Below are 144,179 nucleotides of genomic sequence, written 5' to 3'. Positions count from 1 at the left end.
TAAAGAGGGATGACTTTGGCTATTTTCATGAGACTAGGTACTTTCCCTGTGTTCATAGAAATATTTAATATGTGCACCAAAGGATCGACGATAGTTAAAATAATTTTCTTGAGTAGAAAGTTAGGAATGCTATCGAAACCTGGGCTCTTCTTAGAGTGCAGATTGTTAACAATATTAATAATTTCTCCTGTATTGGTAGGATTAAAAAATATAGAGTTAGGGTTTGGGTTGTTAAGAAAACTGTTAAATGATTTATGTGTTAATGGGATTTTGCTTGCCAGATTGTTGCCAATATTGGAAAAAATATGAATTAAACTCATTTGCTTTTAAGTTATTGTCATCGATGATTGTGTTGTGTGTTTTTATTTTTGATATAGTGGAACTTCTATTCTTTTTGTTTAACGCGCCATTTATAATTTTCCAAGTATTCCTCATATAATTTTTGTGCAAATCAAGTTGGGAGGTATAATATTCTTTTTTTGCAATACGAAGTAAAGAAGTAAGTGTGTTTTTATATGATGTATATTTAGAACGGGATTTGTCGCTTGGTTTGGATATGTATTTATAGTATAATTTGTTCTTTCGGTTGATTGATCTCAAAAGTGATTTAGTAATCCACGGGTGGAGTGGGACATTTTATAATTTGATTTTCTGTTGATAGTAAAAGGAACGCGAGTATCTAGAGAAGATGTTAATTTGGAAATGAAGAAGTTGTATGCGTCATCAACGTCTGTGGATTCAAAAACACTCGACCAGTCTGTTGTATTTAAGTCATTAATTAGATTGTTTATATTGTCATCAGTTATTTTTTCTAAATGGAGTATTGAATGTTTCTTTCATTATAGCTTTATTTGTAGATAACCTAGCAAAAATGGGAAAGTGATCAGTGATGTCACTAATGATAACGCCGGCTTTGGGGATTTGTTGAGTTATATTGCTAAAAATGTTGTCAATTAAAGTGGCCGAGTTATTTGTAACTCTTGTCGGTTTAGTGATAAGCGGTAAAAAAGAATAGGAAAGAAACATTTCAAGAAACTCCTGAGAGGTGCTGTTAGAATTGCAATTAACCAAGTTGATATTGAAGTCACCCATGAAGAAACAATCTTTATTTTTCAAAACAGGATTTAATAAAATTTCATTGAGAGATTCTAAGAATGCATTGGTATTTGATTGAGGAGGTCTATAAAATACACCCAGTATTAAGTTTTTGCCTTTTGGGTTTGTGACTTCAACAAACAGGGTTTCTAAAACGTCGTTTGATATGGTTATATTAGCTATATGAGTATAATCGTATTGTTGTGGTATGTACAGAGCGACACCACCTCCAGGTCTTTGCGTTCTATTATTAACAATTAAATCAAAATCAGGGAGTGTGAAGAGGGAACATGGATTATCAGAGAACCATGTTTCAGTTAAACCAATAAATGAAGATTTCGGAAACCGGTTGTTATCTAGGAATAATTTAAGTTTATCAAAATTTTTACTGGCACTTCGAATATTTAAATGGAGAAGATAAAAACTTTCGCTTGTGTTGTCTGATGTAATAAATGATTTGAAATGTTGTTCTGTGAAATAATGTGATGTAGAGAGTTGTCCAAATTGATCATTTGCATCAAAGTTGTAATTAAGATTGGTTGTATTATTGTCCATAAAATTTCGTATGTGTGTATCGTAATTGGAATTATGATTATCTAATGTGTGAGTAGCGCCATGTTGCGCCGAGAGAGACAACAAGTCGTCGTTGTTTAAAGAACTAAATGGAAACCTAGTAAAATCAGTCATTAGCAGAGGAGAGAGGGTTTGTGGTAAACCTCGGTAAAACATTGCACTATGCTGTATACCTGTTCCTGAGTATGTGTGAAAAAAAGAAAGAAAGAAATAATAAGTGTGTTTTGACGAAAGGGTAGTAAAAACAGAAAAATCAAAATAGAAGAAGAAATATAAGGAAAAAAAAAACAGGGAGAATAAAAACTAATATAAAATGTAATGACCTTGTGCAGTGCAAAGTATGAAGGGGTGGTGTTGAAACTAGAGAAAATGTAAAACACTGAAACAAAAACAAAATAAACTTCCTTAGTGAAGTACTAAGAGTAATTGAGAATATATACTAGTATATGTATATATATACATATATATATATATATACATATATATATATATATACATATATATATATATATATAAATATATATACATATATATATATATATATATATATATATATAGGTAAGTAAAGAAACAAAAAAAAATAAACAGAACGTATGAAAGCAAAATAAAGGAAGTAAAATGACAACAGATATTCATTCTGTATCCGTCTCTCCTGAGGGTTACATATATTTTTTTAAAGGTCATATCAAAATATCAAATGAGGATAACTAAATAGTAATGATAGCAAACTTAACATAATGTCGGATTTATACCTGCGTGATCGATATAAGTATGCAAAGATCGATCAATATAGTCTATTGGTCTAGAACGAATACATGTCGTGATATGTATATATACAGAAAACAAACAAGGAGGACTCTGCATTTAACATGTTTAACGAGAGTCACGTTTAAGTTCGAAGAATGATTCAAACTTTTACAAAACAGACAAACGATAGACCGTATACATGTATATAGCTGCGTGCAACAAAGTCTGGATTTACGACACGCAGTATACGCTTGAGTGGTTGAGTGCGGACACAATAAAAACCGACTTGTTGCGATGCCAGTGGATGTGAACATCCTATTGTTCCTTTTATGTCTGAAACAGGTTGAGGATTTTTTTTAATAAAGAAATGCATATACAATATAAAAGAACCTAACCAAAAATAGACATGGTTAAATAAATTATTTTTCAAACATAATGTAGAAGAGCAAAAGCACTTGAATTTTGAAACATCCAACCGTTTTCCCTTGAATGCCAGATTGAAAATTGTAGTAGGGATTTTTTTTTTTTTTTTGTACATAAATTGTTCATGCTTCATAATGCAGGAATGGATAGCCAGTGGAGAATGTGGATAAACGTAATACAATCTACAATAATAAATTACATTGATATATTACAGGCTTCGAGTAATATAAGATTGGATGGAAAGTGTAGAGCCTGGTCATGCAATGTAGAGTAGAGAGGTAAAGGCCTGAAATGAGCACATTTGATTTTAATGCGAAACACTACTGTATTGCCAGAAACAAAAAAGGCAAATAGCAGAAAAACATAGAAGTACAAACTGCATGTAGCTCCAGGGACAATTTTGCTTCGGGATGATCCGAGAATTAATGTTAATGCACGAACGTGTACATGTATTTACATTATACAAATAAACATTTAGCTATTAGTATTATTGTTTGGATGGATAGGTCCATGGTAATTAGATTCACTCATACTCGGAGTAAAAATTTTATGAATATAGGAGTCACTCATGTGATTTAAGACAAGACAGTACCATGATGACTGATTGTGAAAAACATCCTGGTGCACACCAGGGAAACCAGGGAGTTTCCCTTGTCACTGGTGTCTGATTGTCAAAAAATCATGGCCTTCAACTCTTCACTAAGTTATTACAGAGCATAGGAGATTTAAAAAGTCTAAACATAAGAAAGAGAAAAGGTGGACTGTTAGCCCTTGCTTATGCTTTGTGTGTTTAAACCACTCAACTCATTGTCTGATAATAATATGTTGATACATTTTTTTACGCAATAGAGATATAAACAGATACGTATGCAACATGTGCTAGCCGACCGCATCAAAAAAACAACAGAATACTAGTAAAGGGTGCAACAGGTTGTTTTAAATCATATAACAAATATAAAACATTCGGTTCCTGCTCTTAAGCCTTGAGGTTGGATGGTCAACAAGCAAAATGTCAAGCAAAAACTTTTGGTGTAAAACAATTTGATGTTTTAAGTAACAAGAGGCGCGTAGCTATATGAGATAGACTCTGCTCAAAATGAATGAAATAAACCGAGAAAAGAAATACACAACGTGCGTGTACGAAGTGGGGAAAAATAATAAAAATGTAGAAATCGCAATGCTAAGGACGAGCAAAACATGCAATGCATGCATAGTTCTGCTACAAAGTAATGACATTTCGATAATAATCAGTAAAAGTGAGTGACCATCCATTCTCATTGTAATTACTTTCTTAAGCATTGGCTCTCGCTAACACAGTGGTTAGATGAAAGTAAATATACAAGCATACCTCCAGATTCAACAATGTAACATCTCAAATTTAGAAGGCATGTTATGTATATAAAGATAAATAAACAAACAGTACTATAGCGAATGTGGTTTGTAATCAGTTCATTTTAAGGAGATCATTATGTCGACGGAAAACGACTAAAAGTGTTTGCAAGTTTGATTGCACATGTTGCAAACTGGGGTCAGCATAAAGTCATGAAAGTGAGACAAGCGATTCTGATTCAATAGGTAAGAAATATTCGATGATACATCAGAGTGTGTGTCCTGCATCCAATCTTAAGTATGGTAGGTAAATTAATCAGAATTGGTTCCTGCAAATAGTTTAGATTGAATGCACTTTCACATAAACACCAAACACCCATGCACACAGACGCACATAATTATATGTTGTATTTATAAAGAATTACGAAAGTTTATTTTGAATTGTGTCCATCCAGTTTAAGCTATAATATTTATGGAATAGTTCGGGCTTAAACTTGAAATGAGGTGAACACAGACAAAAGAAATCAAGAAAAAAGGAAATGGTTACCAACTTGTTAAATAAATAACGACAACGAGAAAAGTAAAAGCCATCTATTACGAAAGGTGATGAAAACAGTGGATGAGTGCCAAGAGGTACAATTGTTGGCATACGGCTAAGAGGAAATACAATTTAGTACAAGTTTGAAATGAAATATCGACTTGCAGGATTCAAAATTTTAGGGAATTATTGATATCCAAGCTAGGGAATTGAATAATTGACAAAGAAAAATCGTATTGACCATCAAATTATATAAACTTTTCTCGTTTAAAGTAAAAGATTCGACATCGTTGTAGCCGAAAAGTTTAAATTAAGGCCTTGCCTGAAAGAATACACATGAATGCGCAAACACTAGAAAAAACATGCGAAAAGAAGACTGCAGACATTCGTGTGATATAAGAATAAACATATTGAAAAAAAAACCGAGATCGCAGTTGCCAAAGTGTATAGCAATCCATAACATTTCAAAGCTATGGGTTTTCAACTAGTTAAAAATAAAAACTGAAGTTAATCACTTCGCTGTCTAAGGTGATTTATGATGAGGTCAAGCGATCGATATGAAAAGCGGTAAGAAAATACGGAGGTAGAAAAATATACATAACAATGTGTTGATGTCATTCTACAGAAGACTGAAACTGACCTTGGTTCGTAGTCGGTGAAATTAAAACTCCACACCAGCATGACCAATAGTTGAATTAAGAGAGGTGTCGTGATGGGATGAGGACTCAAAATTAAATGGGTCACCTCCACGGAGTCGCAATTTTCCTGGTTGGTCGAAAGAGATATTACTCATTACTCCTCACCGGTTGTTGAATTACGTAAGACATCGTGGGATGGGGTCTCAAAAATATAGGCATCTCCTCCACGAAGGCGCCACTTCCCGGCGTAGAAACGCATCCTCGTACCTTGGGCATAGAGCGCCTGAACTTGATTAGCCCATTTGCGCTTTTCTTGAAGATCTGCGTTAGTAAGATCATCGATGATGAAGAACTTCTCATTTTTTTGGACATTTCTTGCTTTCTTCATCACTTCAACCTTATCGCGGTAGGATAAGAGCTTCACAAGAATGTGGCGCGGTTTTCCAGCAACTTTCCTACCATCGCGGTGAGCACGCTCAACATTCGTGTTGATGCCGAAGAGGGATCGTAGCTTTTCTTCTACTAACGCGATGCAATCTTCACTTTGCTGAGGTTGGGCGGCTGCTAGAAGCTGAGAAGATGATCCACTATCGTCAAGACCTGTCGTTGTCTGGAATTCATCGATCCCGACGAGACGAATGTTGTTCCTTCTCGAAAACCGTTCGCTCTTGTTCGCGGCTACCTCAGCCTATTTCGAGGAAAAATTGTTCTATAAACCTCCTGAAATGTGTCTTTTATCTAATTTGAACCATTTCACACGAAAAAAAGATATCAGGATTATGTGGGTTCCATTTCAGATTCCTACATGAAAAACCTCCCGTGAAATTGCTTGTTTTTCCACTAAGTTGTCATCCACGCGGCATTTCGCAAAATGTCACATTTTACGATTTGAGGTAGGAAATTAACAATCTTTATGCAAATTCCGGAATGAAATATTTTGCTGAAGTATTCTTCAAAGTGTTGTCTTTCAGCTGGGCATGACAAAAATTAAAAATGACTTTTGGCGCACTTTTGTTTCGCCCCGGCCCACTGTGCGTCGTCGAAACTGCTACAGGTACATGTAATTTCAAACTATTGAGTGCGTAGGCCTATAAACTTCATTTTTATTTGTTTTTTAAATTGTCATGTTTCCATTAATAGTTCCTCATGAAAATAAAAATTTCCAAGTGGTGGAGCTTCCGGTCGTAGGAGAGCTACCAGAGGACATAAAGCCTAGTTTCCTGCCCCTGGCAGTGCCCGAGGATATCGCAGAGAGACTGGGAAGGGTCCATGGTAAACCAGCCGTCTGGTGGATCGGCGAAATTATGGCTTATATTCTGAGGCCTCAATCTCAAATGCAAGAAATCATTGAAATGGAGACTGCTGCTTTGGGGTATGAACATCCGATCGTTGGGTAAGACGAATAAAATTATTTGAACGTGACCACATACATGTAAGCAGGGGCGAAATAGGGGTCTGTTGCAATTGGGGGGGGGGGGGGGCTTGGTTGCATGGTTTCACAGCCAAGGACTTTTTCTTTTACAAATTTTCCATGATTTGCTATGTTGTGCCCCCTCAAAATATATAGTTTATAACATAACTGCGTTGAATTAATGTGTTGTGTAAACAAAATATATTTACCAGCAATTTTATTAAAAATAGCGTCCATCTGTAAGGTTCAAAATGGCTTTAGAAACAAGAGGCCCAAGAACCCACCCGCATAGCAGTGACGTACAGATGGAAAGATTTGAGCCATGGCCCCCAAAAGTTCTACATCAAATAACAAAAAAGAAAAGGAGACAAGAAAAGCAAAGGAAAGGTGTAAGAGATAGTTTTTCTTTGCTTTTCTTTTCTCCTTTTCTTGTTCAATCCTCGTGTTTTCAAGTCCTCTCTTTTTCCCGTCCCTTTTCTCTATTATCCATTTATTTCCTGCATTTGTTTGCCAGTTTGTCATCTTTAATTTATTTCCGTTTCTTACTTATCATGCTAGTATTAGTATTTCGGAATGATTTTTTTTGTTCTGTCTTACATGTTCTCCTTTCCTTCCTTTTTATATTTTGTTTCTTTTTTTCATTTGTTTCCCTGTTCCCCATTTCCTCCTTTCCCTTTCTTTTTTCTTTCTTTCTTTCTTTTTTTCTTTATTATTTTTTTTTCTTTCTTTCTTTCTTTCTTTCTCCTTTTTCTCCTTTTTCTCTGTTCCCTTTTTTCCCCGGTAAAATCCGCATATGACTGTATGATCCAGAATGCCGTAGACGCTTTTCGCTCGACGACGGAAACGGACTTTTACGACGCTAGTTGATTTTGGAAGAGACTTTTGAGGCCCGTCGTAAAAAGATAAACTGTCCTGCAACGCAATTTTTATTGACCCAGTGAAGATTTTGACTTTCGAAGAGAAACTGGGATCATTAGATCTGCGGTTCGTGTGCAAAATTATTGTAGCTATTTTGGTAACAATACGATTTGGGACGATACTTTTAGAGCCACATGACAGTCGTCTTCAAGCTCGAGAGCGCCTCTGTAATATGGAAGAATCAAAGTGCCTAAATATATTTTTATATATTATTGCACGCTGTACAGGGGACCTATGCCCAAATATAAACTCTGGATTTTCCCTTTAAAACAAGATTTTCATCAAAAAAGTTCTACAAATGATTCAGGTTTGAAATAAATCGAATCTAATAATCATCACCACCTAGGTATAATTTCCTAACAATGTAAGAATAATTTGAATACCAATCCCCATTTCGGGGGAAAGTACAACAGAATGCCCACGGGGCAAATCCTTTACATTGTGTGCGAAATGACTTGCCGTTTGTGTAGGAGCCAGCAAAAGAAAAAAAAAGTCCGGATAGGATTTGAGACGGAATTTGCTTTGCAGTTGGCATGCGAAATGGTTTAGCTGGAGAGGTGAATATGACCCACGGATTTAATTGCCAGCGATCAGTTTTAAGGACTGTGCCATTGAACGGATATGTAATGTATCTCACTAATCAAATAATACAAGCGCGAAGCGCAAGCTGAAAAAGTTGATATTCAGACCTAAATAGGGACATAATAAGCATTTTTTTGTTATCATGATACGTATCTGTCTCGCTAAACAAACAATACGAGCGCGAAGCGCGAGCTGAAATTTTTGTATTTATTGACCCCAAACATGGACAGTTTAAGGACTATTTTTATGATCAAATAAGAGAATATATATCTCACCATACTCATCTAATGTGAGTGCCAAGCGCTTGCTGATTTTGTTAGAATTACATCTAAACACATGAAAGACGTTTTGTATTCATTGTAATCATCATGATCATGATTAACATACGCATCTCACTAATGAAATAATATTTCATCAACGAGATTAGTGAGATGCGTATGTTAATCATGATTACAATTATTGCGAGCGCGAAGAGCGAGCTGAACATTTAGGAAATTCAGACCTGAAGAGAAGCATTTAAGGCTTGTTTGTATGAATTTACGAAGACCATACGCATTTCAGTAACCAAATGATGCGAGCGCGAAGCGCGAGCTGATTTTTTTTAAATATATTGACCCCAAACAGGGACATTTTAATGATTATTTTTTTAATCCATTAAGATTATACATATCTCACCATAGTCATCTAATGCAAGTGCCAAGCGATTACTGATTTTGTTAAAATCACATCTAAACACATGAAGCACTTTTTGTAGTCATAGTAATCATGATTATCATTCGCATCTCACTAGGGCAAAGCGCGAATTGAAAATATAGGAAATTCAGAACTGAAGAGGGGCATTCTAAGGCTTGTTTGTACAAATCTACTAAGACCATGCGTATTTCACTAATCCCATGATGTGAGCGCGAAGCGCGAGCTGAAAATTTTTCATATTTAGATTAGAAAAAGATACATTTTAAGGACTGATTTTAGGAATTCATGAAGAGCAGACTTATCTCACCAATCAACTTATTCGAACGTTAGCACGGACAGGAAATGTTTTATATGCAGATTTTAAAATGGGGCGATCACTTTAAGTAGTCATGAAAAAGAAGCATATGTCACTACATAAAACAATAATAACTCGAAGTGCGAGGAAATATATTTGGTGTATATTGACTTGAAAAACAAGATGTTTTAGTACAACATCATAGGCGGAACCAGGGGGGGGCCCTAGGGGCCCGCCCCCCCCCCCTATTGGCGGAGCAAAAAAAGAAAAAGGGAAAGAAAGAAAAAAATGAAAAGAGAGGAGAAAAAAGAAGAAGATGAAGATGAGTGAATAAAAAATATGGAAATGAGGGGAAGACTTGGAAAATAAAAAGAATCTTTCATGTCACTATATAAATTTTTCGCTTGCGCTTCGCGCTCGCATTGCCTGTTAGGTGATTTACATAACTTGTTCAATATGAAGCTTAAATACCAAGTTTGGAAGTCAATATACAAACTATATTTCACCTCGGAAATCGATTTTTCATTATTTTGTGTGATTTACAAATTGATTTTTATAAAGTGCTGAGTAAAAATGTCAGTTTTATGGTCTGGATATTAACATTTACTGCTCGCGCTGCACGCTCGCATTTCGATTGGCGAGTTATGTATGTGTCAATATTGATTAAACATCCAACTACTTAAAATCCCCTTTTCATGACAGTTTATCAAAAATTTCGGCTCGCTACTTGCACTCGCATTAATGCACCCTCATTATGCATTAATAAATGAGATATCAATTTAATAATTAAATTGTCCCATTTATTTCAAAAACCAAGAGGAATAGAAAGATAGTCATCATTTTCATATGATGACATGTCCTAAGGATGTCCCGGTCCTATGTACAAACTAAAATAATAATGATGAAAAATATCAACTCTTTATTAAGTGCGATCCATATCCACCTCACAATTTTCTTACACAGAGTGCTTTTGAAATATAGAGCTGAAATTGACCCTTTTTTAGATCGGAATATCAAATATATTATGCTCGGGCTTCGCGCTCGCTTTGATTTTCATGATAACAGATGTATTTAGAATGCCTAGATTCTAGGATTAAATCTGAAACACGCGAGTGCATGTGCTTGCGCTTTGTGCTCGCATTATTAATGTAGGAAGATCCCCTATTACTCATCCTTTTCATGATTTACAAAACATGAATAGAGTGTCCCGTTTTTAGGTCTAAATGTCGAATTTTTCCGCTCGCGCTTCGCGCTCGCATCAATTGTTTAGTTAAAAAGCTTTCCAATTCACGATTACAAATATTGATTAAAAATTTCCATTCTTTATGTAGAGATGTAAAAAATTTTCAGCTCGCGCTTCGCGCTCGCATAATTTGATTGTTGAAATATTTAACTTCTTTATGCGTAAGTGCAAACAATCCTTAACAGGTAGGGCCTTCCTTTTCGATCAGTTCAAAAAAAAAAAATATTCTGCTCATGCTCGCATTATTCATGTAAGGATTATCCCCAATTACCCATCCTTTTCATTATTTACAAAACATTAATAGAGTGTCTCGTTTTTAGGTCTAGAATCTAAATCTCGAAATTTTCGGCTCGAGTTTCGCGCTCGCATCAATTGTTTTAGTTATATACCTATTCTGTTTAAGTTACAAAAAGTGCATAGAATTTCCATTCTTTAGGTAAAAGTGTCAAAAATTTCCAGCTTGCGCCTGGCACTTGCATTATTTGATTGTTAAAATATATAACGTCTTCGTGGCTAACTGCAAGCAGTAGGTAGGCCTACCTTTTCGATCAGTTTGACGTGTATCAAAAATTTCTGCTCGCGTTCGTAGTATAGTTGCATACACATCTTTTTCAGGATAATAAACATTGCCTAGAATGTCCAAATCATAGGAGAAAAATACATGAAATTTCAAAAAAAAAAATTGCTCGCGCTTCACGCTCGCATTATATAAATAAGGATTATGATATTACACTGTATATTTATGTTGATTTATAAGAATAAAGCTGAGAAGTAACTATTACGACTACCCGACTACCCATTCGAAGAAAAAAATATCATGTTCGAGCGGCCGATCTGGGAAAATATGGCTGAAAAAAAATCCCCCCCCCCCTATTGGCGAAGGCGGGATCCGCCCCTGCAACATGATTTTATATCTCGTTAAACAGACAATGCGAGCACCAGGAATGATGAACAAATAGGCCCTGAGCAAATTATGTTTCATTAAGTTATGAAAAAAATATTTCTTATGTAATACAACATGAATATATATAATATAACGTAATATAACATTATAATGTACAATAATTTATTCTTTCCCACTACGTTTCTCTTTCTTTCTCCCTCTTTTTCTCCTTTTTTTTTGCCAGCCGATTGGGGGGCACGTGCCCCCATGCCCCCAGTAGTTACGCCACTGCCAGCGATCCACCAATAATCAATGTTAGATGCAATATCATTCGATGGACTGTAATGATCTACCTAAGCCTTAATTCATTAAAAAATCCCTTACTATACAGTGCGTCCCAGAAAAAACGAAACCGAGATTAAGCGATGATTTATCATAACTTAATCACAAATACAATAGACAAATGACCTACCAATGTAAAGCTTAGAATCTCCTCTTTCATCTGATATTACTAAGAGTATTCCCCATTCACGCATGAGTGAGCAAAGACAATTTGAAAAAAGGATGCCAAAAACTCATTTGGCGGGGGGTATCTGAATTTCAAAAAGAAAATCACATGCCTAAAAAGTTCAATATCTGCTCTTTTATTTGATACCTTCAGGGGCGTAGACAACGGGGGGGGGATGAGGGGGATGCATCCCCCCACCTCACAAGGTGGGGGGCATGGCATGTACAATCATCCCCCCAGGTTTTGGGGAATGATATTTGGTTACTTAATAAGTCATAATGATGATAATAATAGTAATAATAATAATGATAACAATTATAATATTAATAATAATAATAATTATGATGATGATAATAATAATCCTCATCATTATTGTAATTGTGTTTATTGTTATTAGCCGCATTCACACGGTGAAAGCCAATTCAGACGGTAAAAAAAAGAAAATCTTACAAGTATTTTGTGGTTATCTTGTGGTTTGGAAACCACAAGATAACCACAAGATTAATCGCGCATATTTTGCAGAGCGCGCAATCTCGTGGTGTGGAAACCAAAAGATAACCACGAGTTTTGCGTGTTCAAATGGGGCAAACCACAAGATAACCACAAGATACCTCTAAGATTGCAAACCACAAGATAACCACAAGATTGGCTTTTAACGTGTGAAAGAAGCTATTGAAAATCAGGGATGCGGATTACGAGCGTACGCCGTGTTATGTGCGCATTACGCGCGGGGAGAGAAGGGACGCGCTAAGGCAGTTAGCTAGAAAACAAAAACACGTGGTGAGTCCGCTCAGCAGGAGGCCTTGTCTTCCTTAACTTTTTAAGGGGGAAATATATGTGAGTGTGTCACGATGCAATGCCGTTATGGTTCCGATTTCTTCACAAACTTACAAAGCAGTATTGTTACTCCATGGATCATAGTGATACTGTTTATGTTTTTTGTATCTGTATGTTAATGAGCCGCCAGCCAATATCCATCTATGGATACTATGCCTGTTTCTTTGAGGTAAAAAAAGCATAGTATGTACGTATTCATTATGCTTTATAATGAACAGACATATTGTTATTTGTTTGTTGTTTATGTGTTCTATTCACAAATGGCCACAGAGGCTGTTTTCATTCATAACCACATACCCATATCAAGACAACAAAGACTATACCTGCGTGTACACAGTTGACATTGTTTTTTTTTCTGAAGAGGTGTAACAGCAAAATTCACAGAGATAAAGAAATACGTAGTGTGGTTCAATATGCAATACTATGTGTCAGTCCATTCTGTATTCGTATGCCACGGCGTGTAGATCTTGTCGATGTATGTCTGTCCATTCAAGGCGTAGTATGTGTGTGGTGCGCGCACCCGTGTGGGTGTGTGTGTGTGTGTGTGGGTGTGTTAAAAGAAATGAAATGGAATGGAATAAGTCACCTGGAAATGACGGTTTTACCGTAGAATTTTATGATACACTTTGGCCAGTGTTAGGGGATGGTAGAAGTATTAAACGAAACATATATAACAGGGGAATTAACAATTTCTCAAAAACAAGGGACTATCACATTGATAGAGAAGGAAGGAAAATATGCTTTATATGTTAAAAATTACAGACCTATTACGTTATTAAATGTTGATTACAAAATATTATATAAGGTTTTGGCAGCAAGGATCAAACAGGTTTTAAACGAAATAATTCATTATGATCAGGTGGGATACATAAAAGATAGAAATATTGGGGAAGCAGTTCGACTAATAGAAGATATATTATTTTACTCTATACATTACTTGGAGCAAGGGCAAGGATTCTTGATTGCGGTAGATTTTGAAAAAGCTTTTGACTCTATATCTCATCAATACTTATTGAAAGCACTCAATTTTTTTGGCTTTGGGGAGTCATTTTGTTCTTGGGTGAAAATACTATATAAGGATATAAGTAGTTGTGTTATGAATGGAGGGTATTCCACCGGTTACTTTAATGTAGAAAGGGGGGTCAGACAAGGTGACCCACTGTCGCCCTATTTGTTTTTGATTGCAATAGAATTACTGGCGCATGAAATAAGAAGAGACAAAATTATTAAAGGGATAAGTTTGGGGGAGCATGAAATAAGACAGGTATTGTATGCCGATGATATGACAATCTTTTTGAAAGACATGGATTCAATAAAAAGGTTGCATTATATTTTTGAAGAATTTGAAAAAGTCAGTGGCTTAAAGGTAAATATGGACAAGACACATTTTATGTACATGGGTAAGGAAAATGGAAAAACAAATGACCCTGTATATGTATTTGGAAAATATGTTACGGAAGTTAAAATTTTAGGAGTAATATTTTCAGTTGATTTTAGATTAAAAGATGATCTGAACTATAAAGAAATATTAAGTAAAATAAAAAAGCTTTTAGGTTGGTGGAAACAACGAGACTTGACTATTATGGGAAAAATACATTTATTGAAAACATATGCATTGACAAAGTTAAATTATGTTTCATCCATCCTTGTTGCCCCCTCATGGGTGTATATAGAAATCGAGAAATTATCATTCGATTTTATATGGAGAGGGAAAGATCGTATTAAAAGAAAAGTTATGTATCAGAATTATAATTGTGGTGGGGTTAAAATGATAAATTTTGAAATATTTGTAAGAACGCAGCGTATAATGTGGGTAAAAAGACTTTTGTATGGATACAAAAATCTGGGGTGGAAGCTATTTTTTTATTATTCCCTAAGTTCAGTTGGAGGAAGGTTAATTTTTCTATGTGATTATGAAATGAAAAATATAAAAAGTAAGTTGAATATTCCATCTTATTATTTGGAAATGCTAGATGCTTGGCAAGAGATTGATAATTTAAGGCATTTCAATGGTTCTAAAAATCCAATCATTTTCAATAATAAGAATATTTGTATAAAAAATAAGATGATATTTGATAAAGATTTATTAGAACGAGGGTTAATTAAGGTTGAACATATCATTGACAATGGACATGTTAAACCGGTCGCATACTTGTTGAATCTTGGTATGGGAAGCGATCTTTTGTTTACAATAGGTGAAATATATCATGCAATTCCAAGTGATTGGAGAAATGATTTAGGCTCGATACAGTTTTGTGAGATAGACTTAATTAATTTTAATATAAACTTGCTTCTGTTCGGGAGGGAAATTAGCTTTAAGGAGGTACCATCAATAAAAATATATGAATATTTTATTAAAGAACTGCAAAAGTCATATGATTTACAGATAAGAGATGGAGAAAATAATTATAATTATACAGAGAAAGAAATTGGTGAATGTTTTTTTAGACCAAGAATAACATTATTAATTGGAAGACATAGGGAATTTCAATTTAAGCTTCTGCATGGGGCAATTTACACTAGAGTTAATTTGTTTAGATTTGGATTTGTTGAAGATAATCTCTGTTCGTACTGTAAACGGGAAACAGAAACATATTCACATATATTTTTGTCTTGCTTAAAGGTCAAACTGATATGGGAAACTTTGATACAGCGATTTGAATTAGATGAAATAAAGGACTTGAAATGGCGGGATATATTTGTTGGTTTGTCAGGCAATACAAATATAATAAAAAGTTGTAATACTATTATCTTTATGGTAAAATATGTGAGTATGTGTGTGTTTGCGTGCGCGCTTGTGTGTGTTATTTTACCTCATTAAGTATGCATCAGATTGCACGATTTCAAGTTCAAAATTGCAAAAGCTCCCTACCGTGGGAGGGGGGACACCGCCCTAACACACCCTCCCCCCGCTCGGTCGCTTCGCTACCTCGCTTGGGCGCTTCGCGCCCTCACTAGCGTTGGCAGCCCAGTCATCCCCCCAGGTGTACGAACCTGTCTACGCCACTGGATACCTTAATCACAATAAATGGTCAAGAAGTAAAAAAGTTATGTTCCCTCGAATCAATGCTTGTATTTCCATAATTTCATAAAATAAACGTGTTTTCACCGGTTTCCCACAGAAGCAATGATCGTCAACAAAACGGAGTGTCAAGTGAGTTTGAACGTTAGCCTGTAGAACCTCTTAATTTTATGAAATTAAGGCAATTCAAGCTTATTTCAAATAACCAGAACTTTGTTATTTCTTGACCATTTTCTGTAATTGAGGTATCAAATTAAAGAGTAGATATTGAGCTTTTTAAAAATGTGGTTTTCTTTTTGAAACCTAGATACAGCCCGCCAAATGACTTTTTGGTATCCCCTCTTTAAATTGTTTTTGCTCACTCATGCGTGAATGAGAAATAATTTAAGTAATTTCAGATGAGAGAGGAGATTCTAAGCTTTACAATGGTAGGTCATTTGTCTATTGTATTTGTGATTAAGCTATGATAAATCATCGATAAATCTCGGTTTCGTTTTTTGTGGGACGCACTGTATACTCGATTCGTTTAAAGAACCACTTTCTTATCCATGCCATGATTCACCATGTAGGAATAGCGCTTCTCATGACATGTCTAGCCCAGTGAAGTTCCGGGGTCAGGTGGGCATGCTGTGCTGAGCAGTCCTACGTGAAAGCACGGGATTTTCTGATGCCACAACTAAACTTGCAAAATGGTTATGCATGCATGCATGGTATACACATGGAGCTATTTATATAGCTCCATGGTATACCAAGGAGATTTGGAAGCTCCTTGGGTATACACGTCGCTATTACCATACATGTAGCACGGAGATACACGAACCGTAAATCTAATGTTGCCGTACTTGAGGTTGCTTAAACTCCGGATGTGTGGGAGGGGACACAGAGTGCAATTGCAACTTATTTCAATCTAAATATTGTAACAAGCTAAATAAGTTCTTACTTACAAAATAATAAGTCGTTTTTATGACAGGGGTCTGTCTGGTGATCCATTTCGAATAAGAACTTAATTCCAAATGACCGTCAATTTTGTCTTTCTTTTTTTTTTTTTTGGGGGGGGGGGCAGTACCCACTTTGCTCTAGGTCCCTGACAGCCTATAGGCCTCTGAAATGTTACTTCGGTTTGTCACGATTCTATTTAATTTTCAACTATGACTTCCCTACTACAAGTTGATTTGGATAAAAATACAAAATTTTGTGAAAAATCTCGATGATAATTTTCAAACTGAATCTTTTTAATGAAAGCATGCAGGTGAGGCGAACAGATAAGATCAAATGGGAAGCCAAATTTCATGGTATCGAGGAGTACATGGTTCATGCTGAAGAATTCTACGAGAAATTAGAAAAGAAACGAGGGGAATCAAGAGGTGTGAGAAGAATCTTCTTAGCAACAGACGAGGTTAATCTTCTTGATGAAGCCAAGAAAAAGTGAGTCTTGATAATTCGGCAACGATATGTTATATAACCTAATAATGCAATCATCCAATTGTATCATAACATCTTGATTTGTAATGCCAGTTAGTTTTTTGACATCAGTGTTTAAAATTTAAAAACATAAACGCTTTCCGATTCTAAAATTGTCTAGATTATATTTTGTAGCAATGGGTTACGGATGTGTTTATGCGTGTGGTTTGTGTGCGCAAGAGGGAGTGTGTGGGTGTGTGAGGGTGGGTGTGTGGAGGTGTCGTGGCTGAGTGGTTCAAGGCGCCTGACTATACACATAAGGGTTTAGGGTTCGATTCCTGGCACTGCCTTTGGGCGAGTATGAGGCTTACTACTACCACTACTACTGCTACTACTACTACTACTACTACTACTAATACTACTACTACTACTACTACTACTACTACTAATAATAATAATAATGATAATAAATGTTATGATAATAATAATATTATTAATAATAAATATACAAATGACAATAATTGGATTCTTATACAGCGATTTATCAATCCATGACTGCTCAAAGCGCTTCACAATTAGGTCGGTCACTGGATTCATATCTTTTTAGCAGCCTGTTAGGCAGGCGCATGCCTGCCTAGCATTGATCTTTTTGTCTTGCATCAAATATGAAGAGCGTTTTATGCATGTTTGATATCAACATGTGCATGTGTTGTTTTGTAAAGTGTGTGAGGGTGTGTGTGGGGGAGGGGTTAGTTCGGAAATGTTTATAGATTCATAAGTGGCACAGTGGCAAAAAGGAAGGAAGTGCGAGTACGTGTTCTCATTACAACACGAGTCTATTTTATTTTGTGTGATGATTATTCACAAAAGAGAGACATATATTATCAGACGTACTATGGTCTTTATAAGTAGAATGGTAATATTGGCCACTACAGATAGTTACTCAGTTGATGAGCTAGGATTCATACCTTTTCTGTGAACCTTTGAAGACACAAAAAAAGACGAGGTAAGGTATTGCGTGAGGATAGAACAGTGTTCAAGCTAGAAATTATCAACGATATTTTCTTGTCAATGTAAGGAATGCGGTGTGCAATAATTATATAATAATCAAGATCATTCAGCCGTTAAATGGCAATTTAGTCATTCTGTTGAGAATTGTTACTATGAAAGGTCATAATAATCAGATAATAGCCTCTATACAGATTAAGTCTTCATAGACGGAATGAAAAAAAAGGATTAATAAATTAGAAAAATGGCGTCCTCAAATATTACATCATTGCTGTGAGGGTATCTCATGAAAATGAAGATTGGAGAATCTGCATAACTATTCACAAGAAAGGGCAAAACGATGAAAAGATTGAAATTGTGGAGGTAGAAATGTTAGATATGGAAAATCAGTGGACGAGCACACCTATGAAAACGATAAATTCAAACAAAGATAAAGGGAATTAAACTAAACAAGAGTTTTCTCGTAAGGGACTTAATCGAACTGGATACTACAAGAAGGTGAAAGAACATGGTGAATAAGGAGGGAATAATAAAACTTACTTACAAACGGTTGTGATCACTACAGATTGTTCATGGTGAAATTGCTCAAAGACTGATACAAATTTTTTCATGGAGTACCGCTGAAAGATTGTATTGAATTGCATCAAGAACGATAGAAGGCGTGGATAACATGCAGATATAGCTAAAATGTTACTCGGGAGGGTGAAAACTTCGTCGATTATTGAACTACATCGTTGAGAGATCTGACAATGATAGTGTCTTTCAGTCTTTTCGTGACCTCTGTTAAATGGGGATTACGCCTTTTCAAACCGTACGTTATCTCTTTCTTTTTCATTTTTGTTCAGATATCCTGGTTATGTGTTTGTGAGTGACAACAAGATATCTCAGTCAGCAAACCTTGCATCAAGATCATCAGAGGACTCTCTGAAGGGAGTCATCGTTGACCTACATCTATTAGCTCGTTCTGATTTTCTTGTTTGCACGTTCACTTCCAATGTACGTATACTCTTACAGGTATTTGATTGCCTGTTAGGGAATTTTCATGGTACAGATATGAAACAAAAGACATGAAATGACAGAATGCAATAATTATATGATACAAAGTAAGTATCAAATAACGTATGAATCAAATATTTGCGTTCTTCAAACTCAAGCCATTTTTAAAGTGAAATATTGTTTGATGTTGATATTTTTAAGATCGGAAGCTTATCTGATAAACTTGGGCAGTTAAATAGAAATCTAATATTTTGGGGGAAATAATTGTGAAGTGTCGATTTGTCCAGTAGTTAGAGAATTGGACTCATAATCGTAAGGTTGTGAGTTCGAATCCCTACTCTGCCATTGTGTCCTCTTTGATAAAAGACCAGAAAGTATGTCGTCTATAAGGTCAGCCACTACATGCACTATGACTGATTAACCTAGACGTAAATGTTTCCTATAGGCTATAAGTAATACCGACTTGGCGTTTACCAGCAAAACGCTGCCAGGCCGAGTTCCTGCGGGAGTTACCATAAACGAAAACAGAAAAAGAAAGCGATATTCGAGTATAAGCATTTTCAGATACTGATAGCATATACGGTACTGAACATAAAGATATTCTTGCAACTGCATTTTCAGTTTTCACTTGCCGGATGTTATCGAAAGAGTGTAGATTAATTAGATCTTAGAATAATCTTGGTTCTTTCCTCTGTAATCTGAAATGCTAGCATTATTGGAGAATGTAGATGAATGAAATATATTAAGAGGAGTCATCCTTTCATTTCAGATTTGCCGACTGGCTTACGAGGTGATGCAACATTACCACGTTGATGCTTCCAGCAAGGTCCGATCTGTTGATTGTGGATACCACTGGCATGGACAAAACCATAATAGCTCGGGCAAATCAGCCAAGATGCCGGAATATGAAGCGGCTGAGAACATTCACTTGTAACCATGAATCTCATCTTCCTTTCATTGCCGGTCCTTAATTTATAAATTAACCTTATTGTTATAATTATGATTATCAACAATTTATTTAAATGACATTTGTATTTCATTTTGCATGAAGTTAGATATGAATTTTGCATTTAAAGATAATGAAGTAATGGGTAGTTATATAAACATGACTACCAAAAAAAAATGTTTGATTATGGGTGAATCATAGGTGAAAATGTCGTGTGTCGAACGGGACTCAGAACGGGACTAAACAAATTCACCCATTTAAAGCATATTTTGTTGTAAAAAAATTGAATTTCATCGTTTGTTTGGACAGTAGGTTGGTAAATGTTGCGAAAAAGGACGATTTTCCTTGTATGGAATCGCCCTATACTTATCAGTGTTGTAGTCAAGGCTCAAAACTCCAAGACCAAGGCTTCAATACCCAAGGTCAAGGCAAAGGCCAAGGCCTGAAAACCTCAAGGCCAAGGCTAAGGCATTTCAAACTTTCGATGTATGTGACAAATATGAGCCAACAATGCTAAAGACGGCAGACATGGCACACAGGGCAAAATGTATAAAAGGTTTGAGCGAGCAAAAATTTTGACCCTACGTACATGTAAACGAAAATGATTTCATGATAAAGTTAGACATACCGGTAATATTAAAATAATGATGTATTTACGTTTGTACATTTTTTTCTAGGTGATTTACATTACAACGAGTATTATTACCACGGTCATCTGATCCTGACATGCCCATTCTCAACGTATGTCTTTCTCTCCTCCCTGGGACAGGGGCGGCAGAATGTATTTTTGTTTGGGGGGGGGGGGTCAAAGCCAAAAAGGGCACTTATATGTCAAATTGGGCATTTTGGTGCAAACATATATTTTCAAGATGAGATTATCAATCGCGTGAAGTAATTGTGTGGTTTGTAGAAATTAAGTTGAGCAAAGCCTTTTTAAAGTGATTTATAATAGACAAAATATTTATTTTGATTTAGGCTTTACTTTTCTGCGAGAAAGCGTAACGAGTAAGCGGTTTTGAAAAAAATCTATTCTGAAGTTGTAAAACTAGATTTTTGGTCAATTATGGCGCTATAATCACTATTAAAAGGGCATCCTTGCGAGATTTCGCCAGCCCGAATCACGAGCTCAAATTTCTTGACAGATGGTATCAAGACATGAAAAATTAAATATTCCGAGCTGTTTTTGTATTAAAAAAATGGGTAACTACCTAAAGAATTAACGCGAGCGCGAGGCGCGACCTAAAATGTTTAATATACTGACCAGACAAGGTAGCTGTTAAGGACTGTATTTAGTGACTCATAAATGGGATACATAACTCACCAATCAAATAATGCTAGCTCAAAACTTTGTGACACTTCAACCTGAAAAATTGACATTCTAAGCATTTATTTGTAAACGGAAACAGAATGAATACCTTTACCGAACACTACTTGATGCGAAAGTGCAGAACGCGAGCCAAAAATTTGTGATATTCCAACCTGAAAACTAGACATTCTAAACATTTTTGTAACCATGAACAGGATTAGTACCGTATTTAACAATAATTGATGCGAGCGCGATTCAAAATTTGATGATTTTCGAACCTAAAATGTATCATGTTTTACTATAAAAAATAAAAAGGGCATTCATTTGGGAAATAAGGGCATTTTCGATTTTGGAAAAGGGGCTTTTTTCCTACATGTAATTTTTGTCGGGGAGGGGAAAGAGAGCAAAAAGTGCAAGTTGAAATTTTCAAATACTGACCTTAAAATGAGTCATTTTGAAATAACGGTGCGCACCGCAATACCCTTAGTTGGGGGAGGGCAAATCTTTATTATTTCTTGAAACAGTAAAATTTAGTTCTCTATTAAACCATATTAACACAAAAACAAATACGTTGTTTATTTCATTAAACTTGTAGTGAAATGGAATTCGCTGTCGAACCATATGATTAAAAAAAAAGAAAACGTTTTTTTTACTTTGTTTTGTCAATCTGAGACACTAGACCCAAAAGTAAATGTTTTCAATTTTACCTGCCTATCAACATATTTACTAATTTTGCAGTATATTCTGCCTAACCAGCCAAATGTGTGACCCCCATCCTTGTTACGCCCTCACATGTTTCTCCCCTTCTCCTCTCACTCTCGTTTCCCATTTCTTTTTCTCGCCTTTTTACATGTTTTAACAAATATCAGAACCCCCCTCAAACTAAACATATTGTCACAATCTATCACAAAATTGGCTCGACCGCTTGATTCAATCGCTTTGATTTAATTTGTATTTCTAACTCACTTAGTGAAAGTGTCATTAAATCAGGAGTACAATTAAACAGGTTTAAGTGATCACTGTGTAAAATATCAACCTCTTTCTCCAAAGATAATTCGCTCGATCAAACATTTCGATTTTGACACATTTAAACAAGATATAAGCAACATTGACTGGAAAGAATTTTATTCATCTGGTCAGGATGTAGAAAAAGTATGGTGTTGTTTTATAAGTACTCTGTTGGAAATATGTGATAGACATGCCCCATTTATGGCAGTGCGTCTTGAGCAAAGAGAATGATGCACCATGGATTTATGATAACTATCTTAATCTAGCACGAGAAATGGATTACACTCGAAAATAATTCCGAAAAACCAAATCAATATCTTGGTGGCAAAAATTTCAGCATTTTCGAAATAGAGCAAATAGAGCTCCTTTTTTTAGTAGATCCATTGGTACATGTATATTTATACAATATGACATTGCGAACATGCGCTATTCCAAAAGATTTAAAGACGGCAATAATTATACCAATACATGAAGGAGTATCACATCGTCGTTAATTTTAGACTGATATCTGTTCTACGTGCATAGTCTAAAATAAGAGAAAGAGCAATCCACAATCAACTTTATGTATACTTGAACGACTAATAACATACTGCTAACGAATTCCCAGTCAGGTTTTAGACCTTTGCATTCTACTACTACATGTCTAACTAAAATTACAGACTATATTTGATAAAATGGATCAGGGGCGAATGGTCGGAGGTATTTTCCTCGATTTACGTAAAGCGTTTGATGTTATACCACACAATTTCATTCTAGGAAAACTGAAGTATAATGGAACGAATATGATCGGATGAAAGCATATGTAACATACAGGAGACAGTTTGTCGTAGTAAATAATTGTATCAGTGAAAGTGAAATAGATTAGGCGTCCCACATGGATCTATATTGGGTCCATTAATATTTTGTAATTTTTTTTGATAAATGATATATGTAATTTGTATTTGAATGTTAATTCCAAAATGTGTCTTTATGCAGATGTTACTGCTCTTTTCTGTCATGATGTATTATCTAAGGAGGTTTAAACAAAATCTGCACAGTGATTTTGATGTCACCTGTAACTGGCTCGACCTTAACGGTATGCATTTGCATCCAAAACAGACTAAAGTCATGGCTTTTGGTCATTGAGAAATGATGCTTTAATGATAAAATATAGAAATGAACCAATAAAAAATATAAATATAATCAAAAACTTGGGTGTTACACTTGACTCTGGTATGACTTTGGGGAGAACATGTATCTAGTATCATTGTAAAAATATCTCGTACGATAGGTTGTATAAAGAAAATCAAACAATTCCTTCCGCTAGGATTCTTATTTATATTTTTTCATGATTTTATCTTACATTGATGATTCTTGTATACCCTGGGAAAGCAGTGCACAAACCAACAAAAATAAGATACAAAACTGCAGAGAAAGTATGCCCGAATTATTTTTAATAAGGACTATCGTACTCCCCAACATGAATAAAATATTGTTGTTTACACTCAAATGGCAAACATTGGAGGAACGTATCAAATACCAATATTGTGTTCTTGCTTTCAAAAACGATGTAAGCACCAGCCTATCTGGAACCACTTATCTGCAAAACGTAATATGACTTATAAAACACGATATTTTGAACAACGTCCCCTCAAATTCCCTGCCCAAAGACGAATTACAAAAGAAAATCTTTTGAATATTTTGCTGCCGTCATATTTACTTCGCTCCCTTGTCATGCTTGTGATATACAAAAATGCACGTCCCTCCATGCATTCGAAAAACACAATTAAAATTCTGACTGTAATTAACATTCTGACTGTAATAATTAAAATTCTGACTGTATATACATGTAATTACATTAAATAACTTAATGAAATGACTCCATGTTACTTGTTGATTCACTCAATATGTATGATGTATTCTGTTTTACTTAATTATATGTTACATATATTACATTGCTACGATGTTAAATTACTTGTTAAACTGCAGGGCGCCTTTGTAAAGCGCTTTTGCATAACTGAACAGGCTATACTCTGCAGTATAAAATAAATAAAATAAATGAATAAATAAATATTCGCCCTGAATCAAATACTGAAATTGGTACCCGGCGTTGTTTGAAACTATTAATGAATTTGCCCAGACTCGAACATAAATATTTTCTTTAAGGAGGGGGGGGGGGGTAACAATAACGATGATAAAAAATAGAACAAATCATATTTCAGTGTTTGACGAACAAATTCTAAATGAGACCTCTCACATAAGAAGAAAAAAAGACGATGATTACATTTGAGCATTGCACTTTAGTAATTTAATTGCTGTCAGGTTTGAAATTGATTGAATATTGTGGATTTCATTGTCACGTAATTATTGTAATAAGCAGAGCAAATCTTCTTAAAACTTACGTGACATGTGAAATGCTGGAGATATTTTGTTCTATTATTCTACGACCTTTACCCTCTGTTTCAATCATGTTTATCCATCGCGACGGTGTTTATATGCTCTATAGCCTAACATGGAAATTCAGGGCCTAAAGATATGGCATATACGATAATATGCGGTTGAATAAAAATTGTCCAAGCCCGAGTATCCAAGCTTTAATATACATAATCGTATTTCTATCAGAATTCATGAATGGTTGCACATTTCGATCCAGGCGATTCACAATGTTTCGACCACATAAAATGCGTGTCCATGATGTTTAAATAATCACCCTTGGAATGTGATGTGTTCCAATAATAACCCCCAGAACTCCTGATAGTGTCTTAAAAGCCCTTGATCAGGGGTCCGATTTGGGATATTTTGGAACATCGCCTTTCATATATACCCTCGACAAAAGTAGTGTGAAACCCTACCCTTAACAATTAGTATCGGCTACAGAACAGCTACTGGGTAAGAAATTATAATGTAACAGTCATAGCCATGGGCAGAAATCTCCCAAAATGTAACCCCCAAAAAAATTACAAGCAAAAAAAAGGGGGGGTTATCATCAAACATGTAAGGTCATGTAGTCAAAAATACATGTATTATTTCGATTGTGAATGATGTGAACAAAAATAGTAGGGAGTAAAATTTGATGGTGTGCCCCTATTATTTTTGGTAGGGGGACACGTCCCCCCCCCCTGGGATTTCCGCCCATGGTCCCTGCAAATCTACATGTAATTTTTGCGACAGAGACTGGGTACTTTCTCATCGTTCTCGTTGGCAATGATAAAGGGAATTTCCGAATCCGCCGAGTGCCATGTTTCCTAGTCGATGGCCCCATTCTCATTGGTTTAATTATCGTCAGGTCATGGACCTCTTTGGCCAGTAGGGTGTGACCAGGCGAGGTATTAGATTTTCATCATGGATGCGCCTTTTTTATGATAACCATGCGGGGCCGGGAAGAAGGGGAAGGGTTGTCGTTTTGACACACTTGTCAAATGTACCGAATGACGAAACTCTGGAAAAGAGAAGCATATATGGCTATGGCTCGCCATTTGTCCCATAAAGAGGTTAAAGTTGAGTTTTTCGCAGATAAACTAAGTTTTTCGATCGATAAGCTAAGTTTTTCATTCATCTTTTCGCCGAAAACTCAGTTTATCGGTGAAAAACTAGGGTTTTCGACTGATAAACTTAGTTTTTCAATTGAAAATATGAAAAACATAGTTTATCGAGTGATAAAATGTGTTTTTTCATTTGAAAAACAGATTTATTTGATAAACTCTGTTTTACAAAAAGCTCAGTTTATCGAATTCGAAAATCTTAGTTTACATCTAAATTTATCAAATGAAAATTTATGTTTTTCGGCGATAAACTGAGTTTTCTTAATAAACCGAGATGTTTTAGTGATAATCTTAATTTTTTAAAGTGATAAAATTAGTTTATCGGTGAGAAACTGAGTTTTTAGAGCGAAAAACTTAGTTTATCACTCGAAAAACCGAGTTAATCGGCAATAAACTGATTTTATCGCCTTTATGTGACAAAACGATGGCGCGCCATATATGGCACTCTCTTCCTTGCTCCCCCTCTCTCTCTTAAATCCATCCCATCTCTCTCTCCCCTTTTATCAATCTATGTCGCTCTTGTCCTCTGACGATCATAATGCATTATGAAATCCCAAGAGTTTGTAATTATTTATTGTCGTTCATTAGATTGTTAAAATCTATATAATATTAGCCCACTTCCTATAGCTCCCTTTCCTAGTATTTCTTACCCTAGTCTTTATTTCTTTTCCTCTCTCTCTCTCTTCCTTCCCATTTCCTCACCTCTCTCTCTCTCTCTCTCTCTCTCTCTCTCTCTGAACTTTGCTCCTGTAAGCATGCATATATTCATGACTAGCAGACTAATAATTCGAAAAATGTTTTTGTTCCCTTCTTCTCGTTTTCTCTATGCATGCTATGCCATCTGACTCACCTCAACCATCCGCCCCCTTGTCACTCTTTCTCTCGCTAATCTCATCGTCTCTCAAACCATTCACAAGAATTACTAAGACAAGTGCTACCCTTTTAGACAATTTTCTGACAAAATCAATTTGAATTAGATACTAAAGGTAGAGTGTAATAAGACTCTGACGTGTCAGATCACTTACCAATATTTAATGAAATCTTCATGAATGGTAGTAAAATTAAATTATAGTCTTTTACAGCACAAAATATTGCGAAATTTAAAAACGAAATTGGGATGAAATATCTAATATGCAGGATGCCAATCAATCATATGACATATTCATAACCAGATTTACTACAAAGAGGCTTTAATAGGAGGAAATTATAATTTGTAAGCAAATTTTCCGCATTACTCCTTTTTCATCACAGATCGAGCATGCGGTCTAAAACACATAGGAGTAATGTCGAAAATTTGTTTACAAATTACAGATTTACTACACTTTGAAATAACAACTTTCCATTAAATTGAACTGTTCAAGTGCTGGATGACCGATGGATTGCTTCGATCTATTCGACATATAAACAATCTTTATAAAAATATATCTATAAACCAAAAGTTAGAAACGAAATTAAATACAAAGATTCTCTTTAACACGTCAACTGTTTGAAACGGCAGGCTAAAAAAATATCATAAATCTAAATTTGAAGAATATTACAACTTTATAAACCGTGGCAAATTATCAAATCAATAAAAAAAAATAAAAAAAAATCAACCTCCAACACCATTGTTTGTGTCGGTCTATCGTCAGACCCGTTCCAAATAGCAAATACTTTTATTAATCTTTTCCTTGAAATAGGCCCAAATTTAGCAGACATCACTCCTCAAAATAATACAGATTCAGAACTTATCTATCTGAACCAAATTCAAAATCTTTTTTTTTTTAAATCCGGTCAGCCAACATGAAATTTGTAAAACTGGCATGTGTTTCGATAACAGCAAGGCCCCGGGTCTTGACGAATGCTTACCTCAGAGTGTTAAACTTGTAATCGAATTAATTATCGAATCTTTATGCCATATATTTAATTTATCGTTAACCTCTGGGGTATTTCCTGATAAAATGAAAATTGCACGAGTTTCTCCAATTTTTAGAAACTGGTGACAAAGAGCAGATCAGTAATATAGGCCCATATCAGTGCTTTTTTTAATATTGGAAAAGATTATTTATCAAAAGACCTATATTTTTTTAGAATATCAAGTGTCTTTTTGAATCTCAATACGGATTTCGTATTGACCACTCAACATTTGCCTCTTCTCGACTTAACAAATACCATAAATGACTACTTTGAGAAAAAGCTCATTCGCAATAGGGATATTTATTGACTTGTCAAAAGCGTTTGACACAATTCATCATAATATACTTTTATCAAAACTGAATAACTATCATGGTATTCGTGGAAATGCATTCAACCCTTTTTCTAGTTACCTCTCAAATCGTAAACAATGCATCATTTATAACTCTGTTCATTCTGAATTTAGGGCAACTGAGTGTGGAGTACCACAAGGGTCATTACTTGGCCCACTTTTGTTTATTTTATTTATCAATGACATTTATCGTTCGTCAAATCTCGTTTCCTTTCTCATGTACGCCAACAATATAAATATTGTTTATTCTGATAAAAATCTTTATCACTTGTGTGAAACTGTAAATACTGAACTAACAAATGTTTGTAAATGGCTTTGTGTATACAAGCTATTAACTATAAAAATGCAATTACATTATATTCCGTAACTCTACAAGACATATTGATTTCAATCTTGTATTCGTTAAGCTTAACAACCAAATCATTCCCAGAGTTGAAAGTGCTAGGTTTCTTGGCGTTATCATTGATAGTAAATTAATGAAACTGAGAACAAAGTTGCAAAAAAAAAATTAATAATATATCGCCTAAGTTTTTACTTGCCTAAAACTGTATTGCGTACATTATATTGCTCTCTAATCTTGCCATATTTTTATCATTGTAATTTGGTCTGGGCTAACACATACCAATCCCGTCATAACAATTATTTTCCCTTCAAAATAAAATTGCCAATGTATTATTTCTCCAGACGACAAGTTACCACTAGCAAATATTAAAATTTCGTTTCATTCCCAAAAATTTGTGAAATTAGACGACATCAACAAATTTCAACGATGTAATTTTCTCTAAAGGTGTTTAAGTTCTCAAAATTCTTCCAAAAAAAATCGTGAATCGTAATATACGCATGTTTCAGACATTCATCATTTTGATACCCGCTCAAATAATCAAATATTCATTCCCGAACATAATATACAAAAATAATCTTCCAACACATGCAACATTAGGTATACTGGCCCCAAAATATGGAACGAAATTCCAGATTAAATAAATCTCTATCAACAACTAGCTTTTAAGGTTTAAGTGCACCCCAACAAAAAAGTTGTTTTGAATAAAAAGAGAAAAAGCCAACAAGCACAATACTGAAAATTTCATCGAAATCGGAAGTAAAACAAGAAAGTTATGACATTTTGGTATTTCGCTTAATTTCACACAACAGTTATATGCACATCCTGGTCGGTAAGCAAATGAGAGGACTGATGACGTCACCCACTCATTGTTTCTTTTGTATTCTATTATATGGAATATGAATAATTCTTATTTTCTCCACCTTGCCATGTGAAACTGAGTTTTATTCCTCCCTGAACATGTTGAATTAAACATTGCTTACATTATGTGGTTCATTCAAGTTTTGCATTTACTCTTTATTACGTAGAAATTGAAATATTGTTGAATTCAAACAATAAAAAAATAGTGAGTGATGGGACTGATGGACATCATCGGCTCTCTCATTTGCATATCACTGAGTTGTGCATATAACTCTTTTGAGAAAATAAGCGAAACTTTAAAATGTCACAACTTTCTTATTTTACATCCGATTTTGAAGAAAATTTCAGCATTATGCTTGTTAGATTTTTTTTCTCTATTGATTCAAATCAATATTTTTCTGGGGTGGACTTGACCTTTAAGTATAAAATGAAAAAAAGATTGCTTTTGTCATCCTATATATATATTTGGTTTGAATATATTTCACAAAATCGCGAGATTAATGAGACTCTTTTGTGGAATGACGAGCGTTTTAATGAATAAAATCCTACTAAGCAGGATGAGATTAAACATCTGAACTCTTTAATCTGATTATTTCCCTACAAAAATAATTCAGAGTTTGAGTGTGAATTTTAGTTCGAAAATGCTCATAAAAAATCAGTAGGTATCCATATTCATCACATGAATGGTACAGAGTACATGGAAGCAAAAAAAAAAAAAAAAACAAGCAATGAGTCTCATCATTTTAGCAAGTATGCATGGTCAAGCATTTAAGACATAGGAGATTTATCCGATGTCCGTATCAATTAAGAGCGCATATGTACATAGGAGTGGGGGGGGGGGGCATTGGGGCGTGCCCCTTTGTCCAAAGTTGTATACAAATGCCACTTACATGTGTACCCTCTTTTGGAAGCGCGAATGAAAAGAGGACTCCCTTCGTGAGACACCAGTAGGCTTGCCATTTATTTTGTAGAGAAGAAAAACAGGGTCAATTTAGGAGTAATAGTCTATCTCTTTTTTATGTACAAAACATGTGTGCATCCATCCTTACATCGGGGATCCGTACTTTTCCGTCCATAATATGTATTATTCTAAGTACAAAAACTAAATCTCACACTTTTTGCATTACTTGCCGATACGATCATGATGCAAACTCCAATGTTAATAATGACAAAAATAGTACTGCATTAACCATATCGTAAATAGAAGCTTGGTTGAGTAAACTATTTCCTGCATGGAAGCCAATTCTATTAACCGGCCATGATATCGTTTGGCATTGGCTTGGCAGATTTCTTCACATAATCACTTCTGATGAGTCGAATAAATAAAGCAATGTTCAAACCGAGCAATGTCGCAGCCATTGATGGAAGAAACAAACCGACATCATTCCAATTCCAGCACAACCACAACGTGTCGTACGCAAATATACCCAGGCGAAGCACGAAATATGTGACGACGTTGAAAACGTTGTTGACTCGGAAGACGATGTCGTCTTTCGTGTAGCCACACATGAGGAGGATGTGGCGAAGATGGAGGAAGATACCGTTGAGCTCCATGCATGACGAGATGGCAATGAGACCGATCAGTTTCCTTCTCACTAACACCCAACTTACAAAACTAATGGACTGCAGAATGGGCAAAGAAGGTCAATATTTGCAGGAGAAATTAAAATCCAGAAAACTTATATCAAGTTAAGCAAGGGTAGAATTAATCAAGACGATGTGTATATTATCATGTCATCGCAAAAGTACCACAATTGCAATATATGTATATTGTACGCTTTATCAAAGAAAAAGAAATAAACCAACTCTAATTTCTTGGCATTGTTCTATTAATAAAGTATGCGCATGTAGAGGGATTCATTTGACTCTTCAGTTACCTTATAGTTGAACCACTGAATAGAAAGATAATTCAAGCATGCAAGCGATTAACAACAGGTATTTAAATACAATTTATCAGTACATGATATTGCTAATATTATAAACAATCAATATTGAACTTCATTCACCTTAGTTTGTGAATTTTGGGTAATATTTAGAGAAATTTAAGATGAACGCTGCAAGCAGTAAAATACAAATCAGAAATAATATGTATTGCTTTGGTCCGATCATAAGCATCATGTATTTCATACGCTTTAATCGCTGAAAGCATGGAACTACTGGTAGGTCCATGTTAACAGTACTCTGAATCATACGCTAAAGAGCTGAACTGACCTGAACATGAATTCACTTTTCATAAAAGAAATGAAAATGACTTATCATTTCTTAGTTTAAGGAGTGTAAATGTGTAAATAATATTGAGGGAATTATAATAAAAGCCTTTTGATCACGACTTGACAACGATAACATTGATAACAAAAGCATCAAGTGAAGCCTAAGTTTTATATTTCGTATGGACGCGTATAATCATTTATTTCACTGTCTGTCTAAATGAATAAAAGTAAATTAATCGTTTTCTAATATATATGTATTAGAACACAATTGATTTCCTTTTATTCATGCAGACAGACCAGATAGATCTTACAAGAGCACCACTCTCGCTTTATAGGCTAACGCAGAATACGTTTTAAGCAGCACCACTCAGTGATAAAAACAACATCGGTCCGCTTTTCAAATGGTGTTGTTTCAATATGTTCAACACTTTCCTGATATATGTTTGTATGTCGACACCAAACTGGTTTAAATTGATTGACACCGGTGTTTTTGTCGGTGTACTTACCGCAGTATGATGCAACATTAATGGAAGAAAATTGTTCAGCTTCGTGTTCCTTGCAAGATCGATGAAGTCATAAATATAGTATCCTGTATCAGGGGTATGAAAATAATGGGAGGGGGGCAATAGTTTGTTATTCTATTGAAACTACCAATACCACACGTCTGTTAACCCTTTTACTTGTTTCTTCATCTATTCATGGATTCATTCACTGAGATTTTGAATAATAAAGTTAATGGTTTGAATAAATATCCATCCATATATATCTATTCCGATATTCATGTTTTTAAAGGGTTGCACATTATTGGCGACTGTGATCAAATAGCGTATGTGGAAAAAATAGAAAAAACATGATCTTGTTACCTTGATCATGATTACGGATAAACAGAATTAAAGTTGAAAATATTTGAATCGAATTTGAATTATTGAAAATCGGCATTGATAAAAACTTTTATCATTTTACAAGGCATCAAAGAACCAATAGGTCAGGAAAAAAGCATGGATATACATGTATGTAAATCGACCACGTTTACTTTATGACGTCATATGCCAGCAGCCACTCCAATTGTGATGACATCTTGTATTTCATAACATATATAGGCTACATATGGGCGTGTGCGTGTAAATCCATTAAAAATGTTACATAAAAGGCTACTCCAGCGGGCAGAAAATAATATGGCTTGAACTGATAAAGAAAAATAAAACAAACGAAACAAAGACAATTTGATTAGAATTGGACAAGAAATAACAAAGTATGTTTTTGTAATGGTTCTGATAATTCTTTTTTTGAGCTTTTTGAAACCTTGCAGAAATTTTGTCGTTTTTCTGGTTGCAAAATTAATTTTAGCAAAACTGAAGCAATATGGATAGGTTATAAGAAGGGTTATCAACACTTCCCTTACATAAGCCGTGGTGTTTCTTGGAAGGCTTCAAAATTTAAATGTTTAGGGGTAGTTTTATCTCTCAATGTTGTACAAATTTATGAGTTAAATTATAAAGAAAAAAAAATGGAGCAAACTTTAAACTGCTGGCAAACTAGAAATCTTTCTGTAATTGGTAGAATCGGTGTTGTCAAAACTCTAATTTGCCACAGTTAATCTATCTTTTTTCTGTTCTTTCTGTTAAATTACCCAGAGCCTTTTTTAAAGAATTAAATAAATTATTTTTTAAATTTATTTGGAATGGAGGCAAGGATAGAGTTCAACGTAAGATAATGTGTAATGATTATACTCAGGCTGGACTTATTAACCCTTTTTCTTTTGCACGTGCTCAAAATATGGTCTGGGTAAAACACTTATTGGATGATAATTTTGATGCTCCATGGAAAAAAGATTGAAGTAGCCTTTTTATAAAAATGTAATCACAATATTCAAATTTTGTGGAAATCTCATGCTCCTGAGAGCATTTTAAACAGTCTTGGTAATATACAATTATCTGAAGCATTGAGAATGTGGTATTTATTTAGGGAGAAAGCTGCTGTCGAATTTTATGGTAACAAATTTTCAGATTTGAGTGGTTGTCAACTTCTGTGGTATAACAATTCATTCGTTCAAAAACTAAACAATATCTTAATTATCCAATGTGGCATGAGAGAAATGTCTTAATGATGTCAGACTTATTTAATCCTCCTCTTTTAGGTCACAAACTCTTTGAAGAGCTTGTGTTAGATTTTGGAATCCCCCAAACAGCCAGAAGGAAATATATTTTTTTTAATTAAGTGCACCCCGGAAGAATGGTTGGTGAGTTTTGACCCTGATATTTTTGGTGTTCATGAAACAATTGTACATGAATTGTTGAGTTATATAAAAAAGTCCCTAGAAATTCATACATTTTATTTAGGGGATCACACACACCTGACAAAAGATACACTTATTGGGATGAACGTTTACCAATACCAGTATCTATCGATTGGGAAAAGGTACATTACACAACATTTTTCTGTACCATTGATACTAAATTAAGATCATTCGATTTTAAGATTTTTCATAAAGCCATAGCATTAAATGATTTTTTTTTATATAAGATTAAATCTAAGGATTCACCCAATTGTGTTTTCTGTGATAAAAGTGAGGAAACAATAGTCCACCTGTTTTGCGAATGTGAAAGGGTAATTCCTATTTGGCAATCCCTTTTAACGAAAAATTCCCAAAATAATGTTCAAATAAATGGTTCTAATTTTGAAAAAATGTTCGGACTCCCAGCTGATAAGTTCATTTCATACCTTTTCTTACTTTTGAAGTATTATATTCATACATGTAAATTTAAGAATAATCCTCCAAGTTTTGCTCTTTTTAACACATTTGTTAAAAAACAACAGGACTTGGAATATTTGATAGCTGTGAACAAAATAAGTTGCCCGCTCACTTTAAGAAGTGGCGATTCACCTTATAATTTTTGGTTTTCAAAAATGTCAACAGGTTACATGATAACTAACAATGTATATTTTGTATAACAGGCTTAGTGCCCCATTTTTTAAAATAATTATACTGCACTATATTGGTTATATGGTTGTAGACATCAGTTCCCATTTTTTCATGCAACTTGTATCTCAGTTTCCTTGATATACATGTACTTGTTCGTTTTAAAACCTACATAATTATGTCGTCATGGATAACAAGTTGTGTGTTTTAATCCTATCAATAGTTTTTGGGAAACCATTTTATAATCATAGCTTGTATATTTTGTTTTGTCTACTTTATTTACCAAATCACATATCTTTGTTTAGATAACACTGATATTAAGTCATCACTTTGCCATATTCCTTTTTGGGGGGATGGGGGAGGATAAGTGGGTAGGGTTTTTTATTATTATGGTTATCATTTTGTCTTTTTTGTGTAACTAAATTGTGTTTATGTGATTTGCAATCACCTAATAATCATTTGTAAATTTTCTTATTCATTTCAATTTATTATAATAAGAACAGAAAATAAGTTATGACATTTTAAAGATGTGCATTATTTCGGCACAACGGTTCTATGCATGTCTTCTTGAATATTCAAAAAAGCAAAAATTGAGAATGTCATTCCCAATAATGTTATTTTATTATATTTTGTCCTCCAAGATTTAAAAAGATTTGAAAGAAAACCAATTAAATGCATTATATATCAATTGCTACAATTATATTTACTATAAGGTAGACATATCATACACACATGTATGAAAATATGAACTAAATATGACTTCATGTAATTACATAAAAAAAGGGAATGTTGGGACATGACATCATCAGCTCTTCTAATGAACATTCATGATAATGTGTGTTTACTGTTTTCACAAAAAATTATGATTTGTTGAAGTCTATAACTTTGTTATCAGGTTTTGATGTTTTTCCCCCGGCTTTTTACTCAGTGAATTTTACTCTACTTATTCAAAAAAATATTTTTAGTCTAGAGTACCCCTTTAAAGATGTAATACTCACCATTACTGATTGCCATAGACAGCAGCATAATGGATGAGGGAACATTCATATGGTCCTTTAGTAACTCTGGGGCAAAGTATATACTGAAAAATAAAGTCAGAAAGTTGATCGCGATCATTTGAAGTTGTGACAGGGGGGCAGGGGCACCCCCCCCCCCCCATTCCCCGTAGAAAAAAAAAACTGCCCTTTTATTTTCTTTAAAATGGAAAATGCGCTTTTTTTTCGAAATGAATGTGAACTTTTTCAAAAAAATGAAATACCCCTTTTTTTAATTAAACAGAATACATTTTAGGTTAGAAAATCACAAAATTATTGGCGCACGCTTCGCGCTCGTACCAATTATTGTTTAGTAAGGTACTCATCCTGTCCATGGTTACAAAAATACTTAGAAAGTTAGAATGCCCAGTTTTCAGCTTGGAATATCACAAATTTTCAGCTCGCGCTTCGCGATCGGATTATTCAATTGGTAAGATATGTATCCTTTTCGTATGTTTCCTTTTCGTAAGTCACTAACTGTGTATTCTTTAGTAGGATACACATCTTTTTCATAATTACAAAAACTGCTCGAAATGTTTTTTATTCTCAAGTCTTATTAGAACTGTCCAAAAGTCTGAGCTTGCGAATCGCGCTCGCAACATCTCGCAACTGCACTTTTTAACAGTAAATTGGTGCCATAATTGACCAAAAAGCGAGTTTTACAAATTCAGAATCGATTTTTTTTTTTCCCGAAACGCTCCGAGCTCGCGACGCTCTCTCGCGGAAAAAATAAAGCCTAATTATATACGTTATCAATAATAATTCACTTCATAAAGGCTTGCTTAGTTTTATTACTACAAAACACACAATTACTTCACGCAGATGATAATCTCACGTTAAAAATCAATTTGCACCAAAATGCCTCTTTTGACATATAAGTGCATTTTTTGGCTTCGCCCCACCCCCTTAACAAAAATATGCCTGAGTTCTGAAAATGGTCAAGATTGCATGAAGATCTGAACATGAAATCAACATCATGTGTAGGCTAAATAAATTATAATATGCAGACATGTTTACACTACTGTTACTTATTTAGCTTGGTATAGATACAGTATCATGATTGCTTTTATTTCTAATATTTGAAGCCTTGCACAAAATGTATATATTATTCATATTTAATATAAAAATATATACATGTTTGTATGCAAGGCTTCATATCCTAAAGCTAAGGCCAGCGTATGAAAGTCCAAGGACAACTCATCGAAAAAATAGGCATTAAAGGCGTCTGAGGGCCAAGGCCGAGCAGCGAGGCATTCCAACACCGATGTTGTATAAATTTATAGAAAAAAAACGATCTAAAGAAACACACATTTTAGGATTACAATATAGTAGTGGCATAATGAGCCAAAAAAAAATTGAGGGGGCTCAATACTGCGTATCGTGTAAAATTAGTAAAAAGTCGCGAGCGAGTAAAAATTTTGACATTTTTAATACAAAAAACAAAGTTTGTGAGAGTTTGACATAATATTCATTAAAAAAATATCACATTACATTCTTATCCGTTTCCTTTTCTCTTTTTCCTTTATTGATCGTGCATTTTTTTTGTTTGGGGGGGGGGGGCAAGAGCACCAAAGCACCCCCATCTGTACGCCAGTGCAATATAGCGAATCTGCATATTAATTGGGGGAAAGAACCCTGAAGGAAGAGTTTGTTGTAAAAATAGCAGAAAAAATGATAAAAAATATTGGTGAAGGTTTGAGGAAAAATCCATTAAAGATTAAGGAAGTTATCAGAATTTTAAGTTTTGGATTGTGACGTCGTAAACGAGCAGCTGCCCCATGAAATGCATAAATTTCATTTTTTTTTAATGGTTCGTGATGACTTATTTTTGTTTTCTTTTTAGGGACGGGTGTAAACTATTGATTTTTTAATACTGAATGCCCAGGAAAACTATTTTCAATTTTCAGAGAAAATGACATTTCATTGATTTGTTTACCATTCGATACGTCGGAAAGCTGCCCGCATATGACATCACAAATCAAATAATTAAGATTCTTATAACTTTGTAATTCTTTGATGGATTTTCCTCAAACCTTCGGCAATGTTTCTCATTATTTTTTTATTTGTTGCTATTTTTACAATTACATTTTTGTCAGGGTGAACTTCCCCTTTAAGAAAAAAAGAATGAAAGGATATTATAGCATACCTCACGAATCCACCAATGGTGCCTGATACTGCGTGGATAGTTGAAACGACTACATTTCTCCATTTATGTCGCTGGGATCTATCTGCATACTTCGATGGTATGGGTAGGTTGTCGACGAGGACGTTCAGTAAGAAACAAGCCATCATAGATATCGCTGTGACAGCGAAACCAATGCCTGGTGTGATTTCCATCTGGAGATCGACCAAGATGCTCAGCTCGGATCATAGACCATCAATTTTATTTTTGTGTTGCTCCCAACGAGATCAGAATCTGATTCGTTTTCCTGTTATAAGTTGTAATTTACAAAATGTTGATATGCGCTATCATAAAATTGTTATTATTAAATAGACATGTGTGACTATTTAGAGGAGGCCGAACATAATAACTTTGAAAGAGTTGCAAAAACGCTTAAAATATATATATATACAGGCCTTAAGAATACTCCTCCCTAATTAAGTTTGTTTTGTTTTGTTTTTTATTTGTCATTCATTGTGAGTGACGCATCAATAGGTTGCTTACATTCCTTGGCGATTATGATAAGTGCCCCTTTTTGAAAGCGCTATACATAGGCAGATTATAGTGAAAGTCATGAATTGAAAAAGATTCGACATAATTATGTAGAAGAAAGAAGTATTCCCTGCCCCAGCTACCTAAAGCATTGTCTTTGTTGTCTTGTTTTGCTTGGAGTTATGGTATTCCTGCTACCTTTGATAAGGAAGCAAATATCTGGGACCAATTAATATTTCGAACCTATTTTGAGTCAGCGAAAATAGTGTTCTTGCGTAATAGTTGTGCGGATTTTCAAATTAAGTTAAACCGTTTGAAAATTCCTCGAATGGAAAATTTGCTTGGTCGCACAAGTAAGTATCTGCGGTTTTAGACGTGTTAAAATGGCTTTGCAGGTGCGGGCAGTGAAGTGAGGGAATTTTATCCCAGTCATGAGTTCACATCAGGGATATGAAAGATAAGATAAGATATGTTTTTACTCAGTAATTTGTTCAAGTTCTGTCATCTGAACGTTTTTTTTTTGTGTGTGTTTCGTGGGACAGGCGTGGATGCAAGGGGGGGGGGGCAGCAGGGGCGGCGAAGTGGGGGGGGGGTTGGCACAGGGAATATCTTAAACATGGCCTTATGCAGAAATTTTTCGCTGGGGGACAGCACGCGTAATTTTTTTTGCAAATATATCGAAAGCGAGGGAGCGAAACGACCGAGCTTATCATCGAGTCGCTTTTGCATTTTGTTAAAGCAAAGTGAAATTGTTGGATTTGTGCATATTTTTGGGTAAATTTTGAGAAAATCTGCCGTAAAAAAAATTGAGTTTTCAAAAACCGGGCGCTCATCGGGCACGGAAAGAGAGTTTTTTTTTCAGGACAAATTAACTGATATGAAGAACATGCCCCCATGAGAAGGCAAATGAGCACTCGTTAGCACATAAAAAGGTCCTTCTTGGGTGAAAGGGGCACAGAACACGTTCGTGGGGGCACTTTGCTGAGGTAAAAATGGTTACTGATACGAGAAAGGGGACCTATAAGATGGCAAAAGGGCACTTGCTTAGACATAAAACGGGTCCTTCTCAGGTGGAAGGGGCACAGAACACAATCAATAGGGGGATTTTTTTGGAAAAAAATTGGAACTGATACGATATATGGCATATGCTAACACATACAACGGGCCCTTGTCGGGTGAAAAGGGCAAAGAACACGTCCATGAGTGGTTATTCTTTGGGGAAAATGGCACTTATACGAGAAAGGGCACTTGGAAACTAAAAAATAAAAATGGGCCCTCTTCTGATGGAAGGGGTACTGTGCAAGTTCGTGAGGGGGCATTTTTCTTGCGTAAAAGGGCACCTTTTCAGTGCTTCTAAAGGGGGGGGGGGACTGTGCCCCCGACCTCCGGGACCGCCGCCCCTGGAGGGCAGTATTGAATTAACATATTTTATGTCTTATATTTTACTCGAGTCCGGAAACGAACACTGCTGCGACATAACGCGTTAAGACTTGCGACGTTATGCGTGAGTAGAAAAAGCTACGACATTATGCGTTGACTGTGACATTATGCGTTGAATGGTCATCGCATGATGTTATTTCCTGTGACATTGTGCGTTAGTGTGACATTATTGCGTTGCTGCGACATTATGCGATGTAGGACCCTTCCAGACGCTAAGCTTGAAGATGCGTATGACAGAGTATCTGATTTCGTTCAAATCAGTAAATCTAATGGCAGTGGCGTACCGTGGGTCACGGCATGGGGGGGGGGGGGGCACCAGCAAAAATTGTGTGTTACTTAGTGGGAGCGCGAAGTGCGTTCAATTGACAGGTATACTGACCTAATAGAGACATTTAAGGACTGTGCAATTAAACAGATATGTATCTTGCTAAACAAATAATGCAAGCGCGAGCTGAAAATTTTTGATATTCAGACTGAAAAAAATATATATTATAAGAAAATTGTTGTATTCATGATACGTACGTGTCTCACCAGAAAAAGGACAATGCGAGCGCGAAGCGCGAGCTAAAATTTGTGTATATATTGACCCCAAACATGGACATTTTTTAGGAATTCATGCTAAGAGCATACATTTGTCACCATAGTCATCTAATGCGAGCGCCAAACGCTTGCTGATTATGTTAGAATTACACCTAAGCACATTAAATACTGTTTGTAGTCATTGTTATTATGAACATGATACGTATCTTGCTAATCAAATATTGCAAGCGCGAAGCGCGAGCTGAAATGTGTTAAAAGTCAGATCTGAAGAGGGGCATTTCTAGGCTTGCTTGTAGGAATTTACTAAGACCCTACGTACCTATTTCACTAACCAAATGATGGGAGCGCAAAGCGCGAGCTGAAAGTTTTTGCTTTTCAGACCAGAAAAAGGGACATTTTAATGACTGTTTTTAGGAATTCATGAAGGGCAAACACATATCACCAATCCACTAATGCGAACGTAAATACAGACTGGAAATGTTTTATACTCATACCTGAAAAAAAGGGCAATCATGTTAAGTAGTCATGAAAAAGAAGCATACGTCACTACAAAACAGTTATATTTCCACCTGCGAGGAAATATAATTATTTGGTGTATATTGACTTGAACACGGGGTTTTTACAGGATTATATATATAATTATACAGGCAATGCGAGCACCAGGAATGATGTACACATAGGCCTTATAAAGCAAATTAAGTTCCATAAAGTTATGAACAAAACTGTTTCTTATGATAATATATAATAATAACTTAATATAATATGATATACAATGATTTCTTCTCCCCCACTACGCTTCTGTTTCTCCCTCTCTTTCTCCTTCCCCCCTTTTTTTTTTGGGGGGGGGGGGGGGCGGTGCACATGCCCCCACCCGTGCCCCCCCCCCCCTCCCCCCGGAGTTACGCCACTGCCTATTGAGGTTATTTTTAACCTTGGAACAAACAATGTCATGATCTATAACTCCAGTGAAATTGTTGCCAAGCACACCTCACTGATCGAAGAATTAAAGAAACGCCATAATTTCGAGTTTGTCTCTACCTCATCAATCATTCATTGGCGCAATGAGAGCTCGGAAACTCGAAATAAGGTTGATGACGTCAACAGTTCGCTGAAACTACTGGCCAAACAGAGAAATTGGTCATACATCGACAATTGGGAAAATCGACTCGACACCCCTGTCGTGAGATGGCGTACATCCAATAATGTCTGAGATTACGAAGAGCGTCCAACACGCATAATGTCGTAAACCGGAAGAGACAAAGCATTGGAGGGGCACTGTATTGTTTGTGAACAATGCTGTGCCCCTCCAATGCTTTGTCTCCTTCGGGTCAAGGTCCGCCACTGGTCGCAACGCATAATGTCGCAGCAAATTTCTAACGCATAATGTCACAGCGGTATTTGCTTCATGCAGGACTTCAGTCACAGATAAGATATACAATATGATTTCACTCAGTATTTGGTTCAAGTTAACGTTTTTAAAAGTGTGTGTGTTTGGGGGTAGGCAGGGGGCGTGAGATAGTGAAGCCAATGAATACCACTTTAAGGTGTTTTAAAGGGATGGTCCGGGCTGAAAATATTCATATCTTAATACATAGAGTAGAATTCACTGAGCAAAATGCTGAAAATTTCATCAAAATCGGATAACAAATAATAAAGTTATTGAAGTTTAAAGTTTAGCAATATTTTGTGAAAACAGTCGTCATGAATATTCATTAGATGGGCTGATGATGTCACATATCCACTTTCCGTTTTCTTATGTTATTACATAAAATCATAATTTTTTCATTATTTCATACTTGTGTGAATAATATATCTCTTTTATAATGAAATAAGTTGCAGCAATAAATATCAAATGCACTAAATCAATTGTCAATTCAATTTTTCTTGTTCTTGGAGGAAAAAATTTGAATAAACCTAATTTCATATAATAAAATACAAAAGAACAAGTGGAGATGTGACATCATCAGCCCACCTAATGAATATTCATGACGACTGTTTTCACAAAATATTGCTAAACTTTCAAATTCAATAACTTTGTTATTTGTTATCCGATTTTGATGAAATTTTCGGCATTTTTCTCAGTGAATTCTTCTCTATTTGTTAAGTTATAAATACTTTCAGCCCGGACCATCCCTTTAAAAACAATTTCAAATACAAATTTAACTATATTTTATTTTTTTTCACGACGTTTTAACCTAGCTGGTGGGGGCCAAAATGGCTTTCCCTATAAATCTGACAATTGGATATTAATGATCAATGTGCATGAAATTCATGGGTCAAGCTAATACCTGATAAAATGTATGCTTAAACTAAGTATCCAAAGATCTGACATATTTCAAAATTTCCTTGAACATTCTTTTTCGTTTTATTTAGGGGCACTGGCCCTTTACCCTATTTCCTCTTTGATCTACATACCTTTCATCGAAACCGATCTCCCTAAACTCTTCTTTTTTCTCTCTCTTTCTCAATATAATTTTCATTCTTTCTTCTTTCCATTTCCCTCCCGACTATATTAATTTGTCTGGGAGGAGGGGGCGATCGAGGGTCTTTCGACTTCCAGATTCAGAGTTTTGCGGGGAAATTCACGACCCCTGTTTTAATGCTGGAAGGAATAGGCCTAACTTTTTGTGAGTTAATTTTCGACACTGTTTATCTTCTTCCGATTGTTGCTTTATCATGTATTTCTTCCCTGTCCCTTTTGCATTTATTAAGTTTTAATTATGTTTACCTTTCCACCCGAAGTGATTTGGAAATCAGGATTATTCTTTGTACCTGTTGTATAGTATGTAACGATTATGCCCCGTTTCAGAGAAAACGCATTCGTATTAATCCATATCCATGAGTCACAGGAGACTTAATTTCTTAAATGAAAACTCGTGACCTTTTGCACAAGAGAGCTACAACTTTGAACAGTCAAGCGATGTGGACTGCATATAGGCGTCTGCGAAATATTATTACTCACAAAATCAAAGAAGCAAAAAGCGAGTTTATAAAAAAGTTACATATTAATAATAACGCTGGAAATTCCGGTGCATTTGTGAAAAAAAAATAATAAAAAATAACAAAGTATGCCTTGAAGTAAGTCAAAGTATTATATCTGATGCAGCTGAAGTTGCAATATACTTAAATGATTACTTTGTTGAGTCTGCTTGAAAAATGTAAAAGTGTCTGAATCAGACTACGAACAAATTCTGCTTAATTAAGCACCTCATAAGCATGACGTGGATGCAGCTAATGAAGAATTACATGATAACGATGTTTTAGAGATACCGTTAATTTACTCTGGGTTTGTGATTCCCGAAATAAACAAATCTGGAGTTAAAAAAAAAAAGGTCATGGTATATCTACTAGACTCTTAAAAAAATGTGTAAAATACAAATTTTTATAAATCCCTTGTATACATTTTGGATTTATCAATTGAAACGTCTTCCTTCCCCGACGCCTGGAAAATTGGCCGTGTTCAACCAATCTCTATATCGGGCGACAGATCTTGCCTGGGTATATAAAAAGTAATAGAAAAGGCAGTCCTTTCATAACTCGTGTCCTTTCTTTGCAGAAGATCGCTCGAGCAAGTTTGGTTTTAGAACAAATCACTCGTGTGAACCAGCTCTTCTTGATACATGCATGGTCTCGCAGCGTCGACAATAAGAAAATGAATGGACTGATCTTTCTCGATTTACGTCGAGTATTCGACACTGTGAATAGATTTCATGTACATCACCATGGTAAATTGATGCATGGGGAAGTGAAAGTAAACATTGCTGAATAATATACATATATAAATATAACAATTGCAACTTATATTTGAGTCTTAAAACCCGTACCTTAAGCAATAATCTCTGAATAACTTTAGAAGTGAAAGACTACCCTGTGTAAATATTACGCTATTCCTCTTATTATCGTCATTATTATTAACAAACTAATAAAAACAAAATTTATACAAATATATGCAAATAAAAAAAATAAAAAAGCAACAAAAAAATATCTCAATCAACGAAGTAGCAAAAACACTGGCCAACCGCGGCTACATTATTTACTTTCATCACTAATCATAATGATTAAACAATTAAATTATTATTTGACATAGGAAGAAACAAAATGATTATTCTGTTATTTTGAATTAATTTGATGAAGAGCGTTGTTTACTTTACTATTTCTGATCATAGTATAACTACACAAGGAAAAATAAAAATGCATGCAAAGCACAGTTTGAAGTAATCAACGATAATATAGAATAATACAAATTATCAAATAGTCAACATAACATTAAACATAACTTATGATAAGAGAAAAAATACAAGAAATCATTTCCAGTGTTCCACCAACAATTGTTACTTAACGAAATTTATTCTGAGCATTGCAATATAATAATGTAAATTGTCGTCACGTTAGAAATGTGACATTAATTCAGCGGGTTTCTTATAAGACGCACTTCTACTTAAAACTTACGTGATATGCTGGAGTCCTTTGGTTTTGTTATTCCGCCACTTTTCCCCCATGGCCACTGCCTTCAATCTTGTTACCCAACGGTGTTCTATATAGCCTAACATGGATGGAATTGCAACGAAAAGCCATATGCCAGTACGAGAATATGCTCACCTTGTGCTTCACATTGGAAAAAACGGGTGAATAGAATAAGCCAGAGATCCAAGCTTCATCATAATAGACCAGAAGCAAGGACATGTAAAAAAGGGGTTCGTACAACCATCAGACCATGGACAGGTTTGACACCAGGCGCGTATCAAGGATTTTGCACCCCGGGGGGCCGACCTAATTTTGGCACCCCTGAGAACTTTTCGGAACATTCCCCCCCCCCCCCCCCCCCCCCCGCCGGGTGGGCAATTATAAGTGCCTTAAATGCATTATCTTATTTTGAAGAGCACTTTTTAAAATGTGTTCATGAAAAAAATTATCCATGAATATGTTGTAATACCACTTTTTGGAAAGAATAAATACGACCAGAAAGCATAGAATTTTAAGCACTTTGGGATTTAACTTCTCATCAGAGTGGTATGCCCTATTAAAGTTTGGCGCCCCCTCCCCAGGATGAACATGAATTTGGCGCCCCAGGTAAAACATCGAATTGGCGCTCCAAAGGTCGCCGACATGTGACATGTTTTCATCTTACCCTTCTGCAGTCCTTGTAAACGTGATAACTTCAGTTTACTAGTAACTTAACCTAGGCTCATATAATTTGGTGTGTTTGATACTATTATAGATCCCAGGAATCGCATCAATTTTGAGGTCAAAAAGTCAAAGGTCAAAGTCACATTGACATGTTTTCATCTTACCCTTCTGGAGTCATTGTAAACGCGATAAATTTAGATTAATTTAACCTATAGGCTTATATAATTTTGTGAGTATGATACTAGCGTAGATCCCAGGAATTCTATTGATTTTAAGATCAGAAGGTCAAAGGTGAAGTCGCCACCTTCCATTTATCTTGCTTAAACAAGAACTCTATTTTCCGCGTTACTGCATGTACTGGCGGGCGTATTATGTGCTCGCCTTAGCGACACTCTTGTTAAATGTAGCTGATAGATAAAAGCCCACTCTTTCGTCCCAAAGTATTTTTAAGATGATTTAAGTATTTTTTTCATATAGGAGAAACGCATTTTTGCTTCAATCGGGGCTCCAATCTGGCAGATTTTTCCCCCATAAATTGGCAAAATGCGGAAACGGGGTGGGTAACTTTGGCAGCCCACTGACTGGGTAGGATTCGATACCCCAGCACTTCTTTATATATGTAGCTGATAGACAAAAGCTTTTTCTTTCGTCTCTAAGAAGTTTCATGACAACTAAAGTGGTTTTTACTTCAAAGCAGAGCTGCTTTAATGCACCACTGGGGGCTCCAAAAACGGCAAATTTCCCCATATATACATGATATAGGCAAATTACTAAAATATGGCTAGGTGACTTCGGCAGCCCCCTGAGGGGGTATGCTTCAATGTGCCAGCACCTCTTTGTATGTACCAATAGAGAAAAGCCCACTATTTTGCCCCCAAAGTGGTTTTATGACAATAAAAGTGGCTTTACTACACGTAGCCGAAACGTTTTCTTGCCTCAAAAGGGGCTCCAAATGACAGATTTTCCCATAAATAGGCAAAATACGGAAAAGGGGTGGGTGACTTCAGCAGCCCTCAGAGTGGGATAGGCTTCGATTTCCCAGCACTTCTTTATATGTAGCTGATGGGAAAAAATCCTACTCTTTTATCTCAAAGTAGTTTTAAGAAAATAAAAGTGGCTTTACCTTATCAAATTGCAAAAAACGTCTCAATGGGACTCCAAAATGGCGAATTTTCCAAGAAAAAGGCAAAATACGAAAAAGGGGCCGGGTGACCACAACATAGTGAAAAGCGTATTCATTTCAAATTTTCTCATTGTCTGTGCCAAAAATATGAAAATGATTAATGATCATGAAAAACTAAAGATGGCCACCAAAATTCGACTGTAGAAAAAGGTGATACCATAATTTGAGACTACTACCTACTTAGCAGGGATCTAGAGGGTCCATGCTCCGGGGTGGGGGGGTACTTAAATTGACTTTTTTAAGATAGGACACGTTACGTATGTAACGTAATAAGGGTGTCAAAAGCACTAAAATAATGAAAAAGGGTATCTATTTTGCAAGGAAAGCTACGTGTTTAGGGTCAAATTTGCGAGGCCAAAAAAGACTAAAATGTTTTTATAAAGGAAAGGATATACTCTTTGCCCCAACAGTCAACACTACGTCAAACCTTTTATGTGGTGAGGGTTGTATGAACTCCTTAAATAGAGCCCCTATGAGATTTTGCTCCCGGTCTAATACATGTGATCATAACGTGAGCTAAGTTAATAATTCTTGCTCTTTTACTTTGAGACACAAAAAAGTGACCTTTATTTCTAAAGCAGAATTCATGAATGACTGCACCGTAATTGACAAACAACACAGCAGGCGGCCAAATCTATTGACAAGTGTGTATCATGCGTGTCCAAGGCATTTCAAAAATTTTCCTGCTAGACTAGAGCCATTCTGAAAAAAAAGGTCTCTATAAACTTCAAGAGGCATCTTGGGGTGAAAAAGGGAACCGGACTACTTCACACAATTCATATGTACTAAATCTGATTATACCGATCCCCAAGCCGATTTCTCATTTTTGACCGCCTAATTTGCATGAACAAAATGGCTGCCGAATTGACAATTCTGAATCTTATTCCTACAGTATTCTTTAATCTATAATATTCGCTTTCACAGACATGGATACTGCAAATCCTGCATACATCAGGGGCGGATCCAGCTTTCGCCAATAGGGGGGGGGGCGAAAAAAAAATTACCCATATTTTTCCCCGATCGGCCGCCCATTGTTGATTTTTATTTGTTTTTTTGAAGGAGTAGTACTAACAGTCACTTGTTCGCTTTATTCTCACAAAACATAAATAAATGCTAATCTCATACATAAGATCTAATTGAATAGCACAAGCGCGAAGCGAGAGCTAATTTTTTAAAGGAAATTTCATGTAATTTGTCCTGAAAATTTAACATTCTGAGCAATGATTGTGATCGTGAACAAGATTTGTGTATGTAACTAAATAATCACTGAGAGCGTGAATCGCGAGCAGAAATTTGTAAAATACGTTCTGGCCTGATGGGAAAACAGACATATAAAGGACTATTTGCAGTTATCCATGAAAACGATACATATTTCAACAATCAAATAATGCGTGCGCGAAGCGCGAGCTGAAAATTTTTGACATTTTGACCTGAAAAATTGACATTCTAAGTACTTTTTGTATTGTAGTCATAAACAGGATAGGTATATAACTAAACATTTCATGTGAGCGCGAAGCGCGAGCGAAAAAAAGAAGAGATTTAGACCTAAAAATGGGACACACTATTCATCACGAAAAGGATGACTAGCTGGGTATCTTCCTACATTAATAATGCGAGCGCGAAGCGCGAGAAGAAAATGTTTGATATTCTGATATAAAACTGGATGATTCAAGCACGTTTTGAATAAAGAGCAAACTGCGTATCTATTGTGTGCGCGTGTTTTGAGATTTAGACCTAGAATCTGGGAATTCGAAAAAAAACATTTATTAAGAGAATCAATGCGCGAGCGCGAGCTGAAAAAAAATGATGGCGATCTGAAGAGGGTAAATTTAAGCACAATTTCAAGCATCGTAGGAAAATTGTGAAGTGGATGTGGATCGTACTTCACAAATGATGCGAGCGCGAAGCGCGAGCAGATTTTTTTAAATTATTATTTAGACCAAGCACCCGGGGAAATTGCAAGGACATTGCAAGGACAAATTGCAAGGACACTTATATGTTGTATCGCAATATATATTTGAATTGTTTATGTATATTTTCTTTCAATGTATTCGCCCAATGTATATGTCGTTTGTGTTTGTATATATACTTTATATCATTTGTATGTACAGCAAGTGGAGGCCAAATTTCTATGTATTTTATCATGGATCAACAATAAATGAATCTGAAACGAATCTGAAAATCTGAAATCATATGAAAATGACTTTTTTCCTGTTCCTCTTCCTAAGCGAGATGAAACTTGTCGATATCGATATTCCATCCTAAAAAAGGGACAATTTCATCATTAGGAATTCATGAAACTGTTCCGTTATTTATCAATCTAATATTAATGAGAGTTCGAAATCTGTTGATATTAAGGCCTGAAAACCGGACGTTTTAAGCATTTTCAAAATATTGTTTTACGGCCTATACTTGTGCGCATATGGTAATCCTCCTATGCAGAGCTATTCGGCCATTGATGGAGTGCAGGAGACCCATGTGCAAGAAAATGTCTTGATGCGCGCGCGCAATTGCGGTAGAGTGGTTTGCTTGCAATAATTATTGTGAACCAACGTAATGCGGTGCCACTGCGAGTAGACCTGTGGGGATCGGGCCGGCCGTTACGAGGCCGTAAATTAAACATGGGTATAATACATCCTTCGTACTTTTCTTTCTGTTTTTTAGCGTTTCTCTCAAGTTCAAAGGACATGTTTTATTGGTTGCCAAAAAAAGGGGGGCCGGCTCGCCCCCCCCCCCCCCTTGGATCCGCGCCTGTACATAACGTGTACTATTCGGGGATTTTTTTATTTCCTTTTTGCGGTTTAAATGCATATCTTGCAATATTATGCTATAATTTAATAATTTCAACTCAAACGTTTATAAGATCTTTGGTATGTACAAACAGCATTCACATCATTGTGAATAATTGCACGGCCCTTAAAATACAATATCACTGTCAATGTTTATGTATTTTATTGTTTTTTTTATTTCTTATGACATATCTCTGTATTTTCTACCATTTGTTTTTTTACATGTTTTGATATAAGATCTGTCAAAGTATTGATTATCAAAGACAGAAAAATAATTAGCTTCAATAATTCAATCATTCAATCACGCTTTTTACAGCAACTTTTAATACGTATATATCCAGGGACATACACACATGCACCCACACCCACACCCGCATCTGCATACAAAGTAAAGTGCTTGCAAGGTGGCCTTCCCATTTAAAAGCACACCGGTGGTGATCCAGCAACGAATGCATGAACCTGTCTGTATTTAAAACAAAGCGAAGGTGTTTATTGATTGCTTCAATTTCAATTATAAAATGATTTCTTGAATAATGAGATTAATAAATTTATTCAAATTAAGAATTTTAAATGATTGATACTTCAATTTAAATCAAGATAATACTGTGTAATTCTCAAATCCTTTATTGTTTTACCCAATCGGTTGCAATTATATTATTTGGTGTAGTTATGTTTCCCGCCCAACCCAATCTGATTACATACAATTAGTGTGTTTTTATTTTGCAACTAAAGTGAAAACATTCTGCTGAAAACAGTGAGATGTACTGTGTTTTTCTCTATTATGAAACCATCTGATTTATTATTTTGCCTATCAAGTAGACCTTTAAAAGTCAGACCATAGAGCTATAGCTCCATGGTCAGACTGTAGTGTTCTAAAGTTCCAGAACGAACAATTTACTACATGTAACTTCTAACAACGAATTTTGAGCATTGGACTGCATTAGCGGATTGCATGTGCACCGGGCATGTGCATCTCCACAAAGTATTTTTACCACCGTTTCATCGAACTTAGAGGCAACCAGCTTCCTCCAGTTTGATATACCTTTACTTCAGTGGTACGTATGCAATCTTGAGGCACCTCTGTTAGTCACTAAAACCATATTCCGTCATCAAACGCCTTGCTGATAAATATGATCCATTAATAGTCCATTGCAATGAGAATATGGCATCCTAGCACTTTTCAATCATATGACGCAGTGTGAACATTTGCTCTACAGACTGGGTTGGAAACCTACTTGTTCTTGCATGCCCATATTTTCATCATGGAGCTAATCTGTTTAGCTCCATGTTTTATCATTGCCTTTTCTAAGTGCATATTCAGTATTGTTGGGCAAAGTATTTTCCAAAAATGGATAGTCTTCAGCTATCACTTTGATGGTTGACTCGGGGATCTACATCGTCGCCAATTAAATAAAATGACCACACAAAAAATGAGTTACTTAGTGATCCGGTCAGGCCGTTTTTATTACAAATACCGTGTTTACACAGTGACTCGGCTCGGGGGTTCGACACGCGAGCCGTGCTCAACGCGGGAATTTTATGCTGTGCAAACGCGATTAGTGTGATCCACGAGACGCGTCGAACACGGCTTTTTTGATCCGCCAGAATCCTACGTTTCAACCCGCGAGCCGAGTCAGACTCGCCTATTTTTTCGTGTGTAAACAGAAAGCCGTGTCGAACCCGCATGACCAAGGTCAAACAAAGCATTTATTTGTGACGTCTATTCTACTTCCGTTTGTGATCCGTGGGCTGTGTCGAACTCGCCTTTTTTGTTTCAGTATAAACGCGATCACATCAGTTGCCCTCTTCGCAGCGTTCGACCCTGCTGGAAGATTCACCACTCGAGCCGAGTCGTGTGTAAACACGGCAAAATTGTTAACTGCGATGATTGCAGTTCTGATGGAGCTGAATCAAGTATAATTTTGCCACAAGGATGTTAACAATGTAATGATACTTACATCTGATTAATAAATTACACTGGATAAATCACACGCTTACTCGATTATTATTACTGCATGTTTCTTATACACGTATAATAACAAAGGAATATGTAAAATTATATAAAAGTCTATCAATCATTATAAACTCCTCTTTTAATACAGGTTCACTGAATTTGATTATTGCCATGATTATAGGATCAGTGAATGTGATATTATACTATAATAAGCATATTAGGCATACTTTTTATACAGATGTGGGTGTGGGTACATGTGTGTGTATTTTTGTTCCAGAGTACAGTTAACAGTAGTTGTAAAAAAAATAATCAAATAATTTCATAATTGAAGCTTAATATTTTCAGCAATTTATGAGTAGTTTTGATTTTTTTTTTATCTATAGCATAACATTGCAAAATATCCATAAATTTGCAAAAGCAATCAACCACAAACAGAAATAACAAATTTTCCAGAATGGTACACATTATGTATGCATAATTTTGCAGTATCCGTGTCTGTGAAAGCGAATATTTTAAAAGAATATTGTAGAAATAAGATTCTGAATGGTCAATTTGGCAGCCATTTTGTTTATGCAAATAGCTGTGCCTATTGTCACGCTTTCCTTAGCATTCATAATGTTATCTAACAATGGAACCCGTGTGCGAACTTTCTCTCGACATGAACTTTTGGACTTACGTAATTCTGGCAAAGTTAAAGGTATTGTTTAACTTTGTGAGCAGCCGATTTAAAAAATTATCAAACCAACATGAAACATGTGTACAAGTGCATGTATTAGAACTAATAAACCCTGAAAACAACCATTATTGAGAATGAAAAGCTAAAACTACAAGGCAAACCCCGATTTTGTAAATAGGCGTCTTATAGACGCCTAAATAGTACACATAAGTGTACAGGATGAAAGTAAGATGGTGTTTTCGGTCACTTTATATTTCAATTTTTGAAGCACTTAATAATTATTTTCGAACGCAATTTTTTCTGGGCTTCATTTTTGTAACATATCACAGACACAGGTGACAAGTGTGACCTTCTAGCTCAGATTTTTAAAAAGTCAAACCAATGTTAACCAATCACTTTAAGTTGCCAATTGATGTTTATTCGAACATTCGTAATCTGGGGTTACTTTGTCATCGTGGTCGTCGAGCTGGCAGAAACACTCGTCGTCGTATCCCAATTATTGTTGAACAGTTTAGACCAAACCGTCACGGACACCATTTCGAACAACGTACAAGTGTTTTGCGCCATATAAACCACACCGAGAATGCGAAGAAAAAATCGGCACTTCCCTCTTTTCTTCTACTTAATGCCCGCTCACTCTATAATAAGTTCGATGATTTTCAGGCAACTATTTTAACACAGCATGAGAGTGTACACGTTGTTGCAGTTACTGAAACCTGGTTTAGTGCCGACAAACCAGCTTCTTGTTACGATCTTCCTAATTTTAATCTTCACCATCGTGATCGTTGTCAGCAGAAGGGAGGTGGCATTGCCCTTTACATACGGAATGATATCAACTCGCGAGTGGTCTTTGAGCAGCTTGTACCCCTGCATCTTGAGATTTTATGGGTGAAACTGTCTTCATCATCCAGTGTAAAGTTGGCCACACCCATCTTTGTTGGAGTTGTTTATGCACCCCCTCGTTCACCATTTCAACAGGACATAATCGATCACATCATACAAATATATGATGTGGTTAATTCATCAGTCGATAGTGCTGCTCTCATTGTCTTGGGTGACTTCAACGACCTCCAAACTGAAGTGATTGAGCAACACACTCTAATGACGCAGATTGTCAAGCATCCAACTCGGAATGAATCTATTTTGGACAAGATACTTACCAATATTCCAGAACGTTTTGCTGAGCCTGTCGTCTGTGCACCTATCGCCAATTCTGATCATCGAGTTGTTGTTGCACAACCACATGATGTAATTCAGTCTTTGGAGTCATCTGATATTACTTTTCGTCCATTCCGAGACTCTTCCCTACGCCTATTTGGACAATGGATCACAGATCATCAGTGGAATGAGCTGAATAGTATTAACGATCCTGAGAAAGAGGTTAGCAATTTTCAAAACACACTCTTAAGTAAATACAGGCAATGTTTCCCCCAATTGACTACTAGACGTAAATCTACTGACAGGCCTTGGTTCAATGATGGTATCAGGCTCTCCATCAAAAATCGAGATAGAGCATATAAACGTGGACTGACTGATAATTATCACAAACTCCGTAACAAGGTTCAGCGTGATATTAAAAAGGCTAAAAAGAAGTTTTACCGTAACAAAATCGAATGCCTGAAAAAGAGTGAGCCTGGTAAGTGGCATAAACACATTCGCTCTCTAACTGGTGCTTCCAAACGACCCTTGAAAATCTCTAGTGATAAAACTCCTCTACAAATGATTTGAACTCCTTCTTCGCTAGTATTTGCACCCAATTACCCCCATTTGACTTGTCAAAATTACCTGCATATCTTCCCGCGATGTTCCCCCCACCCCCCACCTTTGATAAAGGTGCATGAAGTTTATGCTCGTCTTCAAAGGCAACACACCCTAATGACATCCCTATTAGACTGATTAAGGAATTTGCATTGGAACTTTCTTCACCCCTCATCAAAATCTACGATTGTCTACGTTCTGGTTATTTTCCCTTGATTTGGAAGAATGCTTCAGTTTGTCCCGTCCCGAAAGTTCCCAATGTGAGTGATTTCTCTCAACTAAGACCGATCTCAGTTACGCCAGCTTTCGCAAGGATCTTTGAAAGTTTCCTAGCTGAATGGCTTACTTCAGACCTTGGACATCGCATGGATTGTTCACAGTTTGGCAACTTGAAAGGTAGTTCCATCAATCATTACCTTGTGAGCTTGTTAGATGTCATCCAGCGCAATCTTGATAAGCAAGGGCACTATGCAAATCTATGTGCTGTTGACATGGTTGATTTTATGAAGGCCTTCGATCTCATAAATCACACATTAGCTATCCAGAAGCTGATTGGTTCTGATGTGGATACCTCTATTCTTCCAACGGTCTGCAGCTTCCTGACTCATCGCTCTCAAGCAGTGCGTTATCAAGGAAAGACTTCAAGCGCTCTGGACCTCACTTGCGGAGTCCCCCAAGGGACAAAGTTGGGTCCTGTCATTTTTCTTGCCATGATCAACGATGCCGCTTGGACCACTAATAATCGTTGGAAATACGTGGATGACCTGGGTCTTCTTGAAGTTGTTCGGAAAAACCAAATTGGTGCCATGCAGAGCCATATTGATGCCCTGAGCGATTGGTGTATTGAAAACGATATGAAATTGAAACCTGAGAAATGTAAGGCTATGCAGTTCAGCTTCATGAAATCTCCCCCTTCTAAAGAGCCTCTTCATATCAATGATTGCCGTCTGGAATGGGTGGAATCCTTGGTGTTACTTGGAATCACGATCCAGTCGAATCTTAAGTTTGGTCGTCAGGTTGAGCTCATGATCTCTCGTACAGCGCGGCGTTTTTATATTCTTAATGTTCTTAAGAAGCATGGTGCAAGTGTAGAGGATTTGGTGACCATCTTCAAAGTCTACATTCGCCCACTTTTAGAATTTGGATCACCAGTTTGGAGTTCGAGTCTTACTGCGGCCCAGGTGGAAGAACTAGAACGTGTTCAAAAGCGAGCTCTACGCTGCATTGCATTCCCGAATGTTCTACCTTATTTCGATCAGCTTACGTTGTACGGACTAAAAACTCTCAAAGAACGTAGAGATGACCTCCTGCTTCGTTTTGGACTTGGGTTACTAAAATCTGAGCGTCATCGAGATATGCTCCCCCTACCAGAAGATCTCAGTCCCGCTCGAATGTCCAGCTCCGGAACTCTGAATGCTTGGACATACCATTTTGCAGAACTCGAAGATACAAACAATCCGCGATACCACATATTGTATCGATATTGAATTCACAATGATTGTATTGATTTTGTTGTATTTTTTATATTATCACAAACCTTGCTCAATTCCTTTATTTTTACTTTCCTTTTTTTCCCCTTTTCTGATCTTTCTTTTCCACTTTTTTCTCCTTTCTTACCCCCTTCTTTCTTCACTTTCCTCTTTTACTTTACCTCAAGCGTGTAAATGAGCTTACTGTGATTTTGATTTTGTGCAATATTGAAAGCTTGTTACTGCCATATTTTACCTTGTTAATATTTGAAATTGTAATGTTTTCTGAACCGGTTTTTATTCCCCGGCAATCCGGTGATTTGCAGAATTTTTATTGTTTAGATCAAATAAATGTAACAGTTAATTCTAATGTATGTATATACTCAATTTTAATTCGTGTCAATGCCCATCTTTCTTGCCATTATCTCATCGACCGCACATTTCACCTTTTTTTCTCTTCATTGACGTATTCTTTGCATTTTTTTTATCACTTACTGCTATATTTTTACAAGGTTTTAACCAGCATTGCGTCCATATTTTCCTACTATTTTTTCCCCTTCTGTTGGTCTTCCTTTCCATATCTTGCCTTCATCTGCCCCTCCTTTACCTTTCCTTTCTGTTTCTTTCCTCCCACTCTTTTCCCTTGTCACTCTTTTGTCATCATTCATCCTATCCCATCCTCTCTTTTTTTTTCTTTCTCTTCCTTTTCTCATTTGCTTTTTATATCTATGATTCCCGTAACATTGGTTTCCTCTCACTATCTCTCTCCCTTTCCCTGTTTCCCCTTTATTTTTGTCCCCGTATTACTTGGTTATACATGTAATATAGCATTTAATGCCCTAGTTGCGTTCTGTTCGAATTACACTTTCACACTTCTTGACGTTTGTACATGCTTCATTGATCAATATGTTTCTTTTTAAAGTTTCTTTTTTTTCTTTTGGTATATCTTTTATGATTGTGTAATATGATTATCGGTTGGTTGTAATTTTTTGCTTTTATTTCATCTTTATAATACTGTAATTTGCCTTTGTTTATACTGTGCACTGGATTTTTCAGTCTTTGGACTGTTTTGCCAGTTTTCTTATTGAATAAATACCATACTACTACTACATCCCTACCGACCACCATTTTTTTTCTTTATATATCTACGGAAAAAGATGCGGTCGATTCGTAATGCTATACGACTAGATGCGGCGGATTCTTGCGTCCACTTGCAGATAATTGACCCCCTTTTTTTTCTTTGGACTTGCGTTAATCTTCCGGAAACTTTCGAACATTTGCAGAAAGTTGCGGATAATTACCGAAAAGGTGCAGATTGGGTTATGGATTTTACGAATAATTATGAGCAACACGTCTTACTCGGAACATTCCCTGCCCAAACAGTATATAGGGGGAAATAACTTCCATCTCGTCACCCATTATATTCGCACTAATTTTTATAAGACAATGATCTTGCCTTATCTAACATATAGTCAGAGACTTACTAAGCACCGGTTTATCATCAAATCTTGTCAACTCTCCATCAACTGCTAATCCGCAGAACTTAAGGACATTGGCCTTGATAGGTCTCTGGCCTTTGCCAATCACCCTCATCCACTGCATATTGGTTTCACCTTTTTCCTGAAGTCGTTATGTTGATTTTTCTTGTATTGGTTGTTTTATATTTGTTGTTCATTTTTCAATGAATGTGAATAAAATGAATTTGAACTTGAATTAGAAAATTTCCCCAGGAAGCAAGGTTGTAGGGCTAGGGGTAGGCAGAACAGATGGTTGGGGGCTACCTTCCGTACAAGGACGAGATCGTCCGCAGCGTCCGTAAATGTGTTGATATGGGTAATTGCGACTATTTACGGTGATCGCAAATGGACGCAAAGTAAAAGTTATCACTGATAAGCTACGGATATTTACGTATATTAACGGAAAGTTTCGTTCAGTTACGGTGACCTACGGAAGTCAGCATCCGTAGCGACTCCCTGTGAAATTTTGAACATTTCAAAATTTCGCGTCTCATTACGGATCAGTTGCATTATGTTGCGTCTATAAACGACCCAGTGGATGCCCGCGGATGGTTGCGTCCATGTCGCGTTAAATAGTCCGTATCTATCCGCGGCGGACGTAACTCAACGTAAGAGACTGTGTGATTGAGGCTTTAGGGAAAGCGATGTGTTCCAAAATCCTCCCAAAACCCCTGATCATTGGTTTATAACCCATGATCAGGGGCATTGTGCGTGGTGGCGTGTGCATGTAATCCAAGCTATGTTTGGCAGTTACAATTGATGCAGGTTCGAGCCCTGGTCACGTCTTTCGGATGGTGACGTCGAATGTCGTCCAGACGTAAATAATCATATTTGATAGATAAACGTGTGACAAACCACTAATAGGTGATTTTTACATGGCCGGTAGAGGGGGGGGGGGTCGTTTTAATACTAGTCAAACGTACTGATGGAAATATAACGAAATAACGAAACTCTGAAGAAAAAAAATAACAGAAAGCACATGGCAGGAGGAGCCGCCCTCCCCCCCCCCTCTTTCCCGTTCTCTCTCTCTCTCTCTCTCTCTCACTCCCTTCCCATCTATCTATCCCATTCTATGTCACTCTTAACAATCCTCTGACGATAATGCATTATGAAATCCCAAATGAATTTGTCATTATTATTTGTCGTTAATTAGTTCATTAAAATGTACATATCACAAAGTTCCTATGGCTCCCTTTCCTTGTATCTCTCACCCCTTCTCTCAATATCTCTCTCTCTTTCTCTCTCTCTCTCTCTCTCTCATCATACTCATCGCGTCTCAAACCATTCACAATAGTTTTTATTGACAAAATTGCAAGATTTTGCGGATTCTATTATGGAATGACAAGTGTTTTAATGAATAAAAACCTACTTAGCGTGAAAGTAATAAACTTTGATCTGATTTCCCTACACTAATCATGGACCATCCTATTCAGAAAATAGTTTAGTGTTAAGAAGGTCATAAAAAATCAGTAGGGGTCTATATAATGGTAAATGGTACAGAATACATAAAAGCCAATAGAGTTAAATTACAATTTTTTAAGTATGCATGGTCAAGCAATTCCGACATCGGTTTTTTATTCGATGTCTGTATAATTTATGCACGCATCCGGGCAGAGGCGTGCAGGGGGGGGGGGGGGTGCCTCTTGGCCCTTGGTTAAAAAAACTATATAAAATGCATCACTCGTGCTCTCTTTGGAAGCGTGAGACACCTGTTAGTAGGCTTGCCAACTCTTCTGTAGAGAAGAAAGCAGGATCAATTTCGGAGTAATAATCTACCTCTTCTTGGTGAAAAACTTACTTGCCCAATTCTGAAATCCTGGATCCGTACTTGTAACAACAACATCAACAATGTTATATAATAATACTAGTACTACTACTAATAATAATAACAATAATAACAATAATAAAATGATGATAACAATAATGATAATGATAATAATAATAATGCATTACTTAAAATTATTGCCATGACGGAAATAACAACAAGTTAAACCCATTCAACCCTTTAAGCTTTCAACTGTTTTCTATAAGGCTAATGATAGCAAAATACATTATATACAGTAAACATATGCATTTATTAGAAAGTAAAATAAAAATTATTTTCCAAATGAATAAAGATAGCAATTATAAATTGCAGCTGGAAGATGAACTGTAAAAACATTAAAAGTATTTTCTTCTGCAAAATTCATGAGCTTTAAATTAAGATTTTACTTCCTAGATTGATATTGGGATCTACATTTCATTTTTTTTGTAACAATTAATGGCAATATACTTTAGTGTAGACTTTCGTAAGATATAGGTATGAAAAAAGAAAGAAACTCTGTATCGAGTACGGGTCTGAAATATTACTATTTGACAAGATATATATTTAAATACCATATCTGCCTTAAAAAAACGTTTTACGGATACCCATGCATACATTTCATTCGAAGTTCTATCAAATTTCTGCTCAACTTTTCTCCGTCAATTTTATCACGGAACTTTCGAATTGCCCATTATTTTACCATTGACGGCTAGCCGTATAAAAGTCGAAATCCCTAACACAGAGTACCTGTCATATTTATTTAATAAATGTTGGTGACAATTGATTCTCACAGACGCCCAAGTATGACGCCACAGCCCTACACAAGTTCACTTGATCCTTGGGAACTAAACCCTCTGAACCTCCACACCCGTCCTGATGAAGATCTACTTACAGATCGAAAGCTTGACCAATAAAAGCTACGATCGTCTTATAGTCAATTTATTTCACTATCTATAGACATTTTGATAATGTTTGACAAGAAATAGAATTTAGTTTAAAGGAGAATGAAACCTTTGGAACAAGATAGCTTGTGTGAAAACAGAAAAATCAAAGAAACGGATCAGCGAAAGTTTGAGAAAAATCGGATAAATAATGAGAAAGTTAGGAGCATTTGAATATTGCGATCACTAATACTATGAAGATCTTCACAATGGCAATGCGACAAAGATGTGTGATGTCACTTGTGAACAACTCTCCCCATTACTTTAGTATATATTTCACTTAAACTGCCTCTTTTATCACATTTATCAGTAGATCATGTACTCTTTCTATAGGAGGGCATGCAATACAGATAAAAAATACATCATGGATGAAGAGTTTGTATCACCTTAAGAAAAAGCAAAAAGAGACATTTTGGGGGGTATTTTAGAGTCCATCAAAGGGAAAGTTGTTCACATGTGACATCACACATCCTGTCGCATTGCCAATTGGAGGATCTCCATTATATTAGTGATTGCAATATTCAAATGCTCATAACTTTCTCATTATTTGTCCGATTATTCTCAAACTTTCTTTGTTCTTATTCTTTGATTTTTCTGTATCGACACAAGCCTATTTTTTCTAAAGGTTTCATTCCCCTTTAAGCCATTTCACTATAACAACAAATTGTTTCATTTTGTTAAACAAATTACTTAAAACTTTAGACGTTTTTAACAGTTACAGTCCTGGCGAATTCAGTATCAGTGAATAAGGGATTCAAACGACCATTATGATGGTCATGCTGATCGTGCCAAATGAAATTAACAAATTCAGTGCGAAATTAATAGGTTTTTGTGATAAAATACATTTGGGAAGCGATTGGCATCCTCGGCTTACACTTATTGTATGCTGTACCTTAAACATAATCACCATCGACATAATCGAAATAATACGCGTGCACACACACACACACACACACAATAAATACGTTTGCTGTATATCTGCTTTGCGTAAATACGTTGAGTAATTATGGTAACAGAAATCCCTAACGTTCCTAAACCCTATCATCATGTTCACGGGAAAACATTGGGTTCCTTACGACTGCCTGGTCGACCACAGATGGCGGTACTGACTGATACAGAAGATCCCGATCCTCTCGATCTCGACGATTCCCTGAATGATGACTTTGCGATCGAGGGCCTAAACGTCGACTGGAACTTCGTCTTCCGAAGACGAAGTCTTCTGGAGCAGAGCGTTGCCATCCGCCGTAATCTTCAGCGGATGCACTACCGGTAGTTGGACCTTGATCGTACTCGGGTGAAAGATCGTCATCTTGTTTCGGTGGCGGATGTTCTTGTTGCCCTGGTAACGCATCTTGTGTCATGTTTTGATGCGAGCCATCCTCCTCTGGGATGGTTGGGGGATGAGAAGGGCCATGCTGGAAGCGTGATGGACGGGTCACATGCGAATCCTGCTCATGATTGGTAAGCTGGTGAGGAACTTGTTGCTCTATGTATCTAAACAAAGTAAAATACATGTTGTTTTTTAATTAGTAAATTAAATGAAAGTTTTTGATTAACTTGACAAGTTCGTGTTATTATTTATTGAAATAATGTTTGCATGGTGCATTAAAAACACGCCTTTGTGAATACAACCTAAAAGGCATACAGAAATAAAATCAAGTCTATTTTCTTGACAGAAATGCCAATGTTAATCAAATTCATCTTAATCCAATGATTGAACATAATTATGGCGGCAGCATTGAACCTAAAACGAGGATGGTGAATAAATAGCGAAAATTAGATTGTGAAGTATTAGAAATAGTTTACAGAAATATTAAGGGATTAAAATATATGAATGGGTAGAGATTATACTAGGGAGAGACAGAGAAACTCACGGCTGCGGCGAACCAATGAGTAATCCTTCGGATGGAGGCTCGGATTCTAGAATAGGAACAAACACCCTGGAACTCTGTACCACGCCAGAATGATAGTTAATCGGAGGAGCAGGAGGAGGATGGAAAGGTGGAGGAGGTATATATCCATAATCATCGACCATGGGTTGTCCGTATTCATCGACATGAACCCGTTGGGAAAGGGTGGGTACGGGAGATAATCGTTTGGATGCTACCACGTAAGCACGATGAGAGCGATCTCGACGCTTTCTTCTTTTGAGTTTTGTTCGAATATAACCAAACCTTAGAGAGGAAAAAAAAGACATGAATGCAAATCAATAAACATATTATCACCAGTCAACTTTAGAGGTGTTGGCTAAATTATTATTGATGGAAATCAGTGATAAGATAAAATCATTAGAAAAATTGGAAATAGAAAAGAATAGTCGTTTGAATAATCATATGCTGTAAAACAACACCAACCACAATTTCACACTCGTTCATGTGTCCTGCATCAGTGCATGTATTTCACTCCTCTCACCCGCTTTATCCAAATATTTCATATATTGTTATATTTAGCATTCCTCATTGACTTTCACACATGCGCTCACACACACCCATGCACACACACCTCCACTCGTTAAGAAAGTAACACCCACACACACTTCCGCTCTATATTTCTTTCTTTCTCTCTCTCACTATCTGTCTGTGCAACACGCACACGCAACTTCCTCCCATATACTAGTAAGGTCAATGTTCCCATCAACCACGCCATCTCGCTCGTATCACCCTCAGTTCAATTCAAATATTCATTTATTTTCTTCCATTTCACAAACTTCTACCTCTCTCAAGCTCTCACCGACTCTCTTACCCACTCTTTATCCCCTCTCTCTCTGTGTTCTCTGTTCTTGGTAACAGAATATAATACTGAAGAGTGTCTCACCTTTTCAGCCTCCTTTCTTGAACATAATGAAAGAATAATCTGAAGAGAAGACCGATGATTGTGACGAGAGTGAAGGCGATGAGTATGCAAACAATACCCACCACCCACTGATAAATTTCCGTATTGTCATTACCTGAAATAAAAGATATTGAAAATGTAGATTGGTCATTGGTAGAACCATGGTTAATTTCAGGGGGAGGGGGGTCATAAAAATTTGTTTTGTTTTTTTATTCTCTCAGCCTAAACGGTAATCATTGGATCAAATCTTGATCAGAACTGGTAGTTGGCACTGAGATACTGGAAATTATTTTCAATCGCACTCCCATAACATTAGTGCTCAGGTGCCACCCCCATCTCCTTGACAAACATTCTCTCTCTTCCCCTGTATATATATATATATATATATATATATATATATATATATATATATGTATTTATTTATATAATAATCAAACTAAATAGTCAAAGAATAGTCAAAGAATGCTCAAATATTCCACTTTAACTAGTTTCGTCTTTAATTCTTCAGAAAGTGAAATATTGATTCACAACAAATTCATACAAATATATACTAAGCATGTATACGCTGATGAGATGCGTTGCGTAGCAACGGAATTATTATGTTATCATCATTACGTAATTTACGTCATAATCTAAAACGCTATGATCAAAAGACGTAATTTACGTCATAATCTGAAGCGCTATGATCAAAAGATATTTCATTATTATTTACACCCATTAAAAGAATCAATGGTTAGTCCATGTCCATTTTTATTCTTTATGAATAATATAATGTTAAGGCCTATACAACTTCGACTATTATGTCAATGAAATGTTTTTCTTTTATTTTACGTTCGTTTTCATTGTCTGTTTTTAATTTGTAAAAATGTATAACATGAATTTCTGGAGTTATTCCTTTTGCACATATTGATATGTGTTTACTTACATTAAGAATTTGATATTTTTTCTCTCTTATGTGTTGACGGTGGAGGGTCATTCTATTCCTCAAAATACCTCCTGTTTCTCCAATATATTTTTTTCCACATCCGTTACAGGTCATGCAATAAATTAAATTCCGAGATGTGCATGAAAATGAATCTTTCAATTTGAATGTTTTTTGTATTATCATTGTTTTTAAATTCTAATTTATCCGTAGTAGGCATATATGGGCACGTTTTACATCGTTTATTATCACATTTTTTCGTCCCTTCTTGTGATTTGTCTAACGATGCTTTTGTCAAAATTTTCTTCAAGTTAGGAGCTTGTCTTTTGCTTACAATATAATTAGTTTTATCAAATACTCTTTTAAGGTTAGCATCATTATTGAAAAGGGACATTGCCCGTTTTGTAGAATTTGAAAAGTCTCCATTATTCGGATTATATGTAGAAACGAAAGCAATATTATCTAATTTATCAATTTTTTTCTTTGTTTGTCTTAGATTTTTTTGTTCTATAGAACGTGCTTTTTGTATGCCAACTTCGATAAGTTCCTTTGGATATTTCCGAAGGAGCATTGATTCTAATTCTTTTAATCTTTTTTTTTTCGAATTTCTTCATTAGACACAATAGTACAAATTCTTCTTGCCAGATTATATGGAACATTTCTTTTTGTGTGTCGTGGATGACAAGAGTTGAAGTGCAAATATTGATGCGTGTCTGTAATCTTATAATATATATCTGTTTCCAATTTACCACTTTTCTTTTTTAAGGGATTTTTATATTTCGAAAATGAATGACCATTTGAATAAAAAAGAAGCATACCAGAAACTGTCCCAAAATGAGGATACTGGAACAATGAAAAAAATACAAGACTTGGTTAAAAAACATGAAAATATTTTCAAAAAAAAAGAAAAGGCGTACATCATAAACTTTGAGTACAAAACAAGTTATTTTTATGGTTTACCAAAAATACACCAAAGTAAACGTATTAAAGAAAATATTTTGGAGCAGAAAACCTCAATGTTCAATGTGGTACTGATCATGCTGATGAAGACTTAAAAATTAGACCAATAGTTGCTGGACCAGTATGCCCAACTCACCGTCTTAGTAATTTGATCGATGATGTGCTAAAACCTTACTTGAAACATGTGAAAAGTTATATTAGAGATAGTGTTGATTTTTTTAATCATCTACCAGAAAATATTGATGATGATAGTTTATTGGTTACTTTTGATGTCAACAGCCTTTATACCAATATTGATCATCAAGTTGGATGAGATGCTATTCGATATTGGTTGGAAACATATCCTGAAGATCTAATTCCCAGGATAACTAAAAAATTTATTTTAGATGCGATTGACTTAATTTTGAAAAACAACATACCCGAATTCAATGGTAACTTTTATAAACAAATCAAAGGAACAGCAATGGGCACAAAAATGGCCCCTACATACGCAAACCTGTTTCTCGGATATCTGGAAAAGCAACTATATAAGGAAGTAGAGGAAATCATTTCGCACAACGCCAGATTATATGTGGAAGAAAATTGGTTTAGGTATTTGGATGACTGTTGTATTATATGGAAAAAAGAGTTTGGTGATGTTCAAGCTTTCTATAATATACTTCAAAATATTCATGAAGATATCAAGTTCAAAATAGATATTTCAGGAGAAACCATTTCTTTCTTGGATATAAATGTTAAAAAGAAAAGTGGTAAATTGGAAACAGATATATATTATATTAGATTACAGACACGCATCAATATTTGCACTTCAACTCTTGTCATCCACGACACACAAAAAGAAATGTTCCATATAATCTGGCAAGAAGAATTTGTACTATTGTGTCTAATGAAGAAATTAGAGAAAAAATTAAAATAATTAGAATCAATGCTTATCCTTCGGAAATATCCAAAGGAACTTATCGAAGTTGGCATACAGAAAGCACGTTCTATAGAACAAAAAATTATAAGACAAACAAAGAAAAAGATTGATCAATTAGATAATATTGCTTTCGTTTCTACATATAATCCGAATAATGGAGACTTTTCAAATTCTACAAAACGGGCAATGTCCCTTTTCAATAATGATGCTAACCTTAAAAGGGTATTTGATAAAACTAATTATGTTGCAAGCAAAAGACAAGCTCCGAACTTGAAGAAAATTTTGACAAAAGCATCGTTAGACAAATCACAAGAAGGGACGAAAAAATGTGATAATAAACGATGTAAAACGTGCCCATATATGCCTACTACGGATAAGTGAGAATTTAAAAAACAATGATAATAAAAAAACATTTAAATTGAAAGTTTCATTTTCATGCACATCTCGGAATTTGATTTATTGCATGACCTGTAACGGATGTGGAAAAAAATATATTGGAGAAACAGGAGGTATTTTGAGAAATAGAATGACCCTCCACCGTTAACACATAAGAGAGAAAAAATATCAAATTCTTAATGTAAGTAAACACATATCAATATGTGCAAAAGGAATAACTCCAGAAATTCATGTTATACATTTTTACAAATTAAAAACAGACAATGAAAACGAACGTAAAATAAAAGAAAAACATTTCATTGACATATTTCAGCCGGAGTTGAATAGGCCTTAAAATTATATTATTCATGAAGAATAAAAATGGACATGGACTAATCATTGATTCTTTTAATGGGTGTAAATAATAATGAAATATCTTTTGATCATAGCGCTTCAGATTATGACATAAATTACGTCTTTTGATCATAGCGTTTTAGATTGACGTAAATTACGTAATGATGATAACATAATGATTCCGTTGCTACGCAACGCATCTCATCAGCGTATACATGCTTAGTATATGGCGCTAGAGCGCAATTTTTGTATGAATTTGTTGTGAACCAATATTTCACTTTCTAAAGAATTAAAGACGAAACTAGTTCAAGTGGAATATTTGAACATTCTTTGACTATTCTTCATTTAGTTTGATTATTATTTTCTTTCCGTGACGGGGGACATACTTCGTTATTTCATTATATTTATATATATATATATATATATTTATATGTATTGTTTCTCAACATATTATATGATTGCATTGAATCCCTTATCAATAAAATTTCTTTTTTATTCCCATTTCTCAGATAAAACTTCTTACGCTTTTAAATACTTCTGTTTTAATTGTCCAATCTTTGGCTTGCTTTGTGATTGATAGTGCAATGTATCCTAATGATAAATCCTATTTGTACCCTATCAAGACAAAGATTCATCGTAAGCTATAAAAAAATCTTTGAAGTGGAACAATTCGTGTGATTATCTTTCCCAAGTGATCTATTCATGGAAATTCAATTCACTTGTGAATTCATTCATTTTTTTTAATTGCGCTTGCAGAAATTTTGAAATTAACGATGGTATGATTAAATAGTATTGCTATAATATATATATTTGTTTGGTTTTATAACATGTTTTTATTGTCTTATTTCAAATAAAAAAATACAATAACAATACAAGTCTCATAAGCAAATATACAAATAACTGAAACAAGTAGTAACACAGAATTATACATTTGCACAAAGTTTCATCGAGAAAGGAGGTATACAGCATGCTAATGATAATGAAGAACATGTAACTTATCTCTAATACAGATTAAACTTCACGAAAAACTGAAATGAAAAGAGAAAAAAGCAAGATAAAAATAAACAGGTGGAGTGTGTCCACCATCCCCACGAAACCCGAACCCTCCCCTATAAATCAGATCCTGCTTCCTTCTTTTCTTTTCTTTCTTTTTCTGGTTACACTTCGTAATTCCGAAGGTTCGTAATTCCAAAGGTTCTTTATTCCGAGGGTTCGTAATTCCGAAAACGTAAAAGGGTTCGTTAATCCGAACATTTGTGGCGTTATTCCGAAGGTTCGTTATTCCGAAGGTTCGATGTTCCGAAGGTTCGTTAATCCGAAAACGAAATAAGGTTCGTTGTTCCGAAGGTTCGTTAGTCCGAAAACGAAATAAGGTTCGTTAATCATTTCGTTTTCCGACTAACGAACCTTCGGAATTACGAACATTCGGAAATACGAACCTTCGGAATAACAAACCTTCGGAATATCCGAACCTTCGGAATTACGAATGTATGCGCTTTTTCTTTTTGAAAAATCTATATAATTTCCTCATATGAAGAGCTCACTTGCAAAAGGGTCCATTTTCATCAAATTTGATATTTATGTCTCAGTGTACAGATTTTTAGTAGCTCTATAAGATGATACCAAAGAAAAGTTGAAATTCCCATTAAAAATTGATCTAAAATGGCAAAGAAAAATCACTTCTTTTCAAAAGGGGTCAGGTCCATTTCAGTTTAGTTGCAAAAGGTTTATAGGTCCACACAATTTTTTTTTGGAAAGAATATCTTAAAAAATATGAAGACAGGTAAATTTCTTTTATACCCAATTTTATGTTATCATGGTAGGGCATCATGTAAATTCAGTTTCGCATAAAAATATTGCAATATGGAAGAATTAGAAAAATTATTTTCTTGGAATGGACCTAACCCCCTTTTGCAACCAAACTCTTCTGAAGAACTCATTTGTCAAAAGGGGTTAGGTCCATTTTTCCTAAATTTTATTGTTTTCTTGTCTCTAAACCTCTAAATTTTTAGTAGCTCTGATGATACCAAAGAAATTTTGAATTCAAATGAAAACGTGAATGAAAGTGGCCAAACAAAATCACTTTTTTATTCAAAAGAGATTGGATTTATTTCAGTTTGCTTGCAAAAGGGGTTAGGTTCACATTTTTCTAAAAATATATATAAAAAGTTTCAAGACAGGTAGATTTCTTTTATACCCAGTTTTATGTTCACATGATAGGGTATAGTACATCATGACAATTTGGTTTGTCATAAGAATATAGCAATAAGTGAGAATAAAAAACAAGTTTTTTTCTCGGAACTAACCTCTTCATATATGAATAAATTAATTCAAATGACATAATATATAAGAAGTTCATAAATCATCTCACTTGATTCTACTACCGTAAAAAATATACAAGACCTGGCACCCCCACAACAAATCAATCACCCTCCAACGTAATCACTCATAATCTGTATGAAAGTAAAACATAATTTTGACTGTGTAATTATATTGATCCCAAATCTTTTTCTCATTTCTCCTTATGAGTTCATCAGTTAATTATTGAATAGTGTTACTGAATATATTGTGTTAAAATGAATACTTGAAAAAAAATAACTCACTTGGGTCTGGGGTTCTTGGTGAACTACTCTGAGGTTCTTCTGTCTGGCTCATGACCATAGAAAGCCTATCACCTACTACAAGATATGAAACTAAAATTAATTTCCACCAACACCACTCCACGGTGCTGTACCCAAAATAATCGCTCAGACTAGAGTTCTTCTTACCACAGCTACATGTACCTCTTTCTCACAACAAGAAGGGTAATACAATTTGCCACTGTCTCTAACTGTATATATATTATGCACCCTGCCCTTATTTACCACCCATTACTTCTATACAGGTCCGTTTGATTTCACAAGATCGAGGTAAACACTTTCCACTATACACTAAACCTTAATGACAACACTTGATTAAGACAGTTCTATTTGCAATTCGGTCGCCTTGTTGACTCGGGTTTTATTTATCCCGAACTGAATACCAAATGTACGCGCTGGTTGGTACTGTGTTTGAGAGAGACTCGGAATTAGGACCATTCTCACTGAACTTTCTTGGTAGCAACTGAAGATGGGGTGTATAACCCGATTCTCTGCCATTGACAATAGAAAAGTTGGATGTGATACTGTATTTTCTTTGTCTCTCGAACAATAAGCGAAAATGGGTGGTGTAGGATGTCAAAAGTTTAAGTATTACTAATATAAAGGGATGAGAACAGAATAAGCCAAATGCTTTAACAGAAAATAAAAAAGACTTTTGTTTCAATTGATATGCAAATATTTGTGGAGTATTTTTTTTTCTAAAATATGATGAAATGCCAAAAAAGTATAGTTTTGGGCCCCCTGCTACATAATGCGTTAAACGTGTGCGGGGGGGGATTTCGGGAAAGGCTGTATTAGTTGTTTGTGTGTCTTATGGGGCGTTGCAAGAAAGTTATGTTGCAATTGATTGCAAATCGACTGCAACTTTGCAGCCGATTCCGATCGACTGCAACTAGCAATCAATCGCCAATTTGCGTTGCAAGAAAACGGCTTGCGATTGAACGCAAGTTGCAGCTGATTTGCAGACGATTTGCAGCTGTAAACAGGGTCTGCAGCACAAGACTAGCCGAAAAAGCAAAATATTGGCTTGCAACAATCTTGAACCTGGAAGAGAGTAAGTAGAAAATATTCATTTTTCAGACAATTCTTTCTCCATTATGTATGTTTTTAGAGAATTTATATATTTTAGACCTATGCCAGGGAAAAAATTATTTTGAAAAAAGTGAAAATAAATCTTTATCGCCGGTCGAAATTTCACCTTCAACAAATTTTCTACCGTACAATTTCAATCCCAGTCCCACACTTGACTTTTTGTGTTGGTAATGCACGGTTGTATCAACAACACGGCAGGTCATTGCCGGTGCAGTGCTGTTAAAAATCACCCAGGCAGAAGCAAGTAAATGTGTAGGCTCTAATTATGTATGAAACATCGAAAATGACCTTTAAAGATTATTTTTGTTCCTATTTGAAATGATTTTTTTAAGTTATATCGGTTTCAACGGCGAATAGCCATCCAGTAGGCAGTAAATAGAAATTAAAGACTTCCATTACAGTCTAGACATTTCCACAAAAAAAAGATTCCTCTCCATTTGTCTCTCTTTTTTTAAGAGTCTGTCTAACGTTACATCGAGCGAAGTTCGTACAGGCCCTACTCCACTTCACTACCGCTACACTACGCTCCACCTACCCGAAATTCGAGACTGGACTCTATCTGATATTCCGAGTGACAAAGGTGGGATTTTATGGGGGGAAAATATAAAATTCATGCAACATCACGATCTTTAAAAACAATTAGGCCTAACTAATATTCTTACTTACACCAAGTTTCACTTTTCCATGCTTCTATCAGTCTCAAAATTGGTGATTTAGAGCCAACATGAAGTTCCTCACACAAATAAATAATTCGCTGCCGTATCGCGCGTGCATGCAATGTTTTGAAATCTGCAGCGAATTATTTATACGTGTGAGGAACTTCATGTTGGCTCTAATTCTAAATCACCAATTTTGAGACTGATAGAAGCATGGAAAAGAAGTGAAACTTGGTGTAAAGTAAGAATATTAAATTCAATTGTTTTTAAAGGTCGTGATGTTGCATGAATTTTATATTTTCCCCCATAAATTCCCACCTTTGTCACTCGGAATATCAGATAGAGTTCACGGTCTCGAAGTTCGGGTAGGTGGAGCGTAGTGTAGCGGTAGTGAAGTGGAGTGGAGCCTGCACGAACTTCGCTCGAGGTAGTCTACCGTTAACCTCCCTTTTTATGACTTTCCTTGGCCTGGCCTGGGATAAAGTGAAAATTTTGCTGTTTCGACTTTTGTCTTTGGAGGATTTAAAAAAAAATTATTTATTATTATTATTATTTTTTTTTTTTTGGGGGGGGGGGTTCTCCAGACTCCGTATATCTCGCCAGACAAGAAAAAGAAACAAAGGTATAGGGGGTCTACATGTATTGGGCTACTTTTCAGAATCTATTGTCCACATCTGCCACATTCTTGGGGAAGTTTTGACATTGAATAGGATGTTGCCTGCCCAGGGCTCTTTTTAAATTTCTTACGGGCAGATTGCACAAGAGGTTCTTTGCAAGGACAGTATTTGTGTCGTTGATTTGTAATGATGTGCCGTATGAGTCACATTTTTAATATCCATCTCATATAAATATAAAAAGATATACATGTAAATACATTTATTTTTTAGATTTAATATGTAGATCTACTATGCCAGGGGGAGGTACTTAGATTTGGTTTGGACAAAGGTGTGCGGCTGTAAGTTCGAAACCCGTACCCATATTTACAGGTCATTTTGGCTAAAAAGGTACCCATTATTAGGGATTCATTACAGGGGCGGATCCAGGATTTCCAAAAGGGGGGGGGGCACATTTTCGCCTGGAAAAACTTGACAAGCAAAAAAAAAAAAAGGTTATCGCCCAAAATGTAAGGTCATTTTGTATTTGCACCTAAGACATTGGAGTAGAATATGGACCCATACGCCATGTTTAGGGATTTCTTCAAAAAAGGCGACCCATTCCTGTGGCATATCTCCATATGCCTTATCTCGTGAGTACCCCCCCCCCCCGGGCTACTATGTAGCTGACTCTTGATTTTTATGCAAGCACATGAGGTGCTATATAGATGACAGATTTTTTTTCACTTTAAATTGTTAAATGGATGATTACAATGCTTTTCCAGGTGCTTTCAGTTAAAGGGTGTCTCATATGGTGCATCATTATTAATATTGAATGCATAATCATTATTTTTTTTTTACATCCTTTTACATCAAGCACAATTCTTGGGGGGGGGGGGGCATATGGCATATGGTCCCCCTTGACATTTTTCAGAATAAATCTGCCACTCAAAATTTTATTCCCGCACCGCTGACTGACGTTTTACTTTCAAGTCTCACACAACTTTTGATACTAAATTTGCCATTCCCAGGTACAGGGTCAGGAAATTTTGCAACATCATGTTTGTTTAAGTACATGTCAGACAAAAACATGATTACATGTACAAAGTCAATATTCATAACTGGGTAATTTTTTTTTATTGACAATAGTAATTTAATGTCACTGATGAACTTTGTCTTGAAAATAACAATAAAAAAAAAATTAAGAAGTTAAGAAAAAATATTTTAAAAAAAACATGAATTGAAAGAAATTTATTTTGATACCAGATTTTTTACAGTACAGTTGTTAGGATTGCTCCAGAAAGGAATATGTACACCAAAGTTTGGCATTCTATTACGAGCTTTTTTAGTAAATTAAAGCAAAAGGTATGATTTCATAATTTTTTTAATTGCGCCGCCCATGGCTGAGGAACCATAGTGCCCCTCCTTAGGCCAGAAGTGACTTTAATCAAAACACCCTTGGACTACTATAATGATTAACACACTGGCAACTGAGCTTGTATATTAATTTCATGAATATGTTTTATCTCTTTGCTTTTTGCTTTTAATTGCTTACTACAGTTATGACAAAGAAGTCTGGAACCTCAGAACCACCATAACTGTGTCTGCTACAATGTGTGTTCTTCCAACCAGCTGATTGATTCATTTTATCAACTCTTGAATGGTAGGTTACATGTAATTGTAAACTGTATTATTATTAATAATTCACCATGATCGTAATGCGGATGGGGGTGAAAACTGTACACATTGACCCAAGGATAATGCAAAATGAAAAAGGCTAACACAAATCTCTATCTTGACTGGACTTCTCAGCAATGAAGACATCCCATTGATGGGGGGAGGGGAGGGGGTGGTTGTGCTCATCCAAGGTGTACTGTATGAAAGTGTGTATTTTGCTTACATTGATTTAATTTATTACATATTTTAATTTCCATGATTCTTTTATTTGGGGAAAAACAATCAGTTCACACTTTTTTTATATTACATCATGGCAAATTGCCAATTACTATGGTCTCAGGAGTAAGCCACTATCCCTCTATCATATCATCATTTGGGTGCAAACAAGGCCCTTACCAGCAGACATAGGGGCATTTCTGCACCGATGGGTGCACAAAAATGTTTTGCTAAGGGCGTTCTTGCACTGAAAGGACAAAATTTGAACTAACCCAAGCTACATGTATGTATAGTTATGGGCTTGCATTATTTCCCATATTATTATTTTTTATGAACAGGTTGATTATCAGAACTGAATTCAGAGCTGCTCCTGTCTGTAGTAACATCATTATAAGAGTGGACTTCAGAATGAGGGCGTTGCTTGTTTAAAAACTTCACTCCATGGAGCTCTCCAAATTTATCTCAAATTAGACTGCTTCTGGAAACCAGATTTGTTCCTTCAAGCAGAGACGATTGTGGCTTTCCTGACTGGACTTCTATGGATTCTTCATGCCAACCTTAAGGACTGTGGTCTTCTGCATGAGACACATCAATTTCAAACAAGACATTCTGTGGTGAAACACTTGATGAAGATGATATTAAATTTTTATTTCATATAACTGAATCTCAGAAGTAATTCCTCGAGAGCAAGAAACATTGAAAAATGAAAATTAAAGGTCCATCAATAATGAATGTCTTGAGCAGTGTTCTTTTTTGTGCACAGATCAATGGATCTTTTCAAGTCCAAGCAGGGATGTAGTCAATGCTGACCTCGAGGCAACATTTTGCTGGCCTTGGTCCGAGTCACTGTACAGAATCTATGGGAAGTTCTCTCAAGCTGCCTCATGACTCTGAAGAATCAGCCTCGACCTCATCCCTGTATGCAAGTGTGATATATATCTACGATGCAATCTCATGATTAAAGAGAGAGAAACAAGAGAGCTTCAGATTTTGAAGTGTAGCAATCTCCTGAAATGTATGTTTTATTTGAAAATCAAACTAAAATAACTTAATTGGGCATGTTATTCATTATGATATGTATGAATGAAAGCATTTAAGCAATTTAGTGCTCTTGCAAAACATATTCTGAGTTGTATTTACTGCAAACGCTCAGATATATTGATAAGCATTTGCCAGTGCATGAAGTGTTTTTAATAAAGAGTGGCTTTTGTGCCTATGGAGAGAAATCACAATTTGAATATTCCATGACCTCTGATAACAAGAGCAGAATATTTTTGGTTATTGACACACTTTATAATGATATTAGGAGAGAATGTACTGAAATTGTGTGAAAATAATGGCATAATTGCTGAAGAGGCTTATAAAGATTGAAAATAACATTATTTCAAGTTTTTCTAGAAAAAAACCCATGGAAAATTGAAAATGGCATAATTTACACAAGTTTTCAACAACAACAACAACAAAAAAAAATTTTGCAGAATTTTTAGTACACAAGCCTATGGACAATCAATTGAACGTAAATCGAACGCAAATTTTGCGCATCCTCCAAAATCTTACATAAGTTACGTTTGATTTGCAATCAATTGCAAAGCTTGCGCTTGATCTACGTTCAATTGATCAAACGCAACTTCTTCTTGCAACAGGATTGAACGTAACTTGCGTTCAATTGCAGATTTGCGTTTAATCGGAGGACTTACGCTCAATTTTGGGAGTTGCGTTCGATTTGCGTTCAATCGCAAGTTTCTTGCAACACCCCATTAGTAAGATAGTGTGGTTAGGGTGTGTAAAACTGTGTTGCAAAAAGAAGGAATTATCAAATACAAAATAAAAATATTTAGGATTTTTTTTTAATTTTACGACTATTTATCATTATCGTTATTATTGTTTTTCATTATCATTATTTCTTCATCATTATCATGATTTTTATTATTGTCATTCATTGTAGGCTAGAGTAGTCTATGGCATGCCGCGCAGCACCGAACGTCAAGCTACTACGAGTGACGTCATATTTTACCACTGCGCAAGGAATTTTGGAGAATTTCTTCGATTCCGGCGACGTGAGTGTAATTCGTTCTTACACTGGACAAAACAATCGGTATAGGAAATCTGTTTTGTTTTTCTACTTCTTGCATCATAAAAAGTTTTTTGACAGGTTTGAAAATATACCAAACATATTAATTAATCATCATGATGCGATAATTTTTCAATTGTTTCTTAGATAATGAAAATTTGAGTGAAATTTCTAAAATCTCAATTCTAGCCTCAGTTTTTGTTTCCCCAGCAGAAATCGGTAAGGCTGGCGGGCGACTCGTCGGGCGAGTAAAGCCTGTAGCTATGTGGTTTTAGCTATCGGTATATAAGCGCTGGTATTAGCCAAAATAACTCGCAAAACTCGTTTATGAACATATAGGATTAAGATTTTTTTTTTGGCATGTCTATGCTGCTAGATTAAACGACACAGATCTAGATAAATACAAATATTTAGACTCTTTTGCCACATTTGGTCATGCGATATCACCGAAGCCACCCTTGTCGAAAGCGCAACGAACGAGGCTTGCACAACCTCGATACGCCCCAGTTAACTCGTATTAGTTTAGTCTGATCAAGGGTGAGAGGTTCGAAAGAACCGTAATATACGTATCTCATTAATATAATCAATTATCTTACTCCCAAGAATGTTCTGTAAGCTGATTGGTCCAAATCGGATCACATAATATTCAGCATATTGCACTATGGCATCGAAAATGCACTATCCTGCACTCTGACCTGCTGACGTCATACCAACTGTACCACCCTGGACTCTGACGTCATATCAAATACCTATCCTGCACTCTGACGTCAGATCGCAGGAAAGTGGGAGGTCTGGAATTATCTAGAATTTAGATCAAAATAATATAGCATTCGGGGCAACTCAGTAACATGGGGGAGGGGGGGGGGGGTGGGGTTGTATAAAACAAACAATGTACGCATTCTTGTGCATAGAGGACCTAAATAATAAACTATATGTGCTCGACTCGCCAAATGGATATACCGCACTTGGTTATGCGGACCTCGGTGCGGTAAATCCATTGGCTCTTCTCGCACATCGTTCATTATTTGGCCCTGTATGCACGCGCTTACGTGCATTATTTGTATAATATTGCAAGCGCGAAGCTTAATTGAGCTGAAAATTTGTTATATTCAGACCTGAAGGGGGGCTTCTAAGGCTTGTTTGTGGGAATTCACTAAGACCCTACGTATTACACTAACCAAACGATGCGAGCGCGAAGCGTGAGCTGAAAATTTGCGATATTCAGACGAGAAAAAAGGACATTTTGAAGGATTGTGTATAGAAATTCATGAAGAGCAGACATTACTCTCCAGTCCGCTAATGCGAACCTAGGCACGGACTGAAAATGTTTTATATTCAGACCTTAAAGAGGGCAATCACTTTAAGTAGGCATGAAAAAGAAGCATATGTTATTTTAATAAAAACAATAAAACCTTCGAAGTGCGAGGAAATACATTTGGTGGATATTGCCTTAAAAACGGGATGTTTCAGTGAAATGAAGTCCATGTCATTTTCACAAAATTTTGCAGAGAGTTACATTGGTATCTATGCATTGTGAAAATGCAAAGAAAAAAAATAACATAGGTTCATGTGCTTTTTTTTTCTACGGGACTTCAAATTCACCGTATTTTAATGATAATATGAAATGCTGCGCATTCAAGAGAATTATGCCTTGTTACAACCGATAATGTCGCACCAACGCATAATGTCGCACTAACGCATAATGTCGCAGATTGCGACATTATGCCAAGAGCGTCCGACGCATAATGTCGTAGTTTTTCTAACGCATAATCTACCAAATCTACCAATCTACCAAATGATGGTTAGCCGAAATGGGTTTAGACAAAGTGATAGTGAACCAACTGAAGTTAGACCAAATGGAACGTGGACGAAATGAGAGTAGACCAAGTGGTAATTAGACCAATTGGCTATTAGACCAAAAGGTAATAGAAATTGAAAAAAAAAACAATTAAAAAAAATACAATTAGACTAAATGATAATAAACAAAACGGCTATTAGAACAACTGGCTATTAGTCGAGATGGTAATTAGACGAAATGGTTATTGGACTATGTTGATAGTTGACCAACTAATGGTAGACGAAATGATATCAGACCATGCGATAGTGGGGAAAAAGGCAGTAGACGAAATGGCAATAAAACCGATAAATATCCATACAAAGAGTAATCCCGATTTCCAAATCACTTAATTCTCTTTCTCGTGTCTCAAAATACTTAGTGAAAGCATATTTTATATATCATCTGTAGCTCGAGTCCTGAAGAAAATACCGCTGTGACATTATGCGTTGCGACATGTGACATTATGCGATGACAATTTGCTGCGACATTATGCGTTGCGACATGTGACGTTATGCGTTAGAAAAACTACGACATTATGCGTTGACTGCGTCATTGAGCGTCGGACGCTCTTGGCATAATGTCGCAATCTGCGACATTATGCGTTTGTGCGACATTATCGGTTGTAACATGCCTCTCCTAGAACTCACGAATTCAAATTTAAATCTTCTTTACTCTGTCGATGTCGCATCAGACCTCGGTAAACTTTTAGGATATATCCTAAGTCGATACCAAAGAAGGAGAATATCTTTAAATATCTATTTGGAGTCAGCAGCGCCCTCATTTGACAAGAATGGTGCATAAACTTCCCAAAACCCCACAAATCTTCAAAAGACGTGAATCTACTCGAAAATAAAATATATATATATATATATAGTCTAAGCTGCACTTTATTCAAAATCCATGTTATTTTCATCAAATTCGGCAAAATTGTAGAGAAATGCATTGCAAAGGTGTAGGGGAGTTTAAAATATGGGGTCCATGTATTCGTTTTCAAACTACCAGTGTCCAAAGTGTTGCAAGTTGGCTTGAAAATCGCCTAAAATACACCGATAACATGGATAACGTGCAAAAGTCTGATAATATCGCCCAAAGTTCTGCTCCCAAACATTCAAAATCTATGTCATTTCCATAATACTCTCTAACTTTGTAGAGAAATGTATTCTGAAGACGTTAGAACATTAAAAACATGTGGTACATGTGATCGTTTTCAAATTATCAGTGTCCAAAATATTGCGAGTTGGCTTAAAACAGCCCAAAATCCGTCGAAAACAAGCAAAAGTCTGATAATACCTTCTAAAAATGCGATAGTTCCGTAGTCTTGCTCCCAAACATTGAAGATCTATGTAATTTCATCATACTCTGAACATGTACCTAAGCAGCTGAATATTCCAAATATGCAAGAATTAACATGGGTCCATGTGCTTGATTTTTTTGCTATAGGGCTTCAAATTTTACCCAAATTGGATGTTCTTTTGAATTGCGCATTCGAAAAGAGTTTGGCATTTTTAGACCTCACGAGATCACACCAATTGAATTACTCAGTCAAAAATCCATGAAAATTTCATCAAAAATTTTGCAATATAATTAATAATTGTCTCCTTAAGAGGGATAATTTATTCATTATTGCTATTAATTGTTTGCTCTTTCAAGTCTAACATCACTCTCAGTTGCGCGAAAGATAACAAAAACTCAACAAACTTGAGAAGTACAAGAAATCCTGCAGTTAATTCAAAATCCATGTCATTTTCACCAAACTTTGCAAGGTTGTAGAGGAAGGTATACCCAAGAGGTGCAAACTTTGAAAAATATAGGTTCATGTGCTTGTTTTCAAACTATCAGCACTTTTATCGGAGCAAATGTGCTTTTTAAAACACCCCGAAACGCAGCTTTGTATCTATGTGAGTAAAGATTCCAAACCATTATACCAATTATTTAAACTGGGGGTCATATTGTAGCACTACAGAGTGAATCCATTGTGACGTCAGCGCGCAGAGTATAACATAATTTTGCGCAGATCATGATGCGCACAATCATAACTGTGGAACGTCCTTAATCTACTTGAACAGGATTATTTATCTCAGAAAATGTAATATAATATAATAAATATAATTATTATACTTTCCACACTACGTTCCTCTTTCTTTCTCCCTCTTTTCCTCCTTTCCCCGTTTTTTTTTTTTTTTTTTTTTTTTTTGGGGGGGGGGGCACACGTCCCCCCCCCCCCACAAACGAACGTCACCTGTGTTACGAGCCAAGAAAAATAAGCAGGAAAACGAGGAGAGTCCTTGAAACTACTACTGACCACTGAACTGGAAATACGTGGAATACGTGTCCCTATTCCCAACGTACACAAAGCCGTGCGACAACGAAGAGCATCAGGCTTCACGCTCGACTGAGCGCGCCGCCATTTTGCTAGGTCAATACTGGCTGGTCGACAAACGCTGCGTGTAGGCAGATGGCAGTACTGGCAGATGGGAGAAAGGAACGCAAAGGAAGTGTTCCTTGTGCTGTTGAAAGTTTTAGTTTGCTTTGTTACATCTTGAACTATATGTTATTGAATACTTTCATAACTGAAAATGTTGATTTAGTCACATTTTTGTATTAAAGGGGAGTAAACATACGAACATAAAATCATAAAAACTCGACCTTTTTCACGCGCACTGTGACAAAAAAAGGCCCCACAACAAATTTGCTTTCTGAGTAGGCCTACAATTTGTTTGAACAATAAAGGCCTACTAGCTGGTTGCATAAAAAAAATTATTTTAACGATTAAAAATAATGTCCCTTTTCTCTAGCTTTTTTTTAAACCTCCCTTCTCATTCAACTATTCCTCTCATCTCATTTTCTCTGATCTTCCTCTTCTGTCCATCTCTCTTATCCTCCCTTTTCTCCATCCCCTTCTATTTCTTCCATTTCTACTTTCATGCCCCTCTCTCTCTTATTTCTCCCCTTTATCATCTCGATCTCCCTCTTTATTATTTTTCCTTTCTCTTTAATTTCTTCTTTCTCTCTGATTTTCCTCTTCTTTCTCGATCATCTTTCTCTCTCTTACCTTCTCTTTCTCTCTATCCCCCTTATATCTCTCTTTTATGTCCTCTTATATCCAATCTCCCTTATATCGAGCCCTCTTTTATCTCCCTCTCGTCTCGCCTTTCTCTCCTCACCTCTCTCTCCATCCCTCGTCATTTCTCCCTTTTTTCTCTCTCTCTCTTTCTCTTTGATCTTCCTCTTCTTTCCATCTCTTCTCGTTGATCGTCTGTTTCTTTTTTCTCTCTCCATCTTTACCATTTTGCCTTTCTCATTTCGACTTTCTCTATATAAATTTGGAGTAAATATTCCCTTCCCTCCCTCTCATACTGTTCAATCACACATTCAGGGTGAAAAATTGAAAATAAGTTTAAGGACAAGAAGGTTGTTACTTTTAAATGAAGCCTTCAAAGTTGGACCTTCGTGTGCTCAGCCATGAAATATCTACTATAAAGTACAGTGTATATAAAAATGGGCACAATATAATTTGAATTCTTATGAAATTTAATTTTGAAGAGCATGGATGTTGCACGACGTGTATGCTTACATATACCTTTAAATAAAGGAATGGGTGATGGATAAACAAAACCAAGTCAACTCTAACAAGTTTACTAATACAAATAAGGGGCCGCGGAAGTGGGGGGGGGGGGGGGGGCTGGGGGCTTCAGCCCCCCCCCCCCCACTTTTTTCCAAAAACGTAAAAATTACCATAGGATTCTGATTTTTTGCATGGTCAGCCCCCCCCCCCCCCCCCCCACTTTGAAAACCGTTCCGCGGCCCCTGCAAATTAGAGCACATATCAGAAAAGCATAGCAATGGTAATTCCATTTAAAAAGTTGTGGCACTTATATCCTGGTCCGTATGAAATATTCTACATTTCAAAAATTGCACAACAAGACCACTACCTCTTGTCAAATATTTCAACCCCCTTTTTTAAACTACATAAACTACCAGGTCCCATTGTGCATATAGAAATATGTTTGTACATGATTGGCTTAATGACATTAAAATACACTTTGCCACACGAAGTACATCAGTATTAATTTTATATTTATAGAGAAAACATATCGCAACTTCCACATACTTTCAATTGCCTAAATGAAAAAAGGGAAGCTGAAGTAGCAAGAACATTCCTGAGTTAATAAATTGCACCCATACACACACATTGGATTGGCAATGGCTAAGAATTATTTTTTAAATAGCAAGCAAGCAGTGACAACAAATCAATGAATTTGTGCAATTAACTGCAACACAAGACGGCATTTTGTCGAAGGTGAATCATCAATATCATACATTTAGTTCATTACTTTCTTTTACGGCGCGTTCTCGAACAATTGACCTAGCAAAATGGCGGCGGTCACGTGACTTATCGAGTTCGCCGGCGATGTTTTGCTTGGGTGAACACGACTTCCACGTATTTCCAGTTAAGTGCTGCTAACCCATATAAAAAGCTGGTATATCAACATTTCAGCTGGTGCTTGGCTTGAGCAGCTATATAACTCCCTCACAGAGAGCCGTATCTGTGTCAGTCACCCCCCCCCCCCCCATGAACCCCGATCGACGATACCATGTCTTTTAATAAATCTGATCATATAACATACAGATGTTTGCCGTACTGTTAATTATTCCGGTATATAATTTGCATCTTTAAAGACATGAAAACCGGCTACTGTTTGAATATGTATTAGTTCCTAGACGTAAACATTCATAAATTATTTACGTTACATGTATCTCGTGACATTACTGTTTAGACTAGCCTTGCGTATGTCTGAGAAGGAGTTGTTGCAATGGAGTTGCACTCAACATTTCTACTCTTGATAATCGTCGATCTCTGTTGGGTGAGAGGAGTATATGGTGAGTACAGAAAACAGTAACCATGGGGATGAGCCCCATCTCTTGGATAACAAGACGTTAAGATTGGGATAACTGGAAAACCTGTTTTAAAAATTGCCCCCTCCCTGTCCCTGTGGCCAGATGACTTTTTCAAAATAATGTTTGCATTTCTTAGACTTTTGGTGATGACCAGATTGCCTTTACTTTTATTTTCATTAATATTTTTATTTATTATTATTATCATTGTTATCATTATTATTACTACTACTACTTCTACTACTACTACTACTACTATTATTATTATTATTATTTTTTGTACTTTATTAAGGGGGGTGGGTGATTGTCACCACATTTTAAGAAAAGGTAGGCTCACCGTGTCCAACTATCAATTCTGGATCACTGGGGCGCCGTTTATATCAATATTATATAGAACAATTATTTGTTATATAATCATTATTTATTATATAATAACACTTATTTATATATAATTTACAATTTATTTGTAAATAATTACTATTATAAAAAATAACATTTCTAATTATTCGTTATTTGAAAATAATAATAGTTCGACATTCCATTATTTGTTTTTCATTATTTATAAATAATGAATTTTTGTTTTTCATTATTTATAAATAATGACACTACATACTTCATTATTTATGAATAATAATATCTTATCCCCAAATTATTTATAAATAATGACATTGCATACTTCTTTATTTATAAATAATTTTGATTCAATTTTCATTTTTTTATAAATAATGATTTTCGGTTTTCTATTATTCATAACTTTGTCGAGTTTTCTATTATTTGTGAATAATAATTATTTATTAATAATGCCAGTGCACATTTCTTTATTCATAAATAATTTGTTGAGTTTCCCATTATTTATAAATAATAATTATTTGTTAAATAATGAAAACGTCTACTACATTATTTATAAATGAAAATTGTCGAGCGCGCCATTATTCTTATTATTTATAAATAATCATTATTTAATAATGATTACATTTTATACTTCTTTATTTATAAATAATTTTCCATAGTTGGCCATTATTTATAAATAATGTTCGAGATTTCCATTTGTCATGGCCTCTTTAATATCGCACTTGTAACCTTATACTGTTTCTGCTGGTATAATTTTATATTGATTAAACGTAATCAAATCCCGATGTTGACATTATGCCATTACATCGTATACAATTATTATCAATTAATGTTATACATTTGTTATTTAGCCTGTACGTTCATTGAACCTTTCTGAACCTTTAGGAAGAATAGAACCATTATATCAATGGCTCTGAATAGAGTGATCCATCCGTATCTTGATATCATCCGTAGTTCATATTTGTACAATTTACCTATATATTTTTTTTATTTGGTAAATAAAACTAAACCAAACGAGCATGTGATCGTTATAAAATTCAAGGTTAAAGGTTATATACCAAAAAGTATTTTGTACTTTCTTTTATTAGTTTCCGGTGATAGAAAATCATCAAATCGTGCTCAATTATATTGAGCCCATGAATAGATTAAAATTATAATTTCAAAATACTTGAGATCATTTTTTCTTCCATTGTATTTTATTCACTTACGTACTTGCAATCGGGAAGGTAGTGCTTTCCATTAGAAAAAAAAATGACCATCGTCAGAAATGTAGCCATGTCTTCTTTGGAGAGCAAGACAATGAAGCGATTTAGTCGATCATGTAGATAGAGAAGAATTTGAACTTTGTTTCACTTCTGTCACGTCTTTTCCACCATTTACTCAATATTATTTTTTCTTGTTTCGAAACATGAAAATCGTCACCGTTGCCCATATGCATAAGGTAAAAACAAAACAGACTCTATGGGACATTTCGTGTTGGTATACAAATGATGCATGCACGAAGCGAGCGAGCAAAATTTTTGACATTTTTAATACAAAAATCAAATTTTGTGATATATTTTGACACGATAACCAGATAATAATATATTTCACTCTTCTCTCTTTCCATTCCTTTTTTGTGGTTTGTACGCCACTGTAAACAGGTTTCTTTGCGGTAGTAGCGTGAAGAGTAAAAAACGAGGGGCGCAGTATGGTGCCTGTGCTAAAAAGCTGCTTAATATAAGTCCGAGCGAGCGAAGCGAGCAAGAAAAAAGTCACATTTTCACAAGAATCTAAGTTTGATATATTTTTTGACATTATATTCAGTAAATAAAATCATATCCTACATTTTCCTTTGCTTTTCTTTCCTTTTTTACTTGGTTGTAGAGCTTTTGGGGACCATGGTCCAACCCTTCCATACTCATATACGGCAGTGCTATGCGGTTGGGTTCCAGGGCGGAGCCCCCGAAACTTCTTGATATCAAAGCCATTTAAGCCTCGCAGATTGCCGCTATTTTTAATCAAATCGCGGGTATATACAGAATATAGCTTTTACACAACACATTTATTCAACCCAGTTGAACCAAATATTTTGAAGGGGCAAAACATAGATATGTGGGAAAATTTGTAAAAAGCCGCCAGCGAGCAAAGCGAGCTGGAAAAACATTTCCTATTGAAATTAAATTTTAATTATGTGATAGATTTGTCCATTATACTCAGCAAATAAGACATTTCTTTGTTTCCATTAATTTTATTATAGTACACTGCAAAAACTCCGGTGTTGATTTAACACCAGCCCGGAATCTATATATGTCCACACCAGAGAAATGTTAAACAACACCAGTTTCGTTTTGGTCTAACACCAGAAAGGTGTTTATACAACACCAATTAGTATTAAAACAGCATCGGTTTGATTCCAAACTGGTGTTGTTTCAACACTTATCTGGTGTGGACAAATATAGATTCCGGGCTGGTGTTAAATCAACACCGGAGTTTTTGCAGTGTACGTTGTCTCCTATAATTTATTTCATTTCCTCTTGGGTGTGGAACCAAGACCACCCCCCCCCCCCATCCCGCGCCAGTACGCCAGTGATTGAACGTAAAGCTTAATGTAGGAAGGGTCCCTACAGTGTAATGGGCGACAATTTGTGGTTCTAGGTTTCTTTTTGCCGACGCATTGGGCCCCTCAAAGTAACTCAGCATAAGTTATATTGACATCTATAGGCACAAGACCGGCACGTGCAACACAAATTGTCGCAAGGCAACCATTTGTGCAGGGGTGATTTTGTGGTGTCAAATTTTGGACAAATTGTCGCGGGGCAACAATTTGTCCAGGGGCGACAGTTTGAGGTGCAACAAGTGTTCGTCACATATTAGGTATCAAAATAAAGAGGAATAATTGAATTGGAAAAATGAAATATAATAATTCGTTTGCCTTTGAAGAAAAAGACATGGAAATCCCGGTTTCCTTTTTTCTGGGACGCACTGTATAGCGTACAGGCGGATCATGTTATTCTAAAGTATACTCGAGGAATGCAAAAGCACTTTTTGACAGTGTTGATTGTATCGCTTATGTACATAGCCTAAACGGATACTCCAGTAATTATACTCCACAAGCTTGTTCGAATTCGACCCTCTAGTTTTAATAAAGAAAACAGTTTAAAACACCGTGCCCGCAAAATTAATTATAAACTCGTTTATATCTTTCAATTCCTAAAAAAAAACATAAGCGGGTCGTTATCAAATGATTTACTGAGAGCCTAATTCATGTAATTATAGTAGTGTTGCCTAACCGGTATAAATGTAATGTCTTAAGGACGTTCCACAGTTATGTTTGTGCGCATTATGATCTGCGCATAGTTTACACTCTGCGCGCTGACGTCACAATGGATGAGCAGGTGATTAATTAGCTGCGGGTATGAGCTGATTTTTCTCATCTTCTGCACTTTAATTGCAGATCCGATGCGTTATTTCATGAAGCTAAAAAATGGAATTATTCCATGGACCATTAAAAAAAATGTTCTCTACAATTTCAAAATACTTTACTCTGCAGTGCTGCCAAGAATAACGAATATTACCCCGAGTTTGTATAAATGGTAGAGTGGTTTTGATTTTTTCTTCATATAGATACAAAGCATTCGGCGCATTTTTTGTGTTTTAGAAAGCACATTTGCTCTAATAAAAATGCTGATAGTTTAAAAACAAGCACATGAACCCCTATTTTTTAATGTTTGTACCTCTAAGGTATACCTTCTTCTACAACTCTGCAAATTTTGGTGAAAATGACATGGATTTTGAATAAAGTGCAGCATTTATTGTACGTTTGTAGTTTGTTACTGAAATTTCACATTTTTTAGATTGGGATTTTGTTATTTTTTACGCAATTTTTTAGAACTGACAGTGCTGTTAAACTTAAAATTGCAAACAATAGCACTATAAATAGATTCTCCATTTTAACGATACAATTATTAACTCTCTTTCGAAATTTGATGATTTTTTCATGTATTTTGACTGAGTAATAGAGGTTTAAACTCATTGTAGTAATCTTGGGCGGTCTAAAAATGCCAAATTCTTTTGAATGCGCAATTCTTAAGAACATCAATTTGGGTGAATTTTGAAGCTCTATAGCAAAAAATCAAGCACATAGACCCATGTTAATTTTTGCATATTTCGAATATTAAGGTTCTAAAGTATCTATGTGCAAAGTTTGGTGAAAATGACATGGATTTCACTTTAACTGTGGAACGTCCTTAAGTGGCAAATTTTTGAACATTCGACATCTTTGCGAGCATTGCACCTACAATGATTTTGCGCATTATAAGGCTTTACAAAATAACCTATAGTCTAGTTCTATTGAAATATTTTCTGGCACATTAAAGCCCACCGCCTGTACGAAAGCTTGTGGAATTTACCCCCACCCTTTCCTTATAATGGAGCCTCAATCTGGAAAAGGGGCGCTTATATTGTGTAGTAAAGCAGCTTTTATTTATATTGATCTCCTGCAAAATGATTGACGAGATATTTGTTCAAAATATAACTTCACAGGAACCTGTTAAAAGATACCTCACCCCTTTTCGTATTTGACTTATATTCGGAAATATCGTCTTTTGGTATCCCTATTGGAGTAAATTGTAATTTCTGCTGCATCGGGAAACCACATTAATTTGTATGTGGAGAGTATGTGGAGAGTGTCTCGTATATCAAAGTTTAGCGCATTGGGAGAAAGAGGCATTTTTTTTTACAATTCCACACATCGTAATGCATTACTATGTAGTACAGAAATAAGGTAGATGGGAATCTTGCTCTTTCCTCTCCAGGTGGTTTCAAGAAAATAAGTGACTTTGCTATAAAAAAAAAAATGACTTTTTGTCTCAATGGGGGCTCCGAACTGGTAGATTTTCCCATAAATAGGCAAAATACGGAATAGGGTTTGTGACTTCGGTAGCCCTCTGAGGGAGTAGGCTTTGTTGTGCCAGCACTTCTTTATAGCTGATAGAGACAAACTTACTCTTTATTATTATTATTGAATGGTTTATTTATTTCAATATTCACTGAAAATAGCAGCCAAAGGCTGAATTACATTCAGTTTACAAATGGTATATACAGACATTTTAAAAATATACAAATTGGAATAAAATAGGCAAATATCCAAATGAAATTGTTCTACAAAATAATTATACATATATGAAATTAATTGAAATACCCAGAATATGAAAAGAAAGCCTCAGAGATAAAATAAAGTAGATGTAGTGAAAACATGTTGGAACGAAAGACAGAATGAAATAAGAGGAAGAGAGGGAGACAGGAACAAAGTTAAAGAGGTTGGGTATTTAACAAAGATGGAAAAAAAATTATCGGTAATAGTAATCATAATGCAACAAATGGAAAACTAAGGAAGAATCAAATTACATTGGGATACATGTTTCTAAGTCACTGCTACTAATGTAATTCAGAACAGTTCAACAATTACGGAAAATGACAGCTTGAAAAACATTATTTAGCATTGTTTTGACATTCAAGTACTGTTTATGTAAGAAACAAGTATGAAATTATCCAGGTAGGTATGATTTGTAATAATGAAATAATATTTTGTCATAAAGGAGTATTTGGATTAAAAAAAAAGAAGTGCCTGAGTAGTTTAATAAAAAGAGCATTTATAAAAGAGATGAGTTCTTGAAAATAAGTGCTTGTATTTACTTATGTATAAATCAAAATAAACAAAATATGAATATCAAATGTACGTTACAATAGACAAAACAGCCAGTGGACATGGTGGAAACATTCAGTTGGGTGTGTAAATTATTATAGATTATTCAATAGATTTACAAGATGTGGGATTGCACTGTCTCTTAATCTATTTGTCCTGAATCTGGGTAGTGTGTATGGTCGAGAATGCCTTGTTGATCGAATATTCGAGTCTCTGGTTGGCAAGAGATGGCGGAAATGGGATGTTGGCTTCACCAGGTCCTTCGCGGCACTTCGTCTCCAAGTGATTTTAAGACAATGAAAGTGACTTGCTATACAGTGCTTCCCACAAAAAACGAAACCGAGATTTACCAATGATTTATCATAACTTAATCACAAATACAATAGACAAATGACCTACCATTGTACAGCTTAGAATCTCCTCTTTCATCTGAAATTACTGAGATTACTTCTCATTCAGGCATGAGTGAGCAAAAACAATTTGAAGAGGGGATACCAACGAGTCATTTGGCGGTCTGTATCTGGGTTTCAAATGGAAAACCACATTTTTAACAAGTTCAATATCTGCTCTTTAATTTGATACCTCAATTACAGAAAATGGTCAAGAAATAACAAAGTTCTGGTTATTTGAAATAAGGCTTGAATTTCAATAATTTCATAAAATGAAGAGGTTCTACAGGCTAGCGTTCAAACTCACTTGACACTCCGTTTTGTTGACGATCAGCCATGCATTAAGTCTTTTGTTAACCATGCGATAGCTTATGTGGGGGACCGGTGAAAACACGTTTATTTAATGAAATTATGGAAATACAAGCATTGTTTCGAGGGAACATAACTGTTTTACTTCTTGACCATTTTTTGTGATTAAGGTATCAAATAAAATAGCAGATATTAAACTTTTTAGGCATGTGATTTTTTTTTTGAAATTCAGATATCCCCCGCCAAATGAGTTTTTGGTATCATTTCTTCAAATTGTTTTTGCTCACTCATACGTGAATGAGGAATAATCTAATCAGATGAAAGAGGAGATTCTAAGCTTTACATTGGTAGGTCATTTGTCTATTGTATTTGTGATTAAGTTATGATAAATCATCGCTTAATCTCGGTTTCGCTTTTTCTGGGACGCACTGTATAGCAGAAACACCTTTTAGCCTCAATGGGGATCCAAATTGGCAAATTTTCCCATAAATAGGCGAAATACGTAAAATGGGTGGGTGAATTCGGCAACGACCTGAGGGGGGTAGACTTCGATGTGCCAGCACATCTTTATATGTAGCTGATCGAGAAAGCCTATTCTTTCCTCGCCAAATGGTTTCAAAACAATAAAAGTGGCTTTACTGCATAGCAGAAACGCATTTTTGCCTCAATTGGGGCCTTAGATGTTGATATTTATGATAAAATAGAAAGATATCTATGCACATGCAAATTTTTGACAAAAAACATGAAAATTTTGGCATAAATTTGCAATTTTTCCAAAAGAATATTAACTGGACTGACCAGAAAACGATTGCAATCGATTTTTATTTTCTAAAGGAAAGGAAGCATCAAGATTCATTAACTAGACACGTCAGGTAATACAAAAATTTAGTTGAAAATATATCATGATGGTGCGTGCACGAGAACCCCCATTTCCGACTAGACTACAACTCTATTGTACGTAAAGAGGAGATGGTACTTTGACTATTACAATATTTTTCGGATTCAATCAGTCATTCAATCACATAATGCATGCGCATCGTCCACTAGCGTGACTAGCTGAGAAATTATTCCAGTCGCAAATCATGCTCATAATCCTGGACTACCTACAGGGCGGTCGCTAAACTACTTTGGATATCGCCGGTAAATCTGCGCTGCCGTCTTGGAAGCAAGGAAGAAAAGGGGCAAAAAGAAAAAAGAAAGAAAAGGGAAAGAAGAGAAAGAGAAAAAGAAAGAAAAAAAGTAAGGGGCAGAGAGAAAGAGGAAAGCAAAATGAAAATAAAAGGAAAACAAAAGGAAGGAGACAATCAGAGAGAGAAGGGATGAGGTATTGAATGGGTAAACCTCTGTTTCTGTGTGACTATTAAGATGCGGATTCTGAGATTTTTTATTTTTTTTTAATCATATTTTATTTCTTCCTCATATCACATGTAAAAAATAAATATAAACATGACATCATTAACATAATTGTTTCAAGTTTACGCATGAACCTTTTAACATAGTGAGAAAAGGAATATATATGAATTTCAAATTTAAACTTATAACGAAAGGGATTAATACAGAACAGAATCCGGGTACAACATAGCTGAATTACGGAAATACACTTATAATCTGTATATAAAACTCAAGTTATGCAACATTCTTTTTTCTCCCTCGTTATACTCTTCAATCAAACTGATTAATGAGGAAGTTATATTTAAAAAAAAGAACAAACAAACAAACAAACATACACACAACTTAAAAAAAACCTTAGCTACGCTTAAAACCCCCCAACCCTCATAAACGACGAATAAAGAATTAAAAAAAAAAAAAAAAAAAAAAAAAACCTACTAAGTGGTTGAAGACTGTGAGGCTGATTCGTCAAAGTGCTCCCATTTTCTTAAATGAAATGCCAAAGTTCCCCTTTCGGTTGCAAGCCGTTTCTCTTCTTTTCTATTTTAAATTAATCTATCTCTAATTTCCTTTACATTTGGAGGTAACCCCTTTTCTCTACCATGGAAGATCATGAATTTTATCAAAATTATAATGTGGTTTAATAATTGTTCTGTTTTTACATTAGTTCCATTTATTCCAATATGAATTTGTTTCCAAGTTATTCTGTTGATAAATCGTCTGTTACGCAAGCACACGGCTGTTGGACTGCTGACGTCTATCGGGTCACGTAGGGCTGTTCCAACTGCTTCGCATGTGCCTTGTTGTTGGTCTGTCTTTGAGTTCCATTATCTTTGTCAAATGTCAAATAAATGTAAAATTGCAACGTTATTGAATAGTTATTTTTTTCGCAATGCGAATGTTGGAGCTCTCTGTACCGATGGATTAGAAAGTACCGTTTTAAGGTCTAAATCTCGTTTTCAGGTCTATTTGTTTTTGGTAAATACATCCATCCTCTTCATGGTTACAATTGAGCTTCGCTCTTGCATTTCTGAATGGTAAGATATGTGTTCTATTCATGGATCACTCTTAGCAGGTCTTTTTTGCAGGCCATGGGGTTAAAAATTTCACCTCGCGCTTCGCGCTCGCTTGGATTGTTTAGTTAGATACGCATCTAGTTGATGATTACAAAAGTTGCTCAAAATGCTCACTTGCCAGGTCTAAATATATACAATATCAAAAAATATGAGCTCGGGCTTCGCGCTCGCATGGTAATTTATATTCAGTCCACATAAAATACCTTATATTGTTTCTAAGAATTAAAATGGAATTAGGACTTACCCCTAAAAAAAAAGGGAAATTGGCAGGGCGACGGGGGAAATCAGAATGAAAATATTTTTCCGCCCCTCCTATTCATGGAAGCTAGATCTGCCACTGGGATGCCAAAATAAAACGTGACTGAGAATAATGAGGAACTCTACCATGGCTCGTGGTCGTCGGTAATCAGTACCGAAATTTGTCGGTAATCAGGGCCTCCACATCCCCACAGGAAAAGGCCTCGTGACGCTCCTGACTACCTACAATAACTTTAAACTGAAGTAAAACTGGGGGGGGGGGTTGCTTCAGTTTCCGAAACCGCTTACAGAAACGTAAAAATTACCATCTCATTATGGTTTGTTGGGTGGCCAGACCCCCCACCGGCCCTTTCAAAACCATTTCGCGGCCCCTGACGTTTATATCCTACCGTGTAACCATTCAGTAGCTGGATTGAACATGAACCCACACATAATATGTTGTAGAGCTTCATTTTTTTCGGTCTGAACAGGTCTCGCCGGGAATCCGTTAGGGCTGGAGAGTGGGGTTCTTCCAGATTCAAGCTTCACAGCTTCTAGTGAATATAACCAAAACCATGCCCCTTGGAGGGGGCGGTTAAATCTGGTAGGAGTTCCAAACAGAGCTGGAGCCTGGGTTGTTGGAGTAACGAATGCCGATCAGTGGATTCAGGTTTGTTTAATGATGTATCTTTATTCCCTATGATTTTCAGTTGCAATAATATTTGGTCAGTAAGATGAAAAGAAAAGAGTGTGTGTGTATGTGTGTGTGTGTATTTGAGTTTTGTCAGACGTGTATCAATCAGATATGATGTTATCGGACAATCGTGCCCGTGGAGGGCAGGCTCTTTTTTTTTCCTAATACAATTTTTTGTTAAGAGATTGCGAAATCATGCAACCGATTCAACATATTTACAAAATAATGTTTCTATCAAGCATAGGTGGATCCAGGGGGGGGGGAGGGCCCGCCCCCTATTGGCGATGCAAAAAAAAGAACAAAGGGGGACAGAAAAGAAGTATAAAAAAGGGGGGAAAGGAAAAAAGGAGAGAAAAAAAATAAGAGGAACCCGAGTGAATAAAATAAGGTGAGGGAAAGACTTGGAAAATAATATTTTAAAAATCTTTCATCTAAAATTTTAGCTCGCTCTTCGCGCTCGCATTGCCTGTTCGATGAGATTAATATCTTGCTCAATAGGCTGACATGTAGCTTAAAATATCAGGTTTCGTAGTCAATATACAAAACATATTTGAGCTCGGATATCGAGCTTTCATTATTTTTTTTAATTTTTTTTTCATGTGCTCTGTAAGGTCTAAATATCAACATTTTAGCTCGCGTTGCGCGCTCGCATTATTTGATTTGCCAAGTACCTCTTGTCTTCGTGTATTCCATAAAGTTCTCAAAATATCCATTTTCAGGCATCAGGGGTCGGTGGCCGGGGGGGGGGGCAAGAGCAAAAAAAATCCCGGTCATAATCATGGTATGAACAGGCAGTGGTGTAATGAGGCCAAATATTTGAGGGAGCCAGATATGGCGTATCGGGCAGAATTTATTCCCCCAGAAAAAGTTGTGAGCGAGCGAGGCGAGTTAGCAAAACTTCTGGAATTTCTATTACAGAAACAAAGCTTGTGACAGATTTTGACATAGTATTTAGAAAATTATATAATTTTTAACCCTTCAACCCATCTCTCTTTCTTTTTCTTTCCTTGTTTTTTTTTGTCTGTTCGCCACTGTGAACAGGATTTTTATTAAAAAAATTTGCACGAAGATTTATGCGGCGGTGCGTGAAGAGTAAAAAAAAAGAGGAGCACAGTATGGCGTATGGGCCAAAAAGCTGCGTAATAAAAGTCCCGAGTGAGCGAAGCGAGAGCGAAAAAAATAAACTCTTTCATAAGAATCTAACTTTGAGACATTTCTGACATTATATTCAGCAAATAGACCATAACATCATCTTGCACGTTTCCTTTGCTATTCTTTCCTCCTTTTTTTTTTGGTTGTAGAACTTTTGGGGGCCATGGCAAAACCGACAGTGCTATTCGGGTTGGTTCCAGGGCGGAGCCCCCGGAGCCTCTTGATATCAAACATGTCAAAGCCATTTTAAACTTTACAGATTGCCGCTATTTTTAATCAAATCGCAGATATATACAGTATTATATCTCCTACACAACACATCAATTCAACGTAGTTGCGCAATGAAACGAATATTTTGAGGGGTCACAACATAGCAAAGTGGGAAAATTTGTAAAAAGTTGCAAGCGAGCGAAGCGAGCCCGAAAAAATTGCCTTTCGAAAGGAAATTCTAATTATTTAATAGATTTTTACATTATATTCAGCAAATAACATATTTCCTTGTTTTCCATTCATTTCATTACGTTGCCTTCTATTTTTTGTCAGCGTAAAGCTTTACCTAGGTAGGGCATATAACGAATAACAGGAGGATATTTCAAGCCAGTGGCGTACCGTGGGTCATGGCATGGGGGGGAGCAAAATTTTGAGATACTTAGATTTTAAGGACAGTGCCATTAAACGGATATGTATCTCACTGATTAAAAAAAATGATATTCAGACCTAAAAAGGGACATTATAAGCAATTTTTGTAATCATGATACGTAACTGTCTTGCTAAACAAACAATGCGAGCGTGAAGCGCGAGCTGAAATTTTTGGAAATTCAGATCTGAAAAGGGGCATTTTAAGGCTTGTTTGTAGAATTTACAAAGATCATACGTATTTCACTAACCAAATGATGCGAACTGAAAATTTTTGACATTCAGATCAGAAAAAGAGTTATTTAAGGACTGATTTTAGGAATCCATAGAGAGCAGACATATCTCACCAATCCACTAATGCAAATGTAAGCACGGACAGGAAATGTTTTATATTAAGACTTTAAAATGGGGCAATAAAGTAGTCATGAAAAAGAAGCATATGTCACTACATAAAACAATAATGACTCGAAGTGTGAGGAAATATACTTGGTGTATATTGACTTAAAAAACGGAAGGTTTTAGTACAACAGGATAATATATCACGTTAAACAGACTATGCGAGCACCAGGAAAAATGAAGACATAGGGCCCGAGCAAATTATGTTTCATAAAATTATGAAAAAAAAGTTTCTTATATAACCTAACATTATTATAACATAATATAACATTATAATGAATAATTTTTTTTCCAACGTTTTTTTTATTTCTCCCTCTTTTTTCTCCTTATCCCCGTTTTTCTTTTTTGTTCCTTTTATGGGGGGACCAGCCGAGTAGGGGGGGGGGCACGTGCCCCCCCCCCCTCGGCTGCCCCCCCCCCAAAAGAAAAATGTCCCATGCCCCCGTAGTTACGTCAATGATTTTGTCCTGATTGTGACCATTATTGCATAATATTTAGCAAGCTTAATGTTATATGCAGTCCATCTTTCTTCCCGTTCCTTTTTTTCAAGCCCGGTCGTGTTATTAAATTTTATATTCTACCTTAATTTCCTTATTTTGTTTGCTATTTTGTCATTTTTTAATTTACTTCTCTTTCTTACTAATCATTATATGTATAAGTAGGCCTATTTTGGAATGATGTGAAGAGCTTGATTCCAAGAGGGGCTAAATCCACTTTTGACCAAAATTGTTTTTTTGATAGAAATATATGTATCTTAGACGTGGGAATCAAATGCAACATATCGCAAATTTTTTTTTTGAAAGGTTGGTAAAAATTAATTGCAAATTTGAGTTTTGTTCCAAAAGGAGCTAAATCCAAAACAGATTTGTTCCAAAAGGAGCTAAATCCACTATACGGTTATTTAAGTGCATACATTGTATGCGGGCATGCAAGGATCCGATGACCGGGGTAATAATATGTTTGTAAAGCGCTTAGAGACGTCGTTTCGATGTATTAAGCGCTATATAAATGCGGAATATTATTATTATTATTTGGAACAAACTCTTCATTTGTTCTTTCTCATATGTTCTTTTTTTCGTTCCTTTTCGCGCTTCCGTTCCGTTTTTCAATTTTTTATCTTTTTTTTAATTCCTTTCACTTTTTTCCTTTTTTCCCCCTCCTTTCCTCTTCCCCTTTCTTTCTTCCTCCCTTTTCTCCTTTTTCCGTTTTTTTATATTTTCCGTTGAAATCCGCCAGGGGGGCAGCCTGCCTCCTGTTATACCACTGTCAGGCATATTCTTGTTCATTGAATGAGTGTCATTCAGGTCTGATTAAAACCCCCTTTTCAAGACAGTTTATCAAAAATTTCGGATCGCGATTTGCGCTCGCATTAATTGTTAAAAATATATTGACCAATGCATCCGATTCATAATCAAACAATTGCTTAAAATTTTCAGTTTTCAGGCCTTAATATCGTTAATAATCGCGTTAAGGAAGAAGAATATGAAGATACTCATAATTTTCATATGATGAAAAAATGTCCTTCAAATGTCCCGATCCTAGGTCAAAATATTTTTAAATAAAATATTAGCTCGCGCTCGCATCACTTATCAAGTGCGATCCACATCCACTTCAATGGATGGGGGAAAATTAGATGAAAAAGTTGCGCCCCCCCCCCCCCTACTGACGAAAGCTGGATCCGCCCCTGACAAATGAAAAGATTAACAAGTTTGAAATTTATTTTCATAAACGACCTTCAATTCTCAGGTTGATCTGTTAGCTACGTACCGCCTCACCGGAGTGGCAACACAAGGTCGTCAAGATTACGCTCAGTGGACAACTAGCTACATCGTTTCCTGTAGCATGGATGGTCTAATATTCAATACAGTGAAAGACCCTGTCAACCCTAGCTCTGACAAAGTACGTACAAGTATGATGTTATTGGAGACATTTATGGTGCATTCAAAATACTGATTGCCTGTATTAAATAAAATATATAGAATATACGCATTAATACTCGACCTTTATACACCTCGATGTAAATATAAAAACGAATTACTGTTTGCTTTGCACATTATCGAGGTAAAATTAGACATTTCTTGGTAAACTGGTAAACGTTCCGCTATATTTTGCACATAAAAAATACTTTGTCTTATTTTTCTTAGTCCATTTCTCCTTTTTCAGACATTCCCTGCCAACATTGACCAAAACACTGAGGTATTTAACCCGTTGCATGAAGATAAGATTTGCCGTTACGTTCGCCTACAACCTGTTACATGGCATGGTAACATTGCCTTACGAATTGAGCTTTATGGAGAAGGACCGATAGAAAGTATGGCTTAACAATGTCTTTCATGTTACCAGACGAATATTTCAGAGAGATTATTATTTGGCTAATGAAATAATATAGTTTATTAATAGAACTGCATTTGTTTGCTCTATATATTTATTAAAGGGTATTTCGATCGCCCGGATTCGGATTAGTAACAAAATGACATTTGTCACATTATGATATAAGCGAGCAAGCCTTATAATTTTTGAATAACCTCACCTGTGTGCCAAATTAAAACGATTTTGTTTTCTTGCATGTACAAACTTAGAGAGAACCTTTATTCAATGCGTCCTAATAAAGAACCAGTTGTTTCACCATGGGCAAGGTATACGTTCTTAATTTAAGAGGGGAACTGTACTTCTTTCAGTCCTAAAACAAAACGGTGTAAACTCCACCTCGTTAAATTATCAATACCTGAAATCACTTGATCTATTGTTACTGTTTTTATAAGTCACAACAACGGAGGAAGTGACAACGACGAACAGGCCCACCACGACAACGTTACAACATGAAGCAATGACAACAAGCACAGGTAAATCACATTAATCAGAGGGCCAAACACCAATATTTGGCTTATTTATGACTGAAGCTTGAAAATTTCAAAATTGAAGATGGTTTCAGCCCCCTTCCCTGCGTTCTGTTCCGTAACCAAAATGTAAAAGTTTCCATCTGATTTTCATTTTTTGCCTGTTCAGCTTCCCACTTTCAAAACCATTTCGCTGATCATGAATTATATATCCTACCGGGTAACCATTCAGTAGCTGAATTAACCGTGTTGAGGGTGTGGATTTGACACCAACGCCGTTGTCGGTATCATAAAATATGCCCTTTTACAAAATCCTACCAATAATTGTAGGTCAATGAAAAATCCTCACAAGACATGCTGTAGGCAACAGCTTAATTTTTTTCTGTCTCAACAGGTCTTGCCGGGAATCCGTTAGGGCTGGAGAGTGGGGTCATTCCAGATTCAAGCTTTACAGCTTCTAGTGAATACAACGCAAACCATGCCCCTTCGAGGGGGCGGCTAAACATAATAGCGGATTCAAATGGAGCCGGAGCCTGGGTTGCTCGAGCAAGTAATGCCGACCAGTGGATTCAGGTTCGTCTGATAATTTATATTTATCACTAGGTTTTTCAGTTGCGATTAAAACTACCATATTTGATAGGTACGATGGGAAAAAAAGTTATCGGTCAATCGTGCCCGTGCAGTGTAGGCTCGTTATTTCTATCCTAATGCATTTTTTGTTAAGAGATTGCGAGATCATGGAAGCAATTCAATATATTTACAAATGTTACTACAAAGGAAAGGTTAACAGTTTTATCTCGTTCCATAAACGACATTCAATTCTCAGGTTGATCTGTTAGCTACGTACCGCATCACCGGAGTGGCAACACAAGGTCGTCAAGATTACGCTCAGTGGACAACTAGCTACATCGTTTCCTGTAGCATGGATGGTCTAATATTCAATACAGTGAAAGACCCTGTCAACCCTAGCTCTGACAAAGTACGCACAAGTATGATGTTATTGGAGACATTTATCATATGGTGCATTCAAAATAATGATTACCTGTATTAAATGAAATACATGTATATAGAATATACGCATTAATACTCGACCTTTATACACTTTGATATACATATAAATTTGCAATTGACTGTAATCATCTAACTTAAAAACGTTCATGACATTTGTAAAAATGTAATACGAATTACGGTTTGCTTTGCACATTATTGAGGTAAAATTAGACATTCAATTGTAAACTGGTAAACGTTTCGCTACATTTTGCTTATAAAAAACACTTTGTATTGTTTTTCTAAGTCCATTTTTTTTTTTTCAGACTTTCCCTGCCAACATTGACCAAAACACTGAAGTGTTTAACCCGTTGCCTGAAGATAAGGTTTGCCGTTGCGTTCGCCTACAACCTGTTACATGGCATGGTAACATTGCCTTACGAATGGAGCTTTATGGAGAAGGACCGAAAGAAGGTATGGCCTAACTATGTCTTTCATGTTACCAGACGAATATTTCAGACAGATTTTATATGGCTAATGAGATTATATAGTGTATTAATAAAACTGCATTTGTTTGTTTTATATATTGAAAGGGTCTTTCGATCGTCCGGATTCGGATTAGTAACGAAATGATATTTGACACATTATGATATAAGCGACCAAGCCCTAGAATTTTTAGATAATCTCAACTGTGTGGAAAATTAATAACGAAATTTCATCTTGCGTCAACTAAATTAGAGAGAACCTGTATTCAATGCGTCCTAATAAAGAACCGGTTGTTTCACCATCGGCAAGGTATACGTTGGAAATTTAAGAGGGGAACTACATTTCTTCCAGTCCTAAAACAAAACAGTGTAAACTCCACCTCGTTAAAATATCAATACCTGAATTAACTTGACCTTTTGTTACTGTTTTTATAAGTCACAACAACGGAGGAAGTGACAACGACGAACAGGCCCACCACGACAACGTTACAACCTAAAGCAATGACAACAAGTGCAGGTAAATCACATTAATCAGATGGCCAAACACCAATATTTGGCTTATTCATGAAGCTTGAAAATTTCAAAAGTGAAGATGGTTTCAGCCCTGCTCCTGCGTTCTGTTCCGTAACGAAAATAAAAAAATTTCCATCTGATTTTCATTTTTGCCTGGTCAGCTTTCCACTTTCAAAACCATTTCGCGGATCATGAATTTTATATCCTACCGGGTAACCATTCAGTAGCTGAATTGAACATGTTGAGGGTGTGGATATGACACCAACGCCGTTGTCGGTATCATAAAATATGCCCTTTTACAAAATCCTACCAATAATTGTAGGTCAATGAAAAATCCTCACAAGACATGCTGTAGGCAACAGCTTAATTTGTTTCTGTCTCAACAGGTCTCGCCGGGAATCCGTTAGGGCTGGAGAGTGGGGTCATTCCAGATTCAAGCTTTACAGCTTCTAGTGAATATAACGCAAACCATGCCCCTTCGAGGGGGCGGCTAAACCTAATAGCGGATTCAAATGGAGCCGGAGCCTGGGTTGCTCGAGCAAGTAATGCCGACCAGTGGATTCAGGTTTGTCTGATAATTTATATTTATCACTAGGTTTTTCAGTTGCGATTAAAACTACCATATTTGATAGGTAAGATGGGAAAAAAAGTTATCGGTCAATCGTGCCCGTGCAGTGTAGGCTCGTTATTTCTATCCTAATGCATTTTTTGTTAAGAGATTGCGAGATCATGGAAGCAATTCAATATATTTACAAATGTTACTACAAAGGAAAGGTTAACAGTTTTATCTCGTTCCATAAACGACATTCAATTCTCAGGTTGATCTGTTAGCTACGTACCGCATCACCGGAGTGGCAACACAAGGTCGTCAAGATTACGCTCAGTGGACAACTAGCTACATCGTTTCCTGTAGCATGGATGGTCTAATATTCAATACAGTGAAAGACCCTGTCAACCCTAGCTCTGACAAAGTACGTACAAGTATGATGTTATTTGAGACATTTATGGTGCATTCAAAATACCTGTATTAAATGAAATGCACAGATTATACGCATTAATACTCAACCTTTATACACTTCGGTATACATGACTGACTTAGAAACGTTCATGACATTTGAAAAAATGTAATGCGAATTACGTTTAGCTTCGCACATTATTAAGGTAAAATTAGACATTTATCGTGTTTATGGTACTGGTTAACGTTCTGCTATAGTTTGCTCTTTAAACAAAACGTTGTCCTATTTTACTTAATCCATTTCTTCTTTTCCAGATATTCCCTGCCAACAATGACCAAAACACTGAAGTGTTTAATCGGTTGCCTGAAGGTAGGATTTGCCGTTACGTTCGCCTACAAGCTGTTACATGGCATAGTAACATTGCCTTACGAATGGAGCTTTATGGAGGGGGACCGATAGAAGGTATGGCTTAACTATGTGTTTCATGTTACCAGACGAGTATTTCATAGAGTTATTATCATTCTTTGGCTAATTAGATTATATATTTTAGTAAAAGAACTGAATTTGTTTTATATATTGAAATGGCTCTTTCGAGGTTCCCAGATATTAATTTATCACATTATGATATAAGCGAGCAAGCCCTAGAATTAAGATATAACCAAAGTGTCACATTATTAACTTAATTTTGTCTTGCGTCGACTAAGGAAGACTCTGTATACTTTGGAAATTTAAGAGGGGAGCCATGTTTCTCTAAATTCTCGTTAAAAATAGTGTAAATCCGACCTCTTTCAATTATTAGTACTTAAATAGATAGTTTTATTGTTATGTTTTTATAAGTCACAGCAACAAATCCAACAACGGAGGAACTGACAATTACTACCAAGCCCACGACGACAACTTCGCAACCTGAAGCAATGGCAAAAAGCACAGGTAAATAATTTTAATGGATGGGCAGCAGTCCGTGTGCAGAGTGACCCGGGGGGGGGGTAAACATTCAGCAGTTGGATTATTAACACCAACGAACGTAGAGGGCGCAATACACGGCAGTGTTGCTGTTAGGAGGGACCACTTCGCTCAGATTTTGTGACCATTTTCTCCCACAGCACTTTTTTAGAAGATTGTGGGGTTGATATTTTTCGTTTGTTCAATTTTAATATGTTTTATGGATAATGAAACCTCCAAGAAAATATGCTAAATAATATTATTCAATTTGTAAACAAATTTTTGGCATTACTCCTATGTATTTAAGATCGCATGCTTGATCTGTAAAGAAAATCATAAGTCAGAAAAAATTGGAACCAGTGAGATTCAAACCTGCCATCTACTGCTTTCCTGGCAGCGACTTAACCACCGGGCTATTCTGGTTCACGGCTAAATATAATATTATTTAAGTATTTTTGCATATAAAAAATGTAAGACAAGGGTAATCATGATTCTTGTAGTTTGCATAGCAATAAAAATACATAGATTGTTGACATTTGTGTTACCGTTCCTCTGCTTTATTTCGCTGTCCCTATCAAATCTACTCAAGCTGACGCCAGAGCCAAGACCGTCATATTCTGGTCTGAACGTGCCAAAACTTCCCTGGTCACCTCGGTGCGCGTACTGCGCGAATCATGCTGGCAACACTGCACTGGCAGGAATATCCCGACGCGACTCGACTTAGCTAGATATGGACTTGAAAGATATATACTTGGTCCAGGGGCGGATCCAGGATTTTCCAAGGGGGGGCACATTTTCCCGAGGAAAAATTTGAAAAGCCCCCCCCCCCCCCCCAAAAAAAAAGGGTTTTCAACCTAAAATGAGGACATTTGGTCCACGACAAATATTTGACAAAAAAAGGGGGGCACACTTCTGTTTTAACGGCAATTTTACAGTACAAATTTTAATTGTGCCTCTCAAAGGGGGGGGGGGGGTACGGGCCGGCTGCATATCTTTACAAAATTAATTGTCAGTGGTCGTCGTGAGCGTTCACGTTGCCACGAATGAATCAGCTAGCACCCTCAAATTACCGGTAGCCTTATATTTGTTACATATAGGCCTTATAGGCTTAGATCTATATCTAGATCCAATCATCTTAAACACTTATCAAACTGCCATTAATGACAAGACAAAATGCTAGGCTATAGGGCTAGCAGGCTAGCTTAGGCTAGCGCATTAACTTTATCTCAATTCTGGGCCTGTCTAATGCCTCATACCGACTAATGTCATGGTTAACTTCGAACTGATTAATTCCGAACTTTACGTTCAATTAGGTTAGACCAATTACCTTAGTAGCTTCTAATAGGTCTAGTATACAGAACTAGTCCTAGATCTAAATAAATTTATCTTAGATCTAGTGTAGTCTCTAAAACTTGATAGACTCTGATCTACACTGATCAGCATGGAACGCATTCTAACGTCAGGCACAGTGAGCAGAACATTAACGCATTAGCCTTTTGTATACACTTCAGAATTTCCGAATCATCACTCTCTATCAATATTTTCAAAACAAAGGCAATGTGGATAGGAGCCTGTAAAGATAATCAACATTCACTAGAGAATATCCAGTTTGAGAAGTCTTTGACAGTTCTTGGGGTAGATGTAGCTTATTCACCCAATGTTTTTTCTTTACAATTGCAAAGAACACTTGATAAAATTAAAGTACAGTTGAATTTATGGAAATCTCGTCATTTATCTTTAATAGGCAAAATACAAATTGTCAAAACCTTTGCCTTTTCGCAATTACTTTACCTTGCAAGTTTGTCAAAAATCCCAGATTAATATATAAAAGAAGTTAATAAGTTAGTTTTTTGGGTTCATAAGTTAGTTTTTTGGGTTCATTTGGAACGGCCCTGACAGGATCAAAAGGGAGATACTTGTTAAGCAGTAGGCATATGAAGATGGGGGGCTCAAAATGATATGCTTAAAATCTCTTCTACAAGTGCAAAAAGTCAAGTGGATACAACAAGTTTTTATATCCAATTCAAAGGGATGGAAGATTATCCTGTTGACACTGCTTCAAAATGTAGGTGGTGACTTTATATTCCATTGTAATTATGATCTTAATATTTTAAACCTGACAATTCCTGAATGGTATAAAGATGTCATGGTTAGTTTGAGCACAGTATTTCAAAAAAACATAAATATATGTTATCAAATACTATGGAATAATAGATGCATATTACAAAATGGAACATCTTTTTATAAGCCAGAGATAAAAAACAAAGGTTTTGTTAAAGTGTCACATATGCTGGATGAGTATGGCAGACCATTAAGATGGAAAGATGCCAAAAATAAAGGCTTAACATTTGTTGAATACTTTTTGCCTCTTGACTGTTACATGTTTATGCCATCAAACTGGAAAGTATTTTTTCTATCTCAAAACTGTCATCCCATTGTCGACAACATTTCATTGATTCCAACTTTAACTATTGATGGCATCACTAGAGAAGTAACGGGTGTACGAAAGTATATTTTTACACATTTTTTATGAAGGAAAATAACCCATCAATTTCGAATATATTTACACGTTTAAAAGACACTTATGGATTTCAACAAGAAGAAGTAAGAGAACTCTTAAAACTGCCTCTACGTACTACTATAGATACGAGACTTCGAGCTTTACAGTTCAAGATTATTAATAATTTGATTCCTACCAAGGTTTGATCATTCCGTATTAACAAGGTAACTGATACACTTTGCACATATTGTAAAGTATCACCAGAAACTCTAGTGCATCTTTTTTATTCTTGCCATGTCGTTAACCAATTTTGGAATAATGTTGGTACAATTTTTGCTACACTAGATCTTCCTGATTTCCTCTCAGAAAGATATGTTCTTTTTGGTATCTGTAAGCCCCAAATTCCCAGAAATATATTTATATTGAACTTTCTGCTCCTGTCAGGTAAACAATATATTTTTAGATGTCGATGTGACGAAACAAAACCTACTCTCCCCCATTTTTGTAACTTTCTTTTATCATTTGAAACTGTTGAACATACCATAGCACAAAGGAAATGCAAATTAGAAAAACATGTTGGCAAGTGGGCTATCATTTTGAATACTTTAAAGAGGTGATAAAGTAGAAGGCTGTTTTTGTTATGTTTATTTTTTTTTTCTATAGGCCAAGTGCCTGATTTTTTTGTGTTGTTGTAAACAAACATATATGTTTTCTTATTTTATACTATTTTGTATGTTAGACATGTTATTTTATATGCCAACGTCATCTGAACTTTTATATGTGATCCATTATTTTGATTTTTTGATTTTTCATGTCTTTGTGAAACGTGGTTGACTTCATCAGATGATGCTGTCATAGCTGATCTTTTACCATGTGGATACACATTCAAGCATCGCCCCAGGGCTTCAAGGCGTGGAGGTGGAGTTGCTTTTTTGTACAGGGACAGTCTCCACGTTGACATCAATGACCCAGGTCATTTCAACACCTTCGAACTGATGTCGGGAACAATATATAATGGTCAGGTCAAGCTCGAGGTCATCATGATCTACCGACCACCTGGATTTCAAGGATTTTCACAGTTTCTGGAGGACTTTTCTTCACTCCTAGATGAGAGGATGTTCCGCCCTTATCCACTTGTGATAACGGGTGACCTGAACATTCATCTTGACAATCTTTCATCTCTTTATACTGTCCGGTTTCTTGACGTCATCAACAGTTATGGTCTGACTCAGCTGGTTACATCACCCACACATGATCATGGTCACATCTTAGATGTTGTTCTTGTGCGGAGCTCGGACAGGTTGCAGATATCATCACCTCGAGTTGTTCCAGGTATATCAGATCATTATGCGGTTACATGCTTCCTTCGACTTCCCAAGGCCCCACGGCTTGACAGAGTATGTACATCGCGTAACATCAAATATGTTGACCGGGAAGCCTTCGCGAAAGACGTTGCTGAGAGTGACATTATACCTTCCTTGTTACAGAATGTCGACACTGCAGTGAGCAATTACAACTCGATTCTATCTTCTCTTCTTGACAGCCATGCTCCTGCTAGGACCCGTAAGATCAAGAATAGGGTTGACAGTCCACGGTACACTCCTGAGATCACTGATGCTAAACGAAAACGTAGGCAACTTGAGCGTAGATGGCGGTGTAACGGCAAATTTCAGTCTGATCGTCTGACGTACTCGGCACAACGCAATCTCGTGAAGCATCTAGTGGAAGAATCCAAGCGTGCGTACTACACCAAGTTAATCACGGACTGCGGTGATGACGCCAAGAAACTCTTTTCAACAGCTAATTTTCTCCTGAACCGGAAGCAGTGTTCTCCTCTTCCTTCACATGTCGACAGTGAAGAGATGGCACAACGCTTTATCAACTTCTTCCACTCCAAGGTTCATTCTATATGTGACTCCCTTACTCCTGATGAGTCATTACATGATCCTCTTACAGCATCATCGTTTGAGACGATTCAACCAACCACGCAAGATGAAGTTCACAAACTACTCCGTAGACTTCCTGCCAAGTCATGTCTACTCGACCCGATCAACACCATTCTTATTAAAGATTGTTCTTCATCTTTTGCATATATTTTTTCTCAGATTGTAAACCTAAGTATTGATCATGCTCATGTTCCTTCTGTGCTGAAAACTGCCCACATCATTCCTGTACTTAAAAAACCTAATCTTGATCCAGAAATTCTGTCTAACTATCGCCCTGTCTCCAACCTTCCATTTTTGTTTAAATTGCTTGAAAGAATAGTTTTTGCTAGATTAACAGACTACTGTCTTGAAAATAACCTACTCGACCCATTTCAATCTGCCTACCGTCCCCACCACAGTGTAGAGACCCTCCTTCTTAATGTATCTAGTTCCATTCTCCATGAAATGGATGTGGGAAAGGTAACTGCCATGATACTCCTCGATCTGTCTTCTGCCTTCGACACTGTTAACCATAATGTTTTGTTGAATTCTCTTAAATCTCTCGGAGTAAAAGGTAGAGCCTTAGAGTGGTTCAGGTCATATTTGTCATGTCATTCACAAGCAGTCATGATCAATGGCTGTTCTTCTGAGTTTTTACCTCTGACATGTGGTGTTCCGCAAGGCTCTGTTGGCGGGCCGGTCCTCTTCTCATTATACCTGATAGGACTGAAAAACGTTTTCAGGAATTACTCTCTGCATTATCATATTTACGCAGACGATATCCAGATTTTTGTATCCTTCAAGCCCCATTCAGCCGCTGGCGCGATTTACAATCTTGAAAGATGTGTAAGAGATGTTTATACTTGGTTAAGTTCACATTCTTTGAAGTTAAACTTTGCTAAATGTGAATTCTTATTGTTTGGTTCGAAGAGTCAGTTGTCTAAAATAACTGTTACATCTATTAACATTGCAGGTCATAATATTGCCGTATCTCAAGCTTGTCGTAATCTTGGTGTGTTCCTCGATTCAAGCATGACTATGTCTTCTCATATTCAACATGTTTGCAAATCTGTCCGTTACCAGTTACGTAATCTTGGTTTCATACGTAAATACCTGACCCGTAGTGCCACAGAGAAGATTGTACATGCTTTAATATCATCTAGACTTGATTTTGGCAATGCCCTACTGTTCAACCTTCCCAAATCGCAAATAACATGTTTACAGAAACTTCAGAATGCTGCTGCTCGTATAATATCATTGAGTACCAAATCAAGCCACATCACCCCTGTACTTAAAGATCTGCACTGGTTGCAAATTAGTGATCGGGTAATATTCAAAATTCTTTTGCTTGTTTATCACTAAGTTCACGGCACCGCTCCACAGTACAATATCACTCTCATTAATAGATATACCCCTTCTCGATCTTTACGGTCCCAAAACTCAGGATTTCTGTTTGTTCCCAAATGTAAATCAAAATGGGGGGATAGGGCTTTCATACATGCGGGTCCTTCACTCTGGAACTCTCTTCCTCTTGTTATCCGTGACACCAAGTCTGTAGAATTATTTAAAAAAAAACTGAAAACATACTTGTACAATGCTGCATACACATGATTAACCAATATTATTTTTCACCTCTATATATGCTATTTTTTCTCACTCTTTTCACTTTTTCACCGTGCGCCTTGAGCATTATATTTTTAATGGATTTGGCGCCTTATAAATTGCATCTATTATTATTATATCATGAATGTTTTGTTATGTATATTTTGATGAAAAGGATCGATAAAACATGAATTACCAAAAAAAAGAACATTAACGCACGGCTCTGCATATACTATTGCAATCGCAGAGTAAACTCTCGATCTCGATCCCCTTCTTGATCAACAACATATAATAGATCGATCTGTATTTTCTTTACCAATTATAAAGTTTTTAATTTCCCGTGCTCCAAATCGGCAATTATGTTACTAGATCCAGGAGGCCGTTCTCATTACGCTTTCTAAAACTAGTTTACTGGAAACCGATTCAGGAAACCAGTTTGGAAGGAAGATCGCTTTGCTAGCGTTCCCACTTGATCACACGAAAGTGGTTTTCAAAATCACTTTACGTAAAGCAATCTTGTTGCTATGGAAACGCTCTCAGTGGGAGGACACGTTTCGCGCGAAATTCGAAACCGGAGAACGGTTATGTCCTCACTAACGCTAAAACCAGTTTAACGAGACAAAACGATCTTGAAAACTACATCGCGAGGTGGTTTTCTGAACCGGTTTGGAAAATCGCTTCCAAGATCGCTTCGACCGTTCTCACTACAAGTGAAACTTTAGTTTCCACTAAACTAGTTTTCACTAAACTAATTTGGGGAAAGTAGTGCGAACGGTGTCTAGTTCTATATACAGACAAGACCTATTACACCAAGGCGACCAAGCTCATTGGTCTAACGTAAGTAAACGTAAAGTTCGGAATTAACAAATGCTAAGTTAACCATGGCATTAGTCCGCCGCAGGCATATAGACAGGTCCAGATTTGAGATAAAGTTAATGCGCTAGCCTTTAGGCTAGCCATAGCCTAGCCTAGCCTAGCATTTTTCCCCCTGTCACTAATGGCAATTTGATAAGTGTTTAAGAATTGGATCTAGATAATAGATCTTAGCCTAAGGCCAATATAAGAGTACCGGCAATTTGAAGGTGCTGATTCATTCATGGCAACGCGAACGACCACAATTTTTGTAAACATCAAGTCCACACGCATCGGCATGCGTTTTCTATTCATATTTACCGTGTTTACACGCTGCATCGGCTCGCGGTTCAGAACCGCGAGCCGATGCAGAATTGGCTTTTTTGTTAAGTGTAAACACGATTAACTTGCATCGGCTCTCGGTGCAGAATCGGCAATTTTGCACCACCAAAGTAGTAGTTTCAGAACCGCGAGCCGATGCAAAATCGTTTTTTTTTTTTACGTGTAAACAGAAAGCCGATTCTGCACCGGCAATTGACGCGCATTACATTTACTTTACCTTTATGACGTACTTGTAAGCGCACGGAGCCAGCGTTGTTATGACGTGTACTGTTGGTGCGCGGATCATTTCAGGTTTTTGAAACGCGAGCCGATTCTGCACCGTGAGCTTTGACAGCGTGTAAACGCAGTGCAAGATAAACCTAAAGCCGATTCTGCATCGGCTTTTGGTTCTGAACCAAAAGCCGATGCACGTGTAAATTGGCTTCCAGAACTGCGGTGGGGAAAAAATAATTTCGCCGCCGGCGGGAATCCGTTGGGGCTAGAGAGTAGGGTCATTCCAGATTAAAGCTTTACAGCTTCTAGTGAACTTACAAACACCATGCCCCATGGAGGGGACGACGAAATGGAGCCGGAGTCATGGGCCACAGAATGGATAAATGAACCAGTACACACACCTAACAAGTTAGAAGCAAAGCGCCAGCTGAGATTTATGACGTATGCCCAGTGACGTTAAAGGGTCAGTTAGGACGTTTTTGTAAGAATTAATCAATAACAATTTATGTGTCTTGAATTTGAATGAATTTTGAATGAATTTTGTGAGTGCGGAGCGCGAGCTGATTTTTTTATGTACTTAATCACTTTTAAAAAGAGACACTCTAAGCACTCGTAATCAAGAACAGGTTGCGTATCCAGCTAAACACATATTTGTTTTTTCAAAACTTTTTTCAAAACAAAATATTGCATTTGATAATTGTAATATGAAGGATTTTCTACTTGCTCACAGACACGGTAACCGTCTTTACACCCGCTGCGACCCCGGCCTGGGGCCGTGCCTTGACACCTCAACTAAGGACTGCTGCAAGCTTGAGCACGACAGTTGAATTAACGACACCTGATGGATTGACGACACCTGATGGATTGGCTACACCCGATGGATTGGCGGCACCCGATGGATTGGCGACACCCGATAGATTGTCGACACCTGATGGATTGTCGACACCCGATGGATTGGCTACACCCGATGGATTGGCGGCACCCGATAGATTGGCGACAACTGATGGATTATCGACTCCTGATGGATTGTCGACACCCGATGAATTGTCGACACCCGATGAATTGACGACACCTGATGAATTGGTGACCCCTCTTCATTTTACACAAACCGAAGCAGTGTCATCTCCAACTGGTATATTCATGATTACTTTATCAAATAAACTGATGGACTGTACATTTCATGAACAAACAATTTTTTTTTCAACAACAGTCTAATAAAAATTAACAACCCTATAACAAAACCATTTGAATTGATCAAGGGAAAATATGGATTCCAAACAATGACATTTCTGTCTCGAAAGGAGGACAAATATTTTCTGACGTACCCCCCCCCCCCCCCTGAAAAAAAAACGATGAACGGTCATAATGATTTTTGGAACCACTTCTCTGTCAAGAGATCAAAGGGCGCCATCATAATTTTCGGATGTACCCATCCCCCTCCGCGTAGGTGTGTGTGTCTGTGTTTTTTTTTTTTTTGTATTATAAGTGGTCTAATAAAAGTGTATACCTAGAACCGTGTAATTCAGGTCAGCCATGATTTCAAAAAAAAAAAATACGCTCTCAATGGCTCATGTCGAAAAAAAACAATTGGCTAACATTCTAACTGAACATTTTAACTGTCACGAGACAGATTTATACAGTTTAGTGCATTAATTGGTCATCAGGGACCGCAGAGTGGTTTGAAGGTGTGAGGGTAATCATACAAAACAAATGAATATAAGGTGGCGATTTTACTTTAATTTGTACGTATATTCAAGGTTTTTAAGCTCTTTCCCAGATGATACTTGTTAGAATAATTTCAGTTCAAATAATTTTGCATTTTGTGTTTGTTGTTTATCCACTGCGGTCATATTACATCACAATCTCCCTATATATTGGTCCTGGCGCAGTGGCAAAATGTATTTTACTTGTGTTGCAAGTATGCAAGAAAGTATATAATTGCACCTTTATTCTGTTCTTAGCCAGGGTGGGTCAGTCACAAGTTAGTACCAATATAATTCTCGCTATCGAAATTTTTCAGTTACTATTCGCATTGCTATTTGTTATGTTCTCAACAATTTCTAAAAAAAATACACATCTGGAAGATATATCCTAATACAGAAACAGGCATAATCATAGCATGGTTGAATTGTAGATATGTACAATACTTTCAATAAATTAGAGTCAACAACAACAAAAGTGAATGTGCTACAGAATTACACAGAATAGTATTATGAGCATACTATTTCGGGGATACAGCGCCTTTATTTCAGATTTTTATTCCAATGAAATTTAAAATGTGAAATCTATAACCTTGAACAATCATCATTGATAAACATCAGCCCTGAAACCATTGCACTTAAAATCAGACCAGGCAAATTAGGCGTCTTTGTTTATGCTACTAGAGGATATAATATGACGAGTCGCCTGGAGCCCCAGCGCATCGACGTCACTAGCTAGCTACGCGCCCGGGCCGCGTATTTTTTTCCCCATAGTAGTTCCGGGCAAAAATATCAATATTCATGACTTGCGTGTTCAGAATAAGAGTAGGCACCTACGCATGCGCATGGACTTTATCTTTAACACAATTAATTGTGGCCATGTAACTAACGGCGATACATGCCATGCCGCGCCCATGAATGAATCAGCACACTCAAATTACCGGTTCCCTTACATCATGTACATATAGGCCTTAGTGTTCTTAACATTATCGAAATGTCATTAATGACAATACAAAATGCTCGGCTAAACTAGGGCTAGCCTAGAGCATTAACTTTATATCAAATCTGGACCTGTCTCATGCCTATAATGCCGACTAATGCCATGGTTATTGGAACTGGTTAATTCTGAACTAAGTATACGTCTACTTAACGTTAGACCAATGAGCTGATAGTAGCATTGCTTTTCTACCCTGGATTTAATAGGTCTAGTCCGTATATAAAACTAGTCTTAGATTTAGATTTAGATCTAGTCTATAGTCTCTTGATTTTGATAGACTAGACTGATCTACACTGTATCAGAATACTCATGTCAGTGCATAAAACATGCACATGAAGTTCGTAAACTGCTTATCAGTCTAAATTTTGTTAATCAACTTTATTGGTTATTGGAACTGGTTAATTCTGAACTAATTATACGCCTACTTAACGTTAGACCAATGAGCTTATAGTAGCATTTCTTTAATACCCTGGGTTTAATAGGTCTAGTCCGTATATAGAACTTACTAGTCGTAGATCTTAGTAGATTTAGTTTAGATCTAGTCTAAAGTCTCTAGATCTTGATAGACTAGACTCTGATCTACACTGTATCCGAATAGTCACATCAGTGCACAGAACATGCACGCGGGGCTACCATTCACAATCGCAGAGTAAATGTCTTATTAAAGTTGATTAACAAAATTTAGACTGATAAGCAGTTTACGAACTTCATGTGCATGTTTTATGCACTGACATGAGTATTCTGATACAGTGTAGATCAGTCTAGTCTATCAAAATCAAGAGACTATAGACTAGATCTAAATCTAAGACTAGTTCTATATACGAACTAGACCTATTAAATCCAGGGTAGTAGTAAAGCAATGCTACTATAAGTTCATTGGTCTAACATTAGTAGACGTAAAGTTCGGAATTAACCAGTTCCAATAACCATGGCATTAGTCGGCATTAGGCATGAGACAGGTCCATATTTGAGATAAAGTTAATGCTCTAGCCTAGGCTAGCCCTAGTTTAGCCTAGCATTTTGTCTTGTCATTAATGAAAATTCGATAATGTTAAGAACATTGGGATTAAGATATAGATCTAAGCCTGAGGCCTATGTACATGATGTAAGGGAACCGGTAATTTGAGTGTGCCGATTCATTCACGGGCGCGGCATGGCATGCATCACTGTTAACGTGGCCAAAATTAATTACGCGCATGCGTACTCTTATTCTGAAGACGCAAGTCATGAATATTCATATTTGCGCCCGGACCTGAGGTGGGAAAAATAATTTCGCACCCGGGCCAGACTTGCCGCATCCCGGCCAGAAGAACGACCTCGATTTGGACCGTGGTTGTCTATTCATTTATTATTGGTGCAGCGAAAATTAGCATAAGAAAATAACAAACCAGAGATATCCCCGTTATAGGCTTATTATTCAAAAAATGTGAAAAATTATTAAATCATTATTATTGAAGTTAAATATATTTTTTAAATGTTAGTAATATTTTATATTATCATCTATAAAGAGCGTTATAGCCTTACATTAAAAACGCGTATTTTGGTCTGCATCAATTGCCTGTGCAGTATCAGAGCGTATCCCGAGAATGACCGAAATCTGAAGAATATCCCATAAGCTCCTGTAATTGAATATGAGAGCATATTCAACAGTATAGTGCGCATGCACGAATGCGTACAACAATGAAAGCAATGCGGTGCGCAGCATAGGTCACAATTACGCTCGACTCATGACGTCATAATGAACTACATGCAAGTCGCATGTCAACGACCAAAATTTGATCTAATGAAGTGATTATGCCATTATGTGATAAGTGGTATGACTTGTTTAATCAAATTTCTCCCTCTTCTTGTTTACTAGGGGTGGGATAGATGATAATGATTATATTGGATGGCTTTATTTCATGAAATTCCAGAAATATTCCACTCGTTAGGGCCAATATTCCACTCATCTGCGATTCGCGGAATATTTCCCCAAACTCTTGGAATATTTCTGGTATTCCATTCTGAGCCATTCAATGTAATATAATTATCATTTAGATGTAGGGTTTTAGAGGCGCAACTATTTTTTGACGTCTGACGGTTTTTCAAAGAGACAAAACTGATTTTAACGTGCATATATCCAGTGGCGTACCTGGGATTTTCCACAGAGGGGGCAAAACCGTCCGCCCAAAAATTTGACAAGCAAAAAAAAAAAAAAAAAAAAAAAAAAAAAGGTCTTCGATCACAAATACCGGTAAAGGATTTCGTTCCAGAAAAAATTTGACAAGCAAAAAAAAAAAAAAAAAAAAAGGTCTTCAAGCTCGTCAGGGGAATTAGAGGTCTTAAAGCTCGTCAGGGGGGGCAAAAAAGGTTTTTCAAGCCCGTCAGGGGGGCAAAGATACGTTTTTGCATGGGTTGTGACTCGTCAGGGGGGGCAGAGTGCCCCCCCTGCCCCCCCCCCGTAGGTACGCTAGTGCATATACCTATGAAAACCATCCAATATTGAAAATATTATACGAAATTAATATTTTGCCCCGCCCACAAGATTATCATTGGTTAATAAATGATTGTGCGCATTAAGCTATTATGTCACAATGAAATTGCATTGCGTATTAGTTGCCAGGAGGTGTGGTAAAGGAGCGTCAGTTTATTGAATAAAAATGCGCTTGCACTATACGCTAGCGCATCTCTACTTCATTACAGAGATTTCTTTTTGAAATGACAATACTCAGGCGCCATGCTCATGATCTACAGGATTGCCATAAATCATGGTTACTGGAAACTTTTTTTTTTGCTTCATTACTTTATTTTTAGCATTGTAAAAGTAAAATATTGACTGATTGGATAATATTGGATGACCAATTTTCGTGGGATGCGTAGAAATATTGTTACTCGCTGAAGAGCAATATTGGATTCGTCTCCGACTCATCCAATATTGTTCTTCAGCTCCTAAAGAGGAGCTAGCTGTGAAGGATTTTAGAAGAGAAATAGAAAAAGAAGGAAAACAGATGGGGAAAAGGAACAATGTGTAAGATATAAAATAATGATGTGTCAATTCTTACCGATCTTGCCGAGGTAACTGGGGAAAGGAGCTGAAGTGAAAGCTTGTTTGATCCAATCCAACAATCAAAATCACAAATCAGACTTCCGAGATACACACACGCGATATGCGAAGAACTGCTTCGAAGCGGAGCGAACTCGAGATGAAGTTCAACACACAAACGCGTGACGATATTGCGAACACGAACTAGCTAGACAGAATCGCGAATCACGAAGTCCTTAGTTCAATAAAAGATTGCACTTTCCCGTTGTAATAATAACTTGTGGTATGGTGTAGATGAACACTTTAAAAACGATGCGAATTTCCAAAACGGCTGTAGGAATTACGCTCAGTAAAAGTTGATGTAAAATAACGAAAATTGTATCCAAAATATCATCCAAAAAGTGACATGACCGCAAGATGGAAAACTCAGAAGCACATGTGAAAAGTGAAAGTTTTGTTAAGTTTTTTCATGTGCGATTAAATGCCTGTGATTGGCTCGCGTAAACAATAAGATGCTCTGTGATTGGAGTAACTAAGAAAAACACTGTTGTTGGCTGTCTCCACGGATGAATTAAACGATGTAATGAAGAATGTCTAAAATGTATTTACAATGTTGGAAAAAGTTGTGACTTGATGAATGAAGAAAAAGTTCAAGTCGCTACAAATTAATATGTAGGGCCTTACTAATTGTAGCATAAATGAAATATTTTTGAAAGTTGTCATGGATGAGTGGAACTAATACCCCGATCTAATTCAAATAATATCATGATATGCTTGACATTTAGTCGGCAGGGTATAGGGGTATTTGGCACAAAATTGAATGCTATCCCCTTGTCATAAATTTTGTCATATATTTTGCTTGTATAAAAGGATTACGCGCATTTAAAGCCGCGCATTTTTGGTGCGCGCTAAAGAGAAGAAACAAAATTTATGACAATTTTTGTGACAAAAGTTATGACATCCCCCAGAATACCGATTTTGTCATATCTCTGAGAAAAGATAAAGTATGAAGAAAAGACAACGTTCAGAATACCAACCCATGGGTTTTGTACGTATATTAGTAAAGATGATGATGATAATAATAATGACAGATAAAGATGATATTTTGTGACTATAATATATTGTGCTAAAAAGTTGTCAAAGTCATACAACTTAAAATTTTACAATTAATTAAAGTGTTGTCAGCTTGAAAATTCTTCTTTTGTATTACTTTGCAGGTGTGCGGGAATGGCTTCTGGAGATGAAAAACGAAGATGTTATATTTCTTTCATTTGGTATCCCCATAGTCGTGTATTTCATCTGTTTGTGTATGGCTCTTCTTCTTCGTATTATTTTCCTTCTAAGTGGGACTAAAAAGGTAGGCGCATACACTGGAATTTCCGATTGATATAATGTGTTTGTATACTTGTGTGTGTGTGTGTGTGTGTGTGTGAATATTCATATTTGGTGTCCGAAACTGTGGTGGGCAAAATAGTTTCGCGCCCCGCGCGTAGCACTCGCTTTTCATCTGGTGTAAAGGGGTCTTTAAGGCGCAAATTTTCCATCGAAGCAATTTTCACCGCAGCAAATATCATTGAATCATATACTTTAATATGAAAGATGAGTTTCACAATCCGTATGCCCGTGAACAGACGTATTTTTTTACGACTGTTTCAGAAATAGATTTTGAATTGTCTTCTTTTTTGTCACATCATGGGCACTGATGAAGAGTGTGAGGTTAACCTTTCATTTTTGAGAGCTACGCTACTAAACTCTACGATTTTATTTCTACGGCAATTACTAAGCCATTTCTGATTATTTGATTCCATATGCCAAATCAGACTATTTCAATTTTACAACACACACACACACATATATATTATACATATATATATATATATATATATATATATATATATATATATTTATATATATATATATATTGTAAAGAAATGGATGAAGAGAACAATAGTAGGCGTAGCTTAAATCAAGGTTCCCCAAAGCTATCTACCCTTTGGAAAAATTGGTGATGCCAAAAAATGTCTCTGCCGGGAATCGAACCCGGGCCCCCAGCTTTGAACGCCGGTGCCTTAACCACTAGACCACAGAGACGGGTTAATGGCTAGGGCGACCCCGATCCGATTGACCGTCAGATAGACAGATTTTCGACACTATACCAATTATAATTTCCTTTGTCGGGTGAAGGTGGGTTTCGAACAATGACAAGCCGCCATTCTTCAGCTGGACCAAAGCTATTGCTTTGATTTAAGCTACGCCTACTATTGTTTTCTTCATCCATTTCTTTACAATATTTAAATAAAAGAGTTGCCAAAGCTGTTGTACATGTATAACTTTACACACACACACACATATATATATATATATATATATATATATATATATATATATATATATATGTGTGTGTGTGTGTGTGTGTGTGTGTGTGTGTAAATAAATATATATAATTATATATATGTGTTTGTGGGGGTGTGCATGTATAAACATTGATGATATCGAATCATGTCGCAAGCCCATTGCAAGATTTGTTTTCTCAAAAATACATGAAAGTAAGCAGAATCATTGCAATACTGGTTGTAATGCCAACTGCCCCTCCCCACAAAGTAATATGATAAATTTCACAATTTACAGTTATTAGTTATGAAGAAAGCGGCTAACAAAGGGGTGATCAAGGTTGCAAAAGGTTGAAAGCAATATAGACAGCTTTTTTTTAATAGTGAATTACTGGATTTTTTTTTTTATTTTCATCTCTCTCTTTCTCTCTCTCTCTTTCTGAACCTGTCATCATTTGACTACCGTGTCTTACGTTAGGAACCACCGGAGTTGGAACAGCCACAGCGGATGTATGAACTGGTCAATCTGTGATCTAATGACAGCGAGAACACTGACCAGATGACATAGATCATGTAGAATTCACTTATCTATTTCTGATATACTTTCTTATATATCACCAATTTAATTGCAAGTTATATCCCTCATTATATATTAATCTTAACAGGTGATTGGTCTAAACCTGGCCATGTGACCAAAGATAGTCCCAACCAATGTCACTAAATTGGCAAAAATGCCATGAATCCAGACATGACGTCACAAGCCGGGAATAGTACCCCGAGCAGTATATGTAGTTAAAAAAATTATGGCTTGGCGGGCGGGGCTTAGGCCAATCTTTTGAAACAGAGTGCCCGTACACACAGTGAGCAATTAACTTTATCAAATTTTATTGATAATTTCACATCTTGTTGTTTTTAATATATTTATTCAATTACATTTCCTAACTGTTGTATGTATGCATGTATATGATGATACCGATTTCTGATATAAACCAGGTATGTACGGTCTCCGTTTGGGGGTTGGGTGATGGAACTATGGTCACGTTCCGGCGTCACTTCGGGAATCCATCCACCGCCTCTGAGGGCCGTACATATTTGTTGACTATATAAAATAATGAAGCGTTAATAATATTCTTGCAAATCGTCAGAATCAGCGTAGTTATACTTGATTGGTTGAAAACACGGTTTCGTCTATGCTTGTTTCATTTAAACAACGTTTTAACCAGAACGCCGATCGTAAACTTACTAAGGTGCGTTTCAAAACGTCGTTTGACCAGAATCAGGATTTCTGGGGAGGTATGAGCAGGACCACGATCGTCCACGTGTTTAAATGCCGAGTTTTCGATCTTCTTCGACTGCAACGTAGTTCTAGTTGACCGGAAGCGGTGACACCGCTCGTTCATTATCACATTCGTACATTGATGAAAACAGTTTCGATTTCAGTCGACGTACCCGTACAAGGCCACAGCATATACCAGCGGGCCGTGAGCCGATGCTCGGCCGGAGGATCAGGCGTAGAATCACGCCACGAACCAGTGGGGCGACTTGAGGTGCAACATTTGCACTCTTGCTCTTCGAATACCTATAAACGTTTTAATGTATGTGACAACATAATGAATTATATCAATATGAATCTCAGAGTGCAGACAACAATATAAACTAATATCAAGGGAATGGATCGTTCAACTTACACAATTTTATGATACTACACTGAAAATATGTATTTTGAGGAGAGATGCATGAATTGCGAAACTCTTACTATCATTACTACTAATCCTCTAATTTGTCATCACGATGAATGTTGAGGGATCTTTTTTTACAAACGGAACATGAGGTATGATGAGGAAAAATCGCTGAGCCAGAAGTTCCAGTAGCATAAACAAATTGTTGTCTTATTATTTTTGTGTACTTTGGCTATGTCATGGATTTCTAGGTAATTAATAAAATATAGGATATTGTTCGAAGTTAATATAATAGTCGACCATAACAACACTCGGAAAAAAGTTTCGAAAAAGGGCACGCACAATTTGACCTCGCTAACCTGCTCAACGAAAATTCCGATTCGAATCAAAGCCAGCTGCAGATCGCGATTTCGCCACTGAAAAATGAAAGGGAATCCAACCGAAATAGAATCTTGTTTTTAAGAGGGAAGAGAAAAATCAGACAAGTTGGAAGTGAAATTTTGAAGAATATCAGACAAACAATGAGATAGATGAATTTTTGTGATGTAATAGTGATGTAAGGCAAGGAGTAATCTTCCATGTACTCCAATACATAAAATGGCTATAAAAAAAATTTTAGTTTTACTTCACATTCTATTTTTTTTTTCATGAGGACATAACACAATATACTACCTGGGTTTTGATTAATGCCCCAGGGAATAAATGTAATAGGAGAAAATCACAAATCCCTGATAAGTAAGTACACGACCTATGGGAAAGTGTTCCTTGTCCCTTGTCATTATGTGCGGCGTGTAAAGTGATTCCAGGCATGGGCGGAAATCCCAGGGGGGACACGTCCCCGTAGCCAAAATAGTAGGGGGGACACAATATAAAATGTCCCCCTACTATTTTTGGTCTTTGTTGATGGAGAATGATACATCTCTTCACGATCGAAAAAATACATTATTTTGGACAAAATGACCTTAATTTTGGGTGAAAACTTGTCAATTTTTTTGTCTCGCCTGCATGCATAGCAGAGCGAGACTATAGGCGCCGCTTTTCCGACGGCGACGGCGGCGGCGGCGTCAACATCAAATCTTAACCTAAGGTTAAGTTTTTGAAATGACATCATAACTTAAAAAGTATATAGACCTAGTTCATGAAACTTTGCCATAAGGTTAATCAAGTATTATTGAACATTATGCCCGAGTTTCAGGTCACATGACCAAGGTCAAAGGTCATTTAGGGTCAATGGACTTAGGTCAAGTTGGGAGTATTTGTTGAATTACTGTCATAACTTTGAAAATGTATGGATCTAGTTCATGAAACTTGGACATTAGGTTAATCAAGTGTTACTGAACACCCTGCCTGAGTTTCAGGTCACATGACCAAGGTCAAAGGTCATTTAGGGTCAAGAACTTTGGCCAAGTTGGGGGTATTTGTTGAATTACCATCATAACTTTGAAAATTTATGAATCTAGTTCATGAAACTTGTACATTAGGTTAATCAAGTACCCTGAATATCCTGTGCGAGTTTCAGGTAACATGACCATGGTCAATGGTCATTTAAGGTCAATGAACTTTGGCCGTGTTAGGGGAATTTGTTGAATTAACATCCTAACTCTGAAAGTTTATGGATCTAGTTCATAAAACTTGGGATATAAGGGTAATCAAGTATCACTGGACATCCCCTGTGAGTTTCAGGTCACGAATCCAAGGTCAAAGGTCAGTTAAGGTCAATAAAATTAGGCCATGTTGGGGTAATTGTTGAATTGCCATCATAACTTTGAAAGTTTATGGATAGAGTGAATAAAATGTGGACATGGGTGTAGTTGACAAGTCTTTAGTCACCGTTCAAATGTAATTTATGGTCAATGAACGTGTTATTATGTTATTATATTAATGGTGTTTTTGTGAATTATTATTTTATAGTAGTTTTCAAAGTTAGGACTGCTGCTGTATTAAATCGCGTAATGCAGGCGAGACTGCCTGAGGCGTTCCACTTGTTTGGGTTAAAATGACCTTACTTTTTTGGTAATAACCTTCCTTTTTTTTGGGGGGGGGAGGGCTTGTCAAATTTTCCACGCTCTGGTCCCCCCCCCCCTACTTACAGATTTCCGCCTATGATTCCAGCGGCACTGGGGGAAAAGCATCGGGGTAGGGAGCAATCGTGCGCGCTCCCCCTTCTCCCTAGCTCCCCAATAAAAAATAAATAGATAGATGAATAGATAGATAGATGGATGAAGGAAGAAAGAGAGAGAGAAAGAAAGAAAGAGGAGAAAGAATATTTGGGAAGACGGTAACAAATTTCAACTTGCATTATACAAGCAACATTCAACCGTGCCCAACCTTGTTAACTTCCTGAAGGATCATAATACTTGCCCCTACATCTCAAATTTCTTTCGTTGCGCCTGTGTAACTTCAAGCTAGTAGAAGGGGTGTTCGGGGGTTCGATCGACCCCCCCCCCTCCAAAAAAATCTAAAGCAAGAAAAAATAGGAAGTTAAACAGTTTTAGGGGGACAACACGATGCCCAACAATAGTCACATTTTTTTTTTTTTTTTTTGGGGGGGGTCTTGTCTTTACTAAATGGCCAACAGTTTTGACTGCTGACTCCCCCCCCCCTTTTTTTTTTTGGCTTGTCAAAGAGAAGTCTAATCGGGGAGGCTCTGGCGGGGCTGAACTCTAACATGATTGTTCAGCTTAGTTTAACCTCCAAATGGAGTTTGGACTCCTGGCTCTGGAGCATCACAGAACGATTAGGAGAATTAGAGAACTGGGGAGGGCGGATGGCCTGTAAAAACTGTAAAAACTACAGAAAATCTGTAAACCTTGCCCCATTCATTTTCTCCCCCCAATCTTTAACAGTTTTGTATGATTAATAATATTAATGCAACGGTAACGTGAACGAAAAATAGATCAACCAAACAATCAATCAATTAACCATGTTCGTTAATAAACAATCAATCGAAACCTTTACAAAACAAGAAACAAGAAGTGGACAATGGGGCACATTGGGCTTTAATGCAGAAAATTTCATAAAAACTCTTATTTTAAAACGCTTTTTACCCAAATCCGGACCCAAATCATCCCCATAGCCACTATCGCTGTCGTACTGGGGGTACAGGGGCTTGGGGATATTGCCCCTCCAATTAACTATTATTACCGAGAAAAAAAGGGGGGGAAAAGAAAATTGAGAAGGTTTAAATAGGACTCTCTGTATAATGTTAAAATCTGTCAAAAAAAATAGATTCTCATTTTAAAAAGGTCATTTTGTCTCGCCTGCATAGCAGAGCGAGACTTTTCCGGCGGCGGCGGCGTCAACATCAAATCTTAACCTAAGGTTAAGTTTTTGAAATGACATCATAACTTATAAAGTATATGGACCTAGTTCATGAAACTTGGGCATAAGGTTTATTAAGTATAGCGAACATCCTGCTCGAGTTTCAGGTCACATGACTAAGATCAAAGGTCATTTAGGGTCAATGAACTTTGGCCAAGTTGGGGGTATTTGTTGAATTACCATCATAACTTTGAAAATTTGTTTGGATCTAGTTCATGAAACTTGGACAATAGGTTAATCAAGTACCACTGAATATCCTGTGCGAGTTTCAGGTCACATGACTATGGTTAATGGTCATTTAAGGTCAATGAACTTTGGCCGTGTTAGGGGTATTTGTTAAATTACCATCCTAACTCTGAAAGTTTATGGATCTAGTTCGTAAAACTTGGGATATAAGAGTAATCAAGTATCACTGAACATCCCCTGTGAGTTTCAGGTCACAAAACCAAGGTCAAAGATCAGTTAAGGTCAATAAACTTAGGACATGTTGGGGTAATTGTTGAATTGCCATCATAACTTTGAAAGTTTATGGATAGAGTGAATGAAATGTGGACATGGGTGTAAGTCACCGTTCAAATGTCATTTATGGTCAATGAATGTGGTATTATGTCATTATATGAATGGTGTTTTTGTGAATGATTATTTTATAGTAGTTTTCAAAGTTAGCACTGCTGCTATATTAAATCGCGTAATGCAGGCGAGACTGCCAGAGGCGTTCCACTTGTTAATTAATCTGATCTCTCGTTCGTAAATAGGCCTATTTAGAAAATCTACCCCGCAGGACCTCTACACTATCTTTGACTTTTTACGCCAATGTAAAAGAATATTAAAATTTGAAAAAAATAAAAATAATAATGGTCTTATTCTCAGTATTCTTGGATCGTATAACAGCTACATGGCTATAGGACCTATCTTACCAATATCAATTTGGTCCGATTATTGTTTGGTCCAACCGTCGATCGTGGTCCTTTACTCACTAGTCATTTATTCCAATGACCATATGGCCTAATTTCCCTTTCCATTTTGCACTTTTGGTTCGTGAACAGTTACTTTATCATATTGACTAATTATTGATGGACCGCGTAGATATTACACGAAACATCATTCTTCTTAATTTCCTTTATTTCATGTTCAATAAAATACAAATCAAGTAAAGACATTCGAGCCCATACAAATTAATCCGATATATAAGATTGTGCAATAGTCACTGTAAAATATACGAATATAATTTTTTAAAAAAACACGAAATCAATTTTAACAACTGTATATACTGCAATGAAACCTAAAAATCAATTATGCATATAAACATGATAAAGAAAATTTTGTTGTTTATTATAATGAAAAAAGTATCAATTCACAAAACTGATTAATAAAGGTTGTAGACAATGACAATGTACAATATGCAACATGAAATCTCTCAACCATGTCAACTGATTAAAGAACTGGGGGTAGTTAGTTACAATAAAATATGTAGCAATGGTCAAAACTATTATAGCAATGATTTGAATTACAATGGGACTATTTCTATAAGATTTCTTCAATAAGATTATTAATATATATAAATTTTCGTTGCTCTCGACCATGATGCAAGGCTTTCAGTGAATTTGAGTCATTCGTTTCATCAAGAAAATATCTGTAGATGACAATTTCATATGATTAATAAACTATCTTTGTCAGAATATTTCAAATGTTCGTTGTATCTCTAATCGATTGAACCAGCAACTGATCTATTAGGCTAGGACACCTACTTTTTTTCCCTTATTTTTCAAAGCCTAACCGTCTATCAAAGATTAGCAGTTTCCACGCGCATCATATTTCGGCGGTCGCCAATCGCCGAATTACCATCTTGGTAGATACTTGTAGATACAAATTATCTTTTCAATACAACAGTTTGTATTTCATACTATATACACGAGAATGCACTATTTTCCGCACCAGACGTATCAGCACAAATATTTGCCTCTACCTTAGGAAGACTTAATCCTAAGACACGAAATAAAACGAATTGAAAAAAAAGTCCTTAGTAAGAATAGTCTAAAAAATACTTGAATGGTTGACTTGCTCATGTCTGTTTCAATTTGCATGATGTCCATTTCTTTAGTCTGGCCTTACTTATTATCACTAACTTTATTTCATTTTCATGTCATTTATTTCATTTCCAACAAGATACAAATCAGGAAAAACAGTTTGGTAAAAAAAAAAGATAAGTCAATGCAATAAAAAAATATGTATCATTATTACACTTAAAACAGCTAAATGGCCTTATACTTATTACAATCACTAACAAATAAAGTATGACACTAAGTAGATTTATATTCTGTAAAAATGGAGAGGCCCAATAAAAAGCAATGGCTTGTATTTACTTGTTCCCGTGCCATAGCTACTGACCATTAAGATCCTTCTCAGTCTGTCAGTGATCCATATCTGACTGCGTTCGAAAGTAGCAACAACAAAAATACTTGCTTTCTATAACGGTGATTGTTATGATATCATGATATTATTTCCTTTTATATTTTTAAATTTAACATGTATGCATCTGTGCCTTTAATGATTCCTTCAATGATTTCTACAGCCTCCAAATAACTTTGTACATTTCATATGCAATGGTTGCCGCATGAAGCTCGTACAAATGAAGAAAAGGAACACATAGCATCCCGATGACCGGTCCGATCTTGCCATCAAAAAACATACTTAAAGTCGGCCATGCTACAGACGACCCTACTTCGTGAACCAGACTGTCATACATCCATTGAGTTACGTTGGTCATTCCAACAACGATTAAACAAAGTAAGGTCCACTTTTTATCGCTATCATCTCTTGGTTGGAGGCGCTGTACGCAGAGAAGAAAAATAGATTGGTAGTATTTTCGGCAAACGCCAAACAAGCTGGCAAAAACACTGACAATGTTCATCGCAATTTCATCTTCAGACAATCCTATCACTGTACAAAGGTTACCAACAGAAGAAACAAAACAAGCCGTTTCAAACAGGAAGGCTCCAGTCACTGTTATGATTAACATTATGTTATTTTCCTGAGATATGGCGCCCTCTACCCTGGCCACATGGCTTCCATCATCCCCTCGGATTAAGTTTCTATGCCTGACAATAATCATAATCATGGGTGTGAAGAATGCCATCCTCAAAAACCATTGAAGGTAGCGACCACGGAGCTTTGGGTAGTTCCCTGCTAGAACAAGGTTACTCAACCCAAGGTACACGATGCATATCAATAATGTTACTGCTACTATCTTTTCCATGTTATTAGATAGAGCTCCTGCTGACACCCTGTTACATGCATTTGGGTTTGGTGATACCTTTACACATTCAGGACATCGACAACCAAGTGAGTCCTCATGAGCCCCAAATGACTGCATTTCGATGCTATCATAACTGATCCCTCCATTTGATTGAGAACTTCGGAACCGACGAACGTAGGATTCATTCGGGTTTGATATCTTCCTACGGACTGCTAAAGAATTACAGAGGATCCTTCGAAGACTGCTCCAATTCGATCGGCGAACTAGGTCGTGACCAGTGACAGAAATACCGTTTTCTGTATGGGTGGTTTTCATGATGTCATAGGCTTGTTGTGGAAGGAATTGTGATCTCATTTCAATGAACAACCAAGTAATCATGATGGGAAGTTCTATCGTAAATGGTTGAAAGATGGACAAAACGCCATTCACAAATTTTCCTGCAGAGTCGTTCCTCGAACATAGATATACTATGCGCTGTTTATCAGAGGAATCTTCGAAATCGTAGGTAAACGGCGAGACCAATCTTTGTATACATATCCATATTCCCACTTCAATCAACAAAATAGAGGTCCAACGCATCCGTGGCACTGCAATAATGAAAGCGTCACAATAATTAGGAATTAGGTGGAAACTTAAGCAGTAGACAACTGCAAATATGAACGAATAGCTGACAAATACACTAATAAGTTCAGTGTTTGTGGCATTAGCGGGGCTGTTCATTGAATATTTATCAAAACATAAATATATATTCACTAATTTGGTAAATATATATAAGAATGCTAGGCCTGAAAATATGTAAACTATATTTTGCGTGACGTTGCTTACTGTTGGCACTTCCCCATTTTCTCGTTGCATTTTTTTCATCTTGTCCAGCTTAAATGTCTGCCGTTTTTCAATAGCCTTTTCGAGAAGTTTAATCTGGATCAGTGCAAAATCACAGTGTTTGCACCGGCGAGGCCAGAGGACCAAACATTTATTATGCAGTTGCACTACTCTAAGACTCAACCACACCATCACAGCAAAAGTTGACACTATAACAATAATCAGTACAATGTTCCTAATAATGATCAACTCGGAGATGAACGCGTAAGCAGAATTGATTCTACTTGGTAATATTGGGATGCACATTACTAGCAGTCCTATGGCTATAAAAAGACAGACCAGGACACTGCAAGTGTAGGATTCCTGCCAGACCTTAGGCGTAGGAACATCACCAGAGCCATCGCCATGTTGGTGCCCATCAGTATCCGCATCCCTCGTGCTTCGGTCCTCGCCTGATAAAAATTCGCTTCTGTCCATCTCATTGTTTTCACCCATTGATGATAAGACATTGTCATCCCTTCTATGACCAGGGTTACTTGAAGAAACGGTGTGATCTTCATACGTCGACATGACGTCCCTTGATTGAATTGACAAGTATTGAAGACGACAGGGCCAAACTACAATTGACAAGTATGGGAGTTCACCTATCTGTCAAGTACAAAAACAATAAATAAATAGATATATAAATAAAGACAAAATTATCTTCAATATTCGCTGTATTGAATTGCACTGTATGCAAAATGGGCTGGTTACCCCAGTCGGGTATATTCCAACTGGGATCGGTTAACCAGGATTTATTAAAGAGCAAAATTTTACGAGCCACGAGGTTTAGATACGGCGCATATCACTTTGAAATTTGACAATTTTTGAATAATAAAAATAACGTCTGTAATAGATATGGCATGTCAAATCGGCCAGATCTACCAACAGATTCGATGGGAATTTTTGGCCTTCACTATAATATTTTGAATAAAAAATACCACTTTGGGGTAACATTTTGAGGCATCTCTTCTTCTTTTTTTTTCTTCTTCTTATTCTTCTTATTCTTCTTTTTCTTCCTCCTCCTCCTCTTCTCCTTTAATGTCCAAGGAATACGATACAGGATCGTATAAAAATTGAACGATCCCTTACCATAGTGATAAGTACAAATACCCTCGTTTGAAGTAATACCCTCATCCGCAAACAAAGATGAAAAGCATTTGAAATATCGACGTATGTTTGATTTTCCATTTTAACCCAATCATGAAGGTATTGTACTTACCTATACTGAAATCAAACCTCCTTGGGTATGGTCCTCTGTTAACACCAATTGGTGTCAGTATTAATACAACAATTTTTACAGTGTTTACGCTTGAACCGTTTGCAGGTTTGGAGTACTTAGAGGAGCTATATCTGGTAGCTATATGAGAGAAATATTCGTCTGCAAGGGTGCACTGCATTACCATGCTTATGTCAAGTATCCGTATATACTTTAATCGAAACTATAATTATTGGTGTATCCTGTATTTACAACCCACAAGTCAAAAGACATGTATCTAAAAGTCATGCCATTATTAATAACAAACTTGTTTGAAATCAACGTTTTGAACAAAAGTAATAAATATGATTAACGACCAATCAAGAGTGAAACATTATTATGAATATAATAAAAACATTGGCACCGTGAATAATTAACATCAGGATTAGTGCATGCGCCGTTCTACAGGGAGGGGAGGGGATTTGAAGCCCCCCCCCCCCCTCCACTCCACTCTCAATAAAATCAAGTCCCCCTCAAAATTATTTGACTGCGAATTAATAATGATTATACATACAATTTACAACGCACTCTTTACAAATTTAAAATGTTTCAAGTGTTAAAAGCGTAAACAATGGCAAACTTCATTACTGTAATTTCTTAAATTACAATATAGAAATATTCCTGATAATTCTGATAACATATTCAAGAAACTAAATAAAGAAGATATGCATGTGAATTATTTCACTCAAAAGTGATAGATTTAAGCACTGAAGTTTCGATGATGCATTACTATGCTACGCCGTATACTCAACTGCTTTAGATAATGAAATATAATAAGAGTGATAAACAGTGAAATGGATAACTGAAACTGATTTGAAGTGGATTATTCCGGTTTATTCAAAGGTGCGAACTAATCAATCATAGTCCTAGTTGATTTATATGGTTATGCAGAAATTCGTACAGCTAATTTTTATGGGTTTTTCACGGCTTGTGTTTTTAGCTATAGTACCACCGCTTTTGCATTTTTTTCTTCTGTCTCAATCATTGTCCATAAGAGATATTATATTGTATTATGTTTTAAGATTTTGGTTCTTTTTAATGAATTTTATCCTTGGCGTATTGTATAATTTTCTTTAAATGTACAGATTTACCAATAAAGTGACTAATGAAAAAAAAATTAAAAAAACATTCACCTGTCATCGTCTCAAAAGGCATAAAATCAAATTGATGAAATTTATTTTCGTTGTTTTCGGTGCATGCTTGTTTAATTTTTCCTTTTCAACATTTTCACTCGGGTGCTTGACTTCATTAATGACTCCGTTTCGGATTAGATCCATCCAGCGGCGTACGCAGGTGGAGGGGACAAGGGTTTAACCCTCCCCTTAATTTTTTTTTTAAACCCATCACGATTTTGTACGCAGGGAGGTGGTCACATGGATACCAATCCTCCTACTAATTGTTTTTGGTACGTAACGACCTGGGGCGGATCCAGGATTTTACGAAAGAGGGGCACATTTTCCCGAGGAAAAATTTGACAAGCCCACCCCCCCCCCCCCAAAAAAAAGGGGGTTTAACCAAAAATTAAGGGGATTTCGTCGACGAAAAAAATTGACAAGCAAAAAAGGGGTTCCAAAATACTTCTGTTTTAACGGCATTTTTACATTACAAATTTTAATTGTGCCTCTCAAAAGGGGGCACGTGCCGACTGTGCCCCCCTTCCCTGGATCCACCAGTGGTTACAACCTCATATTTTTGTTGAAGACCTTTTTTTTGCTTGTCGACTTTTTTTGATATACCTGGAAGCCCCCCCCCCCCCCCCTCAAAAATCCTGCGTTCGCTACTGTATCCATATATTGAATCGCCAAAAATGTCTATACAGTGCGTATCAAAAAAAAGTTTACACTTAGAAAAAATCCTGTAAAATTATACATTTGTAATATCCTGAAGATTTTTCTTATTAGAGTTGCAACCGAAAAAACTTATACTTTAAAAATAGTTTGACGCTTTGTCTCAGCTTCCTTCTCTATTCGTTATTCCCTACTCTACCCCCTTTCCAATCCCTATATGAATGATATCTATAAATAATGGAATATGATAATTGGCCCTTAAGACACCATTCTGGAGTATGAGAGTATACATAGCACGATAATGATACATATGGGAGAGCGAGGAGAGTCCGCCCACGTGATTCTCCCCTTTGCTGTGATTGGATATAAGTTTTGTTGATGTTGTAATGACAACATACCCGAAGGTAGCAACATACTTTTGCGAGAGGTCATGGGCTCGGAATCCCAGAAAATTACGACGGCTTATCCATTTCGAGGCCAGTTTGTAAAAACAAAGATATTTCAAATTTCTTGTATTTCTCTATAGACAATCACGAATGCAGTTACAAAAAGTGTTGTTGCTAGAAAGGTGTGATATTCGCTTACTGAAATATGCCATTGATACTTCAACATAGGTTGTATATTTTGCGAAGAACTTAAGAAAAGAAAATGGCTGACCGAGGGGCAAGTTCGCTCCCTTTGCGACGGGGTAGGTCCAGATCCGCCCTGATTTTATCTACATATAAAAAATGTTCTTGAATACATTACATGACATGCTTAAAGCGGTGGTCCAGGCTAGAGATATTTTAAATATCTCTAGCCTGGACCACCTCTTTTATTCTATTTACTCTATTTATTGAGATATAAATTATATCTCAAGAAATAGAGTAAAATTTACAAAGCAAAATACTGAAATTTGATCAAAATCGAATAACAAATAACGAAGTTATTGAATTTTAAAGATTTGCATTATTCCGGTGAAACAGTTCTAGGCATGTCTTTATGGATATTCATTAGGTGGGTTGAATTATGTCATATCCCCACATGTTCTTTTGTATTTTATTATATGAAAAATTTTCTACCAAGAACTAAAACAATTGGATTGACAATTGATTTTTATTGCCTGAACTTATTTCATCATAATGGAGACACATCACTTACACATGTAAGTGAAACATTTATCATTTCATGTAATAACATAAGAAAAAGGAAAGTGGAGATGTGGCATCATTGGCTCACCTAATGAATATTTATGACGATGTGAATATAACAGTTTTCGCAAAATATTGATAAACTTTGAAATTCAATAACTTCGTTGTTTGTTATCCGATTTTGATGAAATTTTCAGCATTTTGCTTTGTGCATTTTACTCTATTTATTTAGATATAAATATTTTCAGCCCAGACCATCCCTTTAATATATCCCTTTTCATAGATTATGTTAAAAAGTAGTATAAATACGGACATATTCATGTTCAAAGGCACGACACATTTATTTTGATACAACAACTATACATGAATAATCCATAAATACATGTTTTGTGCCTTTGAACCCATCATTCGTTATCACTGTTTTCCCTATGGGCTAACTCGCCTGCCCAACTGGCCAACTTGCCTCAGGGTGGGGCAAGTTCGCCCAGAAGCGGAAATTTTCTTTATAGCATGTATAGGGCCCGTTTTTGTCAAAACCATGTGGATGTCCTCGGTGAAAATAGGATTTGGTAGATATTACGGAGGTCTTTATTTATGATAAATCACATTCCTGCCAAAGAAATGGTGGCTCTAGATGAGCAGGGAAAATGGAGCGAACTTGTCCTGCTCTCCCTTAACTCTTAATGTGCCACTCACTGTAATCAGCGAGTGCCACTTTTTTTTCAAAGAGTCTTTATCTAAATGTTTTATTATAAAAAAAGAGAATCACCCATGAGACAATAATGTTAAACCTCTTGACCATAAGCTGAACTGAACAATGGAATCACTCATGCATGCAATGCACTCCTCAAAATACAATAGGCATAACAATAGCTGTATGACTATTGCACAAAAATGTGTTCGTGGCACTCCAGTGGATGCACAGATATGTGTTCATGGCAGTGATGGCACGTTAAGGGTTAATAACAGTTATCATGGATATAAGCAAATGATAATTATACAGAAGAAAACTATTTTCAAGCCAATAATATACAGAGAAAAAAAATACAATAGAAATGAAATATACATCTATAATATATATTTATATAAATATATATATTATCGATATAACGGAACAGATCTGATTGTAGTTTGGTATTTCCATGGCACTGGGAAGCGGGGGCGCTGGGGTGTCACTAAAATGACTCGATTTTCGAGTTAAAACCTTTTTATTTCTTCTTTTCAAATTTACATCAGTTCCCCAGTCAAAAAATCGTTCTCAGTGCCCTGGATATTTCATTCCATTGATGGGCTGTTATTGTATAATTGTGTCACATTTCGGTCCCATATATTCATTTTGACGATATCGGTTTCATCGGTATGTTGACAGACCTCCACTATGTCACTAATGATGTTCGATTTCTTAATTTGAAACTAACATGTTGACTGACATGACTGAATAATCCTATTCTATTCAAAATGGAACTATTAACTGTTTGGCAGGAATATTTGAGGAACTTTCACGGTTTCTGTGTGTGCAGAATAAAATCTACTGAAATTCACAAAGAGTGTTATATTGTGGTGAACGTATTCATACGTATAGGATAAACCAACGTCCCCAATATACTATTGTCATGAATCATATCGGTTTGTTATTAAATCCTGTTTGTATTTTGATCGAGAGCTAGACGGTACAGTGACTCTCAAATACATGATGACGTAGAAGGTATCACACACCCACCCCCGATGACCTGAAACTCGGGGTACCTGCAGCAGACGACAGCGCGGCCCGGGGGGCCACTTACATTGACGAGTGGATACCATGCGCTACCAAAAAACACGTAAAAAGGATGTTTTTTCAAAGATAGGGCACGTTACGTACGTAACGTGATAAGGGTGTCAAAAACACCAAAATAATGAAAAAGGTGTATCTATTTCGCTAGGAAAGCTACGTGTTTAGGGTCAAATTTGCGGGGATGATAAACGAAAATTAAAATGTTTTCCCAAATGTTTTATAAACATGATAAAGGATGTCCTTTTTGCCCCAAAACTACGTGTTTAGAGTCCGTTTTTCGCGAGTTGTGGAAGGTGGGGCCCTATACTAAACCAATTTAAAATTAATGATGTGGATAAAGGTAAAACCGACGACCGACGAGCCCGTGACATAATAATAAAATATCGCTGTACCTGTTTAGGGACTCATTTCAGGGAATACTTGCCAAGAGTATCGTTTTGTTTCCAAAACTTGTTAAGGGTAGGGTTTCACACGCCAATACTTGTTTAGGGGTGCATTTTCAGAATATGGAAAATACGTGTTTAGGGTGCTTTTCGAGACCCCATGGTCGTGCATGGTATCCACTCGTCAATGGAAGTGCCCCCCCCCCCCCCCTGGGTTATTTACTTAACCAGTTAGCGATTTGAAATCTACAGTCTTAAGGATCTCGGTCATGTCAATAGCTTTTATTGCTTGTCCGATTTCCTTCAAACTTTCACCATTCTGTTTTTTATTTAGTTTCTCTTTCCCAACACATTTGATGACCAAGGCTGGAGTCCCCTTTAGCATAAACAGTACTCCCAGAACCAGGACACGTTTACGATCGGCGTTCTGAAACACGTTTGAAAACGCTGATTCTGTCTCCGCAATCGAAGCTAAACTGCTACATATTCCAATGAAATCATTGGTCATAGGTGTAGTAAATTTAACAAAATCATGTTACATACAATACAGTGGTAATCTCTTCGACCTATACAAAGCTTTGATGTTATTCCAAACAGCTTTCTACTTGAAAATTTTCAATATTTCACGGGAAAGAATAAAAAGAGAAGGAATCCTGCTGAACAGACAGGAAAATATTTATTAAGGTAATCGTTGCTCAAGATTTGGCAGCGATCCCTGAAGAAGGGGGACGCCCCCCCCCCCCTCCCCCTATCGATTTTGAACTTCGTACAGGAGCATTTGTGAAAGGGTCGACACCCTCTTTAAGAATGAATTTTTAAAAAAATCGCACGAAATCGCACCCTATGGCTCAGGGAATGTTAGAAGATAAATTCAGGTGCCCCTCAGTGTTAGGTCCTTTGGAATTTATTATATTTACTAATGGCATATGAAATTTAAATTTATATAAATCTACCTTTGTGTTGTTTGTACAGCCATTTGTAATAACGGAGGACAATATGAAATCAGACAAGTAGATTTGGTTACAATATACGTGCAATATGCAAAGGTTAGACTTGAATAAGCCTGTTCACGGTTGTAAACTGCGCACGAACAGAAAAAGGTAATTTGAGATAAACCATGAAGGTGGCTTTCAAATTCACTGACATAGGCATTTGTGATTTGATGATAATTCATGTATTCCTTTCAAAATATTCATTTTATCACATCCAAGCTGAAGAGTAATAAATAGAGCCTCCATAATCACTGGTATTTGACAGTAGCCTAAACAATAGTCAAATGTGCCAAAGGCAGACAATAAAACAGATTTCCAAACTTTATCCCTGATGTACTATTCTAGTCACCTGGTCTATACAATGCCTTTTGTTCTTAGAATGTGAATACTTTACCGGTAAAGCTTACGCAACATCTACATTTGAAAATGATAGTGCTTATCCTAATGAAAAATCACAAAGGTCATTTGAGAAAAGTCGATCATGAGCTAACCGTGAACTGGCTTATAATATGCGTGTACACCATTGGAAGCGAAGATCATGCCATTTCTTTTCTTAAGAATATGTTGGGAGGTGATATTTTATTTGTAAATATGATACAAACTTACCTTCAGAAAAGAACTTCGGTTTCATTCTCGACTCAGGTTTGACTGTTAATGTTCCTAAGAAAAGTTGGTTGAATACCGAGGAATAAACATTTGATGTCATAAAGAAGCTCCACTTTGCTTTAATGATAATTCTACATTCATTTTATTAATCCATGTAGCAAACTTTGGGGAAGATGTTCAAATATTCATTTGGATATGGTAGCTTAATATTCTAGCTTGTACATTTCATTTCAATATATGTATTATACAAAAACTTGATACCTAATTCAATCGTTGAGATACTATTATTCATGTCTCCTATTTTACCATCCACCTTTTATATTGTTGTTTATCACAATTGTATTTATTGTGTATTTTGCATCTTCATATAGAGTGATGGTTGTTCAATTGCAGTGCGCCTTTGTAAGAACTTTCCAGAAACTTAACAGGTCAATCTTGTAGTAAAACAAAATAAATAAATAAATGAGTGGATATTTCACATAAAGCTATTATGATATTGCGTTATTTATTTTCTCCGAGTTTGAATGCAAAAATAAATTTCTTGCGGGATTTCGTTTTCATGTTCATGTTAAGGCAATAATTATCAATCTTTCGCCATTTAAAGGTCAAGTCCACCCCAAAAAAAAGTTTGTTCGAGTAACTAGAGAAAAATCGAACAATGTGAAGTATAACGCTTATATCTTGTGAAGGCACCAGCCAATGTGGAGAACCTCTCGACAGAATTTCTTAAATTCTTTTAGGTGATCCACAGGCATTAAATCTGTCATGTCTGTTATTGTCTAGCCTTGAAATAAATAAATAAATAAATAAGTAAATAAATAAAACTTCCATAGATTGGAAAATGCTACCTCGTGATGTAATAAACATCTATCTCTACTTTCAAACACTTATGCAAGGCCCACATTTTTTTCTAATATAGAATTATTTCACAACATCTCATATCCATAATAATGCCTCGAAATCATTGTATAGTAGTTTTGAAATATTATGTACAATTTCGTCACATACCATAACTCAGAAAAATTTGTTCGTTTTGTTCGTTATAGTTTTATCATGTTGTGTTATCTTATGTCTGTTCTTTCATTTTACTCTTATATCGTGTTCTTATTTTTTAGCCGTTTCATTAATCTATATATAATACAATCTATGCCCTTTTCTAATGGTAATTAACATTGTTTTCTTTTTGTTTTTAAACTTATGTTTTTATCATTATGATACAAAGTTGTACTTGGCTTCCAAACCTTGTCTAAATAAATACAAATACACATACCTATGTATATTGCATGTCATACATACGCAGCTTCACATTATTATGCATCTGCTTGTATAACGTACGTAGACCGATATAAAATCACCCCGCAGATTTAAAGACCTGTCTACGACACATAAACCATAAAAGTTTGCTTGAATTAAAGGAGAAGTTTACCCCGTCCACAAGTTGATTTTAATGAAAGCAGAAAAAATTCAGGAAAATACTAGTAAAGGTTTTATAATTCGTCAAAGAATAAGGGTGTTATGAATGTTAAAACTTTTAAATTTATCCGTCATATGCAAACATCTTCCCCATATATCATTTTAGAAATCCCATGAATTTATTTTGTTTTGGAATAATTATGATCATGAATATAATTTTTTTTTCTCTTATAGAAGAGGGTATGAAGTTATGTGTCTGATGATAGGCCTATATCTACAACACAAATAAAATTACATTCATATGCATGGGAGACTTTATACCAAAGACGACAAATGGAAGAGCTGCCCGTCTGTTAAGTTACAAAATCAAAACATGAAAAAATGAAATTAGTAATAAATAGTCGCAAAATCAAAACTTATAAAAACCTCTCCGATGGAAACTGTGATACAATCATCCAGCGATCTTTACGAATTATGGCGGCACCTACAGCACTTTGGCGATCAACCCACATTTTCATAATCGCTGATATATATATATTTTTTTTTAAATTCAAAGGCTAATTAGCATTTCCTAGCTTTCGATTATAGGGATAGTGTTATGTCCCATTTTTTCTCACTTCGCTTTTATAATACCCTCTACATCTTGTCATGAAATTTAATGACGGCTAAAAGACATTTACGATTACAATGGTGATCATAACAATCCGTAATGCAAGATGCGGGCCCAATACGGGCATATAGGGATTTTTATTGAAAAATAGCTTTCTTGAGCTCTTAAATATGAAATGACCGCCGGTTATAAATTTGTTTTCACCATTAGCCACAATGATCAGATGATATGCAGAGTAAGGAAATGGTATCACCGTGATCATCACAGCGGAGAGTATCAACCAACCTTTACTCAAAATTTCTTGTATTTGTCGGGCTGCTTACCTTCAAGACATTGTGGAGATATCGTTGAAAATTTGATGGGACCCTTACTGGCGATTCATGCATGTGTGATAGAACTTCGAACAAAGACTGATTCCCTCTGACAGCAGGAACTAGTCTCAGCAAACAAATTAAGAAAGTAAAGGAGAAAATCCATTCATATTCGAATCTGATGGATTTGTTTGTTTTTTTTCTCTAGAATTTAACGAGACCCAACTTTTGCAACATATAGACATACTTCTTGGTTGATCCAAAATGATTCCAGGATTCTGCGCTGAAAAAATACACATTTTCACAATAGGCTTAATATCCGTTGTCTTGTACTTCCGAAATTAATTGATTAAATCAAGTGGTGCTTCATACTACTAGTTTAGACTACAACCTCTCGCTCAAGACATGATTATTCGCCTTTTGTTCTGAAAAAATCCACATCTTGCTCTGCAATGGCAAAAGCCGGAATGTATCTTTTTTTCCTCGTTTTCGTTGCTTGCCGGACTATGAAGCAAGGCTGTACGGAAAGTAATGTTGGTGAAGGTAATGTTATCATAATATTAGAAGTTAATTGTCTTCATCTCGCTAACTATTCACGCTTTAGCACCTTGCATTTTTTAACTAAGGTTGGAAATATAATTGGTTTCATAACCTTTTACGAAATGTAAGTTCTCTCATATTTTTTATTTAAAACAATGAGTCACGCTTTTTTAAACAAGGTATCATCTTTCTTATTTATTTCCCTCATTTCATTGCATAATTATTGTGGTAACTAATGATTCAAGTGATAACTTTATAATATTTTCCCAGTCACTCTGACTTGATTTTTTTAAACCCTAAAAGGACAGGGGTAGCTTTGTTGTGTATAAAGTCTATGGAAGATGAAATTTATGACTAAAGTATTATTTTTTCTCATTTTAATTGGTCTGGTGAATTAATATAGGAAAAAGGAAAACAAAAGATAAAAAACAGAGAAATGCATATAAGAAATTCTAAACACAAAGAAATATTTGGCTTTCGAATTTTTTCTTTGTGGAAACCTTTAAATATGATTACAAAGATGACATCTGGAGAAAAACAAAATGAAAATTTAAAGTGAAATTGAGTCTTGCATATGCAAATGGTGATTCCATAGTGTCGTATGGGACATTTATGGGACAGTTTTTCGACAGGAAAAACTAAAAAATATTCCAGTAACTAAAGGTGATCATCAAGTACTACCAGAGTGTTAGGAAAACCAAGAATTACAATGACTTGAATTCACATCTTTTATAATACAGATTTAATACATAATTGATACAGAATCATACAGATTTAATACATCATGTAAGCCTACATTAGATGATTAATACAATTAAGATACTTTAAAAAAAATGTTGATGATAACCCTTTACAAGGAATATATTGCAATTTAAAATTTTGTTTTGTTTTGTTTTTCCTTCTTAAATGTGCATTTTGTAATATTTGTGGGACCAGGCTCGATTAGCAATTGTGCTATTTTCTGGTCCCATTTACCATCGTATTTTTATACATGTGTAACTGATATGCAATTTGTTTCATAACCTGTAAACATGTGAATATTGTTGGTAAATAAATAAATCAAATCAAAATAGTAATGTGTCGTACGGGACGCAGAAAAGGTGGCTATTTTTGGAAACCACAAGTTTGCACTCTTAAGTCTGTGAGTTGGACAGACAATTTAAAAAATAATGAACTCAAATTGATATTCAATTACCCAAAACCAAACACATATGTGAAAGAAAGCAAAATAAACATTCATGAATAAATAAAGCAAATCAACATTTTTGAGAACATCGTGGCGTACGGGACACTCAAAATGTGTCGTACGGACATCTCTAAATTGAAGTCAAATTTTCTCTCTATGTCTCTTTGACTTTTTTAATCACTTTATTTGGCTGATGATAATGACAATCATATCAAACTTAAGACATTTATTATGTTAGAAACCGCTATTGGCTGAATATCTCTGTCAATATATCGTAAACAAAATACTGTGTCTTAAGGGCCATTTGTGTGCTGTACAGGCATTTGCGTGTTGTACTGGACAGCCTGTATAAAACAATGAACTTTTTATCAATCAGAAAGGGAGCATTGCCCCTAAATTCTTCCTTTTTAACGAAACTCCTTAAGTAGCCATTCAGGACAATATGATTAAGTAAACTCATTCTATCCGTTATATATACTATTGGGATCAATATATCATCATTTTGTCATGATTGGAAATGCACAATGGTTCACAGCATTTTTAAGAGCTAAAAAACTTGAGGTGTTGTGTGAAATTTTAGTGAATAAAGTGATGATATCCAATACACTATTTAAACAATGAATGAATGAAACTGTGTTTGTGTAAATTATGGAGCTAAAATGTTATGATTTTTCATATAAAATTATATACATGATACATGTCACAACCGTCACTTGTTTAATTCCACAAAATATATTTTTCTAAATAAATGCGATTTTTCTTTTTTAAGCTTTTCTGCATTTCATTAAACCATATGTTTTTTCTTAATTTCCAAATTTTTTTAACAACATGGTTTGTCTTATTTTCCAGAAAAAAAAAAACAACTTGAGAAAAGTAAGGAGTTTCAATACTGTATTTTTAAAAAATAGTGAATAAAAAGGGAGGTCCAAATAGATGATTGATGTATAACGTACGAAATGAAATTTGTATGGTACGAAATAAATTTTGTAGATGCAATTGCGTTAAGTCTCGACGAATTTCATTTCGTGTGACAAAAAATAACTTTGGCATACGAAAAGTGCGTCAAGACAAAATGATTTTCGTCTGAATAAAAACATATTTTGTGTACGGAATGGCGTGAATTCAACGGAATATACTGTTGGACACTTGGCTCGCCATAGGAGAGTGGGGTCATTCAAGCTTTTACAGGTTCTAGCAAATATAACGGAATTCATGCCCCGTGGAGGTGCCGTGGCCGAGGGGTCTAAGGCTCCTGGCTATACATGTAAAGTCCGGGGTTCGATCCTCGGCCGCGGCACCCATGCCCGTAAGTAATGCATTTTAATCTACATTGCTTTTTTATCCTGCTTTCAAATAAATGGAAAGGATGTGTGCATTTTTGGTAACTAGGTGTGTACTTGTTTTAAAAAAAATATGTGGCTAATGAGAATTGTTTTTTTTTTTAATATATTGAAAGGGTATTTCGATCGCCCGGATTCGGACTAATAACGAAAAAATATTTGTCACATAATGATTTAAGCGAGCAAGCCCTAGAATTTTAGAATAACTTTACCTGGGTGTCAAATTTAAAAAAAATTATTTTTATCTTGCGTCGACTAAATTAGGGAGAACCTTTATTCAATGCGTCATAATAAAGAACCGGTTGTTTCACCATCGGCAAGGTATACGTTGGAAATTCAAGGGGGGACTTTATTTCTTCCAATCGTCCTAAAACAAAACAATGTAGATTCCACCTTGTTATACCTGAAATAATTTGATTTATTAGGTGGTCTGTCATTAAGATGACAGATCACCTATTATATTCGTCAGAATTTTCTTTATTTTTATTGCCAAATCTTTGTCCACCTCTATCTCAAAATCGGGCATGTCAATTTCCTTGATTTTCATGTCATGTATGGGCATCATTATGGACATGGGAATGGAAACTTTTCAAGGTTATCAAATCATGATGACGTCATCTAGGCGCCATTTTGTAAAATTAAATGATTGATCATATCATCGCAACTAATCATAAAAAATCATCCATATTTGCATCATATCAAGTTCAGGTGACAGGTCATCAGGACATATCATCAGAGGTCATGCAAAGGTCACGACGCGCACGTACGCGCGCGTCAAAATTTTAAATTTCCCCAAATCGACCGTGGTCAAGTTTGGGTACGTTTCTGGTCATTTTGAGCATGTCAAGAATTTGCGCGCGCACAGGTATGCGTGCGCGTTCTTGCACCTACCATCGTTATGCATCTTCGAGTCATCATTTCTTTCATGTCTTTCCATTGTTCATTATCTTCTGATTAATTTGATACCTCATTCAGCCTCTTACGACCAATAATACGGGAATGCGCGTCCATTCAAATTTGCATTACGCGCGCGTAAATGGGCTAAAATATGCCTATATAAAATTCACTGTAGCTCTTCAGGGAGTCCGTTGACCCCAATTTTTCTTTTCATATTCGAATAGAGTATGAATAGGAGATATGATTTCATGCCACATTTGACTCTTAATTACATCGTGACGTCATCAAAATGGCGTCGGAACTAAGAACAAGTGTTTTCTGTTTCATGATGTCACCACAGTCATTTAAATTGATTTTAATTCCGTAAATCTTGGTCTGTTCTCGCCAAATTTTCAATATGTTTTAGCTTAGAATGTATCCTTTAGACAATATCTCCACTGTTTCATTTTAAAGCTTGTACTATTCTCAAAACTAGAATTTGTAGAGTTTTGTCATCATGCCAATTTGGAATTGCAAGAATGTACATTCAATGTCAAGTTGACAATATGTTTCCTATTTTGCTCTCTGTGCTTGTCGAACACACTGTGGCCGACTGGATAACACACCTGACTGGTATACCAGGGTTCGGTGGTTCAAACCTCGCTGGACCCCCCTTTTTTTTTTTTTTTTTTTTTTTGGTCCTTTTTAGGTGGTCTGTCCTTAAGATGACAGATCACCTATTATATTCGTCAGAATTTTCTTTATTTTTATTGCCAAATCTTTGTCCACCTCTATCTCAAAATCGGGCATGTCAATTTCCTTGATTTTCATGTCATGTATGGGCATCATTATGGACATGGGAATGGAAACTTTTCAAGGTTATCAAATCATGATGACGTCATCTAGGCGCCATTTTGTAAAATTAAATGATTGATCATATCATCGCAACTAATCATAAAAAATCATCCATATTTGCATCATATCAAGTTCAGGTGACAGGTCATCAGGACATATCATCAGAGGTCATGCAAAGGTCACGACGCGCACGTACGCGCGCGTCAAAATTTTAAATTTCCCCAAATCGACCGTGGTCAAGTTTGGGTACGTTTCTGGTCATTTTGAGCATGTCAAGAATTTGCGCGCGCACAGGTATGCGTGCGCGTTCTTGCACCTACCATCGTTATGCATCTTCGAGTCATCATTTCTTTCATGTCTTTCCATTGTTCATTATCTTCTGATTAATTTGATACCTCATTCAGCCTCTTACGACCAATAATACGGGAATGCGCGTCCATTCAAATTTGCATTACGCGCGCGTAAATGGGCTAAAATATGCCTATATAAAATTCACTGTAGCTCTTCAGGGAGTCCGTTGACCCCAATTTTTCTTTTCATATTCGAATAGAGTATGAATAGGAGATATGATTTCATGCCACATTTGACTCTTAATTACATCGTGACGTCATCAAAATGGCGTCGGAACTAAGAACAAGTGTTTTCTGTTTCATGATGTCACCACAGTCATTTAAATTGATTTTAATTCCGTAAATCTTGGTCTGTTCTCGCCAAATTTTCAATATGTTTTAGCTTAGAATGTATCCTTTAGACAATATCTCCACTGTTTCATTTTAAAGCTTGTACTATTCTCAAAACTAGAATTTGTAGAGTTTTGTCATCATGCCAATTTGGAATTGCAAGAATGTACATTCAATGTCAAGTTGACAATATGTTTCCTATTTTGCTCTCTGTGCTTGTCGAACACACTGTGGCCGACTGGATAACACACCTGACTGGTATACCAGGGTTCGGTGGTTCAAACCTCGCTGGACCCCCTTTTTTTTTTTTTGGTCCTTTTTAGGTGGTCTGTCATTAAGATGACAGATCACCTATTATATTCGTCAGAATTTTCTTTATTTTTATTGCCAAATCTTTGTCCACCTCTATCTCAAAATCGGGCATGTCAATTTCCTTGATTTTCATGTCATGTATGGGCATCATTATGGACATGGGAATGGAAACTTTTCAAGGTTATCAAATCATGATGACGTCATCTAGGCGCCATTTTGTAAAATTAAATGATTGATCATATCATCGCAACTAATCATAAAAAATCATCCATATTTGCATCATATCAAGTTCAGGTGACAGGTCATCAGGACATATCATCAGAGGTCATGCAAAGGTCACGACGCGCACGTACGCGCGCGTCAAAATTTTAAATTTCCCCAAATCGACCGTGGTCAAGTTTGGGTACGTTTCTGGTCATTTTGAGCATGTCAAGAATTTGCGCGCGCACAGGTATGCGTGCGCGTTCTTGCACCTACCATCGTTATGCATCTTCGAGTCATCATTTCTTTCATGTCTTTCTATTGTTCATTATCTTCTGATTAATTTGATACCTCATTCAGCCTCTTACGACCAATAATACGGGAATGCGCGTCCATTCAAATTTGCATTACGCGCGCGTAAATGGGCTAAAATATGCCTATATAAAATTCACTGTAGCTCTTCAGGGAGTCCGTTGACCCCAATTTTTCTTTTCATATTCGAATAGAGTATGAATAGGAGATATGATTTCATGCCACATTTGACTCTTAATTACATCGTGACGTCATCAAAATGGCGTCGGAACTAAGAACAAGTGTTTTCTGTTTCATGATGTCACCACAGTCATTTAAATTGATTTTAATTCCGTAAATCTTGGTCTGTTCTCGCCAAATTTTCAATATGTTTTAGCTTAGAATGTATCCTTTAGACAATATCTCCACTGTTTCATTTTAAAGCTTGTACTATTCTCAAAACTAGAATTTGTAGAGTTTTGTCATCATGCCAATTTGGAATTGCAAGAATGTACATTCAATGTCAAGTTGACAATATGTTTCCTATTTTGCTCTCTGTGCTTGTCGAACACACTGTGGCCGACTGGATAACACACCTGACTGGTATACCAGGGTTCGGTGGTTCAAACCTCGCTGGACCCCCTTTTTTTTTTTTGGTCCTTTTTAGGTGGTCTGTCATTAAGATGACAGATCACCTACATGTATTATATTCGTCAGAATTTTCTTTATTTTTATTGCCAAATCTTTGTCCACCTCTATCTCAAAATCGGGCATGTCAATTTCCTTGATTTTCATGTCATGTATGGGCATCATTATGGACATGGGAATGGAAACTTTTCAAGGTTATCAAATCATGATGACGTCATCTAGGCGCCATTTTGTAAAATTAAATGATTGATCATATCATCGCAACTAATCATAAAAAATCATCCATATTTGCATCATATCAAGTTCAGGTGACAGGTCATCAGGACATATCATCAGAGGTCATGCAAAGGTCACGACGCGCACGTACGCGCGCGTCAAAATTTTAAATTTCCCCAAATCGACCGTGGTCAAGTTTGGGTACGTTTCTGGTCATTTTGAGCATGTCAAGAATTTGCGCGCGCACAGGTATGCGTGCGCGTTCTTGCACCTACCATCGTTATGCATCTTCGAGTCATCATTTCTTTCATGTCTTTCCATTGTTCATTATCTTCTGATTAATTTGATACCTCATTCAGCCTCTTACGACCAATAATACGGGAATGCGCGTCCATTCAAATTTGCATTACGCGCGCGTAAATGGGCTAAAATATGCCTATATAAAATTCACTGTAGCTCTTCAGGGAGTCCGTTGACCCCAATTTTTCTTTTCATATTCGAATAGAGTATGAATAGGAGATATGATTTCATGCCACATTTGACTCTTAATTACATCGTGACGTCATCAAAATGGCGTCGGAACTAAGAACAAGTGTTTTCTGTTTCATGATGTCACCACAGTCATTTAAATTTATTTTAATTCCGTAAATCTTGGTCTGTTCTCGCCAAATTTTCAATATGTTTTAGCTTAGAATGTATCCTTTAGACAATATCTCCACTGTTTCATTTTAAAGCTTGTACTATTCTCAAAACTAGAATTTGTAGAGTTTTGTCATCATGCCAATTTGGAATTGCAAGAATGTACATTCAATGTCAAGTTGACAATATGTTTCCTATTTTGCTCTCTGTGCTTGTCGAACACACTGTGGCCGACTGGATAACACACCTGACTGGTATACCAGGGTTCGGTGGTTCAAACCTCGCTGGACCCCCTTTTTTGTTTTTGGTCCTTTTTAGGTGGTCTGTCATTAAGATGACAGATCACCTATTATATTCGTCAGAATTTTCTTTATTTTTATTGCCAAATCTTTGTCCACCTCTATCTCAAAATCGGGCATGTCAATTTCCTTGATTTTCATGTCATGTATGGGCATCATTATGGACATGGGAATGGAAACTTTTCAAGGTTATCAAATCATGATGACGTCATCTAGGCGCCATTTTGTAAAATTAAATGATTGATCATATCATCGCAACTAATCATAAAAAATCATCCATATTTGCATCATATCAAGTTCAGGTGACAGGTCATCAGGACATATCATCAGAGGTCATGCAAAGGTCACGACGCGCACGTACGCGCGCGTCAAAATTTTAAATTTCCCCAAATCGACCGTGGTCAAGTTTGGGTACGTTTCTGGTCATTTTGAGCATGTCAAGAATTTGCGCGCGCACAGGTATGCGTGCGCGTTCTTGCACCTACCATCGTTATGCATCTTCGAGTCATCATTTCTTTCATGTCTTTCCATTGTTCATTATCTTCTGATTAATTTGATACCTCATTCAGCCTCTTACGACCAATAATACGGGAATGCGCGTCCATTCAAATTTGCATTACGCGCGCGTAAATGGGCTAAAATATGCCTATATAAAATTCACTGTAGCTCTTCAGGGAGTCCGTTGACCCCAATTTTTCTTTTCATATTCGAATAGAGTATGAATAGGAGATATGATTTCATGCCACATTTGACTCTTAATTACATCGTGACGTCAT

At 36.2% G+C, this 144,179-nt stretch overlaps 4 protein-coding genes and 1 long non-coding RNA gene across 7 annotated transcripts; 3 read left to right on the top strand and 2 right to left on the bottom strand.

Moving 5' to 3' along the window:
* Positions 1-16,978: 16,978 nt before the first annotated feature.
* On the top strand, positions 16,979-21,950 carry LOC135153206 (alpha-(1,6)-fucosyltransferase-like). The gene is made up of 3 exons (XM_064095572.1): positions 16,979-17,160; positions 18,990-19,140; positions 19,910-21,950. The coding sequence occupies exons 1-3, from the start codon at positions 16,979-16,981 to the stop codon at positions 20,072-20,074; spliced, it is 498 nt and encodes a 165-aa protein (XP_063951642.1). The 3' UTR covers positions 20,075-21,950.
* A 4,958-nt stretch (positions 21,951-26,908) lies between these two features.
* LOC135157592 (TLC domain-containing protein 2-like) lies at positions 26,909-44,828 on the bottom strand. The gene is made up of 5 exons (XM_064113846.1): positions 44,614-44,828; positions 37,678-37,960; positions 35,496-35,578; positions 32,084-32,166; positions 26,909-30,990 (listed from the first exon to the last, which is right to left on the bottom strand). The coding sequence occupies exons 2-5, from the start codon at positions 37,866-37,868 to the stop codon at positions 30,616-30,618; spliced, it is 732 nt and encodes a 243-aa protein (XP_063969916.1). The 5' UTR covers positions 37,869-37,960; positions 44,614-44,828; the 3' UTR covers positions 26,909-30,615.
* A 13,142-nt stretch (positions 44,829-57,970) lies between these two features.
* On the bottom strand, positions 57,971-68,596 carry LOC129273449 (uncharacterized). The gene is made up of 4 exons (XM_054910482.2): positions 68,348-68,596; positions 62,197-62,329; positions 61,257-61,556; positions 57,971-60,876 (listed from the first exon to the last, which is right to left on the bottom strand). The coding sequence occupies exons 1-4, from the start codon at positions 68,403-68,405 to the stop codon at positions 60,414-60,416; spliced, it is 954 nt and encodes a 317-aa protein (XP_054766457.2). The 5' UTR covers positions 68,406-68,596; the 3' UTR covers positions 57,971-60,413.
* A 633-nt stretch (positions 68,597-69,229) lies between these two features.
* LOC129265921 (uncharacterized) lies at positions 69,230-73,349 on the top strand. Its single transcript, XR_010296589.1, has 3 exons — positions 69,230-69,437; positions 72,285-72,387; positions 72,956-73,349. It is a non-coding gene; the product is annotated as an uncharacterized LOC129265921 (long non-coding RNA).
* A 7,648-nt stretch (positions 73,350-80,997) lies between these two features.
* On the top strand, positions 80,998-120,766 carry LOC129282576 (uncharacterized). 3 transcript variants are annotated; one of them, XR_010296587.1, is made up of 17 exons: positions 81,154-81,406; positions 91,350-91,528; positions 95,483-95,635; positions 95,900-96,047; positions 96,499-96,579; positions 96,968-97,146; positions 97,400-97,552; positions 97,887-98,034; positions 98,482-98,562; positions 98,945-99,123; positions 99,377-99,529; positions 99,829-99,976; positions 100,352-100,444; positions 108,621-109,022; positions 114,827-114,966; positions 116,418-116,604; positions 116,784-117,045. XR_010296587.1 is itself a non-coding variant. In XM_064113824.1 (16 exons), the coding sequence occupies exons 1-16, from the start codon at positions 81,340-81,342 to the stop codon at positions 116,469-116,471; spliced, it is 2,358 nt and encodes a 785-aa protein (XP_063969894.1). In that variant the 5' UTR covers positions 80,998-81,339; the 3' UTR covers positions 116,472-120,766. The 3 variants fall into 3 exon arrangements, 2 of the variants coding, with proteins under 2 accessions (XP_063969894.1, XP_063969901.1); XM_064113824.1 differs by having other exon boundaries at positions 80,998-81,406; positions 116,418-120,766; XM_064113831.1 differs by lacking the exon at positions 99,377-99,529 and having other exon boundaries at positions 81,115-81,406; positions 116,418-119,857.
* The last annotated feature ends 23,413 nt before the right edge of the window (positions 120,767-144,179 follow it).

The sequence above is a fragment of the Lytechinus pictus genome, chromosome 2 (assembly GCF_037042905.1).
Source record: "Lytechinus pictus isolate F3 Inbred chromosome 2, Lp3.0, whole genome shotgun sequence".
NCBI lineage: Eukaryota > Metazoa > Echinodermata > Echinoidea > Temnopleuroida > Toxopneustidae > Lytechinus > Lytechinus pictus.
This window is presented reverse-complemented; position numbering and strand designations above follow the sequence as displayed.

What these genes read in the sequence shown, in the direction of transcription:
- LOC135153206 (XM_064095572.1), top strand. Translation starts at nt 16,979, where the DNA reads ATGCAGGTGAGGCGAACAGATAAGATCAAATGGGAAGCCAAATTTCAT. An exon ending in CTTGATGAAGCCAAGAAAAA is followed by an intron (nt 17,161 to 18,989) that starts GTGAGTCTTGAT and finishes ATTTTTGTTCAG; the next exon opens with ATATCCTGGTTATGTGTTTG. An exon ending in TTTGCACGTTCACTTCCAAT is followed by an intron (nt 19,141 to 19,909) that starts GTACGTATACTC and finishes CTTTCATTTCAG; the next exon opens with ATTTGCCGACTGGCTTACGA.
- LOC135157592 (XM_064113846.1), bottom strand. Translation starts at nt 37,868, where the DNA reads ATGGAAATCACACCAGGCATTGGTTTCGCTGTCACAGCGATATCTATG. An exon ending in GTCTATGGCAATCAGTAATG is followed by an intron (nt 32,167 to 35,495) that starts GTGAGTATTACA and finishes CCCCTGATACAG; the next exon opens with GATACTATATTTATGACTTC. An exon ending in TAATGTTGCATCATACTGCG is followed by an intron (nt 30,991 to 32,083) that starts GTAAGTACACCG and finishes CCCATTCTGCAG; the next exon opens with TCCATTAGTTTTGTAAGTTG.
- LOC129273449 (XM_054910482.2), bottom strand. Translation starts at nt 68,405, where the DNA reads ATGGTCATGAGCCAGACAGAAGAACCTCAGAGTAGTTCACCAAGAACC. An exon ending in ACCAAGAACCCCAGACCCAA is followed by an intron (nt 62,330 to 68,347) that starts GTGAGTTATTTT and finishes CTTTTATTTCAG; the next exon opens with GTAATGACAATACGGAAATT. An exon ending in CAAGAAAGGAGGCTGAAAAG is followed by an intron (nt 61,557 to 62,196) that starts GTGAGACACTCT and finishes TTCCTCTCTAAG; the next exon opens with GTTTGGTTATATTCGAACAA.
- LOC129282576 (XM_064113824.1), top strand. Translation starts at nt 81,340, where the DNA reads ATGGAGTTGCACTCAACATTTCTACTCTTGATAATCGTCGATCTCTGT. An exon ending in TTGGGTGAGAGGAGTATATG is followed by an intron (nt 81,407 to 91,349) that starts GTGAGTACAGAA and finishes CGGTCTGAACAG; the next exon opens with GTCTCGCCGGGAATCCGTTA. An exon ending in TTCTAAGTGGGACTAAAAAG is followed by an intron (nt 114,967 to 116,417) that starts GTAGGCGCATAC and finishes GTCTTACGTTAG; the next exon opens with GAACCACCGGAGTTGGAACA.